The sequence below is a fragment of the Strongylocentrotus purpuratus genome, unplaced genomic scaffold (assembly GCF_000002235.5).
Source record: "Strongylocentrotus purpuratus isolate Spur 01 unplaced genomic scaffold, Spur_5.0 spur5_contig_862, whole genome shotgun sequence".
In the NCBI taxonomy this organism is placed as follows: Eukaryota; Metazoa; Echinodermata; class Echinoidea; order Camarodonta; family Strongylocentrotidae; genus Strongylocentrotus; species Strongylocentrotus purpuratus.
In genome coordinates this window covers 375798-499343 of record NW_022145571.1, presented here as the reverse complement: position 1 = coordinate 499343, position 123546 = coordinate 375798, and the positions used below count along the sequence as shown (strand labels likewise).

General features: G+C 36.5%; 6 protein-coding genes across 6 annotated transcripts; 2 read left to right on the top strand and 4 right to left on the bottom strand.

Annotated features, from left to right (window-relative positions):
- Positions 1 to 2527: 2527 nt before the first annotated feature.
- Positions 2528 to 57139, bottom strand: LOC581326 (collagen alpha-1(XI) chain). The gene is made up of 8 exons (XM_003725923.3): positions 56702 to 57139; positions 30616 to 30780; positions 16273 to 16370; positions 11736 to 11788; positions 10893 to 11193; positions 10501 to 10568; positions 4942 to 5029; positions 2528 to 4490 (listed from the first exon to the last, which is right to left on the bottom strand). The coding sequence occupies exons 1-8, from the start codon at positions 56869 to 56871 to the stop codon at positions 4066 to 4068; spliced, it is 1368 nt and encodes a 455-aa protein (XP_003725971.3). The 5' UTR covers positions 56872 to 57139; the 3' UTR covers positions 2528 to 4065.
- A 2983-nt stretch (positions 57140 to 60122) lies between these two features.
- LOC100893860 lies at positions 60123 to 63049 on the top strand. Its single transcript, XM_003725924.3, has 2 exons — positions 60123 to 60841; positions 62407 to 63049. Exons 1-2 carry the CDS (start codon positions 60343 to 60345, stop codon positions 63027 to 63029), a joined length of 1122 nt encoding a protein of 373 aa, XP_003725972.1. The 5' UTR covers positions 60123 to 60342; the 3' UTR covers positions 63030 to 63049.
- A 1781-nt stretch (positions 63050 to 64830) lies between these two features.
- On the bottom strand, positions 64831 to 78993 carry LOC580870 (carboxypeptidase B). Its single transcript, XM_780900.4, has 10 exons — positions 78873 to 78993; positions 77327 to 77408; positions 76473 to 76676; positions 75798 to 75896; positions 75070 to 75168; positions 71757 to 71870; positions 69895 to 69985; positions 68900 to 69114; positions 67875 to 67959; positions 64831 to 65535 (listed from the first exon to the last, which is right to left on the bottom strand). Exons 1-10 carry the CDS (start codon positions 78935 to 78937, stop codon positions 65351 to 65353), a joined length of 1239 nt encoding a protein of 412 aa, XP_785993.2. The 5' UTR covers positions 78938 to 78993; the 3' UTR covers positions 64831 to 65350.
- Positions 78994 to 81378: 2385 nt separating this feature from the next.
- LOC115918269 (carboxypeptidase B-like) lies at positions 81379 to 91719 on the bottom strand. Its single transcript, XM_030972033.1, has 10 exons — positions 91623 to 91719; positions 88975 to 89056; positions 87852 to 88073; positions 86920 to 87021; positions 86459 to 86563; positions 85840 to 85950; positions 84896 to 84986; positions 84119 to 84327; positions 82797 to 82881; positions 81379 to 81934 (listed from the first exon to the last, which is right to left on the bottom strand). Exons 1-10 carry the CDS (start codon positions 91679 to 91681, stop codon positions 81747 to 81749), a joined length of 1254 nt encoding a protein of 417 aa, XP_030827893.1. The 5' UTR covers positions 91682 to 91719; the 3' UTR covers positions 81379 to 81746.
- Positions 91720 to 97973: 6254 nt separating this feature from the next.
- Positions 97974 to 107515, bottom strand: LOC100888679 (proline-rich protein 11). The gene is made up of 9 exons (XM_030972024.1): positions 107422 to 107515; positions 106080 to 106252; positions 105407 to 105593; positions 104752 to 104880; positions 104009 to 104323; positions 103009 to 103086; positions 101456 to 101592; positions 100672 to 100822; positions 97974 to 100260 (listed from the first exon to the last, which is right to left on the bottom strand). The coding sequence occupies exons 2-9, from the start codon at positions 106250 to 106252 to the stop codon at positions 100186 to 100188; spliced, it is 1245 nt and encodes a 414-aa protein (XP_030827884.1). The 5' UTR covers positions 107422 to 107515; the 3' UTR covers positions 97974 to 100185.
- Positions 107516 to 111356: 3841 nt separating this feature from the next.
- Positions 111357 to 118708, top strand: LOC100894033 (spindle and kinetochore-associated protein 2). Its single transcript, XM_003725925.3, has 8 exons — positions 111357 to 111537; positions 112876 to 112959; positions 113611 to 113787; positions 114582 to 114713; positions 115214 to 115292; positions 116270 to 116388; positions 117422 to 117541; positions 118166 to 118708. Exons 1-8 carry the CDS (start codon positions 111472 to 111474, stop codon positions 118223 to 118225), a joined length of 837 nt encoding a protein of 278 aa, XP_003725973.2. The 5' UTR covers positions 111357 to 111471; the 3' UTR covers positions 118226 to 118708.
- The last annotated feature ends 4838 nt before the right edge of the window (positions 118709 to 123546 follow it).

Below are 123546 nucleotides of genomic sequence, written 5' to 3'. Positions count from 1 at the left end.
AAACTAATGTTACTGTAAGTAAGTCGTCTCCCACAACTCTCTACTACAAATTAGATCTATCTGTCCGCTTACAGCCAAAATCATTTCCAGGCTGTCTCAATTTTGTTCTCCCCCTAGTTGGGAGTATTGAACTAAAGAACTACCTTTCGGCAGCATTCAAACGCTTTGCTGTGGTCCCGAGTAAAGTGCTTTATAAAGGGAACCGATGATATCTTGCTATGTTATAAGATTCTGTCTCGGTCTGTTAACAAGTGATAGAGACATCACTTTTGACATTGAAGGAAATGTTCAAAAGTCTTGAGTACTTGAACGATAACCGAGCCATCTGATTTTACAGCTGTGTTATTGTTTTGTTTTTGTTCTAAAAAAAGGAAGAAAAGAAAACGGTCGGTGATGAAAATAACTCAATTTTTGCACCATCTCAGGGCAAATGTCTTTTGACATTGTAAGTAAAAGGCCTAAAAAACATGCATATTGACTAGACGATAATTCTTTAATTATAAAGGTCCAGATCCCTCGATCCATTAAGCACCCCCCCCCCCCCCCCCCCCCCCCCCCCCAATACACCATTTTGGGACGGGAATGCTCTGTATCGGCGGTCTTTTGCAACAATTATCAAAAACCTAATCATATCTGAAGGGTTTAAACCGACTCCTGTTTTCTCAAGTCTTAGTCAATTATAAAGTGTAAATTTTAGACGGGGGGGGGGGGGGGGCAATATTTCACAATTACGCATCGGACATTCCCTAGGAAGGGTGTAATTCAGCCTTTCACCCAGGGGTGCAAAATACAAACCCACTTATTTGTTTTCTGCTGACTGTACTAGGCCATTTATAATTTCATAATTAATGTCATGGGGCCTTTCTTAACCGACTTCCTCAAGGAGATTAAAGGGAAGTAAGATTTGTAGACAATTATGAAGAAATAGTTTACGCTCAGTCAATACCTACTCGTACACAGTGCCGGGACACAGTGACACCATGAGTTGCAAATATGAAAATCTCACAGAATATTTTAAGCATAAAACTGCGATTATTACGTTTAACGGTGGAATCACTGGAAAAAAACCACAATTCAAATATTAATGAATGATATCAAATGAACGTATGGAGTGTAATGAAGATTGAGTTTAAGTCAATCCTCTGTAACATTCAAGGTATTGTAGCCTGATAAAAACTCTTTACTAGATCTTTTAAAAATTCAATTTTTAAGATTCAGCTATATATAAAGGCACATGATTTACAAGCCTATTGTATCTCCTCATTAATATTGAGACAGCGGTACTGGACTCGTATATATTGTTGTTTTCGCCAACTGTTAATTAGATTATAATGTGCAAAAGTGTGAACTGCTTTAGATAAATTAAACTGAGTTTCACAACGATCTTGTGGTTAGACAGTTACTTGATTATCTATATCATTAGAGCTTTATCAGGTAGCAGTTTATTTTTAAGAGTGAATCCAGATGTGATATCAATTTTGTGGATCATTAGTATCCAATAGGGTTAATGCATTTAATGTATTTAAAATTCCCTTAGGTATCACAGGTTTCTTTTATAAGACACCGTCTTCCACTGTTGAAGTGCTTTCTAAACACATGTAGGCCTATAAAATATGTTTTTTTTTTCCAATTTCCGGATCGACTTTATATATTTTTTTAATGCACATCATTACCTTCCATCACTATGAACATAGATGGCGTCGAAAATGTAATTACCGGGTAACAAATTCACTACTACCAACGTGGCCACCACTGCCTTCACCACCACGACCACCTCCTCCACCACCGCCACCACCACAACCACCACCATCTCCTTCACCACCACCCCCATTACCACCACCACCACCATCTCCTCCATCACCCCGCCACCACAACCACCACCATCTCCTTCACCACCACCACCATCACCACCACCACCACCACCACCACCACCACCATCACCACCATCACCATCACCCCCACCACCACCACCACCACCACCACCATCACCACCACCACCATCTCCTCCACCACCCACCACCACAACCACCACCATCTCCTTCACCACCACCACCACCACCACCACCACCACCATCACCACCATCACCCCCACCACCACCATGACCACCACCACCATCTCCTCCACTTCCGCCGCCTGCACAACCACCACTAACAACATAGTCACACCGCCAAATCGACTCCAGACCGACTCCAAACTGACTAATCGTTTGCCATAGGGGTAACTTAATTTTTTGGTTTGGTCTGTTGTCGGTGTGAGTCAGGTATACCACCATCATAACCACCACCAATACCACCACTACAATCACCATTATTATCGCAACCAAAGTCACTTCCATCACCCCCTCCACCATTATATATGTTTTGTTTTCACGACTATTTCTGCCACCGATCAATCCACTCTTTTCTCCTTTACATGTATATGTGCACAATATGTTATAATGTGATGTACTCCCTGCTTTAATTATTTACGAGTGTTTGGTGTCACGTTCTCTTGAGTCCAGGCAACGACGACACGTTCTACAAATTATTCCAATAAGTCCAAACCTAGGCTTGACATTTATTAATTCAAATACACCATCACAAAAGGCACGCCAGGCTGCAACATTATAAAGGCAACACAAATCATCTCAAATATACGTCGCCATGGACAATTGTATTTAACTATCTCATCAGATTTTGAGCTGAAACCAAATTAATCACTTTCTTTCTAGTACATCTCAATGCATTTCTCCCTTCGACATACTGTAGTTTTATTCCCTCGGTTGCAAGCCTCGAAACAATCGGTATTCCAAGACATTATCATATGAATGAAGTATTTCAAGGCTCTATATCTGAATACATTTGTAAACGAGTAGAGTTTACAGGATTACAAAATCGAGAAAATAATTACGACGTAACATGAAGAGTGTTCACATGATAAATGATTATTTTATCTGTCCGTCCATTTCCGTTGTCCTAGTTTTATTACAAGCCTATTCTGAATTTAATGTTGCGATCTGTGTTGGAATGAGAAGAACACCTCCCATACACGTGTACCTGTAGGTGAATGATCGAAATAAATAAGAAACATGAGAGTAGTATCGATAGTTATAAGAACCATTTACAAATTTACATCACATTGATTGAAATAAAAATAAAAGACATTCGACCTATCACCTATTAAATCAAACCAATCTATACTATACATAGTTTGTTCTAAAAATTACTTACGTCAGTGTATTTACAATAAACAAAAGTACGTCTGTATATCCTAGTATCTTTCTCTCCAATCCTCATTCATCCTACTAACTCCACCTTTCCCTCAAATAACAACAGCACCCCGAAATGATAGACTATTAAAACCGGTACTATATCAACACAACTATGGCTTTTCTCATTTTCCGATCAACTTTAACTACATAATAATTGCTTTTGATCAAACTAGACGTTTATGAGAGCAACACAAGTGAATACTCTGACATTATTAAAGAGCAAATAATGCAGCACATTATGATTAAACTAGTCCACTAGAACAAAAAGTAATAATATAATCAATACAGACGAATTAATATTCAATATCAACATTACAACTATAGGAAACTCGTAGCATAATTAAAAAATGAATTATAAGGACTCCATAGATCAAAATTTACATCAACGTGAATCAAAGTTACTGATATTAAACAACAATGCCGTAATAGACAGAAATTTAATAGCACCAGTTTGTAAAGAAAGTAAAAATGGAAGACTGTATTCAACATACTAAGCTACAAAAGCAAAGCCTATATTTTACATGGAGGGGTAGGAGGGCAAGTCATTATCCATTAAAAGATCTCTGTGTATAAGATGTAAGATCATAAATTACACTGATTTCTTTATGACCGCATGGTGAAAATCATCGTTGAACCGAGGTCCATGTGCCGGTGTTGTTTTTGTTGTTTATTCCAAAACGAGTCAAAACCAAATATGAAAAATATTTAAACAATAATAATTTGAAGAAAAAAAGAAGAAGAACTGATGGCCATAGTTCATGAAAGTCTTTCAATTTTGTTTATAAAAGTTTATTGATGAAAGTACAGATGTTCATTAGACTAAGCTGCTGCTGCTACTTTTCTGTTTTGTCGATGTGACGTGAATGGAGGATGATTCGATTTGTGTCTGTGGTGCTTCATGCAAAGCAGCTTCTACATCCCTGTCAAAGGGCACATTGAGAGGGGTATCCCCCCTGGTGATGACGTCAGGAGGAAGAAGACCATCCCCGCGGAGTAAGACCGACGGGATGGGATCGGATTCGGTTTGGAGTAGAGCCGCCGAGTCGGTTGGTCCAGCACCCGATGCTACTTCTTCTCCTATCAGAGTATTACCCTGCGGTGGTCCGACGTCCACGGTACCCGGGAACCCGTTTGTACCTTGGTTTGGTATGGAGTAACCGGGTGTTCTGGGTGTTTCGATGTCTACACTACTACCGACTGACATAGGGAAGAACTGATCGCTCATTGATTCGGCTCCACCTGTACAGTGTCACATAGAGGGTAGAAATTTGATGGATTAACAATGCTTTCGTTCATTTATGATTTGCATCGAATACGCATGTCTATTTTGCCTATAACAGGCTTTCAATGACGGTGGGGGAAAAAAGAGGGGGAGAAATATGTTTAAATTCATATGAACAGTCGAATCACAGATCATAGAACCTCTCAAGGATTTTGTACCTTAGTTTGGCCCCAAACAATGTTGTAGCCATTCAATGTGCCTTTGCATATGTTGTTCCTCATTAATCCCGGTGTTCATGACAGTCTTGTGGGATCGTCTCACATCATCAGAACTTTGAATATAAATTATATATTCATAAATCAAAGATATAATGATAATGATTATTCACAGTAGGCATATGATTAAAGAGGATTTAACAGCCAACTATTGAAGCATATTTGCAAGAAAAAACAATTTTAAAAATCTCACCCTGTCCAAACTTGATGAATTCATCGAGCATGTCCACACGATCCTTGAGTTTAGCCATTTCTAGAAGGAGTCCTTCTAACTCTGCAGCCTGTGAACATGGAGAGATAACAAACATATCAGGGGTTGTTTCACAAACACTAAGATTAAATTTAAGTTGGACTTAACTATGGTAGGCTATTAATGCCACTGGTTGTTCTCACCATTATAGGATCTTTAGATAATATTTTTTCCTTCAATAATATCTCATCAAAAAATATATATTCTGTAGATTTGTGACCATGATTTGTACGTCTTTTGAGAGACCAATGCCAGTAAATGGTGAGAGCAACCAGTGGCATGAATGGCCTGCAATATTTAAGTCCAACTTAAAGTCGCTCTTAGTCTTGGTGAAACACCCAGAAGCTATAGTAAGCTCAAAATCATTCAAAATACAAATACGATATAAAAACTATTACTAGATTTACAGTAGAAGTTAATGGTTGATTCCTGGATACTCGATGAAACAAAAGACCTATTTGACTCGGTAACTTGTTCATGGAAATAGATAATAATGACACTCAAGATGTCATCGAGCTTTTAAATCCCTATCCAATTAAAATGATAAAAAATTAAAGTCATGAAAGTAACAAGACCTAAAGTAGAAAGTGCAAGTAACCCGACTCCAGAAAGGGCTATATCTATCACCTTGCTCACAAAGATCTTTATGCTGCAGCTTGTTCATTAGAAATTACTCATTTGAAACGTAGAAAAGGGATTCATACGTCATCAGCGATCTCATTGGACATAAAACTGATACAACAGAGAAAAATGTTACAAGAACTGTTGGAATTATAGTCATGATATGTCTTTAAGTTAGAGCAAGGAGGTGCGATGCTCGTCTCATATCTCCTTGGTCAGACAAGGCCCTATAACGAGTTACAGTCATTATTTTTTTTTGCAAACTGGAGAAGGCCTACTTTAATAACTTCCCATCGGAAACGCGGCGCAACAGGACACCAGTCATCATGCAACAACACTGCATAATTATAAGAATAAAAAGGTTTCCTATCGGGTTAAAAATGTAATGCTTTAATGGATCTATTCATGAAGAATATTTAGTAAAACGTTTGTACGAAATTTATTGATATTGGGCAAAAAATGTAGAACAAGGGTTTGAGAGGCAACGGAGGAGAAAGTCGTTAAACTGTCTACTCTGCACCATGTGTGCTCTTAAGGGCAATCCTTCAAATCTATTACAGGACGTACTAAAATAGAGACCGGTCCGACTTTAATAAGTACTTCAAATTGCTTAGAAATGTGTCCTAATTGAAAACATGAAAACTCATGTTCGCTGAAGCCATTTTAATTGGCAAACCATGGGGAATTGCACACGCTCAATCCGATTAGGTCAAAATAGCGTGGAATTTTGGATAACTTCTGGTCCACTTCAAAACTTGTTGTGGTGGATTGAAACATATTTCTATCAAGGTCTGTATGAACGACAGGTCAACATCCAGATATAATTATCCACTTAGTTGGGGTGATGTTCGATACGAGTATGGGGATTTTTTTAACTTTAGTTTTAAAAGCCTGATACAGATGCCATTCTGACATTAAATAATTTTTTTTTTGTTAACCATCCTCATTATCCATCACTAAGAAGGAAACCTATACAGACAAAGAACGGTTGCATAATGCCTACTCTGAGGTTTTATTAGCATCTAAATTCAAATTCATAATCTACGATTTTGAACAAAAGTTTTGACAAATAAAGTGAAGTCAGCTTTTTAGATTTGTCGGGGTTTTTCGTTTTGCTATCCCTGGATGACCGTCAACTGACCGGGAAATTAAATTTTATGGATTCCAATCGCTCACACGACAAAAAGCGTAAGTTCCTGAGAACGTACATGTATGGCTTGTTTACCTTCTCAGTAAAATATACACAAAAAAAGAAAAAAAAAGAAGAAGAAGAAAAGAGGAAGAGAAGCAGGAGAAAGAGAAGCAGGAGGAGAGTGAATTGTTTACGACTCAGATTTAATATAGGCCTTATAGATAATAATCTATACAATGAAGGATGGCCTCGTGTGTACACGAAGTGAAACCTCAGCCTCAATAAATACTTCGACTGAGAAGAAACAACAGTTTCGGTTTCAGATCGATCATTTTCATATCACACATTTGTGGTATCATTTAGTTACAAAACAATCAATGCCTAATTGATTTACAGAGAAGTTGTGGGGTAGGGTGTAACGCAGAATGTACGTAGGTTGAAAGATAAGCTTGAGTTTTGGTAATGATATAGAATCAATTCTCACATAATCCAACAAAATTCACACTGAATGTTCGAGATTACAATTAAATGTGCCAAACGATTTAGTATATGGGCTGAGTAATGAGCATAATAGTCTAGAGAAATAGATAAGGAAACCGAGGTAAGGAGGTCCGACACCATGTTCCTATGTGAAAATGAGAGTTGTGGTTTTTATTACGGAATGATTTCCAGCAAGTTTTTGTGATTTTATTTTTATTCTAATGATTCGAACAATCAATCTACTGCAGGATAAACAATCCAGAATGAAATATATTCATGTTCTCTCGACATACCATTCCCATGCTCCAGATCAGCTTTAATCAAAATGAGGAAGAAGGATTTTGTAGACAGAAATGTACCAAAGAGTGAGCTTATGAGATGGAGTATAGTCAGAGCACACACTACCCACATACCAATCTATCTTCCTTAACCCCATCCCTAGCCACTCTCAACAGACATGCTTCTTAACATCGCTGTGTATTTATCAATCACTCTTGAAAGATAGAAAGTCGGTGTATTTCGTCTTGACAGCAAGCGTGGCTAAAACGGCTTTTTACAAGGGACCTTTTGACTCCTCCTATATTTATATGCCATGTGGCGCCCATTACGTCCAAACTAAAATGGGAGCATGCCCCTTGAGATTGAACTTCACGCTTCAAGCAAGACAGCTCAGTGTAACAACCTGCTCCTGGACCTGCTCTCTGTACATCATCACTCTACATCTTCATTATATGGAACAAACTAAGAAACTATTGGATCTATTTTTATGTCTAAATTAAGCAAAATGTGCCGACCAAAAACATCTCACGCATCGAATTCATCAAAGACGATAGTATTTTTATTGTAACATGAGCTACAAAAATAGTTTCTCGAAAACATTATGTTATTTGACATGGAAAAGAGCATATCAGAAATTTTGTGTTGCAAATAAATTTGATGTTTCTATACATAAAGATGATGTTTAAAATGTTGGTGTTTGCGCTAGCATCATGGTTTGGGCTGTCTTATGTTAACATAATCTTACTAGTTGAGTGCTACACCTTGAGAGATTTTCTTGAGATCAGAATCTAGATAATAAAAAAGCGATATGATTCATAAGGTATGAGTGGCGATACCGTTACATCATGTGACAGTTTTGCTCTCAGGATTTCCTTTAAGCTATGAGTAGTGGATGGGGCTTTCATAACGATCAAACGTCAGAAGCTCAAACTATCTGATAGGATTTTTGAGATAAACTTGACTTTGAGGGAAGAGAAAACCGCTAAAAACGCGGAGATTTAAACCTATAAGATCAGGTGACGTTAAACAGGATTCAAGAGAATTCCTTTCTAATTCCTAGACAGGAGTGCAGAATGTAAAACAGGAAGATGGAGGGGTGCGATAAGAGGAATTCTACCGCCCCCCTTTCAACTGATTAATGTCTGTCTGACATAACATATTGAGATTTACAGGTTTGTGCAACTATCATTCGCACATAATCATCGTAATCACATTTAAGTTAAAATACATGGGAAAAAACTGGCAGCCGACACAGTGCCTCAACTTAATGAGATCTTTTTCCAGCTATTCATAATTTTGCTCAAAATATTTTTGGGTACAAAATAGGAAATGTATAAGTGTGGATTATGAAAGAGTGACATTAACATTACGCATCATTCCTCTGCAGGCCGGAACATACACATGGACTACCCCCCCCCCCCCCTCCCCTTACTCCCTCCTCCATCGAATAATCACTAATTGAATGGGATGCAGGATCCCCAAGGTAACGGGTGCTAAAGCGGGGTGAAATAACGTCAACACAGCGATTTGCAGGCAGAGAGACGTAAAGCGGCTACATAACTTGATATTTCGGGAGGGGGGGAGGGGCAGATCCTCCCCTGTGGAAATGTTTCTTTATGCATCCGAGGTGTCGTGGTCGAGTGGATAAGTCACCGGACTGTGGATCACAAGTCCGCGGTTCAAGTCCCGCCGCGGCACTAATGTCCTTTGGCAAGACATTGATCTACATTTGCCACTCTCCACCCAGGTGTTAAAATGGGTACCCGGTAGGATGCGAAAGCTAATGTGGTTTGATTAGCAAGTGGCGCTTGTAAAATGGCGACTGGCTGGAATGCTCCCCAGGGAGTGGAGAATGTGCATACCTTGTGTGCGGGTAAGCCTGAATCCGATGACCGGGGTAATAATAATATGTTGTAAAGCGCTGTGATACACATGTATGTCTGTAAGAGCGCTATATAAATGCCAATATTATTATTATTATTATTAATCCACCCTTAATTCCCCATTGATATTATATCTCAATATTGACGTATGGCCTTTGACAAGGTCGTTCTTCAATACTGTTGCAACAAATAAGAACACATGGTTTGTGTTATTTGGTATCATTCTTATACACAGAACGGAAACAAGTGTGATCACATGATCTCAATCGGTGTAAATAACTTGTGACAGAAATAGGTTTATTCCGACAGCCTGGTACCACAGCCCAGATAGACCATAGAACACAACGAGCTGGCAATATATTTCACAAACAAACGAACAAACAAATGAACAAATGAACAAACAAAAATATTAAAAACTGCATTAATATCAGTCGCTAAAAATTGTCAATTAATACAGATGACAGTAATCTTAGGACACCTTCGGATGGACACCTTAAGTGTCACACATTTTTTGTTAAACCTTTGCTGATGCGCAATCTTCGCAATCTTCCGAGTATGATTTGAAGATAAAATGAAAATAAAAACCCCAAACAGTTGTGGCACTTAATGCAATATATATTAAGTGTGGTTAGCGATGTGATTTGATTGGTAGTATGTATACTATACTCTACGAGTAGAGCGCCTTTTCACCGAGATTAATGAGCCCCTTTACATGGTCTCTAGACAAGATTACTATGCTATGATAACTTCGAAAAGAATCATTTTTATATCTTTATTGAATCCTTGCTTATTTCACTCGCAACACATCGTGGTAAGCCTAACATGCCCGATAAATAATTCTTGTTTGGTGACCCTAAAATTAGAAAACGATAATGCTGTAATTTGTATACAACATTATAACATGATCGCCAAGACTTTTTGTTGTTTAGTAATTGTATTCCATAGAAATGATGTGCGAGTTACGTACTACGTAATTTGATGGTCGCACATTTCAATGAGAGATAGACAAGGCTATTGAAATTGCCTCGATCACGCTGTTGTTCGAAAGTCTTTACAATCGTATGTTCTTATGTTCTAATTATCTTACTACAATAGTGTTTGACTTACCGTAACAACCATTCCTAGTGCTTCAACTGAACCAGGGGAACCAGGTGGACCCGGTGGACCAACGATTCCTGGCATGAGAAAGCAAGTAATAAGGACACTCAATGAAGTAGGACTGGAATCTTATTAAAGCACACTTAAATGATAAGAGGAATGATGCTTCATTTATATCTGACGGACAGGGTGACCCCTCCCCACCCCCCCCCCACCCCCCCCCCAAAAAAAAACATCAATGTTATTTTTTTTGAAGTAATTTAACAGAGAGTAGTTTATGAAGCTTACCGGTTTTATACGTCTTAAGACATACAAGTATAGCAACATTATCTAATCATTTATCAAGATGAGAACTGATTTCCCAATTATTTTAATGATACGAGTATACTGAATTGGCCTACCTGGTGCGGACTTCCCAGGAAGACCTTGAATTCCCGGTGGTCCCTGTGGCCCGGCAGGTCCTGATGGTCCAGCAGGCCCTCTAGAACCAGGATCTCCTTTTGGTCCTACTGGTCCCGGTGGTCCACTAGCACCCACAGCTCCAGGAGACCCTACTGAGCCAGTGGGTCCACCGGGCCCCTGTGGGCCTTGAGGCCCTCTTAGTGTGGTCGTTCCGCGATCACCAGCACTATTATACCCCGGGTTCACCAGGTTAACGTCATTGTTCACAGGTCTAATAGAGGTGCCTCGTGAGCGGCTAAGCTAGAGGTGGCCAGGGGAAGAAGTGAGTGAGTGACAGAGAGAGAGAGAGAGAGAGAATTATAAATCCACATAAAAGTGTATCTTAATGCCTTTTCTATGGCTTACTGTAAATTTAGATAAAACCCTATTTTTGACCGCCGTAAACTTCGAGAGAGACCGAAATATTAACGTAACGAGTATGCATTAAAGAGAGAGAAAGAAATAGAGATATGGAGAGACTGCGAGAGATGGTATGTGAGGGGAGGCTAGTTGGAAGAATCTATCGATTTATCAATGTATCTTCTCCCAGCTCGTAGATTGATTGCAACATTTTCCACAAATCTCTGTTTTCTGTAACCGTGTCATTCCTCTCCGTATCTCAATGTTTAGTTCCGAGATACTTCTTGGTTTTACTCTTGGTCTGGTACCTTCGACTTTTCCTACTAATAACTCTTTCAAGAGACTCTGATGTCTTTTGATGTGGCCAAAGTATTTTGCCTTTCTTCAGTTGAATAGAAACAAAAATAATATGAATGAGAATACTATGCTCGTTTTGAACTTACCAATTCGTCTACTTTTTGTTGTAATTCATTTAACGTCGAACAATTCATACACGCTGCAAAATAAAAGGAAAAAACAAAGATTGATAAAATCATCAGAATTGGAACTGAAAGCTTATAGACTTACAAATGATTACTTTTAATGAGAACCAGAATAATTCAAAAACCAAAGTCAACGAAGATTTGGATACAACTATCTACATTTATGCATTTAAATAAAAAGTAGACATTTATTTTTACATCATTCCTAATATGGCGTACTTGTATGTAAGCATCTTCGGTGTAATTACAATTTAATTTCACCCTTGATATTTTGTCTTAAATAGCTCGAGACATTCAGCATCTGAGAAAATTGACACTTACGAATGAAACATTTAAAATCTCCACATCTATGACTATTTTTATTCATATATCGGGAATTTGAAAATGTTAGAAGTTAAACTACACATTGAAAGCTAAACATACACTGCCACGTGGGAACGAATAACAAATTTCAAGTAAATAAAAAGACTTTGTTGGCACCAAGACATCAAGATAATTTCATCCACGATTTAACGTGTTAAAACCCAATGCACAGAGGACCTCAACCAATAATCATCCATTATTGCCTTTGCCCAAGTAGTAAATTATTTTTTAAAACAAAAACACCGATAATACTGTACACAACGATAATTTATCAAGGGTGTCACTAGAAGCAGTAACCGGGGGAGGGGGGGGGGGGTGCAAAACGGTTATTCATTTTATAGGCAAATCTGAATCAAGTCTAGATACGTCAGCCAATCAGAAATACGCTTTTTATTGTGTGTTGGATTTATCTTGCTAACTTAATGCAAAAAAACTTGTCCCAATCCGTGCCATTCAAAATAAGTATTTTTTGTTTATTCTGTTTTGTATCTTGGAAATTAAATAAATAAGAATTAAAATATTCCTTCATCAAAAGCCTAGACTTGTTACTTCATTAGCATCAGCCATGTTTTGCACCGGGTCTACGAGATCAGGAGAGTATAGCATTATATTTGTCCTTCATAAAAGTTTGGCACAGCTTTTTTTGATAAACCGCAAGTTTGTGTCATGATGACAGGTATTATGTGTACTATGTTAAAGGGAAGCAAACGTAATCTTTCAAAATAATCTCATACTTATCTTCGTCAGTTACAACATTAATACAGGTTATTGTTATACCATATATTCGGAACGACAGTCCTTCAAAGAAAAAGAATCGAAATTGCTTTCATGTACCGGTCCTTATGAAATAGAAGACTAAACAAGAAATATATGAAATAGAAAACTATTATAGGTTTGTTTCAATTAAGAAAAAAGTGACAAAGTCATACATATATCATTATCTCTTTGGAATAGTTTAAAATGTAAGCAGTTAAAGCCTATCTGCACTATTTTGGCCAGGAGGGATTAGACTTCCCTGCTTGTTCACTGGCTGGTGGTTATCTCATCAAATCAGCTCTCAATTAACATAAGAAAAAGGGAACCATGGGAGACCGAAGGTCACCGCTTAGGCACTGTTTTCTATATAGAGGGCACAAGTAGCTATAATTAGTCTAGTGAGGCTTTAATATAAATCCAGTTTTCTAATTTCTGTTTTTCTCCCAAGTGCCTTAACCCTTGGGGCACTACTCAACATTTACTATGGAGAATATATTATTGCAGGTTCTGTTAAAAAATCAAAATATTTTAGTAATTTTGTGAGTTGGAACAAATGGGAAAGTTGTCCGATACTACATCACAGTGACATTTCCGATTCAGACAATTGGATGTACCCATAATATGGATAGTAATAGCGACTTAACCAAACTTTTTTCTTTTTCCAGATTTCGTTCAAACTTTCACCAGTCTGCTTTCTGATTTGTCTGCTTTCTTTTAGGGTTGTCTGCTATTAATCGGATCAGGAGCAGTTTTGGCATCATGGACCAGTTTCTAATAGACTTTAAAGGCATCGTTTAACAATGTTAAATCTGAGATGCATGGCGCTACATGCTATCAGTGTCTGTGATATGGTGTGATATCGAAGCCCTAACAAAAAAAATGACCTTCAAAATGATCATGAAGTTCCTAAAAAAGGAAAAAATCTTTGAGTAACCGGTTTTAACATACTCATTTTCCTAAAAGACTGTAGTGCTATCAAAACCGTTAGGAAAACGAAAAATGAAATTTCGATTTTCAATCATAAATATCTTGATAATCAGACAGGCGATCGGCTTGTAAAAGTCATGGGGTTCCTGACTGACCTAAAAGTTTATAATTACCATTGCAGCATGAGCGAAATCCAGGATTTTGTCAGAATCTGAGACAAAGTTAGCCGATCCCCTTAAATAGTTAAATTAAATTCTACAAAAGCTCATTAGACTGCACATAACGGGAAAAGGGGAAGGAAGGACAAATAGGGACGGAGAGGGAGAAACGGGATAGAAACAAAGTGAATTAAAAGGAGGGATGGAGATGGAAAGGGGAGTGTAAAAGGGACTTACAAAAGACTGAAACAGAGAAAGGAGAGGAAAGAGAGAAAGATAGATGATGATGTTGATGATTCACAACATTTGTATGGCATACAGAGAAAGAAAGAGACAGTAAGGTGGGGAGATACCTATTCTGGAGTTGACGTGGGATTCTCCCTCTATCAATAATATATATGAAATAATATATATTCTATAATAAACTTTTATTTCTCAATCATCACAAGGCAACATGTTTAACCTTATGAATATATAACCGTTATGAATGTAGATCTGTATGAGACTTTCATTGGCAAACACATACAAGGCGTGATGTATTGTTGGGACAGAACATGGTCTGTTACATCTCATGGACGCGAAGCAGACGTGACAGGTTGACGGAAATATCGATAATGAAATCTTTAGATAAAAGAGCAGATAGGGAAAGGGGAAAGGAGACAGGACAGAAAAACATAAATACTAAATCCTCGCGATGGTGACACAAAATGGAACTAATGTGTGTTATTAGTTGAAGGAAGACAGAGGACCTTCATCAATAACATGGGCCATGCCATTTCTGTTAAGATGTTTCCTGTGGTACTGACAGACTCTGAATGTAGTAGACCTACATATATTTCACACCGATAAGTGTGAATGTTGAACATTAATGTGTATATGAAAAAGGCCCGGAAATCGCAGCGTTTTCTGCTCTTACTAAATGACCATGCAGAAAGAGGACCTTCCTAATTTAGAGGAAGTGAATTGCTGTTAACAAACGAAGGAACAACTTCCGAATAAGTATATATCTTCTCATTATATTTTCATCACTTGAACAGGGAATTATGCAAATGAATCTTTTTCTTGTACGTCAAGACTGTTTCTGTTTCAATCGTATCTTGATGCTTGTTTTTATTTACATCTAGGTCCTACTCAGAAATGATTACGTGTGGATGCCATTTCCTTTTATATAGGCTATTCCTAAATGTTCTAATGTACCCTAACTGCCGTTTAAAGTTTTGCTTTGATTACTTTGATTGATAATAAATGTTATAGAGAAAAAGACTGAAAATGATATTGGTTTTGTGGCCTACATTAATGCTCTTTGTTGAAATACACGTGGAATAACAATACGGATAAATAATACTTTCTGAATTTGATGGTACATGGCGAATGAGACAAATAATTTTTAAAAAGAGCAAATGAGAAAAACTGTAAACATTATGGAGCAAATTAAGATAAATACAGATTTAAAAGAAGATTCAAATAAAGCAAAATAAAACAACACGATATGAAAGAGAAAGTAGGTACTCGGGAGAGATGAGATCAAAATTCTTCAAACATTACAGAAGAGAAAAATAATATGTATTCGACTTGAGAAAAAATGTTTTATTTTGTACTCAATGCAGACACAAGGGAACACCAACCGAAGGCAATAAACAATAACAAGTATGAGGTTGATTAATGAGGCGATTTCATCGAGACTCCTCCATCTATCTTTCTCTTGAAAATCAATGCAGACTTTAAGATCATATTCATCCTTCAAAAAGCGGAAGAAAAATGCAGACTCGAGCGGAAGCCAAGAAATACCTCCTTCTCTTGAGACTATAAAGGGAGGTACACAGGTTGATAGTCCATGGTGGTCCACTAGATCATGGTCCAAGTACGAGACAGGATTCCTCCTGAATTACGCTCAAACAAAGTCACCGTTAAGAACTCCTGATAAAACATAAGAGGGAATAATTCCTCCACCCTAGGTCTAGTTCCAAACATGCACCCATAAAATGGGATTGTTTGAAATTAACATGAACTATGTCACCTCTGAGGGAATATTTTAAAATCACTGAGCTTGAATTTGGAAAAATGCCGTAGTCAGGCGACTTTCTAAAAAGCATTTTCAAAATTCATTATATGATTTAGCATGTACCATAAAACTTAAATCTAAGTTATTGCTAAGACAAGCTATGACCTAAGACATGTGGGATTAATATCAACAATATACAACATACTGGAAACTTGATACCAAATTTGTAATTTTTGTCAATCTTACCTTAGAAACAGAGAAGATATTACAATTATGCTATAGCCATACTCACCATCATTACAATTTGTGCCACTAAAACCCGGACAACACCGTCTTTCTGTAGTTTCTACTGTTCTGTATCCTATCGTATATTTTGGTCGAAACATTACCCTGTAATAAAGAAAAAAAGAAAGAAACACGCATGTCAAGATCCAATTCTTCCCAAACCTTTGACAACAAATATAATAATAATAATAATATCAGTCTGGATTTATCGGTATGGAGTGGCAAGTGCAGATTAATGCCCTGCCATAGGACATAAGTGCCGTGTTGGGGATCGAACCGATGACCTTTGTATTTGAAGAGAATTGTGCTTAAACCATTCGATTTTATGCAACACTGCTCATTTCAAGGTACTCCATAAAACTTACGATATATATGTTGTCTTATTGCTTGTCGGAATATACACAGCGTGATGTAAATAATAAAAAATGTTGAAACAAAGAACAGATATATTCAAATCATCATGGTATACAAAGCAAACGTACACATATCAACCGATATATTTGTTTTTTGCCTTTAACAAAAAAAATTAATTGAATAAATAGCCTTTATCATTTGTTGAGTGGCTATGTCGTCAATTTGTTGATGATTGTATTTAAATCTATCAAACATTCTTTAAAGGGATCCGGTAACTTTGTCTCAGATTCTGAAACAAAATTCTGGATTTAGCTCATGATGCAATGATAATTATAAACCTTTAGGTCAGTCAGGAGCCCCATGACTTTTACAAGCCGATCGCCTGTCTGATTATCAAGATATTTATGATTGGAATTACAAATTTTGAAAACCGTTCGCCTGACGGTTTTCATAACACTACAGTCTATTGGGGAAAACGAGTATGGTAAAACCGGTCACTGAAAGATTTTTACTTTTTTGAGGCACTTCTTGATCATTTTGAAGCGCAATTTTTTTAGGGCTTCAATATCACACCATATCACAGACACTGATAACACTTAGGGCCGTGTATCTCAGATTTAACATTGTTAAACGATCCCTTTAACCTTCTTTCTGAAGCCCTTAGGGGTTTCTGCTATGACCAAAAAAGGTTTTGAACCTTAAGAATCACATGGTTTCCTTGAATTTCAGATAGAAGCTTGTAATTGCATATCATGAAATATGACTTGTAACTTTGTGTCAGAAAAGGCTAGACGTATGCAGGACGGCACTTATACTTTTTGTCCGCGCTGAACTGCGACCGATAAGTCAATAACGGCAAGGTTTATGGGACTATCATTGTCATGAATGTCACGGAAGTAAGTCTTGCAGTGATGGATGGGAAGGTTTGTCCTAACGTTAAAGGCCTAATGACTAAAAAAAGAACCTTGTACATGGAAAACCGCTAAATTTTGACGGAACTACAGAAAATATAGCAGTATAAGATTCTCGGTGCTTTTTTTTTTGGGGGGGGGGGGGGTAGGAGAGGGACCCCAATAAACATACTGACAAACGTATACACAGAATCTGCTGGGCAAACAGACCCAAAACATCATCCAGCACTACCTTATATGACGAACGCTAAGGCCTGACAACTTAATGCATTTATGGAGCAAAAGTTTGAGTCTGACCTAGATATTTCGGAAGCAGTAAATGAAAAACTCCGGTTTTTATCTATTACTGCCCAAGTTTATTGGATAATATATCACCGCAGGGACGATGGGTAGTAAAACCTGGCGTCTGGCTTTGTCAAAGTTAATCTTTGCGATAATTCCTAAGTTATGACATGAAATTGTTTGACCTTCCTGTCCTCATATTCTTTATTTCGTGTGTTTTGGGATTTACTTAGGAAAGGGTAATTGTAATACAAACTTAATCATGGTAATAAAAACAGGTACTAAATAACTTCCGTAATTGGGTTAGTATAATAATCATTATGTTTGGAATTCAAAATCATTCATTGACATCAATCAGCGTAATATATCACCCACTTCTTCAAACAATAACAGGAGATTCAAAAACATTGACAACGAAGAAATCGTATGTATTGTTATTATTAAAGGCACATGGAAATTGTTGGAAATTGATAGTCTTCAAAACCCACCATCGTCATCTCCTCTAGACAAAATTCAATCAATAGGTACTTTTAGATTTGCGTGGACTGATACGTGTGACGTCCATTCAAGGCAGTGCATTAAAAGGACGTCGATCGTAGCAATCCACGTTGTCGTTGTGCAAATCTAAAAGTCCCTATTAGCGTGTAGGCCTTAACTGACGATATCTTCGTTCATATCTATCACAACCATATATTTTAAAAGATTATGCCCTTTTACTAAAATGTAGTTAATGAAGATGACACTTATCCAAATCCTGAAAACAGTAAGAATGCTTGCAATATCGGTTCGTTGTCAATATTTTCTTTATCATCAATACCCTAAACTTTGATGTTTTACGTTTCTCTCAAAATATGAAATAGACGTCAGCTACACGATGGTGTACCTACGAAAACGATTGATAGATATAAATTTTCCTATAATAAAATGTGTTAGTGTATAATGTGTATGATAGCGTTATGTTATTGTTTTGACTCTGTTGACATCAGTAATAGTCTTAGCCAATAATTGCTAAGGCGTGAAAAGGAAAGAGATACAGACCAGTGATACGATCGTAATCTCAAAATCAAGATGGAGGCCTATATTCTATGTCATCTTAAATATCGTGCCCTATATCAACGTGGGGTTGATTTTTCCCGCAATTTAGAATCGCATTATTTAACATAGTGTTTGGATCAGTGTGTATTAGCATTATGCACGTTTCTTACAGTTTTGAATCACTCTATAGGCTAATTGTGTGTCTCTACCAGAAACACTATTTCATTATCCATCTTAATTACACTGTCTAAATGTTTTGAAACGGGTTTCCTATATCTGTTTGATATGATACACGTATCACACTGTTACCACAGAGTGACATTTACATTTACGACAACATGGTTTGAATTCAAACCAAAATCGTTTTGTAGGCAAACCCAACATTAAACACATCTTCCAGGGCAAGTCTCTGGATAAACCCATCTGCTTGGTCTGTATTAAAACTGGGCAATCTTTTATGCAAGAGAACCAAACACTCAGCAACACATCCGAGAGAGAAAACATATGAAGACTATATATCATCGTCAGGATGATTGTGAATGACATCATACGTCTTAATCTTGAGAATGTGAGTGAATGGATTGATAGATCATCCTAATGATATCAATCTATAATCCATGTGTTCTTCATCACTGGCCACGCACGTGTTAATGAAAGCTAGCAGTCCAATGGATTGGTATTCTGGATTCTTGAAATGCGTGCCATGAAACCAGGGACTGTCTCTAATCATTAGTACTACGCTATGAAAGTATGATGCTTGATCTGGTCGTGAAGCTGACCCACACTACAGACAGAGAGAGGCGAGGAAATTGAAATCACTAATCAGGGTGTATTTTCTTCGGGGGGCGGGGCGTTTCAGTATTGAATTTGCCAAATTTTAGGCTAGAAAAATATTTTGTGGTTGCTTGTTAGAGATTTATAAGAATTTGTCACCTTTTTAGTTTGACACAAATTGTGGATATAATGCCAATTCGATTATTCAAGTCCATACAATTCTTTAATAAACAATTTTCACTTACAATATTGGATTTAATGACCGTTCCTTACTCTTTAAAGATCAAGTGTGACATTATGCATATGAACATGGATTGTATGATTGCAAAAGATGTACATATATCCATTAGAGTTAAATTTGTTAAATGAAACCTTTCCGTACCTAAAAAGGTATGCGGGAAAGGGATACAGAGAAATGGGAGGGACGGGGGCGGTAGGAATAATGAACTTCATGGTAAGGGTTTCAAACCTTCAGTCAATAAACACAGTATCTTAAAAAGACGAATAAAATATATTCTGGCATTCTTTCTTTACCTAGTTCCCCTCAATATCATGTCATGGTCACGTTTTTGTTTTGTTTTCTTTCTATTTTTGTCTTTTTTATGGAGGGTACGATGCATATGTAGGGATGACAATAAAACTTCACAGTTTATAGTATCATTTTCAGTCTGTCATGGCCTGTCTCAGAAATATGTTTGCGATCTCTTCTTATGTTTATTGAAAACCACTGATCCGAATAGAATGCCGCTTCGAACTTCTAAATGGGATACGGTCTCGTTTCAAAATAAATAGTCGTAACGTTATAAACAATATCATGTTCAGGTTTGTTTTTTCATCTTACTCTAACATTTTTTATATAGGAATGTGAGGCTTTTGATGGCGGCTGAGGAAAGAAACGCTGAAAGTGGGAGCAACAATCACTTATGCCATTAAAAATATACTATTTTGATTCCGTGTTTAAAATGATATATTAAAATTCACTATGAAATCCATAAATAACGAAAGAGAAGAATAGAATCCCACTCTTTTTTCGTACCATTGCATTCAACCGCTATTACTTATTTGTTTATTTCCTTAGAACTGTAACACCTTATCACCACAGAAAAATGTATATTCAGTGTGACGGTTTTTCCTTTTTGAAAAAACAAACAAACAACAAACAGCAAATGGGATGGATTTTGATGACAGTTAGAAGTATTTGATCGGTATATAAACACAGACTTCAATAAATATAATTTAATCTATATCGATGGCTATCATTCTTCAATAGTTCGAATGACAAGACTTGTCCCATGAGTGTCTTTTCGCGTCAAGTAAAGCAGGTGACAAGAACGTGTGGTATCATCAGCGGCATCAATCTAAGATATCTCGGTGTCATCTCCGTGTCATAAATTCCCACTGGTTTGGAAGTCGTTACAATTACCGCGTAAGTTATGATCAACTTGAAGGTCTTCAAACACGCGTCTAGCTGTAAATCATCGCCTTCATTTTTACCAGCTGTGGTGTATCTCTGAGCATTACTTCTTGTTATAAAGGCCATGTAAATGAATGCCAAAGGTCACGATAACAAGGAAATAAAATGTGACCCCGCCTGTATATGCTTTTTAATATGAACAACTTCAAAGAGACAGCATCTTGAGCTCCAGATGTACGTACAGATAATGGCCACAAACTGTGATTTTGTTTGATGTTTTCACATCGATATGAAACAGACAAACAAACATAATTAGGTTTAAAGAAAATTCCAAGCATTTCATGTTGTTAACCGAAGTATTGAAATAATATGCATAAATCAAACATTTGTCATAGGTGTTGTGTGCGTGTGTGTGTGCGTGTACTATCAGAGTCGTGGTGTGCGTGTGTGTGGGTTTGGATATGGAGAGGAGTGCGTGTGTGTATGGTGGGATGTAAAGAGGATGTGCGTGTGTGTATGATGGGATGTGGAGAGGGTGTGCGTGTGTGTATGATGGGATGTAAAGAGGGTGTGCGTGTGTGGGGTGGGATGTGGAGAAGTTGGATGTGGAGAAGGTGTGCGTGTATGTATGATGGGATGTGGAGAGGGTGTGCGTGTGTGTATGTTGGGATGTACAGAGGGTGTGCGTGTGTGGGGTGGGATGTGGAGAGGGTGTGCGTGTGTGTATGGTGGGATGTGGAGAGGTGTGGGTATGTGTACGGTTGGATATGGAGAGGTGTGCGTGTGTGTATGATGGGATGTTCGTTCGTTCGTTCGTTTATTCATTTCATTTTCATAAAACACACAGCAAAAGCAAATTGACATACAAGTATATATACGTACCAAGGCAGAGAATGTACAGTTTATACGATAAGTTTAAATGAAAAAGGAGAACAAAGGAAAAGCCCATGGTGGCCTTTTTTTTTTAAGTTCCCCTAAATATCATAATTTATATTACTGAGTATATATTAGTTAAAGATATCACAAAAAGCAGCGATAAACACGATATAAAGACAAACAATTACAAGAACTTGTGTGAAATAATGTAAAATTGGAGGGGGTAGAAGGTTTGGAAGATGTGGAGAGGCTGTGCGTGTGTGGGGTGGAATGTGGAGAGGTTGTGCATTTTCAGATGAGTGCGAGCTGCCTAAAGACATACTATAGACAGTACACTCGAGCATCAAGTTATTTCAGTATTAAAACGGCTATTCTTATACAACTTTTTTCGCATCTTACAATTCATAATCATTTAAAGATGATTTAACAATAAGAGCATTTGGACAATTTTTTTTGCGTAAAATGGTGCCACTTGAATGACTTACATTATTAAAGTGCTATTAATATCTTATGATAACTCACCTTGTTTTCATTTCAATCGATATCGAACATACAAAATCAAAGCAGAGGAAACAAAAAAATGTGAATTTCCCTCTGCGTGCTGACCCCCTCTTCTCTCAATCTTTTCAGAATACAAATTCATATCTTCCGTTTATTGCACAGAAGGTCCCCCTGGCTAAATCATCTGTCAGTCATAATTTAGGGTTGAAATCTCTTCAAGACGAGTAGGTGTGAGGAGAAACAGCTTGAGTAATTCACAAATTACCTAAAAGGTGAGGAGGTTGATATTGGGGGTGCTGTGATCTGCTGTGAACATGATACTTCCAATGTTTCGATGACTATGGGGTGTCCGTGTTTAGACAGAAGGCATGCCATTTAAAGGCTCCCGAAAAACTGCGAATTTTCTTTGTTTGGAACAGATAAAGCACGATAAATAATGATATTTTAAAATACATTTTTTTTTTAAATGGCTAAGTTCGCATGCATCCCATCGAATGCATTATATACAGATCTTAATTATTGTAGGAGGCGTACTTCGAATGTTCAAATAGAATTTAATTCAGCGTAAACTAAACATTATACTTTTGATTGAATATTATACCCTTTCAATATAAGTTAACATGTCGACACATCGATTACATGGTAATGATAAAGATAGCCTATTGCCAAAACTACAACATCAAAATTCTCCCAAGGCTATGAAATGTGGATACTACCTTCATTGTACTGACGGTAATAATAATAATAGTGGCTACTTGTATAGCGCACAGGTCCACCTTTCGGTGCTCATGGCGCTTAGAGAAAAGTACATGTAACAGATATCAGAAAGAAAAAACGATAAATCGAAAAACGAAATTCGCAATTCTCCTAGACATAGTAAATTACAATATTGTAATTCAATTTTAATATTGTAATAGTAGTTCAATTTTCTAATTGAAAGTATATTCTATTCATTAGGAGTCTGTTCTATGATGCCTCTGTGCATGCCTGAGACTCGATTATATCAGTCTGTTTCACTATATACACCCCGGTCTTCTGTCTATAAATGTATCAAACAGCTCTACCATGATCAGTCTTCTCGACTCCTTTGGGTTTAAGATATTATGTTAATTTCAAAAATCAATCTCGAAGATCCAAACCAAAGTATTAACGGTATTCCAATTTAGGATAACCATGATACTATATCTACAAAGAATATAATATTTTCTCAATAGACTTCTGTATACACACTATCCTTTTCATTTGAAAAGTAATCTGAAAGGTTGCTGATGATGGGTAGGGTGCAAATCAGGCCTAATTTCCTTTTGTAAGAAGCCTGACATCCCTTGGTGAGTTTGGGCGTGTTAAAATGTGTTCCCTTTCTACTGAGGAAGTACAACACATTTTGGACCCGTTCCCATTATTACTTTCGTGTAACTGACACATTTCATAACTTTAAAAAGATACACTATCACTTGTATTTATATGATGGTATTCCCCTAATTCTCCTTGTAAGTTTCACAAGATCCCCATCCTTTTTTGCCTAATGCAGTAGCGTTCCTTTCTATCACCTCATCTTTCTTACAGAATGATTATGAGTCAGTTTGGAGCATACTATATCAATGAAGATCATGGAGAAGATCGTGTATATATATGAACTAGGTCTTTAATGATCCTCTCACAATGCGTTGAGGGTTCGGCATCCCTCCCGGTAAGATCCAATAACCGCCCAGCTACCGGACTGGCATTATAGCACTACGGGACTGTTATATACCAATAATCACAAAAATACACAACTCATTACTCGTTCACAGCATGCCTCTTCCACGTGCGTTCTTCCATGACAGTTTTTATTTTTAGGATAGCATCAAGCGAATTCACTGACTGCGGAAATAGTTTTTAGTACGCATCAACACATCATTTTTAAAAGATGATTAACATGTTTTATATAGAAAATACCATTCTGAATAATGACTAAAAGAGATCAAATATTAGTGTAGAAAGTGTTTTGTTCTTGAGAACAAGTTAAAAACAAATGATAACATACTATGTTTCTATTCAGGTAGCAAAACACTGATAAATAAACGTTATTTTTAATTACAATAATCGAGTTTTCCCAGATACAGTTTTCTCAACTACTATTCAGACCCTTTTTGTAGCACCTACCATTTACGCAAAGTAAAAAAAGAAAGAGAAAGAGATACAAATACGTATATTATGATCGTAAGGATTTTAATACCTTACTTTTCCCAGCTTTTCCTTAAGTAAATGGCATACGTCCCACTGTGCATACTGTATAAGACATACCGGAGGTGGATAAATTTCCCCAATTTGATCGGAACTAATGCCTTTCCGCCTGTCACACTTGGTTGGATTCACATAGCTAGCTGGCAATGTTCCTTCGTGGTTGCTCTAATGTCATCCCACCCAGAGTGTTTCTATTCCTTGTGGAGATGAGTGAGAAAGATCAAGTCAATCAAACATTTACGCCCATCATTATTCCTTGCTCGTCATATCCACAGTCTCGAACAGTACTTAAGCCATACACATCTATGCTGTTAACTTCATATATTATCAATGCCGTTCCATTCCAAAGGCCTTATAGTACAAGATTCAAATAACAACAGATGAACAATAACATGAATTAAATAAGATGAACATTAAAGCTGCTTGCGGGTGTGGGTGTGCTACAAAACAATATTCTGTTTACAGTAGGCTTGCGGGTGCAACTGAACTTATAACATGAAGAAATATTGACTTTAAAAAAATATTTAATGTTCAGTTTCGTATATTTTCTGTTTATATACAAATGAAATATTGTATCAAACCATATTATGTTCATGAAAATGTATGATCACCAAAAAATGCAGAAACCAATAAATCAAATCAGTTATACTATAACCGGTTTCTTCATTGGGATCCGACTTAACTTGATTATCTTCACTGAACTTGTATGTCAAGCACTTTTATTACAAAAAGAGACTCTTTCGCCATTATCGGTATCAAACGGATTGGCCTACACAAACCGATATGTGGTCAATACAAATTTCATTTCAAACTAGACGCAAACAAATCTCTTAATAGGTTTGACATTAATCTAAATAATCATTTACAATAATATATTTGTAATACTTAACTTTGGAAACGGGAATAGGGAAATACTTTGGCCGCAAATGTTTTGACGTCTCCTAGAAAAGAATTGGCAGGATAGGGTCAGCTTCGGCCTGGTTCCAAAAAATAGCGAATGGTTATTCAAATTTCCCAGCATTATTGACAAAATTAAAAGTATTAAACAATTCTTTTCTTGCTAATCAATCCCCGAGGGTCGGAAATGTGAAGATTTATGACTGTCTCCTACGATTGACTTTCGATAATTATCTACTGTCTTTGTGAAGTGGCTACCTCAGACGGACGGACGAGCCAAAAAAACAATGCGAATCTATGTCAGTTCAAATCCCATCAGGAGGTCAGTTAGCCTGGTCAGAGGGACTTCGTAGATAATGGATAATGGGGTGGGGGTCGGAATTGAGTGTATTTCGACAAGGAGAGAGGGAGCTAGAGCAGGAGAGATATGGTTTAACGTTATAGTGATAGATGAAACCTTTGCACAGAGAAGGGAAGATAACAAAATCTATCAAAGAGGTTAAAAGAAACATACTAGGCGGCTTAACATGTCTAATTATGTAGATATTTATGTTGGTTATTCGTTAGGCCTACACAAAACCAAGTATTTAAAGATTTATCAATTTAAAATCAATGAATACCGGAGAGGAAATATTATTACATGTTCACATTTATATATATCTTTATATTTTATATTTTTACTATGAACGAATTTTGAATTTATATCTTGTAATATCTGATTTCACGTGTATTTATTGTAATGTAATTTTTTTTTATCAATTTGTAAAAGTCACACAATTCAGCCTTCGGGCTGCGAGATGATTTTTAATAAAACAAACCATTTATATATATCGAAGAGCAGTTGAAGAAGTTGAAAACTGTTTCTTGATACGATTTATCTAGAATAACGATGTACAAACCATGATAAATTATCAGGTTCATGGTTGAGTTAGATATACTCTACATTACTCAATCATATTTTAATGAGTTCCGAGTGTTACGTTACATCAAACAAGGTTCCATTTGTCATATATTCAAGGAAATAGTTGAAAATATTCGCAAGACGTGGAGAAGTTAATTGCCCTATATATATATTCTTGTTCTGTTCACAGAGATAGTTGAAGATATTTGCAAAAGGTTGGGAGAGTGATTGCCCTAATTTTGGAAATGGGATGGGTTGGGAGGAGAGGTGAGGTGAGGGTAAAAGGTTAGTGGAAGCTGAAAGACGTCAAGAAGCTCTTAACGGTTGTCTGCGGGAAGAAAGATAATGAAGACTGTCTCTTGACAGAAAAATATAGGCTAGGATCCAGGACAACCCAGTTTTTACTCTTTATGAAAAATGGTTACATTAAAAAAAACACGTTCGGATTCCTCTTAATTAAACTTAGAATATAGCCTAGATGAGGGATTATAGACAGTGAGAGCCATAGGAAAACTCCCAAATAGCTCTATGAACAAACAAGTCATTTGCTGGTAGGTTATAGTTAATTTAAAGTTTTACAACAAATACAGATAGGGGTATTGAGCATGGAGTATAAGCTAGCAAAGCGTATGCGGTGGGGGTTCTTGGTGATTTGAAATCAGACCAAATCGCGAAAAACTGAACGCGACTTCCCGCTAATTTGGTGAAATGTAAACAAACCGTGTCCACTTTGGACGCTCAGTGAGAGATGTCTCTGAACAAAGATAGAGGTCACTCGAGGACACTCAACATCATCCAATCAGAGAGCCGTGAAGAGAACCCCTGATCCAATCAGAAAGTTCATTGTATGACAAGATATTACATGCTCCATTTATATCTTAGCAACACACTTACTTTCCGCGTTGTGTGAAAGTACTTCCAAAGACAACCTAGACTTTGTTTTAAATCATTATATTTTGCATGATGGAAATACCAGTCTATGAAGATTAGAGCGCACACTACTCATAAAGCTTCTTGATCATTTTGCTCAGTTTCTACCTTGAACAATCGACCGAACATGAAAGACATAAGATCAATAGAAAACATCACTGTTTTACTTCTACTTCTCCCTTTATCATGTTGATCCATATTTGGGCTTCCAGCAATTATGATGAAACAGAAATAAATTGTAACAAAACATGGAACACCTCACGTCTCTAGACCTGATATGAAATCTGACAGGTCCACCCTTACCTACCGAGATTGTTTTGACCCTAAATTAACTACCACTTTGTAAAACCAAATGGTAAAATAAAACCTTTAAACGAGAATAAGAGAACAAAACATGAAATAAAACACAGCTGTAAATACTCCAACATATCGGAATATATTTTTTCATGCTGTGTATGATGTTTTTCAGTAACACTTTATAATTATTCAGGCGTTACAAGATTAAAGGCTGCTTTAGCCTTTACGATGATGGTGATAACACCAAGACGCAATCCCCAACCGATGTGGTTAACTATTCTGACTTTCTATGTTTTATTTTCATTACTTTTGTTATACAAGTACATGTGTATTAATTGATGTACTTTTAATGATCAGTGCAGTATTATTAAAGCAAAAAGTGAATAAAAATATGGTAAAGCTGTGATTGCTTGCGCTTCCTACATTAATATAATATAATGGTAGGCAGCATTTATTCTCTATTTCTCCTATAGTATCACCGTGGGGTAACTGTGTGTGAGCAGCTGTTCTCATTCAAATTCTATAAAGCATAATTCATTGTTTTTGAAAGAAATGATTGACAGGTATTCAAAAGCACTTCATCAATCCTCTCACTATCATAACAAGACTCTCACACTCGCTAAGCATCTATCATTCAATTTCCCAAACCATTAAAACAATAATGGTAATAATCACTTTAACCGCTCATCGCTTCAATATATATATATTTGGATCTTGGCATCGAGCCAAATATTGTGAGTTCACCATCTCAAAATGTTATTTATTCCTCCCCACCTTAAAGGATTATTAAGGCATATACTAAATCATCCTAAATTTCATCGGCTTGATGCTGGATTGCTAACAAACTTTTGAAAAAGTAAAAACAAAAACTATCTCTCCAAATATGAAGGCCCTATAGCTATTCTTCATTTAAATGTCTCACCCAAAATTTAAAATTCGATTTGTCATACCCCGAATAAGCAAAGTTCTTTCACCTGCTCAAGCCCTTTAAAGAGAGGCTAATACAAGCCGGTACCACCTGCGTGTTATTTTGATTTGTCTTAATGTAGTGACATGCGGAGAGGAGGAGAGCCGAGCGAGCGCGCATTACCGCGCTCGCTACTGATGTTGACATTTCGCTGCGTCTTACATCGCTTTACTAAGTAGGTTCCTTCCGATGTATTCATTGCACGGAAGGATGAATCAGTCGGGGCGTCAGCGAAACGTCTGAGTAGTGTCAAACTATGGCCATCTATGTTATGACAGCACAATAAAAGCAAAGTTGTTCAAAACAGATTTTGGTCAATGACTTTGAAAAATAGAAAATACACGAACCTGCGCACCAAAAATGGGTCATAAGGTTATACAATATATTAAATTTGACACCTCTTATAATCTGTAATTTGTAATCTGTATTTTTCAGATATTTGTGATTATAAAGTTTTAACTTTGATCTGAAAGTTTGAGAGATCTTTTTATAATTTTTATACAATATCCCTTTTCACTTTCAAGGATAATTAGTTACCAGGGTTACGGAAATTATTTTCAAAAATTTGCTTTAAAAAAAAAAAATCGCATATGATGCACACAATTTTCCGTTCGCTGTTTATCAAGTTCAATTCAAGTTCAATTTATTTCTCCACAAATGCAAAAAATAGGGAGCTACATAAAATATAATACATACATACAATACAATAACAGAACATGTACATCATTTTAAAACGACTCCAGTTGGAGCAATGTATGTTTTAAAAAGAAAAAATAGCAAATGTGGTAGGTCAAAGGGGTAGTAAAAAATCAAAAATAATTTGTTGAGGACTACCCCCAATAATAAAAAAAAATTATACAATTAAAACTTAAAAGTAAATATAAGGTAGAATGATGAGGTGGTACCAATAACGAGAAGGAAGAGGGAGAAAAATATCAAAGACAGGGGAGGGGGAGTAGGCCAGTAGGCCAGTAGGCTTTCTAGAGGGCTTTTTGGTGTTTTTTTGCAAGGCACATGAACAAAAAACATGCAACAAAACACCTATTCCCCCAGCCCCCAGAATTCTACGTATAGAACCGCTCCTGTGTTATACATTAATTAGTTTCACATGACAACAGCACTTTCATTATTACAGTCCAAGGCCATTGTGACTTTTGTGAGACTGATTTTCATATCACAAACTAGGTCGGCCCATCCTTTGAATCAATGGCGTTCAACTTTGAACGTTTCCCTGAATTTGTTATTAGGCTAAAACTTTGTTCAAATTGACATTGGTGATAATGTTAGAAGTAGGACAATCTTGTTATTCTATTTCAAAGCCCACTTTCACCGAAGCATACTTTTTGTTTTGGTGGGTGACGTGGGTCACATTTACTTTCTGCCTTTCTATCCTTATATCTTCTGTCTCTCTCGCTGTCTTTCGATCCCTCGGTCTACATTTTCATCTCTTTTCGTAGTCGGTCTATAAAACCCTTTCACCTAATATATGTCAACATTTATCAGGTTAGATATCTAAAAGAAAAATATTATCTTTCAAAAAAATTATAATAAAGAAGGTATATCACAGACTTGCCGGCTAAAAAGCAAATTCGTCAGAAATCAGGAAAAAATATTTAGAAAATAAAGAATATGTAGACAGGATATTTTCCTAACTTAAACAAAGTAGAAACAAACACAGAAACAAACAAGCAAACCAAAATAAACAAATACGAAATATATATGATACAAACAAGACAAAAAGCAAAAGATGCAAAAAATGGACCTCAAATATATATATATATATATATATGAAAACAGAAAGTGATTTCATATTCCGTATAAATCGAATTCTTAACAAATTATCCATGGTTAATATAACAACGTTCATGAATCAACGGTGAATAAATGAGAATACCCATTACCCCTTTGAAAAACAGCTTATAGCTGACAAGGGCAATCCATCCCATTTGTGGAGAATAAATAAATAAAATTAAAAAAATACTTACCGATAAGCTGATTTGGTACAATCTTTATGCTGTAATTGACCGTATAGAGTACGAAGCTGATAGTTACACCATGGTGCTACTGTGCGTTGTATATACATTTCTGTGCCATTGCGAACATTACATGTGATTTGTTTCGTTCTCTTAAATTCACACCAATTTCCAGTCCTGTTAAAAAGATAAAGATTTGGAAACAATCGGTTACATTTCAGTTGGTAACAACTTATAACCAACAAAGAAAATACATAATTCCCAACAAACCCATACGTAGAAACAGAGATGAATGTAGATATGAAGAAAAGGGCAGTTTCCAAAAGAAATTCAGTTATTTCAGCTTTTCATAAAATGGTGTCAATTAATTTATTACTAAATCAGTTAAATATTTACAGGGCAAATGCTAGAAAGACATGAGGAATGATTAATGTTGGAATAAACATGTATGTATAGCTTCAAGGTTGGGATGATTCCTTCAAAAAAAAAATTCTAAGAAATTACTTAACATTTTAAGTTCAAGTTTATAGATCTGCTCGGATTTTCGTCTCTTCAATTTGACACAGATTTCTTTTATTTTCCGTATTATATAAACGTCCGTTTAAAATAAAAAATGATTGGATTATTGTCAAGCTATCTTCAGACTCGTATAATGATATCTGTTTTCGCTGAACAGTTGCACCACATCCTTGGCTTCAATGAAAAGAATGCAATGGAAGGGGGAAGCGAGCAAGTGATATTGATCCTTGTTTCCGATTTTGATCCTGACATGTCCACCATTGAACACGTGTAGCACGGTAGCATCTCAATCAACATCAAACACCTTGCATCCTATATACTAGAAATAGGATGAAGAGGAAGAGAAGGAGGACGCGTCTCGAGACTCTAAAGTTCATCAATCAAGGTTAAAGCCCATGTTTTCAGCATTGGATCAGAAATCACTACAACGGGATTTTGAGTTTTATTTCAGGCACCAATTTGAGAGCAATATAAAGCATTCATCATAAGTGACATAAGTAAGATAGGATTTCATGAACATAATATTGATTTATTAAAATACAAAGAGATTATAACAAAAGCGTAATTTCAATCGAATTTTGTTATTATCAATTTGACTTAATTGCTAAATTTCAATTTTAATAACAATAATCCTCACTCTCCCGATCACACGCCCAATTTCATCTGCTATACAAGGAGAACACGAGCTGACCCCCCCCCCCCCCCCCCCCCACGTTGTGATTTGAAGCCCTTGTGATGCCATTGACTCTTGACACACCTGTTGTGATGTGACAGCTAAGCTTGGCCTTCATACCGTCCCAACATGCCTCCCCCAAGCCGGAAGTCATTATTTCAGGCGACAAGGATCATGACCTCCCTTTCTACATCGTCTCAGGTATCCTATCAGGGACACCATGTTTTTAAAGGTACATCTAAACATTATTATTTATTTAATTTTTTCTATCTTTATTTCTTTCTCATATTTATAACTTATATTTGGTGGTCTATCATGAGGCCCTGTTTGGTAAGAATAAAACAAATAAAACAAATAACAGCAGCAAAAACAGCATAGATAAATACACAAGCATATAAATAGGTATAATACAAATCCTCTTTCCCGTGGCGAGCGTCATTTGATTGCGCTATTATATGCGCTAATAAAGTCTGCTAAGGGAATGACCTCATACGCCAGTAATGCCTAACAGTGGGCGCAGTGGTCATTTTGCAATCATTTTTTGACGATCTTACGCTCAAATAGTCCGTCAAAATTCAACATATCATTCTTTATCTGACGTCGGACTGTGGCAGCGGCTGGCGCAGTCTTTGACACGTCACGTGAGAATGGCATCTTTCCAGACGTGAATGTACAGACTGTGTTAACATTGCGTTGATTTACTGGCCTATTTGTTTTAATGCAAAATGATGTAAATAATGTAATTAACGCCACGTGTGCAACGAGTACGTCAGACAACCGTCAACTGTGATGCATTCCAATCAAAACCTGCAAACCGTTCAGTCTAAGTTGGTAATTTTTCGATTATGTCAAAAATAACCGACAGTAGTAGTCCTAAACACCAACATATTCTTAAATGTGTAGTTCCTTATAATGTTGCAAACAATTGGTAGAATTGCAGTAAACTCATGGTAAATCCATGTCAACGTTTTGATAAAGTCTAAAAGTACAATAATGTGAAATCCATTTAACTTGGAGGCATGTTCAGATACAATTCAATTCACAAATTCTTGTTTGAAAGAATTAACACATTTTTCTGAGCCTAAAAATATCAGCAAAAGGCAAAGTAAAAGTGGAAAGTAAGCCTAATGGTTTTGAAACCAATAACGATGTCATCTTTGTAAAAAAAAATATGAACACTGTCTGGAAGCCTAGATATTGTATTCAGGGAACATAAACCTCAAGCGAAAAGCCTGATGCGTATACGTCGATTTGCCACTTATACCTGGCGATATCAGTTAAATTATCCCAAGTTTATTCAAGGTACTCATACTTATAACATGTTTAATATAACAAAATTTCCCAAATTGTGTCATCCCACATCTGGGCCACGATGTGGTCTCATTCTCCCTCTCACCAAACACCACATGATAGCACGCTCAAATGTAATAGGCACTATATCACAGCGACACCAGTTGAGATAATAGACACATTCAGGTTTTCACTGCATCGCAATTACATTACACGCCTTTTAAATAGATGAAATAGCAGACAAAAGGAAACAAAAGAAAAAGAGAAGATCATAAAAAACAGAAAAGAAAAGAAAAAGGATTCACCCTAGATGAAATAGCAGACAGAAAGAAAAAAGAAAAAGAGAAGATGATAAAAAACATAAAAGAAAAGAACAGGATTTTTGTTTTAAATACAGCTTAATCGAAAATGAATGTCAGTTATAAGTTCAATAGTATTAATGACCGTCCAAGAATTTAAATTGATGCACATAATATGATATTGCAGCCATTAGCAAACTGATTAAGCGTAATAATGTATGATTACATCTGTAAGAGGGCTTGCGTTAAAATATTGAATGAAATTTTGGTTGTAGGTTGCCATGGTAAATTTAAGGGCTACAACGTGACAGCCTTAACGAGTAAACTAGTGTTAAAGGTCAGCCAAGCGAAATATTTACAGACTTTCTGCTTATACGATCGAAGTGTAAAACATGGTAATAGATACAAACCAGACCTCATAATAATTAATATGCTAATATTTTTATTTGCACCATCGTTTACTTCTAATCATTAATTCGACATGTTTAAACTAATTGCTCTTATGAGATACCATCGCATCTGAATCCAACTTGAACCAGATCGAAAAGACCGGAGAAAAATCAACCTAAGGCGAATTCAACAGCCTTCATCCATCACCTTTCAAAACGTGCGAACATCACAATGCTGTAACTTGTAATGCTACGAGTTATACGACAGGGAATTGAAATTGCCTTTCAGTGGATTTCCCGAAAGTTTTCAAGATCGTCTTCAAGTTAGTTTTTCTAAAATGGAGGAATTCTTTTAATAAAGTTACGTGTACTTTTGGAGAACCTTTAATGGGGAGTGAGCAGTGATCTTAACGTGTTATACACAGTCATGTACATCCATTTGACATGTTTGAAAATACAAAAGAAACTTTAAATAAAGCATCCCTCTAAAGACAATCTAAACATGAGGAATATATAAAGAATAATATGAATATTTAAAGAATAACTGCAGCATCAATGTCACAATGAGTGACCATCTCACACATACATGACTCTCACATTACTTGCACATCTTTTACTACATAATCTGGATGACCTAAATCGAGAAACTACTATTCGGGAGTAGAACCACTTACTTGTCGAGTTTTCATCGTTTCCCAATGCATGTTTTTACTTTCGTGTTGGCCTTTTGTCTGCTCTGTTGTTGCTAGGGGTAACCTTTAGACACCAACCTGTCGCTGCAAGGAGAAATCCCTAAAACGACAACCACAACTCTCCAAATCACCAAATATTATCGCTGACCGCCTCCTGTTTCTGCCTCGAGCATAACAAGTCCGTCACCGGAGTAAACTTGTTTTTGTTTATTTACCTTATAGTGTTTCGAGTTCCAACCTCTAGCTATCTTCAGAAGACGGTAAAATGTTAATACACCGCAGGGCTAAGTACACAATCTGCTCCTGGGCATCTATTAAATCTTTAAAAAACTATTTTTTAATAATTTGTCAAAGCAGGCATTTAGTTCTGTTTGGCTGTTAACCTCAAAGGACACAGTGTGTACTTTTAGAATGACTTATTAACAAGCGCCCAATATAAACTAATTATTCATCCTACATTCCTTCATAACCCTAGGCATTTTGGGGCTGTTAAATTATGTCCAATTATAATCACTTTTATCAGAATTCGCCGGATATATTCCTACGTGAGTACATAAGAATAGGGCAAGAATTTATAATGCCTATATGATAAGAACACGTTCCTTCAATTAAAAGGGTGTCGATTGTGAAGACGACTTGCTGTGCCGATACAATTTCCACTTGGTATATAAAGAATGCATAAGCTATCTGCTACTATATTTCAGACGATAACATAGAAAATGCGATTCAACAAGTTCACTCAACTGATCTATTTATTTGTAACAATAATGTTACTGTATCAAGGAATATATAGTGAAAGTGTGCAGTCTGAGAAATATGCCGTTCTTTATTATGCGTGGGTCACAGTGACAAATGTCAGCATATTTTCGATATGTAACCAAAGAAGAAAAATGTGCGAATGTGATGCTAGTAGAGTACTTCTTTTTATAGCAAATCGTGGATGTTCGTCTCTATCTTGTCTAATATTATAGCTGATATAAATGCATTCTTTGCTTCATGATTGGCACTGTCATCTACTAGGCCCACCCGTAGGTATTCATGTCGTCATGGCATGGTAGACAAGAATGTCGTGCTCATGGCAAGTCTGTCTTCTGAACTTATCTTCTTCGTTTATCATTTTGTAGTATTTGTATATTAAGTTTTCATGATGTTGATCTGTCTTAAAATAAAGTCAGATGATTGAAAAAAAAACTCAAGGTAAGTTCCACCACAGAAATATGATCAGTGATGATTTTAGCAAGCCAGATGTCATGTATTGCTAAAATTTTCAACATTTGTGAGCCACATCTTGAAAAGCATAACAAATCGAATGTAAAAATGTTAGTATTCATACCACCGCATTATTGTATTCATCTATATTTAACTGCAACGACGCTTTACTTCAGTACTAGACCTTTTTATGAGCCTCCATTTACTACAACATACAGCCGTCCTGTCTCTCCGTTTCCTTATTCCTCACTCAGTCCCACCCAATCCCCTCAAGAACTGAATGGATTAACTCATACAATACAAAATTCCATACATAATTGACCACTAATTCTCATTCCCGTTGTATGGACGATGTCGTCTGTCTGTCTTTGAACTCGTTTCGGCCGCTGCCAATTTCCCATCGGAGTATGGATTAGTTGTTTTCTTTCGACACCCAAGAAGCTCTCTAGACCCAGAGCAGAGGGGTCATATTTGTCTTGTCTTCTCCCCCTGTTATTGGAGGGATATTTTCATCTCCCATGGAATTGAATCCCACTGGGGACACCTGTATTAATAAAATGTCAGGAATCCAGCTCTGCCCATCTTGGTGGGTCCCAGGCCTAGACTAATTGTAGGTCTACATGATATCATGTACAAGACGTCGTAAGATATGTATGGACCCAGTTATTATACCACATGACTAAAAAAGTAAAAATAGAGATCATGAAATAGAAACGGTATAGACAATGATTGCCGAAGGGTTGATGGACAAGTATGGGTGCCAACCTATTTATAGTTCAAACTACTGTGTATTAATAATAATGATAGTGGGTTCTTGTATAGCGCTCGTGTCTGTCGGACACATTCCTGGCGCTCCACAAAAGGTAACACCGGCTTAATATCACCTGCCAATAAAGCGCTCTAGCAATTCAAGAATCCCTGCCAGGTACCCATTTACCTCACCTGGGTGGAGTGTGGCAAATGTAGATTAATGTCTTGCAAAGGACGTTATCCCTGTGACAGGGATTCGAACCCATACCAGTAGTTTACAGCCCGGTTACTTATCCACTTAACAAGTCCACCTGTATCATTATTAACTATGTTATATAGGTCTCTGTCTGAGGGATTATGACAGATTCATCAACATCACCTCGTTCTTCCTCTTCAACGGCTTCTTCAGTCAATCCTTCTTGTCCCATGTCTCCTTCCTTTGTGTTTCATCCGGAATGCTCCCCTTTCTTACTCAGTATTTCCCGCCTATTTCCCCTTCAGTCGCATTTTAACAAATAAGTCGTGAATCCATGAACACACGTTTCCTGCAGTTTAATGCCATCATTCCCATGTTCAAAATGGTATAGAATATTATTTACCTCATCACATTCCTTCATGAAAAAAGAGAAAGAAAGCAATCGAAGTTTATATGGAAAGTGATTATGTTCTCTCTGTAAACATGATTATAAAGTAAATCAACAACTCGTTCAAAAAAAGTATATATGATTTTGCCAAACCAAATGGCTTGTGAAATGTTTTAGGGATCTCAGAGAGGACATTAAACCCGTCCGCCTTGTCCAACCGTCTGACAACCTCATCTCCAGTTTCAAAGCTTTTGGGCAAAGAAAACATAATCATCAGACAATGAGACATCAAGCAGAGACACAACTTTGGAGGATAATAACCTATACATATAACAGGATGATCACCCCAATAACGAGATTGTGGTATGTCAAAGTTTCATGGTATTAAATAAGTAGATTACCTCTCCTGCTGCTTGCAATTTTTATTTGGAACCGATTGACCAAAGTATCACTGCTTCAAATTTGTGATTTCGCCATCTCCCAGGTATTTGATTATTGTCAAGGAATTTTCACATATTTACTATAGTATAGTTACGATATTGTGTAATTAGTGTACCTTATAGAGCTACTATATTAAACATCAAAGTATTAAAAAAGCGTTCTCTTCTCTAAAACTTATGTTCATTAACCACATTACACCATTTTTAAGTAATAAGTTTGTGGAATAGCTAAGTGTTTATTTAATTTCCCCGAAGTGTCCCCTTGGGGCTTTACCTATGATGCTCATTTATCCTTTATTTCCTGCAAGATTTTGTTCTTTTGGTCTATTTATTTGCCCTTTCTAAGTCATGTACCCGTCATTATTTCGATATTTCTCATTAAGAGTATTGTAATAGATAGATATATCCACTCTCATTTTTGTCATTCGTTTAATCATTGATCTCTATATTTCAGTTTGAATTCAATCCAAACAGCATCTAATCTCTCCGAAGTGCCCTTCGTGGTTTTCTTTGCTCAAGTTTAAACTACAGGTCACGTTTTAAAAGCATTTACTACACTAAATGCATACCAGCTTCGCCAGTATTCCCTCGACTAATTTCAATCACGATAAACTTGCATTTCTATAGAGTATTTCGATTGGACTTCCTTAGCAACGCATTGGTCATCCTAACTAGTGATATCCAAGGATCGATGAGCAACAACCACCAGACTATTATAGAATAACATCCCTTCGTATCTTGGACGGACATACTGTATGAGGTAGGATCAGTCTGGCATTACTGGCATTTCGCACCGATTCATATTATAGCATCTAAATTGTAATGAATTGAATTTTCAGCACTTCCTCACGCGTTATTGAGTAAAATGTGATCACTCTATCAAGCTGTCTACATGGACTCTGGACGAATACTCCGACCAATGCGACAAGCAGCTACTGCTTATCGTTGAAGGGTTAATATATGCTGCCTACTTCCTTAGGCAAAAATGAGCCATTGAAGCAGGAAAGCAACATATCAATCTAAACATGAATTTACATAAATATAGATATGAAAGCCTTATTTTACCGTTTTGTTTGTGCAGATAACCTTATACAGATTTTGTTTGCCATTGTGTTTTAACATATATCGTGGCGCACGAACGTCTTCGTATCTCACCTTCGATAATCCATACTTTCAATTCAATCTAATCAGTTAGTTTAATGAAGGATTAACATTAAAACGATCTGTTGTAACCTGACATTAGTCTTCTAAAATCATTATTCATATGATTGGTTTGATAATTTAGTTTTGAAGAAAAAAAGGACAATGTCTTGCTTTTAGGACTAATTCAATAAATATCCAGTTATAGAATTCATACTGATGATATCGAAGTGAATGTTTGTAGACACACTGAACAGATATTCATGCTCATAATATACTGAAGCGTCTCAGGAGGGCTAATATGAGCTCGAGCATTTTTGTACTTTTTTTTAATCCATGCATGAATTGTGGCGTCCAGACTCGAGTCTCGAGAATTGTAACTTCCAATGAATTCTCCTAAATTTCAAAATAACATAACCCCCACCCTGAAACGTTCTTAAAGCATTAAGATTGTTTTGACTTGTGATACCTCCCCATGAGTAATCTACTAGCTGTTAGATGTGCCGGCTATCCTCCATATTAAGGGGGTTCGTGGTTCCCACATGGGGAGGTGTCAATCAGTAGCATCGCGAAAAGGCGGCGGCTATTTAACTAGGTCAGAAACCTAACAGAGGAATGAACGTCTGGGTCTATGTGGAACATGGATTAGGGATTGAGAGAAAACAAGGGGCACTTAGAAAGGATTTATAAACGTCTAGCCTCAAAGGCGAAGACGAAGTCAACAAATCCACTTTCATCTCTACCGTATAAAGCCTAGTCATGAAACATGAATTCAAATGCTATCAGAGCTAGAAACTATTCAGGACATTCGAAAAACAACAAGAGGAATGATATAGTCAAAACAAAATCTTTATTCGAACATTCTTTGATCATGTTGATAACAAATAAATGTGTCTCTCTCACTGTTTTGATGAGTGAGTTATAATAAGGAGAGGTCTATGAGTGTTAGTAGACCCATTTAGTTGTCCGCACTCCCTCGTCACAAAACTAAAATACACGGATGTGTTTGTCTATCGCTAATAATCCTAGGTTGCAAACCTTGTTATCCACAATATCATACAAATCCAAATAAACCTTGTAATAAGCTAATATCACCTGTAAAGTAACGCTTACTCGCCAGAATCTATACCTAAAAGGCTAAAACCTAAAACTAGTTTTGAACTTCAGATGTAGGCCCTGAAGATTACACCTTTATCCAGCCCATGCTTAATTCATGACTGCAAGTCACTTATGTTATGTCTGCTAAAGTGAATACCCTTCCGGTACCCTTTCGTGCATTAGGTGTGTGTATCTACTGTACCTAATAATAGCGTGTCTTTTTTGGCAAATAGATGACCTGCTGATACTGTACACCTCACCTCCTACCTATTATAATGATATAGGTCATCTACCTATAAATACTATATACTTTTCATTATACCATACACTTTTTTTTAAGAGTTTGGTGAAATATTACATGACATTTTTTGGACAGTATGGGTAAAATTTACGCCCAATTCTTTTAAAAGTATACCTGTTTAAAAAAATGTATAAGACCACGGAGGACTCTGCGTTCTTCACAGAGAGATTTAATTAATTGTTTGGTATATTTGGTGTTTGTGCACAGAGATTAAAGAAAATAAAGGTTGATATATGATTGAAATCGAGAGAAACTTATGGCAAGGCCCTTGTCGTTGAGATCAGAGCCAAATGTGAATATGATACTAGTGATAAACTATAATTTAAATGAAAGGACAATGGAATTATTTACTTGTATGATTCTTCATCAGAAGGAATATCACCAGATGATTACTACTAAGAACCTCATTGTACTTTGCTTCACCTTACATTAAAAGAATGTTTCAGACGACAAAGTCTTGTCACGCGGCGCTACACAGTTAAGACGATTAAAGGCATTCTTGGATCATCCATGGTAGGCCTACCTAAATAATGTTCATCGAGCCACATTTTAAGACAAAGCTATTGGAGCTTCTTTCTTTTCAGAAATAGGCATCGGTTACCTTAGAGGCCTAGATCGAAAGTACATTAATTAAGAATAATACTGGTAAGAAACATACACACACTGCACTTGATTCTTTTTTTGAATTTTTTTTATCTACCTACATCGAGAGATTATGGAGTAATCGTAAATTGTTTTGAATGACCGTGACTGTGAAATTAGGTGACTAGTCGTCCAATTCTCACCTCTATTTGTTCAATATGTGGACAATACCGTCTGTTTAGCACCGCAAGAGAGAATCGTATTATCATTTGTGTCGCTTGACTTTGTGCAAAGACTTAAATGTAGACAAACCTATGCTGCTAATTGTATTTGAAAGTTTTATATATATATAGGCCTACAGCTGAGATCAAGGTTATGACATTTAAGCTAAAGAAAATCGTATGTGTACTTTTGTTACAAGCCTTTCTGGTGCTCTCTGTAAACACGAAGTAGGATCTTCTCACTGACATCGTCACAAACACACACACACCCACAGTCTTAGAGTTCAGATTGAGTCGTCACACACACGCACATCCACAGTCAAAGAGTCCAGATGGATCGTCACACACACACACACACACGCACATCCACAGTCTAAGAGTCCAGATAAATCGTCACACACACGCAAACCCACAGTCTTAGAATCAAGATGGAGTGTGATATGAGATCGAAGTAGGATAATCTCACTCACACCGTCACACACACACACACACCCACAGTATTAGAGTCCAGATGGATCGTCACACGCACACGCACACACACACACATAACGCACACCCACAGTTCTAGAGTCAAGACGAATCGTCACACACACGCACGCCCACAGTCTAAGAATCAAGATGGAGTGTGATATGAGATCGAAGTAGGATGATCTCACTCACATCGTCACACACACACACACACACACACCCACAGTCTTAGAGTTCAGATAGAGACGTCACACAACGCACACCCACACTCTAAGAGTCCAGATGGATCGTCACACACACGCACACAGTCTTAGAGTTCAGATTGAGTCCTCACACACACGCACACCCACAGTCTTAGAGTCCAGATGGAGTGTGAAATGAGATCAAAATAATACGAGATGAACATGTGTACAATCCATAATGCATCCATCATTGCTGGGATTCCAGGCAATCCAAGATGGCACATTTGAAAACAATTAGGAGTGGATAAAGATATTTGCTTGGTTGGCTCATCTGGAAAGGAACGGGTACATCTTCACGGTGGTGTATACATTAAAGGTAATGTCTAGTTCTGACAAACAAATCAAACTACTTCAAATTGTCCGAAGCTTTTCGGCTTACCATTATTAGTTAATTATAATTTTAGTATTACATGAACGCAATTACCATCAATCATTAGGAAAGGTATGATCGGGAGCAAACGCTCCAAGAGTTATATATCAATGGAAAATAAAACTTTTAATCAAGATAAAATATTTGTCAGCACTGCCGGAGATTATTCCATTAAATCGTATACTTACATTCAGATATTCTTTACAGGAAAAGGAAATTAAAACAAAATTTAGTAAATTATCCATATATATACATTACACGTTTTGGTCTGTGGTGCCCATACGCCTCCAGTGGGCAGTGCTCTGATAATAAAGACAAAACGCTACTTTTGCCTGGTATCTGTAATCAAATCCCTTTTTAATTTTAAAAACTAAATGATCTCACTGAACAAATTATAATAGAACAATGATACGAAGAACGGTGCCGGAGAGAGGAAGAGAGACAGAGGTAGATAAATACTACATTAATTGTTACAAGAAGAGAGAAAATAAAAGGTATGTGGCGCGGACTATTCAGATATCAATTAACGCAACGTTCATGACATCAATCATTGGTTGACGTGCGTGTCGGGATCGTGACTTCCTCTCTTCCATTCTCCTGTCACGGAACATCGAGCAGTCCTAAATTTAATCGCAAACAGAATAAATGTCAGGAAAATTTCACTGTTTACAGACCTCCGCAAGAACTAGGATAATAGTAGACTATAATTTAGTGATACATAGCGATTTAATTGGTGCACGAATGATTCGATTAAGGGATTCCTTGAACTCCGTCCCCTAAATAAAAAGTAAACTTGTCTGTTCGCTATACATAATATTCTAGCTGTATGTTCTAAATTATATTACATTCGTATGCACATGTTTCAGGTATCCATTAATCACGTTAACTAGGTTTCATTTCTTCCCGATAGGAGATACACAGAAAATAAATCAGCAAGATGAAGATAAAAACTTTAAAGAGTTTTATATCCTCCTCCGCAAGGTTTCTACACTATTCAGTTGTGAATTCATTGAATGATATGTAATGACCCCAGTAAGAATTGCGACCATCAAAACTTCAACAATCATATGCACCTGACAGCATGGATGATAAATGGCTCACTAGCTGCATTACAGGTTAAAGAACCATCGTTAAAGAAATCTCTCTTCTTTTTTACATATTTTTATGGCCTAAAGAAATCATGTGGATCGCCAGGACGCCCAGGAGTGTCAAGTTTGACAGACAAGAGCGCTATAACACAAGAATCCACTGTTATTATGATCATTATAAAAAAGAATCAGATATTTTAGTTTAAAGATTCAGCTTATAGCCCAGATAATTCTTGAGATTTGAGGCAGCTAAAACGTTAACTGTAACCCTGCAATGATTACAGTATAGTTTTACCATGATTTTTTCTAAAAGTTGGACTCAATTAATTTAAAAAAACTTTCAGCCTTTCAGCCTAATAAACATCAACATAATTAATAATCAAGGAGGGCGAACCTTATCAGACTTCCATTTCAAATCTCGAATCAGTGATTTCTTTAGTGGTATATCAGGAGAGCAGGCGAGCCAAACAATAACAGTTGGCAACTTATAAGAAACCTACATCAATCAACATAAGAATGTACATATAAATATCGTTTTAAAAAAAGACAAAAATACACGTGAATTACATCGAAACCTACACATTACGACCCGATTTGACATGCCTTTATTTGATCCTTTTCCCTCAAACTATCATCTGAAGCTTTTTGAACTGGGGTATTTGTAATAATGTTATCTTTCGGGTCATTATCAGTATCCGAGGTGGAACCAGGGCATCGTCATATCATTCCGAAAGCCCGATGTCTGGGGAACTATAAATTTTCAATTACCGTATCAATTTTATTAGAGATCATGACCTGCAAACAGTTCAAGTCCGTGCCTAATGTCGAACTGGGACTGGGAACCGATCAATCTGCCAACCGATGATATATTTATGATCTCAGAAGAAATGCCTGGCATATCAAAGAAATAGATTGTACAAAAGAGTGTTTGAAAGATAAACTCAACCCACCAAGCTCACACATCGATGAAGAAAGAACGAATTTTGGCCCTATCATATTCGGCTTCTCAGTACTAACCTAGTTTCTTGGCTGAGTGATGTGTAATATTTATGTCTCTACAAAGACTACAAACGGGAGAATAGGGATACCAATATACACATACATAATCCAGAATCCAGAAAAAATATCTATTCACTATTCTCTTTTGAATTTCAAATCGTTTAAAAGCAATATTAAATAAACGCAATGTCATAGCAGTCAGACCATTTCATTATTAATTTTCTGTTATTCATGAATGCTTTTCATGATACAAGTGAGGGTGCAGGAAACGTGCCACCGTCGATAAATCACTATAGGTTCCCAAAATCTTAATATGTTTGGACCTTAAATGAAATCGATTTTCGACGCAGTCATTTGATTAAAGCCACATAACTTTCCGACGACCAAATATGTGAAAAGTTATTGCTAGTTGAATATTATACCATGCTCATTTCTGGCTTTGACGTGAATGACTTCAGCTTCTTGCAACAAATGAGAGTGAGAGAGAGAGAGAGAGAGAGAGAGAGAGTGGGAGAGAGGGAGAGAGAGAGTGAGAGAAAGAGTGCGAAATATAGGTCAAACAAGAACAACATCGTATCATAGCATCCATTACTGTCAAGAAAGACTCTTCACAAACACCATAGGGTTAGAAGTCAATATAAGGTCAGACGCCAATGGGCTTTGTCACGTGACAACTTGGCCTGATAATGGGATGATGATAAATCAATATTTATTCTGCCTTTCAAAATGCAGATGCCAGATTGTCAGTTGAATACTTACATAGGAATGTTTTTTATCATTTTACAACGGCACATCACGGTGTGTCCTTTTTATAGAAAGTTGCCTTCTGGTAAAGCCGGGTTGAAGGCAAAATTGTTAATGAGTGATATGATTCTGATTTCCAATGAAAAGGGATATCAAAATAGCCATTTCCTTTGAAAGAAGGTTGCTTGTATAAGGCCCATATTTCAAATACGAAATAATTCCTGAATATAAATAGTTCAAATTCTGATACCACATTTTTAAGTGTCTAAGTGTTCTAAAATGTGATGAATCCAAAAACGTTCATGTTACCATTGTCATCTTTAAATCGTAACCAAATATTCAGAATAATTTCCAGACAGTCCTTTTGCAAAGTAGCTGCATGATAAGCATTCACCATCATCTATTTTAATTATTAATCTAAACTTGGCTATTAATATAGAACTGCTCTGTCTTATGATTAGCCGCGAAACGATTAACCGAAAGGAAATTGGTACGAAGTGTGTCAATCTGTAAAGAAAAATAAGCCCCTCCTTCCCTTTCGGGTACATTATTATTCAGTCACCGGAACCTTATATTTAGTGATCATCAAATGAACAGTTGATGATATTATACATTTATCATTAGCCTACATTATAATTCTATTCTATACATGCATAAGTCCATCATCAGAGGAGGATGAGCTCTCGTTTGACCCCACGATGTCATTGGATGCTTCACTCTCTTGATTTCTCGATGAGACTAAAATCGGTCATTAATTTGATACGTCTATAGTTGAAACTATTTGTAATTTGAAGCATATACTATATACATGGCCACTGGTTATTTTAAATCGTCCATCGGTCAGGTTGGTCCATGAAACTATACGTGTTATCCATTATCACCAGGCCTAAACGGAATAATTTTTTGTGTGCTCTAAGCCTCTAACAAAACTTGGGCTGATGTGACTCTGAGCCGTAAGGCCATGCTCTAAGTAAACTAATCTCTGGAAAGACATGCATATCGTGGGCTAGTATATCTATTCGAGAGGTGGTGCAACACAGGTTCATTGAGAACAAGGATCTGTGACATAGTTTATCAAAGACCACTTTTGGATTTATTTTTTTCTGTCAAGGTACGACGTCTACAAGTTACAACTTAACGGCATCATCCAAACTAATTCAACTGGTTATACAGACATTAAAAAAGCAGCCCCGAGTGAAAAACAATTTATTCCTGTAGAAAGGAAGAAATCTGTTGACAAAAAACTTAACTCTCTAACAGGGATTATAAACCACTAACGTGTTCATTTTCCCAATAAGCTTCAGAATAGCCTTCATCGACAGTGCATAATATATAGCAAATGTTGAAATAGTACCTTTAAATAAAGGATTTATGGCATAGAAGCACCGGAGAGTATTTCACATGACAAATCATCATTCTAAATCGGAGATTTGAGAGGAAGGACTATAATGAGGAAGGCGATGCGGTAGCTATTCTCGGGAGCTTATAGGAAAATAGATTTCTGTTTCAAATACATGCACACTACATGGCCGTGTAACAAAAGTCGACCCAATACAAAACAAACAGTGAGTTTTTTGTCTATTTGTCTGTCGTTCTTTTCTCTAAAAAGAGTAACAATGTATTGGGCAAATTTTGTTTGTATTTATCACTTTTTAGTTCTTTTGGCCGATAGAATGTGTAATTACAGATTGTCTATCAACGCTGAAAACTTGTTGAAAATCAATCGTTAATCGGATAAATGCCAGCCCGCAAATACCCGAAAGGGACAGTTAAAAGGGCACAGTATCCCCCACATCCACGATGTATCACTTAATTGTCTTCAGCTTGTAGTGCTTTTTTGTGTTTTTCTTTTATCGAAAAGGTGGCTTCTGCTCCCGAGACATTAATATGCTGTACGCACGGCATATAATAATATACCGCAATTAACATGTACAGTGTACATAGCGTTTTACATAAAATAAAATAAAGAACAAAAAATTATGAATACAATAATAAGATCGAGAATATACATAGAAATACATTGTATAATAACTGCGCAAATTTATCATGCAAAAAGCTATATACAAGGAAAAGAAACATAAACTTTTAAAAAGTATGTCAGGAATGTTTGACACTAGACGATGATAGATGCATGACACACCTTTGCCTTCAGCCCTCGTTTATCTGAAATCTTCATGTACAAAGCGACACCTCTATCGGGTAAACCAATCAGGAGCTGACAGCCAATGTCAAAGCTAATTATCATCAGGGCTGGAAATTGTCTAAACGGGTAAGTGAAAGAAATTGGCTAACCTGGCAGGCAAAACAAGGGTGGCGCGAAGGAATGCTATAGATTCTCTATAATATCAATTTTGAATGGCTTATAACCTAAATGAAGTTTAAGAATTGATGGGAGGGGGTAAATGCATCAATCACCATGGAAACCAATCAATTATTTACTGTGATAAAATTGAGTTATATTTATAACAACACTTTTAATATGTTGTGCATATTAAGTATGGTAATACTTAAAATATGCTAGGATGTGATGAAGGGAAGATAGGGAAGCTACGTATCTCTGCAACCTTTTCTGATTAAAAAAAAAATAGAAAAGCATAGTGAATATAATGCATCTGTAAACTGAATTCAATCTTCGAAATCCCAATACAGCAATTGTCCCGTATTCTATTGTAGTGAATTTAGGGTTTATTGGAAACACAAGTATCTGTCATGTTTAAGTGACGTTTTTTTCTTTTCTTGAAGGTCTCGTTAAATGTTTTGCTCGTTACAAGGGTTAACGGATCTGATATTATGAAGTGATTTCCGGTTCTTCGGTTTATGGATTCAGCTAGGTAGCTAGTCCTACATTTTCAAGAGGCATTAAGTTATTTTTAGCGAACTTACATATAGCTGAAGATTTACTATATGCTTAGATCTGATGTAGATTAAGACCCAGCTGGTTCATCGGTATCTGACATATCTTTGATTGCAATAAGCGTATAGACATAACTTCCGAAACACGCCAAAATATCTTGAATGAAATTAATTAGGCAAGGCCTTCAAATATGTACTCTATTAAATAAAGAATAAAGTAAATGAGATATATCGCAGCGATGGAATATGATAATGAACGTGATCTCAAGCCTATATCTTATATCGTTTACCAAGACTCCCTCCCCCTTTACCCCAAGAATTCTAATTTAAACAATATGTAATAAATCGGTATAATAAGTTAAAGATGACGGAGGGTCCTACTTTATGGTTATTATATTCAGAACAATATCAAGTAGGCCGCCTACAGCTAAAGGGGAACGAGTAATTCTTCTCTGTGTAGTAAAGCCTTATCGCTATTTTTCTTCACTATAAAAGTACCATTGTCATAGCATTTCAAAACAAATAATTTTTAATCGTAACAGGTGTGTTTGTTTCTTGTTGTCAGCAGGTGTCATTTCTGTTTATCGATATTTTGTGATATTAACCACAGCACTCATAGCTCCAGGATGGACCCATCACTTCACGCCTGTCTCTCGGGGGAGCTGATAGTCAGTATAAGGGGGTTGACGGTCTGTGCTTCCTGCTTTCCATCATACCATATTGATTGTTTTACCATAGACGTATTACGTCTATGGTTTTACCCACACTCTGCCTGGCTTCTATGCTTTAATGATTCTAAATTACTGACTGAGTGACAGGTTATTACAGACTATAAACGATTCAGATTAATTTGTTCGATTGATCATCGTCTGCTCGTTATGCCGTGAGTCATGCGGGGTCGATGGGAAGGTAGCAAGCGGTTGAAAGGGTTCTTTATCACTCTTGTTTCATAGACGAGAAGATACACAAGACTCTGATTGAAACTGGCACTTATCCTTGCAATTTGGGAGTAACAATTTAGAGAGGGATTTTAAACCGTGTCCCTGCACAGGTTGTGGTCCCTGTTAACAGTTATGCGAAAATGAGATTGTAATCAAAACATCAAAAACAACGAAGCGAACTCCTTTTCTATGTCCCCTCCCCTCTTGTAGTTGTACCCAGGTTCGTCTCTGTCCTTCTATCCTAGACCTGGCCTCATAATAAAGGTATCCTACAGCACCTTCTTGATTTCTGGATTTCTCCCGGCCATCTCGATACTTCAACGTCACCCCTGCTTCATCCACCTCCTCCACCTACTATTTATTTGTGCATCATCTCCTTCTCATTTTTTCCTTTAAAAATCTCTCCTTCAATACCCCCCTTTCCAAACTTTCCTTGGTGTTTCCCTTCTACCGCATCAGCCTTCGACGGTTGCAAAGATCACTCGGAGTGTACTTGTACAATCTGCACGATGGTAATAACCTGAATCACATCGAAACATATGATACCAATCAAGACAACTCCCCGCTGAGCTGAGACGAGTAATATTAGATGAGAGACAAGCAAAATGACTTCAGCTGGACATACTTATATATACATTTCCTTTTTGACAAAAAAAGTACTCGACTTGACCATGGACCTATTATGTTGCCAAGCTAAGTAAGAGATATATAATATTTGGCATAGATATTAAACGGACCACCTGAGCGAACGCCATAGGATTGTCAATGGCCCTAAAGAACTCAATTCTATGTAAAGAAAGACTTCAACCAATGGGGCGATCGAGATTGCAAATGCAAGAAGACAGTTTTATAGCTACTGTTATCAGTGAATCATATTTGGGGGTGGTGAACATGAATATAGTAATTACTGTATGATAGAGATGTCGGAGCCGAGTGGTTTAATCACTTTGAGGATGCAAAGGTCGAGGGTTCGAGCTCGGAACGTCACCTACCTGTACAAGGTGTCGTGGCCTATAGTGGATAACATCACCGGACTGTGGATCTCATGGTTCGCGGTTCAAGTCCCACCTCGACATTAATGTCCTTTGAGCTTTGGCAGGACATTCATATGCACTAGCCACTCTTTACACGAATGAAAGGGGTACTTCTTCATGCTCGTAGGAATTTATTCCTTGAATGATTTTAGCATTTTTCTTTTAGCTTTGGTGCAGTTGGGCCAAATATAGGGTAATAGTACTCTGTCGACGCCTTGGGCATCCCCTGGGAAGGATCATCATTATCATCATCATTATAGTCGTTATTATTTATCAAGGAGTTATAACTCCTTGTCTTTATATTGATGTTGTCGCTACTGTACGCTAGGTGCACAGCGACATGGAGTTCCGTGATTTGCAGAGGGAAACCCAACCTAGCTACGCCGGAACACCTAAAGCAAGCCTTATGGCTTTAAGTAAGGACAAAGGTTTACATCAAAATCATGGTCTTTAATTTGAAGATAGGTAGAACCCATTCCCATCCCAACACTTCCACTATGATTCCCCAGGTGAGCATGACCAATGTTGTATTGAGTTCGAGCATTAACATCACGTGATCAAATGACACATTAATGTTTTCGATACGTTCCAACAGAAATATGAGATCGTTCATATGCAAGTCACACCAAGAAGACCAGGGCCCTCCCTGTCTTACAAAGATTGCGATTAATCCAAATCAATCGCAAGTACTCTAATCAATCGCAAGTTTGCAATCTTCTATCTCTTATGTACATAGTTGTGATTGATATCAGTAGCTAATGAGAAACTTTTTGTAAGACAGGGCCCAGACCGAAAAACATTACGTACCTATCGGATCAAGGCGGCAGATCACGTTCTAGGATGAAATATATGTTCTCGATGCGTTTTCACGGAATATCGTATCTTTCGAGCCTCAGTCACACCGACGAGCTTTAGACGCCAAACCCATCGACCGATCGAACTATAGATCTACCACACAAAGGCTAAGATCATCAGTCGGTTTGGAATCGGTTTGTTCATGTGGGTGGGGTATCACGTATCATTTATCATTTGTTTTTAGATCTGCAATGGCTGATACCTTCAACATGTCTGGATTATCCTTCCAACATATTTGGACCCCATTAATATACAAATTAATTTTTACATGGAGTTATAAGCCGTATAACTACTTGGCTTTACAAGAAATATATTCTTGGCTACAACAGTTTTAACAATTTTCAGGTCCTGAAATAATTGGAAGACCGTGTTTGAGAGCCTTGTTTGTTAATAAAAATAAACAAAAAACCTGCCGTTCATCAAGATATGCAGCAATTTTATGAAGGACAAGATTAAAATTGTTGAGTGTTTATGTCACTCCCAATCTCTTAAAAGTTTCCTTGGCCTGACGGACTTGACCCCGGCGTTGACCTCTTCTCGACTAGGCTGAGCTTGGTCAAGTTATCCATTGAGACCATAATGATTACCTATTTAGGTACAACGGTCAGCGTAAGATACAAAATTCTTGAGAAGGTGGAGATGGAAGGGTGAGGGGGGGGGGGGGGCGATTTCGTACTTTTTGAGACGTCTAAACCTTATTTTTTAAAGTCTATTTATCACATGTTTTATATTACGAAACAAAATAAGACAGGACAGACCGTCCTTCAAAGTTTATCCTAATCTCCCCTGATTATAATTGTATATGTTTCACACAAACTTGCTTTAATTAAAGTTTGACATTTTTGCCTGAGACTATGGTCCTGTCTAATGTCATCATCAGTCGATGTCTGACCTGGTCACTTTAATTAATCCGAAGGAAACTTTGACAGATTCAAGCCTCTAGTGACATGACTGAATGATTCATAACATGTCTTTCTTTAAGTTAAACCTTGATTAAAATAATTGATACATCATGACTTGACAATGTTTAGCAAACAGACTCAACAATTTTCGCGATTTTTCTGTGCCTACGTTTTGTTACCTAAGATAATGCCATGTAGATAACATATAGATAACAAACGAAAACGGTACTACTACACTGCTACTACTACTGCCAGTTGCGTACACAGGATTTTTTTAAGGGGGGGGGGGGTAAAATCAGGCCCAAAATTTCGCAACGACTCCACCAGCCGCTGAATAAGCGGGTTGGGGGGGGGGGGGGGGGGAGGGTAAGAGGACATTTTTTTTTTTGGTCTCGAAATTTGACAATTTTGTTCCGTTGGTGGGGGGGGGGGGTAAGGCCACCTTTTTTAGGTCAGCCATTGGCATAAATTTTGTTCTTCTTTTTTTCTTTCTTTTTTTTAATTAAAAAAAAAAAAAAAAATCAAATTCAAAATGGGTGGGTTTTCCCCCAAAACGTACACAAAACATACACATACAACAACTCAAGGGGGGTAAAAAAACCCCAACCCCCCCCCCCCCCCCCCCTGCGTACGCGCCTGACTACTGCTACTATTTCTATTGCTACTATTACTACAATTTCTACTACTACTTCTATTATTACTACTAGTACTACTACTGCGTTTGCTACTGTTGCTGAAGTGGGTCTTTAGTAGCAGCCTCATGTTTACACGTTTCTGGATACGCCAGTGCATGTTAAATATAGGTATAACTCATCACTGGCACGACCACCATCAAACTGATTTCATTTTCTTCAATTTCTCATGGGTATTATGTTATCAAGTTCTATGGTCTATGGTCAAGGCCTAGAATCATATTGTAATACACACCCCAGGGCAGCTCTTCTATTGTATTCCCCTAACAACCCTCTCTTTCATAATTATATTGTAGCTCTAATCAAGTTACAAGAATTAATTCATAAAATTCATTTCATATGCATGCATTCTTCTCTCATACCCCCCCCCCCTCTCTCCCTGTCTCTCTCCCACATCTCTTGAAGTGTATTCTGTCTGTCTGGTCGTGATTTACCTGTCTCTGTTTCCGTGTTTCTCTCGTTATCCTCCACCCCTCTCTCTCTTTCACCCACTATATACTTGTCCTGGATACGGCCGAAGCTCAACATTATTCTCTAACCTATATGTATCCTGTGGCCTTCATTCTAAATCAGGTTACTCGATGTTATTAATATATATTCTTAAGTTCTAAACCTCACAAAATACGAACATTAATATTTGTTCTGAGTTGCTCTATCTGATTTTACGAAGATTAACTGGGAGTGGACGGAAGGAGGAAAAATAAAATTAAGTAGGTTCTGTTGAAATGGTCACCAATTCTATAGAGTGCATGTATACATCCAACAACCTTCACCCTATCATAATAATAATTGAAAACTTGTGGGGCAAGAGGGAAAGGGGGTACGGGTTGCAACAACGCAGAACTTGACACGCTTCAGAGTTATATTAATTCCACCATAACTAATTTCATGTCAGATTGTAACACCTGCCTCGGGCCAATCTGCGCTATGTAAACGTAATTAGGCCATGCGAATGGATGTATAATAACACAAGGCTATTGAGTAGATGAACAAGGCACGTGGTGACATGAACAAGGACAACTTGAATGCACCTGTTCATGTCTTGTAATGTATCATGTTCATGAAACGGTATTACCTCCCTGTCAGATAGAAGAATGTCATACTGTCAATTGAAAAAGTAAAATTATCATTTCAAATTTCACTGCAAGGTTTATATAAAACCTTTGGACAAAGCCAAAACCAAAATTGAAAAAAAAATCAGACAAATAAGCGAGCAAGAAACAAAATAAGAAAAAACAAATTTGAACAATAAATCTTCCCAAGTGCCATTTTTCTTTCGGAACAAATACCCCCCCCCCCCCCCCTCTGGAATTGAACTGAAATGTTGCGACTGGCCGGTGGTACACCAATCATAGCTCATCGGCTCATCCTGTCATTCTATCAGATTGCATGACATTATCTTTCCTGTGTCTCTCATTTATTTACTCTGAGGACAGACAGTGTCTTCCTATTCTCATACTTTGTGGTGATCTCGACCGACGTCGCGTGCGGCAGTTTTGTTTACAATTCGATCATTAAAGAGCTTTAAAACATGTCAGTTATCAGTGTCTACAGAACAGGGCCTACTAACGGAGGCGGGGGAGTGGGGGAGGGGGTAGAAGGGTTGTTGGCACCATTGGCACTTACCCCCCCCCCCCCATTGAATTGTGAAAAAGGGGGATAGAGAGATGGGGAGAGAAAGAGAGAAAGAGTCAAGGGGATGGGTAGAGGGGGAGAGGGGGGACGCGAATGAAAGGAACGAGGCCCTCCCACACATCCCCCCTCCAAAAAAAAATAATAATGGCCCAGATAGTAAGAACATCCCCCTTTACACATAACACCAGTGCCCCCCCCCCCCTCTCATGGCTGAGCTCATGCTATTATCAATGTGTGTTCTTTTTTTTTAAATATGCCTATAGTTTGGTGCTAATAATACATTTTAGGAGAAGTAATATAAATCAGGCTTCATATCATCTAGATCAAATAACCAGGTTCCCTTTCCCCCCATCTCCACGATTTTTTTTTTATTTATGTTCCCATCTCCACGAATTAATAATTAACCATCGTGAACGTAATCACTTGTAGTAACAATTTTCATAAAATATAAAAACACGATACAGACTACAAAGCCCATAAAACACGACATTCGGAATGAACAAGATTGTAAAGACTTTCAGGAAATTAACTAAAGTCCAAATGCAATAGCCTCCTGTATTGGCTAGAAAATGATGGTTGGATAATCCAATATGTTATTGTAACACCTGTCAATAAGTGCTTTACGGGGCTTCGGAAATTTTGTTTTAAATATAGTTTTAGTCATCGCGTTAATTGTACTACTGTTTTAATACTTATCCTTGGGTAGTGCTTACTTTATCCCAAGAGGTTGGGATAGAATTAAATATGATTCTTTAATATATATATCATTATGTACATGTTTTTCTGGATTTTGTGACTCAGACTGTACGGCTATTCTGTATAAAGAAACCCTCTCCTTTCCCGATACGGTTGAAACATTTTTTTGCGGCGTTAACAGTGATAATTACTCAACATCGTATGAAGCCATCCTCTCCCATCATCTCGCTTACAATCATGAGAAGTAATGATCGCTCGATATGCTATTTATGAGTCCGGATGTAATGAGATAAACTGTCATTTCATGGATTTCCGAGTCAAATTTTGGAATCAGATTGGAGAAAAGTTTGGCTGGCTTCCATACAACATCACCTGAAGCTAATGTTCGTACGTCAGTGATGATAGTAACGTGATGAACTGAGTAACCTATCCACCGACTGGGAGGGTTGATGTGATAACTTAATCCATGCGATAATGGTCGAAAATGATAATTGTATTACACATTTTAAAGAAAAAACCATTTTGTAACAGAATGCTCATTTGATTGTATGTTCTCTTCCAATCAATACAAAAACACGCTTATAGTTACCCTAATAATCAACTTTGTCAAGAACTTTATAATGTTTAACCGAAAAATTTAGCGAGAATGAAGTTAAACAACATATGAAGTTATAACGTTTTAAACCCGACATGACACATACAGCACGGTTCCAACGAAATCAATGTAGCAAGGTTAAGTGTTATTGCTTTTTACTCCACATTTGCAATTAATATTTTTGCCATGATTGTATGACTTCATCAAAATGCTTAATCTCTTTAGTCTCTTTACTTAATTTATAAAAAAATATATTTTAACAAAAACGCACATGTATAATGAAGTTACAAATACAAGATCTTCCTCTAGCATCATAGACAGGCTCTCAGCAGGGTGTCGCTCCAAGAATGCAAAGAGGGTATCTCACTTTAAACATTCATGTTTTTGTTTGCAGTTCGCATGCCACATTCTTGTAATATAATCTAAATAATGAGATCAAGGACACATTCGAGTGCCCCGTCTTGTAAAAAAGAGTTGTGATTAGTTCAAAATAGTTTGAAATGAATATCGATTGCAATAAAAAAAAATATGAGATGAGATTGGTGTCAATTGCAAATTATTTGTAATCAATCGCAACCCTTTTATAAGACGGGGCTCAGAAGATAACTATCGTTGTGATGATGACAATCATAATAATACAGCCAATGACAGTCAGAATAACCCTGAGATAAGAAGACGACGGAGGAGCAAGGAGGATGATATGAAAAAATCCCTAACCCAACTCTACTTTCACCGTCCAAACAATAAGATTACCTCGAAATTCCTCGAGGATCTTAACATCGTCTACCAAGGCGTCTCGAACTCTTATCATAATAGCAGGGTATACAGAGCTGCTGAGAAACTAAGATGGCTTCCAACTTGACATGCAGGAGCCTTCCTCAAGGCTAGAATTTGACCCTCATCAGTCAGGAGTTTGAGTTGTCTGACTCAAAATATTTCTAAGTAGGGAAGACCATCACTGACCATCTTCCATTATACATAGCAAAATTACAAACAGCTCCATGTCTCATCTTACTAACCTTTTAAAAACGTTTAATTTATTATATTTGCAAAGCATTCTGGTCATTTTGAATCAAGTATTCATTCATAACAAGAATAATTAGAGGTTAATCTGTTGCCAACACTATACGCACATATGAATAAGTGCAAAATCTTTTAGTTTAGAGAGACCCATGACACACGAGACCAACAACGAAGAACTCTACTACAGCCTACGAGACCGATCATTGGTGATGGTGGTTATTTTACCTGACTGCTAAGAATGCATAAATGCTTGTAAGTAAGCAGCCAGATCATTGGGCTAACATACGAACAATCAATGTCGGTCCAATGAGACTGTCAACTTATTAAGTTTCTGATGGACCACGATAACGACAGCCCATGAGGTCGAATAAGTCCAGGTTCTTGTGTCTTAATCTATCTTTTTTCAGAGGGTTCAGTGGTCTGACGACCCACTAGACCGATATGCCGACGGTCCGGTGGGATGTCGGTCTACTGAACCATTATGTAATCATGTAAAGATAGCATAACATTGATATCAATCAATTACATAGTATATCATACTGTCTATGCTATAATTCCCCTTGATGGGTTTTTAAAGTTTGATCATGGCATATTCGATCGAGTTGAAAATACATTGGCCTATATCAAATTATTATTGATTTCATGACATTTATTACCATGACTTAGTATAATCAACATAATGACATATAGCACAACATGTGCCATTTCACCATCCGTTGTTCAGTAAAATTGTGAATTTGTCATTTATGATTTTGAAACAAGGTAGTAGCTTACCTGGTGCGACTTCTTGGATATGCTCCCGAGTAGGAGACTTGACATGAAGCTAGCACAATCTGCATCAGAAGTACAATCCATGTAAGGTGTATACCCTTCATCATGAAACACACCCCTGGGCTTCGCCGGGATCTCGCCCCTACACGTCCGCTACAATGCTTCCACGGCATCACTTTTTAGTAAGTTATTTAAAAAGTAGATTCCTGCTCGCAGTCGTGACATGAAAATCACGACAACAAAGATTCTTCCACTTTTGTTCTCCGGCTCAAATTGTTCTTTCCAAGTTCCCGTGAAGATGGGGACTTCAATTATTTGAAGTTCAATTCTAGTTGTACATTGTCGGGTTTCTGCTTCTAACAAAGTGCGTTCTCGATAAAGTACTGTCTCAGGACGTCGTCTGCTCTATGAACTCTCTTCTCCTAGTGGTCATCGCGCCAAGTACTTTCCTGGTGAACGCGCGCTCTGACTGAACTAACTTTTCCTGCCCGTCTGTATAATGGTCGTCTGCTATCAACTCGCGTGAAACGCACGCAGAATCTTTTCATCAGCTAGCACTGTAGAATCTTTACTCAGAAGAACATGTACATTTTAGGTTGACTGTTCGGTAAGGTCAGAAAAGAAATTAGTTTTCATCAAATATAAAGCTGATACTTGTTTTTTTTTAATATACAATAAATTAAACATCCGTAATGTTCTGTAAGAGCTGCCGAACTATACAGGTGGCGCTGTTCGAAAAAGGTGAAATAGAGGGATGAAGCCTTTTGCACTTCTAGGCCGTGCGCGTGTGAACAGATGGATCGAGTTTTCGTGTGGGGCTTCCCCGTCGCGGGGAATACCCGTACCGAAGATGTTTTAAACGTTAAAATTTATATTAGTAAAAGTGTATTGATATATTGATGAACACCTTTTGTATGATGTGCCTAATGGGCCCGGCCCCCTCACTCAGTGTTATTTAGGGTACGCATATGCGTGTTCCCTCCTTTTGAACCCCCCCCCCCCTAAGTCCGGTGTGTAAAGTCAATTTTGTGAATGTACGAGCCGGACGTTGGTGCGTGAAAAGTACCCCTTTACCGGACATTTCGGTAACACGCATGCGGTCATTCTGACCCCGTAGTGGCGGGGGGGGGGGGGGAGGGCTAAAGGGTAATCATGGTTCCGATTGGTTAATGGTAAGAGGCAATGTTGGTTTTCTAGTCAATTTGTAATCATGGTGAAATAAACACAGCAAAAAAGAAAAAGGGGAAAGAAAAATGGGGAAAACAAGAAAGAAAAGAAATTCCTGAGTAACTCCTACTAATTTCTGAACCACAGGAGTTTCAACGAATTTACTTATAAGGGAGTGTGCCTATGGTTCTCAGTTAGCCTCGTCATAACACAATGAAGAAAATTACTTTAATCAATGTTAAAGCAGCTTAATTAATTGAGTAGTTATATTCGTGATCTATTCTTTTTTTTTAAATACAAGTACTTAATAAACACTGTAGTTACATGTTTGTGACCCATTATTTATTTTTCATTACAAACGTGAAAATGTTGGGGTTAGAGCCTGTGTTAAATAGTATTCATTTGAAATTGATTTCTAAACTTTTCTTAACATTTAGTGATTTTTCCACAAATAAATCAATTTGTCTACTTTTTGAGTATTTCTGTTATAGCACATAATTAATAATCATTAATTCACGCCTGTTTTTTTTTGCTTTTTATGATCAATAACTAAAAAATTGGCTAACAATTTAGGTGCTGACCCTGTTTGGTTCACCAGGGTAAAGGTTTCGCATGAACTAGATTTGTCAACTGCTATATTTTAGTATTTTTAAATAAATGAGTGAAAATTGTTTCCCTCTTAATACCTTCTTAGCTATGAATTCCCAGCACTTGAAATGTTAAGGTTTTGTTATCAAATTAAAAAGTATTTCCAACTAGAGCTTGGTGCATAATACGTCCAAAGCTGCCTGGTACGTCACATTATCAAGACAACGAATGGGCCTATGTCATGCTAAAATGCATTACTTGTACATCATGCTATAGTTGCATTTATAAATCTCTTGTACAATTTCGAAAGGAATATTGTTTATCATTAGGCAGGAATAAATCTCATTTTCCCTACACTTTTTCTTTAGAGTGAGATTTCCTTTAACGGGCTGAGGGCCCGGCCCGCCCCACCCCCTCACTCAGTGTTATTTAGGGTACGCGTATGCATGTTCCCTCCCTTTGAAAACACCCCCTAAAGTTCGGTGTGTAAAGTCAAAAATGGGCCGATTTGTTGTGTAACACGAGCCGGACTTTGTTGAGTGAAAAGTACCCCTTTACCGGATTTGGGGAACATGAATGCGGTCCTTCCGTTCCCGGAGTTGGGGAGGGGGGCTGAGGGTTAAACCAATATGATAGAAATCGAAGTTGAAGTGCATTAGAGGGTTGCATGAAGGGATGGTCAGACCTGAACGAGATGTTTGATTAAAGGTTTACACTTTACCATGTTTTCGTGGTGTGTGTTAAGATCAGGGTGTTAGCAATTACTTAGCATGATGAAGTTGGACTTTAAAGTTTACCTTTCAAATCATGGATGATTGTATAGTCACACCTCCCTGGGATGATTGACATCAGCGCAAGGTCATTGTTGACCTTTATAAGCATGGCTATCTCGTGGTGGTTTATAGCCTTTTGGTCAACAACCACTTCGTCTACTACCTAATTGGTATATTCCCATATGGTCTACACACAGTCAGTCTACCAACCACATGGTCTAATAATCATTTCGTTTAATGACCTTTTGGGTCAATATAGTCATTTGGTCTAATTTTCATTTCATCTAATCTCCAATAAGTCTAATACCCATTTCGTCTATTGCTCATTTAGTCAATTGTTCAGTCATTCTAATTCCCATTTCGTCCTATACCCATTTCGTCTACTAATACTATTCACAAAGTCTATGATTTGTATTACTTTTGATTGAATGATTATACCTTTGATTTGAAGCTTTAAAAACTGGTCATTAGACTTTGATGAACAATAGACCAAAGGGCTTGGCCTAAATTTTTATTAGACCAAATGACAATCAGGCGAAATGATTTGTATTATACCACATAGAGAATAGACGAGCTGGCTGTAGACCAAACGGCATTTCACTACTCGTGGTACCAAAATACTACACAACGGAAATATATCGCTTACGTAATTTGTCAGTGTTCATTTGCATAACACTGTCAAGACACCATGAATATGACGGACACATAAAGCGGACAAAATATACATTTCCACAGGTAGACGAAGGAATATCCCTTCACTGATATTATGTAAAAAGGTGAATATGCATGTGACACCTGTTCTACACATTTTTACAAAATAGCAGTGAAGGGATGTTCCTTTGTCTACCTGAGGAACTGTATATTTTGTCCGCTTTCTTTGTCAGTCATATTCATAGTGAGATCACCGACGACGCAACAAGGTCAATAACGAAAATATACTGTTGCATAAACAAGATTAGCGATGTTGCGCAACATCCCCTGCTTTCACACAGTTAAGGACTTATAAACGTTGTACGCTCATCCATTGTGTGTTATACAACTGTAGAATTTGAGAGACGAGTTGACTATATTACCACAAATCGTTCTTTATCTATAAGAGATACAGTGTGACCAGCGATGTATTTCTTAGTCTTAATACTGTGTGTCGTGGTGATCAATGATGCCAGCCAGTATGACCCTCATCTTTACCCACCGACAGGGCCTTTCTTTGAGGGTTGGTACACCAGACTAACAGATACAGACAACGACAGATCATTTGGTGTCCTCTTTGGTCGTGTACTCCCGAGAAACAGCCAGTCGACATCAACATCGACATCAACATGGGACTCGAACCCGACTACCTACATCAGTCTGGTGTGCAGCAAAGGTCAAGGGTCACCCATGGTCGTCGTCCAGGCTTACCCTGATGAAGACGACATCGAGGTTACGGTGCGTGGTGGTCGACCGATAAACAAAGACCCCTCTCTGCAGGCACCATCTTACTTCGAGTACGTTGTACGTCCGTATGGATTCTACAACGTAACTCCTAACTCGACTGTTTTTAGTTTCACCATTGATGGGGTGACGTTTGCAGGAAACTTTACCAGACCTCTACTGTGGGATTCGACTGGGCAAGGTGAGCTTTCACAGATTCGGCTAATTGGTTATCTTTTCGTGATTTTTTTTTTTTTTTTTAAAGCAAGGAAATAACAGGAGAATCGTGATATGATAAGATTTTTTAAAAATTAAGGAAAAAGATTTGAAAAAATAAAATAATGAAAATGCAGCACATAACATGGATACAAATAAAGACTAAAGCGGTTTCAACTATAAGTTATTGCAAGTGAAAACTACATTCACGAAAATGTATAGTTAGTTTACAATTCCTTTTTGCCACCCGATATTCGCTTTCCTTGTTGACATAGGAACTTTAAAGCCTTGAAAATTGGGAGATTTATTCTGAAATTTACAAATGTAATATAGTTACTTCAATGTAAGAAACAATTATTATACAAGTGTATTTTTTTGATAACCGAATATGACACAACAAGTAGAGGGATTGAGAGTTGTATTACTTTTTGTTTGTTCCATGAAGTTGTTTATTTCTCAAAACAGCAGTAGAACAAATCAAAACAAAATTAAAACAAATTAATCATTCAGATGTTAATCAATTACAAGGCAAAACTAAATTTTCTTTTTCATCCAAAACAATATACAAAAAAACAATATTCAAAATGTACATACCATTCTACACCAAAAAACAACAACACGTACATAACATGACAATAATCTTGCAGTATATTATTATTACCCAGTGGCGCAGCGTGGGTTCCGTCATGGGAGACCAGTCTTTGGTCTACTAGATCAGCGTTTGTCAAACCCATTTTTTAGTCACGGTACCCTTTTAGAAGTTGAAAATTTTCGCATCATCCCAATCCAAAATTCAGCAAAAAGGTTTTGTTTTCAATCCCTCCTATAGACGTACGGACACATTTTCGTGTGTGGGCCGTGAGGGCCTTTTGCCAGAAAATGTTCTATTCTGATTTGAAATATTGCGAGCGAGCGAGAAAAAAATATCACTTTGGTTAAAGATACTTTGTCCCTTTTGCAGCCAATATCAAATTATGTAGAACTTTGCAGTAATTATGAATATGTCACGTATGTCCTATCTGTGAAATCCAAACGTTAGTAATGTCCTACATGTAGTATTCATATTATGCAAGGAAACCTGTTGACTTTCTAGACTTCCCTGTCAGTCACTATTGAGGGACTGACTGACATCTTTTGTTCTCTGGTAATAACATACATAAAATGAGCTGTGAAGGGTACACATGAGCATTATTTTGTCTACATCAATAACCCACTTCTTGTAATGGCAAAAATTAAGACGAAAAATTGAATGAAATGCCCGGCCCTCACTCCGGGAACGGAGGGACCGCATGCGTGTTCCCAACATCTCCGGCTCGTAACAAAAGAAAAAGGTCTACCCGTATTGACTTTACACACCGGACTTATGCTGAAAGGAGGGGGGGTGCTGGGAACACGCATAGGCGTACCCTAAATAACACTAAGTGGGTGGAGGGGGGTGGAGGGCGGGATAAAATGAAACAAAACAAAAATAATCAATACCCGCCCCCTCATGCTGCTCTTTAGGCCGCATCCATAGTAGGAAATCTCATTTTGTATTTTGTGTATGTTTAGGTCCAGAAGGCTGGCTTACTGACCTGCCGATGTTACCCATCCATTGGTTCGTCTACAGCCTTGGGACCCCAGGAAGCTATACATGGAACCAATCAGGACGAGTCATATCAGGCAAGGCTCATGCTCATCAGGAGAAGAACTGGGGACAGGGATTCCCGGCAGGTTGGATGTGGACCCAAGCATACAATCGTACCGCAAACGCAACATTCGCGGGAACCTTTGGAGTCGTGTCCTTTAATCCGGTTATCAGAGGCCCTGCCCATCTCTTCGGCTACAGAAATTTTGCGCGAAATCTTCGTCTTGATTTCAGGCCAGACAACTCGTTTACTACTCAGGACCGGCGTCCTTGTGAGGGTAAGGCTACAGTGAACATCTACAGTCTACTTCACACCGTGGAGTTAACAATGAGTGCTCCGGTAGAGACCTTTCAGAAGTGTCTACGTGGTCCAGTGGAATCAGGCTTCCAGTACAACTTGGTAGAGACGTATGTGGCCACCATACGGGTAGTTATCAAGAAACTTGGATTTAGGGGTTTTAGTGTAATTGAAGATCAGATATTCTATGGAGCGGCGTATGAGTTCGGTAGAGAGTACCTTTGTCCTCAGAATCCGTGCACTGATTGATTTCTTTAGCAGTCGTGTGATGTATGAGAATTCTTAGTCCACTGACATGACTGTGACATATGATATTCATGATACTGGGCAGCTTTAAGGGAAAGAAAAACGATCTTTACATATATTATGTTTGTTATTTTCGAGCCAATCTTGAGCTCTGGTATGGGAATCCTATTTTGACAGAAAATTGCTATGATTTATTCTTGATTTGTTTATCCTGCAGTAGAGTGGTTGTTTGGAACAGTGAAATTAATACAAACGCACAAAAACTTACCTAAAGGGCATTATCTTCGATAAAAACCACATCTCCCATTTGCACATAGTGACCTGTGTTAAGCACGTGTCGGGCCTACTTACCCAGATTTCCTTAACTTTCCATGCTCATTTCCTAGCCACTAAACATTTTCTACCAAAATTGTTCGGCACTCGTCATTTATTTTTAATCTTGAACATTCAGTGTCAGTTTCATTGGATTCTGTAAGGATGTATTTTCTATATTTACCAGAACTCAAGTTTATCTTTAATTGACATGGAGGTACATAGTAATTTTCTTTTTATTTAGTTGATGTTGTTACTTTGGCAGTCTGTCTGTTTAACTTACTATATGGCAAAGGAGTTCCTTTTTAATGTTCACGAAAATGTTAATTGTTAAATAAAGTTGGAATAACAACCCTCCAATATTAAATACCTTTATTTGGATATTGTGAAATAGTAAAGAAACTTCATACTTCTACGATTGCCCTTTGTTTTACGAGTTGGTCGTATGCATATGGATGTACGTGCCATGCACTTGTAGAGTATAATTTTATATCCTTGCCTTTTTGGTACCATATTTATGAGATGAGATTTCATGATTGGCTACACACAGGTCAATTTAGGTAACTTGGTCAAAATCCACTTGAATCAACTGAGAAGGTGGGTAAAGGATTGAAAAACAAGCAAGAAAGGGTGTTTATTTATCATATTTGGTTATAAAATCATGTTCAGGTTCAATTTCTTGGAATATTTTCGATCGCATATGACCACTTATCGATTTATCATCCATGGCAGAAACATCTCTGGAGAAGCATAGTTGTCTTGCCTGGTTCATAAGCCTATATGTGAGGGAGAACCTCTTGGACATGTTGGATGAAGTTCATACCTAAATCATCAGGAATTGATACAGTTTCACGTCCAGTGGAGTAAACCACTTCTGCTATGACCTCTAGGACAAGCCAATCCCATCTCCACGTGAAAAGCAGTGCTTACATTATCTGAATATCATTCCGGCCCTAACCATCAAAATACCCCCTTGAATATGGTATGGTGAGAAGCCAGCACGATTACTCTATATACAGGTGCATTTACATTTTTACCTGTGGCCAATTTTGTCCACTTTCAAGGCTCATGATAAACTTGCTATTGTTATTATTATTTGTATCTTCATAATAACTATTACAATTATTATAATTATTATCATTGTTGTTATGATGATGATGATTACTATTAATTATTATTTTAAAGGGGGTCGAGTTTTGGTCATAGGTATTCATGGGTTCCGTGATCCGGTGATATCATCTATCAATTTGAGATCCGTATTGTATTGTTAAATTGGCATTTTGGGTTTGTGGTATATTTTCTTTCTACCTGATATGTGCGGTTTCGAATGCTTTTCACCGTACTCATCAGTTGGTGGTAAATTAGAATTACTTATGATTAAAAGTCTGTGGGAATTATATAACAATGTCTTTTGCATTTATTTCGTCTCTACTAGAATCCAATATTCCACATATCACAACAGGTAGAATGAAATGAAATTTAACTACAGTAGTGATGCAGATATATTTTTATTGTATTTATTCGTGTTTTACAATATGCACAGTATAAACCGCATGAAGCATATGACATAAACATTTGTGTTTCATTAATTGTTTCATCACAATCTATTGCTTTTATAGTATCTATAACAAGTGTTTGGACATAGATACTGAAGGATACGATCCACTTGGTCCCTCCTAGTTAACCATTAACTTAGAACCAAGTTTACAGACATGTAAATCACGAAGTAGATTCCTTCAGACGAACCGTCAATCGTGGATTTCTTTTTCATTGCTAGTCTTATTTCAGTATGTCTACATCACAATTCGTAAACTGGGTTTGGATTTCAAAAAGAAAGAAGAGTTTTTCTATGTTCAAAATGAATGTCAAATGGTTAACATATAAGCTACTTAACATTATATGAATTTTAGATGTTCATAAGGTTAATATTAGGTTCATGAACTTTGATTTCATTTCATGCTTCGAATCAATCAGGAATCATACGATGAATGTCGGGAAGGAAATCAAATACTTTAGTTGGCTTTGACGTACTCGAGAAGGGCCATGACTCCTGCATATGTCTCCTCACCAGTGGGGATGATCTGGCTCTCGGGAAGCTGGAAGCCGTACCTTCCTGTATCCCTCAGCTCCACCACGTAGGAGTACTTGGCTCCCAATGTACCATGACCCCAGTCAACACTGCAACCATCAGCAGCATCTACAATCATGATCATAATTACGATATAATAATGATCATTGATACAGCCAGGGAGACGTGCCCCATCCCCGAGAATATTTGATAACCCTTTTTTTTACAGCCTTTATAGTTGTCAATGATGTTGTTCTTGTTTCGCTTCTCAGATAGTGACGTCAGAGCATCTTATGCCCCATCTAAGATCCACCTATAAGTGATAATCAGTGGCTAATGCCCGCTGGCTTCTGCTAAACTGTCGGGTAAAGCCGACCATAGCTGCACAGTTTCTTAAAGGGAACCAAAACTTTCATACTAAGTTACTTTTATTGTAAAGTTTAAGATATTTGAAAAATATGAGTGAAAATTTGAACAAAATCGGGCAAGGAATAAGAAAGTTAAAGCTTTTTTAAATGACTAGTCACTAGAGGGCGGTATTCAATTTGATGACATCATCTGTGGACAACTCTCCATGCCTTTTGTACATCAAATTTCATGTTTTTCCTTCTTTCTTGTGATTGAGATAATCTACTCCCCTGAAAGCAAGATATAGAATGCAAAATGATATTCTACTTCACATGTTATGAAGTCGGATCAAGAACACAAATAAATACGAAAAAAAACGAAAAAATATTGAAATTTTATGTACAAAAGGCATGGAGAATTGTCCACAGATGATGTCATCAAATTAAATACCGCCCTCTCGTGACTAGTCATTTCCAAAAGCTCTAACTTCCTTATTCCTTGCCCGATTTTGTTCAAATTTTCACTGATTTTATTCAAATCTTTTAAACTTTACAATAAAAGTAACTTAGTATGAAGGTTTTGGTTCCCTTTAACGGAGCCTTCCAGTGTCATATTTAAGGGGGAGGGAGCTTGAAGACATGTCCAGATCGGGATAAGTTTCAGGGTTTCAGTTACTCATTACGTACAAACATGAAAGAATGAAAACTATCAGTTATGAAATGTTTAAAGGTTCTAATTTTAAACCTCACATACAATTTCAAAAACTGAGTTATTGTTTTCCCGGGCTCCACATCAAAATGAATAATCTAAATCCATATAGGACTACATGTATGACATATGTTCCATGGACAACGCGTCAATTAACCCCCCCCCCCCCCCTCCCAAACACCGATGACAATAACCCCAGACAAATACCTCTTCTTTGTGAACTACCCGATAATTTATTTTTCTTCAGGGGATAAAGGCACTTATCAGAAGTGAAAATCAGAGTACTTATCAGATTTGAAAGCGGCAATCGATGTAGAAAGGCAATTTTTCAAAAGAAGAAACGGACACTTACCTTTTGTTTATTTAGATAGATATCATAATTTGTATACATAACTGCATTAATTGGGATCTTCATGATACCAGCTTTGATTTTTAGTAGATCCCCGACTTTATTTAGCTTTTTCATTGTAAGTATTTTACTTTTGATTGTATCTTTTGTTATAACTATCACCAACTACATTTTGTTCCTTTATTGTATGATAAATTATAATAATTAGTATGTATACTTTGTTCAATTATGTTATTTTCGATGAAGTGGAAATAAATTAACTTAACTTGAAACTTGAAACAATTACTACAAAAAGCACTAGTCAGATTTGAAAAGAGAACTTTGAGGTGAAGGACATTTATCAGAAGAGGAAACAAGCGCTTATCAGAAGTGAAAGGACAGAAAAAAGGACACTTTTGGGGTACATGAAAATGTGGGGGCACTGCGGCCCCCTTCCTTTTGTAGCTAGGGGGTAACCTTTCAATTTTCCTTGGGGGGGGGGGGGGGGTAATTGTCAAGGTGGTAGTTGTCACAGACATTTTGAAAGCGTTGTTTATTCCGAATAATGTTATATAGTGTGGCCCAAAACCAAAGCAACACTTAAGATCTGCTATTGAAACGACATTTTAATAAGGTATCAAATTCTCTTCCGAGTAAAATTTTGGAAAAGGCGTTTTTATTCTACGGCTGTTTGTGTGAGGCAATTTCGTTCTCTTGCTTCTTTTGCAACTGTAGTGATGCTTGAAGAAGTGAGAAATTTGCGCATGGCGCCTTCCCGTTCAATCTTCAATGACTGATCTAGTTTTTGGCTCACAAAAAAAAAAAAAAAAAAAATGGCTAACCCAAAATTGATGATCTAGGAAGATTTTTTTCTACCCAATAACACCAAACCAATGACACTGTGCAATATAAATCCAGATTAATGGTAGTAGTTTCATTATTGCGTTAGTATTGAGATGGGTGAAGGAGTCGAGCGACCAACAAGTAGGGAGGTGTGGGAGGGGTCTTCCCCTAGGTTAGGGACTTCTTAAACTTTAACAAACTTAAACTATGTTTGGTTTGATAGGGCTGAAGAGCAACTTACAAAGTGTCTGTGCTGAAGGTCCGTATGTGTAGCTAGTCCCATGCACACTCTGCAGAGCAGCACATGCTTGTTTGGCACCTTCGACCTATTCATTACAAACATATATTAAAGCAAACTTTTTGAATAAAATATCTTGAAATGTTAAGTTCGACAATAAATAATGAGAGAAGTTGGGAAGAAAAACAGTCGAATGGTATCAACTAGCTTTTATAAGTTGTATCGAAGCAATTCCACGGAAAATGTTCACTTGCTGAAATTCATGACTATAAAAAATCTGGAAATACTACGATAAACAAACAAAAGAGCTTTGAAAGGTCTTTGATTTGATGGGTATATCAATAGGTTTAAAAATATTTGGGTATGATTTTTTGATAAATAATAATAATAATAATAATAATAATAATAATAGTGGGTTCTTGTATAGCGCTCATGTCAGTCAGATTTGACCCTCCTGGCGCTCCCGATTATTACCCTGGCTTTAGCACGGCTACCAAACGGCGCTCTAGCATTTCAGATTCAACAGCGCTCGTCTTTGCTATTAATACGTGTATCATTTAACACATTTTGTGTTATTTGTGTTGATCTGTTAGCTCTGTTAAAGGGATATTTGAGTATTGATATAGAGGGCGATAAAATATGTATTTCGTTGTGAGATAATGAAAAACTGAGTGTCAAATTTGAAAGAGCATACAATTTAAATGACAAAATCATCTTTGATCAAAATCGGTCTTGACCATCGACTGCGAAAAATTGCATTCCGATCGTATTTTGCCCAAATACACATGATATATTCCCGGGGTAACTCAGCTAAAACTACAGTAGTAATAACGGCAGGGTCCTCTGGAAGAACAGTTTTAATACTTCCGAGGCTACCGTTGGTAAACAAGACATAATATCCCTAATAAAATAATAGTAATAACAATACCCGGCTCCAATCTCTGTCCCTCACCCAGACAAATTACATAAAAACAATATTTGATTCAATCAAGGGTCACAAATCATGATGGAAAAAGAAAGCAGCTTACTTGGTCCGCATATTGTGATGGTTTGGTTGCTCGATAAGACCACGGAGAAAGCCACAGCTGGGAGTAGGAGTGGAAGTCGATAAACAATGAAATTGTGTTGCCCTGGTTCTTGAGATTCAACAGAAACTCAGTAGTCTGGGAGACTTCCGGTTCAGTATTGTAGTTTGTTCCTCGATATGTATCGGAGCACGCACTCCCACTGGATCCAGATCCCCCTGCATCAATGACAAGAAAAAAAAAACTTTTTAAAGTAAACCTCTAGGTTAGCTCAAAACAAAGATACCTGACTGTACTTATATCTAAATTAGGTCTAAGAGAAAGACGAATTATTGTGATAGTTGTGAAAAATATGCGCTCTATCATAATTATTTGTCATTCTTGTGGAAGAGTATTATAATAGGAATCGCTCCTTAAAAATATTGCTCTTCAAATGCCCTTATATTCGAAACATTACTAGAAAGACTTTCAAAGAATTATAATCGATGGGCTCTTGAAACCTGTAGCAGTATTAAAAGCAATATTTTTATCAAATAGATAGGAGTTTGGCCGATAGCATTTCGAATCGGGATGTCAGACCAAATTTGCCAACAGATTTGTCAACATTCTGATATTCACACCCGGTCTCCAGATTTTGAAGTTTAGCGACAGAAGTTCAAAACTTCTCATCCAACAAATGAAAAACAAAATCATCAATGTTGGTGATGTTCCGACAAATTTACCAAAATTCTATTTTAGTCAAAGACAAAATCCTGAATGGGAGTGTAACTCATACATACATCCTACTTATATGGGCTCCTCTGCTGAAATTTATTTCATGATATTTAACCGTAAAATAATTCTTATCTTGTTACTTAGTTTTAATCATCGTTTTAAAAACTTAGGCCTACTATTGTTATAATCTAAATAGTCATGTTCATCAGTTTTGCATGGCAATTTTGTCCTCCCGCACAATTGAGAAAAGCTATTATGTGTACAAAAGAAATAATGATAATTACCGTTCCACTTGTATTGGTAATTGCGGTTGGGGTCCACACCCATGCATACAGAGCCAACGTTGTTGCTTCGTGTCTTCCTCCACATTCGGTTCTGTATAAAGATGGAAAGGAATATAACATGTTAGTTGGGCCGTCGGGGAGATACTAAAGTAAGGAGAAATAAGGAGATGGTGGGCGCGTGTGTGTGTGGGGGGGGGGGGGGGATGAGCAAGTAAGAATTGAAATGTTTTGCCCAATAGGAAGAGAATGACTTTGAATAATTTTCACCTTACGTTAGTTGTGTATTATTAAAAACGGATAGGCTGTCTTCCTAAGTTCCACTTTTGCAGACGCAAAATATAGCCATTTTTAAACGCTGACCTTTCATTTGAAACCCTGCATCTTATCAAGCAACAGTAGATGGTGCATCTCACGTGGTAATGCATAAGCATCGATCCTTTAAATTAAGGTGGGTGTACACTTTAATTTTCACTTGACTAGTTCCTTAAAACGAATCAACAACTAAAAAGTTTTTTTGTTGCACCAAACAGTGGTACTCTTAAATCCAAAGAGGTCACGACTTCCGTGATTTTGTTTAATCTTTAGGGGGTGATAATCAAATAATTGAGCCATTTGATCGTTTGAAAGACGAAGTGTTCATGCGGTCTTACACATTATTTTATTCATGCAGTGCATGTATTATTATGTTCTTTAAACGTGACATAGATCCACCAGGCACCATCAGTACGTCACTATCGATAAGTAGAATCAGCAGAAGGATAACAAAACTTATAGGGACCCTGATGATTTGATAACATTTTGGTGTCAAAACATATTAATAAGTTGAATCTAATGGGAAATTTGTTACCATAAATTAATATAGCCCGAGTTAATCAAGACGAAAATGAATAGGTCAATTTTTAATTTGCAAAATAAACTATATTTGAATTAAAGTATGAAAGAATGTAAGAATAATCTTCAAAACAGTAAAGCCTGGCGCACAGTACACGATTATCCTGCGATTCGATGTTCGTAAAAGGGGTGGTTTTATTAGTTATGGAAACCTAAACAATCACTTTCCTTCTGATTTAGGTTATAAATATAAACAACCGGAATTTTAATTTATTCAACTCTCCTAGTCAGAATAAAAGCTGAATCGGCTTCAAATTGTAGACAATCACACTACTGGTCTGACGTCACTGGGATTCTAAGCCGATTTAGCCCCCCCCCCCCCCCTCCTAGGGAGGATGGAATCCTTTGAAATTTAGATTTTATTAATCATATGAATATTCAGATCCTCGGTCATTAAAGTCTTACAAGTCTGAATGTTTATTTAAAATGCTGTCACAAATTCTTCCCGAATGGGATCGTAGTCAGATCGCGAAGTGTGCAGTGGGTCTGAGATAAAGACTACATAATTCCATAATACGATGAATCACTTCGTTAGATTTTCCATAAATAGATAAGGACATCAATTAATTAAAAAAAGACAATCAATTAAATCATATACAGCAATCAGTCAATCGAAAGATCAATCAAAGCATTACAAATAATTTTTTAAAACATCATTACATAGTTTTTATTCAATTTTCACTGTCAAAAGTATTGTTAGAAGGCAAATTTCGTTTTAAAGAGATAACTGTTTTTGGAGGACAAAAATGCACCTCCAAAACATAACGACCCGTTGAGCATTTTTTCCGGTGGGGGGGGGGGGACTTTGATTTTATTTTTTGCTCATTATATATTTTGTTGTGCCCCCTCCCCTTCCATGCAGAGAATCCGGGATTACGCTAATGCGAGCTTGTCATCAATTCTTTTTTTTTTAAACATCCCCCATAACAAAAAAAGTCCGATTGGGAACATGAAGATAGTTCAATACTTACGTCGGTATGAGTGTAAACATATCCATCGACGTTGAGTGACGGCACGATGTAGATGTCGAACTCTTTGAGGAGGTTTGTTTCTTGCGAATTACCATTAGCAAGATTTGTCAACAGCTAGCCACGGTTGACGGCAAGGGGTGAAGAGTTGTAACATGTTAACGAATAATTATCTTCTTGATTTCATTTAATTATTTATCTCTTTCATAGCGAATGTGGTGAGCAATTGAATTGGAGTTCGCAAATGTAAAAAGACAACATCTTAAGGTTTCAGTTGCTCCAAGTCATAAATTACTCTAGCAAATTGCCTCTCACATCAGCAAATATAATTAAACAAGTACATATATATATATATATATATATATATATATACATAATGAAAGTTTATACAATGTACATGCAGCAATGGAAACACCCATCTGAAAGTTAACTTGGGGTCGGGCGACCTTAAGTCGACCGACCCTGAGTCGACTTCTGAACTTGGAAAAATTCATGCAGGATATTACGTTGTTTTGTATGGTAGTAACGCACAGTCATAAACTGTGGAGTGGACTTCTGGATGTCGTATTTTTAAAAATTATTATTAATGTTAGTGGAATAAACAATTTAATAACCACAATAGTATACCTTTAATGCAATGTCTAAATCAAAATTATTGCTCTTGATGATTCAACAATCACAGGGAGGATTTTTGTTTATTAGAACAGCCACCGTTTTTTGTTGTTATTGTTTTAGTTTTTAGGCGTGTGTCATTCTATTATCAATATTTACACGAATGACGTTCTGAATAGTCTCATTCAAAGGCTGAAGAAAAGAGCTTTAAACAAAAATGAATTTTGTCGGTATAATTCTCAAGCCAATACTCCCCCTCCATTCTTCTTTCTCTCTCCTCTCACACTTCCTCTTATTGGCTGTGCAACGAGGGAGCGATGTGAAATACATGGTATAGTATGGGGGGGGGGTTGCTTGCGGCGCGTGTATGCTCTTATTAGCGAATGGAGCAAGTGAAGCGCGCGGAGCGGAGTATGTAGCCAGTGCTACTATATGGCTGCACTGTATACAGTCTATCAGAATACACATGTGATAATCATTGTGAATCAGCCCTCAATGTTGAAAGATGACGGTTTCAAGCTACGAATGAAGGTATTATTGGCAGCACAAAAAGGTTAATGCCCTTTGATGTCAATTTGTTGACTTTAAGATATCCTTTCCTTATATCTAATGTCTGGCAAAGTGGTTTCAATCGTCAATAGTAAATAATCAACCTCCAAAATATTATGAAAATGATATTAAAATGGGCTTTGATTTCATGCACTTTATTTATTTATTTATTTATTTCTGATCTTTTGACAGGGTAGCCCATTCACCAGCAAGTAGTGGTCTTCCATGGGGCCCTGAATGAACATATTTACATCGTTTATAACATTTATACAGAACAGTTACAAAAATAATACTCGTTTGCAAAATTAACATATATCATTAACCTAGTAAGCAGTAATGTCAATAGGAAAATATTAATTAAGTCGCAATTATGTGAATAAGACATGTAAATATTACAGAACATGCACGTAGTGTATGTACGGCTGAGCCATTCACAAATTACAACTTTGTTTAAACAATCTCTTAAATGAATTGACAGAGGAAGCCGTTCTCAACGAATTATCTAGCTTATTCCATTCAAATATGGAAGAAACAATTGGGCTACACTTATAACAATCAGTGTGAAATCTAGGCACACGTAAACATCCACTGTCTATTTGCCTTGTATGATGCTCATGTACATCATTAGGATTGATTAAGCCTACCTGAAGGTAAGAGGGTGCTAAGTTATGAACGCATTTATATATCATCATAACGCGACTTAACTCAAACCGCTTGTCTAGTGTCATCCATTTAAGACTTGTGAACAAATCAGCCGACGGTGTGTCATATGTCTTGTTCAATATTATTCTTGCGGCCCTCTTTTGAATTTTTTGCAGCTTAGTTGTATGAGAATGAAATCGGTTCGACCATACAACAGAGCAGTAATCTAATCGTGGCAACACTAGACTGTTATAAAGTAACTTTAAGGATTTTTGAGGCAAAAAACTCTTTGCTCTCTTTATCATGCTAATGTTTTTCTGGGTAAGTTTACTTACGTTTTCGATTTGTTTAGACCATTTCAATTCTTCATCTATCAAAAGTCCTAAGCATTTGGTGAATTGAACTCTTTTGATCAAATTGCCGTTTAATGAAATGGTGAAAGATTCAATTTTCTTGAGATTAGCAGGAGAGCCTATTAACATGACACAAGTTTTTTCAGTGTTAAGAACAAGACGATTTTCCTTAATCCATGCCATGACTCTGTTTAACGCAACAGTTAATTTTTCTTCCACAACAGTTGCATCATTTGCACTGACGGTAAGTGTCGTATCGTCAGCATACATATCTATGATACCTTCAGGAGTACATTCAGGTAGACTATTAACATATATTGAAAATAAAAGGGGACCAAGAATTGAACCTTGTGGCACACCTAATTTGATGGTTGATGGATGCGACTTGGCTCCTTTGAATTGGGTCACTTGTTGTCGATCCCCTAAATATGATTTGAACCAATAAATAGTCCTATTACTACAACCTATACAAGCTAGTTTATGTAGAAGTAACTCATGGTCAACAGTATCAAAAGCCTTACGAAGATCTATGAAGGCAACTGTTCACACTGAGTTGCTTTTGAGGTCAGTATTAGTCGACTTCAAGACACCTTATACATTGTAGTATCTGGTAAGTTGGTAACCCAAGGTTGAATCTGAAATTTGTATTTTCCCTCAAGAAAATTTCCGAACATACATACAACCTATATATAATTAATGCAAATATGTTTCTATACAACACTTAAATGAAAAAAAAATCTATTACGTCATCAATAACGAAGAAAATGAAAGTTTATGAAATTGTATGTACTGGGCAAATGGGAGGGGAGCTCGCAAGATACGTCACAGTGTTGCAAATTTGTGTTTAATTGATCGCAACTTCAAAAAATCAAAAAAATCAACAACAACAAAAAAAAATCATAATTTCCTCATTTTAAATGAAATTTGCTCAAACGTTCACTGACCTGTTCTTCGCAATCTTCTGCTTTTATTAAAACAAACTTAATATCGGGGTGGACTTCCCCTTTGATAATAGATCGCACTCAATTTTTTTCTTCTCCGCAATATATACTATGTAAAAGTTGTAAACAATCTCGAAACTCTGTAAAGTGCATAAAGCTAAACCAGTTTCGATGTAAGGCACAACTGAATGAGTAAATCAATTTTAAAAGTAGACTAACCTCGTTTGTCATATACATAAGAGTAGCTGGAGAAACCCATTCACGAGCATGAATACCGCCTTGGAAGTAGACTACGTTCCTTCCAGAGCCAGTGCTAATCTGTGAAAAGGTTGATATTGTGTACTCACTAATTTATTGGATTTTCTGTTCCAAACAAAGTCCTATTTCTGTTGGACAATTGCCTATTTATTGTGATATTGAACTTGTCACAAAATTATTGAGGGGATTTAGGCTTACCCTATACATAACCCCTTAACCCCTTAACCCCTTCTGATGGGTTTATTATCATTAGTTTCGAACTTCTGCGTAACCTTTTTACGGCGTGAATCTGACACAAAAGAACCGCCGAAGTTCACAGAGCCAAATAAACCTTCTAAAAAAATATGGACCAGCGAATCTAGACCTGAGTGATGATGCTAGCGGATAAACCATTCGTTTATATTCAAGCGAAGTAAAGTCACACACGTGATATAACATACATGTATGAATCATGTGATTTTTTTAATTTATTTATATTTTATTTATTTCGTTTTATTTAAACAGGGTAGCCCCATCAGTAGTTAAATTACTGTCATACTTGGGGGCCCCGCATAACATAAAAATACATATAAAGACATACATATACATGAAAACAGCATTACATGGTAAATAGTAAACATGATATACCAGAAAGAATACAGATTAAATTTCAAAAATTTCAAATGTAAATGTGAATGAAAAATAAATACCTTGAGCGCGTTGATAGCACGGTTCTCTGAAGATGTAGCAATTTGGAACTGCTGTGCGCTAGAGAACTGACTAGCCATGTCTTTCACCCATTGTTGTATCTGGCGTGAGGGGGGGGGGGGGGGAGAGAGAGAGAGAGGGAGTGGATGCTCTTTAAACTTGGAATGCAAATTGCAGCATTATTCAGATTCCTGTATATTCCTTTTTTCAAATCTGTTCACACTTTGCGATAATTGAGATGTTGTCGAATGCAATGCGACCATAATTATGTCCAGTATTTGTATTTTTTTCTACCATTTGTCTTTGTTTTGCTGAGGTTTAGCGTATACCTCTATTTTTGCTTTGCTTGTATTTTTGTATAATCCTATTATGGTAGGATTTGATTTGAATACATTATTTTGAAAGTCATTATGAATATACAAATTTATTTTGTTGATATGAAAATGAAATCAGACTAATGTCATTTGATATTGCAAGGCAATTATGACTTTAAATCGTGTAAAGTAAATAATAAGACGAAAGGCTTGAATTGATCAGAGGCAGGAAATGAACGTTAGTAAAATAATCCATTTCATTCATTTATATGTGCTTATTCAACCGTGATATGTCCATGTACACTTACATAAAGCACGTATCTTTAGATACAAAAGATTATGAGTTTAGTTTATGATATATACCGCATCGTAATCGTTGTATTGATCATAACTGAATCCAGCAGTTGGCAGAACGTCGCTCTCGTTATCGATGAGGGTTTGGACGTCCTCGACCATGACATGGTAGTCGATATTCTTGGAGTCTAGGAGATACTTCAAACCGCCTACCAGGTTTGGTGCCATCATAACATCGGTGTAAGCATTGGGAACGTGAGCCCAGAAGTCGTACTAAATATAACAGAGTAAAGTGAGAGTAGAAGTGGACATTTCGTTCTATCAAATTAAAAGAAATAAAGAAAAAATACGTCTCTTATCAAACTTTAGATCTTCCATTGTAATGTTAAAGGGGGGGGGGGGTACAATTTTTAGGACTGGGGCTCATGATATTTCACCAATTATACTTAAGGAAATAATGTTTAGGATTCTTAATAAAATTTCTTCACTAGAGCAGGACAGAGCAACACCCTAAAAATGCATTTGTACAACTGTACGGTTATTATTATTATTTCGCACCACGTTAATACTGACTTGGCATTCACAGAACCTTCTCATATATAATTCGGGAGATAGGATCATGAACTTTTAATGACCTGGTGAGGTATATAAACGGTAGATCAAAATAGGGCAAGTGTTCAGCTTTTAAAGATAAAACTAGAGATCGTGTCTTCATTGAAAGTCGAAATCCACTAACCTTAAACCTCCATCAACCGTCATAAAAAACATCAAGGTTAATATCTTTATTGTAATTATCATTGATAATATCATCGATAATATCATTGTTATCATCATCATCATCATCATCATCATCATCATCATCATTATAAACACATAAACTGGCACTCTACCGCATTGCAATATTAACAGACGGTAAGAATTACCTTCGCATCCACTGACTCGGCTAAGTGGTGAACGTAGTCATTCTGGATTGTGCCTTTGGGTTCGATGCGAAGAGTTTGGTAGCTGAGTTAATGATAATGATATGATTATATCAATCATCTTTATTTCAGAGGAAAAAAATCAAAGAAGTTACAGGAAAAATGATTTGGTCCTCTGCTTGAAGAAGAGGAATATTTCTCATCAAATGATAATAAGCAGGGTCAGAGATACAATTACAAATACAAAAACAAATAGATTAACAAACATAACGTAACAAATACAAAAACAAGAAACAAAAAATAATAAGAAAATCGATAATGTAGCAATTATAGCATAATGTGAATGTCACACTAAAATTATGCAACGTCAATACATAAGTATACTAAAAGTTTGATAAAAAAAAAACGAAGCAATTCACCTAGTGGACACTACTTAGAGTTGGGATTTTTAAATGAATGTTAAATATAAACTTATCTTTTATAAATAGAAATAAAACAATTAATTCCCTTTAAGATGCTATGCAACTGTAATCATACCATTACCAATTGAGTGAGCATAGCCATTTTACAATAATTGAGTCTTTGAAAGAAAATGCAATAATAGGGCATCTGGCTATTCAAAATGGTGATGAGCATTTACAACTTGTACAGTCAAAGATAGGAGAATCATCTTTACCGTGATTGTAAAAACCATATAGCCCTGAGACTACAGCTGACATCCAGAGCTCAATCTTCCTATTTTGTTTTCCATCCTAAGCTTTCATTGCTTAATCAGTGTCTTACAGATGCACTTTTTTAAAATCTACATTTGAATAGCTGTCTGCTCTATTTTTTGAATTTTCTTTATCAGACTTTCTTACGGTAAGATGAATTTGCCCATCCAAGTGTTAAAGTTCAAATCTTGATCTTAATTGATTACGTGTTGGTAGATATTGATTTTCGTTTAATTTGATATATGTATATCATCGTATTTTATTGACGGTTTATATGAAATTCCTTAACAATGAAGAGTGTCCACTTTATTTCTTTTGCTGACTATATATTAACAATCAAGTAAGTACCATGCGTGGACACTGTATGGTTTCAGTTATAATAATCATTAACAAGAAGAGAATTTGAAGACATAAACTATTATTTTTAAAAGGCGAGAGGAAATACACAAGGAAGAGTGGGAGAGGGAATATGCAAATGGGTAAAGCGATAATGAAAATGTATGGGGACAGAAAACGTGAATTTACACAACTAAATGGAAAATTCAAGAGAGTAAAACAACAGGGAAATTAATAAGAGCTGATACTGATGTAAAATATCTTCTACATATTAAACACAACCGGAAAACCGAATATAACCTGAGGCAATTTCAATAGTTTTGTGTGGGAATTACTTAGAGATTGCCTTTGGGTTATTTCTCCCAAGTTTTATTTCGTGTTATAGGTGTAAAAAGGGCCTCATGGAAGACCACTATAATTGGTGAAATGTGCCGACCTGTATAAATATGAGAAATAAATAAATAAATAAACAAATATGATGATATTGAGAATAGACTCACCCATCATAGCGAACCTTCTCGGCTACAGCTACAGCGATCAGTAGAGAGAGAATAAAGAGCTTCATGATGAATTTTCAATCTTGACGGACGTCGATGATGACGAAGAGACAAGTGAGGGTTAAGACCACTTCTGGTCCTGTTTATAGTTTCTCCAAGCCCAGAGTACGGGGGTCCCGTTCCTATAATTAAGTGAATTCTTATTTATTAATAATTATGTAGGCCTCTGTCAATATTTGATTTCGAGTTTATTTGCGCATTATCTACGTGGTGGTTATATTTTATGGTCAGCCTAGTACTAACTAATACGAACTCTGTGAATTTATGTTTCTCATTACATTAAAGGCCAATATGCAACGTAATAAGATATTAGGCAAAAAACCCAACTTCTTTCAATATTTACATTGATATTTTCCATCTCAGTAAATAATGATAATGTTTACTCAACTCCAAAATGTCTAATTGAATAATTATAGCAGGTATTATATAGTTGCAATATTCATCCCATTATCATGCCTGCATATACTGTAAATAATAAATAATATGAAAAAGATTTTTGTTTTACCTGCATTTTTCCTAAATACAATAATCGACTAACAAAGAATATGTGAATGTATAAGGTATAATACAGATATACGAACAATAATAACTTTATGTCGAAATGTGATTTACAAATATAAATATTAAACGAACTCATTATTTCTTTAACATATTATCCCAAGTATCTGCGGAAAAAATGCGGGAGACTGCAATTATTAGCAACGCTTGTACCGAATGGCGGCCTCAAAAGAAAAATCTTTAGGTGAAACTTTAAAATGAAAATGTGTTAATACGATCTAAGTGTATGAGTTTGTGAGTGTAATGTGTATGTGTAGTAGTATTAGTCGCAAAAATGACTTGCAATGCGACCTAAATTAGAGATATCACTAATCGCCTATTGAATGATGATATTTCGATATAAGAGGTTGTTTTAAAGATGCTTTAAAAGAAAAGATAGATGAACATTGCCTTATTGAATTTGGTAAGGAGTTCCAAACATCTGGGCCATGATGTCTTACTGAAAGTTGGGCTGAAATTGTTTCTTATAAATAATTAATTGATTTCAACTTGACCAATTGTTCCTCCGTTAAAACCTGTGTGTTTATTTCGTTATTTAAAAAAAAACAACAGATATCCCATTCGGAAATTGGCCGCGATCGGGTTTTACTATATACTAACCCATTGAAATCTAATTCTCACACAGGAAAGTTCTCACTAGCCCTCAGCAACACCAGAAACTCACACACACACGCACACGCAGAACTCACACACACAAACTCACACACGCGCGCACACACACATGTACACAACGCACACACGCGCCCGTATCACCCATTCACGTTGGAATATGCCACCTACAACATTTTTCTTGAACCTTCATCATCCACACATTTCTTTATAAAACTTCTCATTCAGCTTTCTTTAAATAATTTAATCGGAACAGGCACAAAACATCATAGTCTTGTTGTTATAACAGTTGCGATTGTTTGGAATTTATTGTTTGGATAAAACATGAATCCTAGAAGGTTGTGTATTGTAAGAAGGAAATATAGAGAACAACAGCACCACCACCAATCACCACCATCATCACCACCACCACCAACAAGAAGAACAAGAACAAGCACATGAACAAGATGGATGCAAAAAAATAAATTTTGGGAATGAACTCAGATTTATACGGATATGAATATACTGGCCACAGTGGGTTCACCTTGGTAAAACCCTCGATATGTTTTGAATACATCTGTGATGGTTTAAATTATGATTATACCCTCTGCGATTAGGACTACAGTTTGAACACAGCATTGAAATAGCATTTTGAGTAATGTTTTCTTAAAAAACATGACATAAGAATTACAAAATCGGGCTTCAGCGTGCATACCGTAATATAATTGTCATAATGATGAAGTCGCTTCCCCCGTCCCCTATCATACATGGTATTGCTTTCTTGCAGACGAGACGAATGAATCGTTCATACGTGGCATATCAATATTACAAAGCCCAGCTATTAAATATGAGTATAACCCCTTATTTTGAATCGTTATCAATAATCCATCGATCATTTTGACATTATCTTATTTCAAGTTTGTGTCAGCCAAAGAAAAACTGCTAACAGGCTGGTCTTTTCTCATCGATGATTAGGAATATTTTTTGCGTCACGTTTTTAACACGTCTAGTTACAGAAAGGGAAGTTCGTGCATGTTATCTGTCATTTGGTATTACAGTTGTTTGAAATTGTTGAATTTCATAGGAGGGGCAATAACTTACATGTATTATTAATGTGTATCATCCATGAAACCAAGATAACGCTCTGAGTATTATCATCTTATTCTTCATTCCTTTATGTGTGTTTATTGGAATCTACACTTGAAATTAATATTTAAAAGACGCACAATGATACACCACTGCGTCACATTCATGTTCACCCTACATACACAAGAAAAACACAATTTTAACACAATGTAAGGATTTCAAATATATTTCTTTCTTTTTTCCGTTAACAATCATATACATTTACATATACACAACTGGGTATAATTAGTACGTCCTATGTTTGAACTAAGAATAAATGATGATATGATTATTTCATGCCAATGTTAGACCGATCCATTCAATAAACTCCAAGGAAACGTCATATGCGGTAGAGGCATCGAAATAATTCCTTCATAAGACGACATTAAATTATACAGTGCAGAGAGAGTGAGAGAGAGAAAGAGAGAGAGAGAGAGGGTAAATTTTTATGACATCTATTTTAATCTATGATCCGTTTCTTACAAGATTGCTACAGTCCAGATAAGTGTTTTTGAATATTGTGAGCAATGGTCGCTGAATGATCTACTAGTATTCGTCCGCCATATGTTTGCAGAGTGCCTTGACTGCTTCATATGTCTCCTGACCAGTCGGGATGATCTGGTTAGCAGGGAGCAGGAAGCCGTACCTTCCTGTATCCCTCAGCTCCACCACGTACGAGTACTTGGCCCCCAGAGTGGCGTAGCCCCAATCTTCACTACATCCAGAGGCGGCGTCTGGTAAATATTGAAGAAAGAAAAAAAAAGGGGGGGTCAATACAATTTTTGAATATTTAAAGGCTATTACACGCCTGTTGACTGACTTTCATTTGATTTGGAGATAAATTACAATATCATTTAAAACCAAATGTCGAAAACGTATTGTCAGAGTGTTGAGTGTTGAATGTCATGGTACTTTAAAAGGCCAAGTCGGTTACCAGTTGGTGGCTAGTCTTACGACTGTTTGTTAGTGATGTCACTAACGTAACCACAGTTTGCTACTTCTTAGGACTTTTCCCCTACTTGAAAGCTCGAAACATAAGTCCGATCCTAAGACAATAAACATTAATATTTCGGGAAAATTATTTATATACATGTATGTACACTTGTTTTAATTTATTTTCAAATCCAAAGGAAGACATTCTTTTAAAGTATGCTGTTGACTTGAGATCTTCAGGAAAATTCTACTTCACTCTTTTTTTTTAATTTATAAAGGTATTACGCCCTTGTTATAAAATTGTTTTTCTGGATAAGGAAGAAAGTTATATATTATCTTAAGGCTAGAGATAAACTTTATTTCTGTTACGATATCAGATTTTAGTTCTACCCGCTTGCGTGTCTTTCTTAATTATATTTCGTTAACTAGCTTCAAATGTATTTAAAAACTAACATGAACAAACATTAAAAATGGCGAAAAAGATGGATGCCCGATTCTGAGCTGCTTCTGCTGTTGCAAAGGCTCGATAAATATTCCCCGGCCTTTAAGTCTTCAGAATGCCTATTCGTATAAAATCTAAAAGTTTCATAATCTAAAGTAGAAATTAGTTTGAAATCTCCTAGGCTGGAGTATCAATAGATAGTTGTAATCATGGTAACTTACAGAGTGTCCTAGCAGACGGTCCATAGATATATTCGGTACCATACACACTCTGTAGAGCATTCACAGCCTTGGCTGCAGCCTCATCCTGTATACAAGAGATTGGTGTTACTATGTTAATATTGTTACTAGGTTAATAAATCATACAATACAATACTTATAATAATGATAATGATAATAAAAGCAAGAAAAGTAGAATTAATAAGAATGACAATAATAATGATAATAACAATTATAATATTTATAATATTATTATTATCATCATCATTATTAGTATAGTATTATTAAAATGTAACATTTTAATAATATTACTAATAATGATGATGATAATAATAATAATAATAATAACAATAATGACAATAATGACAATTATGATAATGATAATGATAATAATTTTCATTATACAATATGTTACAAAAATTGCTTATAGTACGATCGTAGCCGTGCAACATGTTCCATCGAAATTTCAGTGTTTTTTTTTAAATCGCCATTGTCATCAGCATGCAGCATATCGCCTTCATCACAAACAAGTAAACACATGAAATGTTACCTGCTGTCACATTATCATCACTAACGATCACAGTTGAACATGAACATTTCTTTACACAATTTGCTCGATCATTCTGATATATAGTCATTATCACCAAATTGCTGTCACTGTCATCGTGATAATCTTCATCATCATCATCACCAGCATCATCACAGTATAATCCTCATGTTCACCATCATCATCACAGTATAATCCTCATAATCACCACCATCATCACAGCATAATCCTCATGTTCACCAGCATCACCACATCATAACCTGCCTCATTTTAACAACCATTATCATGACCACGACCATGACGACAGCCATCATCATAACCACGATGTTCATTATAAACAAAAGTAGCACCATCACCGTCCATCCGTCTCCATCCTCCTCCTCCTCTTCCTCCTCCTCATCAATTTTTACGATCCAGCTCCATTATCATTAACATCATTATCATCTCTGTCTCCTTTGCCTATAATCATCATTATCTCAATTGCCATCAATATCCATCATCATCGTAATCATCATCACATTCAACATAATCATTGTCATGATGAAATTAATAGGAGTAGCATACTCATCAGTATTTTCACCTCCGTTCATCATAATCACCGTCACTCGTCCATCAATATCATCATCATCCGTCATTATTGTCATCATCATCATAATGATCAAGAGTCATCATCACCATTATCTCACCGTCAATCACCATACTCACTACCACCATCATCGTCATCATCGTCCTTCTTTGCGTCATACATCATCACAATTCCTAATCGTTAATTTCTTACGTGATCATCCATGTCATTTGGAAGGCGAGCTCTGGCCGTGTATGACCAGGGAGCAAGCCAGAGCTGAGAGTAACTATGGAAGTCGATGTAGCACACGAACTCCTGGTTAGCGTTCAGAAGGAAAGAGGAGGATCCAGCGATCTCGGGTTCAGAGAAAGCTCTAGGGCCTCGGTACGTGTCTGAGCAGGCACTGGTGCTGGCACCCTCGCCTGAAATTAAAAAGGACACATTGACTAACAGCATTGGTAATGTAGGGATTATATGTAACAATCAAACTGTTGATGAAATGGGCGGTTTGGTCAATAAGTTATCTGCGTAAAGTCTTTAATAGCACCAACCCCCCATTAATTTCTTGTGCAATCGTTTACCAAGTATTAACAGTATACCCTTATAATTTTTATTATTAAAAACACTACTCATACATATATAGGACAGATAAGTTAAACTTCGGGTAACGATAAACTAGAATAAGACAATAGAACATAAACTCTTTCTCTCACACACTTATTCTGTGCTTGAAGAGTTGTGTAAGTCATTATTCTTAATAATGCATATATTATGGCATAAGTACAGAAATTGAAATCGATCAGGGTAAACGAAAATAACTCCTAAACAAAAAAATAGAAAGAAAATGTTCATAACGATTTGCAAAAAGGGATAGTATTTAACTACATGTAGTTTGTATTTGGTAAAGATGTACCAATATAATTAGAGCAACAGAATTTATGAAATTAACATAGGTGACAAACTATCTGGCAATAGCCTATTTGTACGTACCTCCCCATTCATACTCATAGTTTCTGTTAGGATCTACTCCTCGGCAAACGCTACCGCTGTTAATAGATCGAGTCTTTCTCCACAAACGGTCCTGTAATATCATGAAAATAATTTGACACCATTATAAACGAAAATGTATTTATTTCATAAACAAGTTCGTGTCACTGTTTGAGGAACGCTATGCTACTGTTAATATTCTCTGATCTTGTTAGTTCATGCTTGATATATTGCCAATACAACATAATTTCATTTTTTTTGTCTAGAAAGGTCTTTTTGAGGGCCAAATGAATTATTGAAAAAACAAACCTGTTTAAACATTGCGTTTAAAGCCCGAGAGAGCTAATCTTTACACTGAATAAATCATGGACTTATGAATGAAGGGGGAATCAAAACGATTTCTCTTCCCCTTGAAAGAAGGACAGATCGTCCGACGCCTTGAGTACACGGGGTTTACAGGTTTACACTGCTTCTATCTATTATCATGTCAGAGGGCATCGAGAGCTATAATGCCAGAATCTCGGTCTTAGAATGACGAACCTTGTATTTAAGAGCATTGGAACGCCGCAGAACATAATTATAGTCATCATTATTATATTTTTTTCCAAACCCTCCGATGTGTAAGATGGAATAATGTTGCGCTCCGGATTCCGGTGCCTATGGTAGATAGAGTTTTTACACTTTCCTGATACACAATCTGTGCTCATATTCGAGGTAGCATTGATTCTGAAATGCCGAAAGTTTGCATTTGATTGCACTAAAAATTATCTGATTTATTTATCCATTACAATGATAAATATTGTAATGAAACTGATGCTATTTTCTCTATTTCTTGCAAAGAAGAAAACAGAAAAAAGAGGGAGAGGGCAAACTCGAGTATGCCCCCCTTGAAATTTTTGAGGGGCATCAGCCATCCCCCCCCCCCCGATTTGGTGGTCTATGCTTACACTAGTCCATGTATAAGAATATCCATCGACGTTGAGCGAGGGCACGATGTAGTAATCGAATTTGTCTAGGATCTCAGTCACATCGCTGTCAACACCGTAGTTCTCAAGCAGCTGTCAGGGGAAAGATAAAGTAGGGTCAGTTAAAACGAGGGTCAAACATAATGTTCGATCACATTATTTTGAAATGGATTGTTTTTAATTGAGCTGGCTTGTACTGAATGGGATTGAAGCAAATGGGCATAATGGTGTAATGAATTTCACTACATTATAGTTAACTTATTGTTTATATTTAAATGCAGCGAGACAAATTGGGTAATTTGAGGAACCAAAAGATATGAAAAAGGCTGTATCGCATCGAAGCGCACAGTGCATTTTAAGGAATAGATCCTGCCAGGGACCCAATTAACAGTGCTGAGCAACGCCTTAGAGAAAATGCCTTATAAACATACGCATCAATTGTTCATTTGAATTGAATTGAATCAGGTAAGTATTCGATCCCTAATCCTTTTGTTTCTATGTCTAGGAAGACTATTTCATGATGTAAAGATTTCAGAAGCCTTCCTTTTTTTAATAATGTGCTCTCATGATTGATTTTTACTTAATAAGGAACAATGCTTACAGACTTAGTAATGAACATGACAGTAGCTGGCGAAACCCACTCACGAGCGTGGATACCTCCCTGCCAGTAGACGGCCTTCTTTGTACCAACACCTCCAGTCATTATCTAGAAGGAAAAGAGAGGATGTGGAGGAAAATGTGATAAACTATTTGAGAGAGGAACAGAGAGATCTATGAAAGAAACGGTGAATAGAGAGAGAGAGAGAGAGAGAGATAGTGTGACGAACGGATTCACAGTTAGGAGGATAACATACATCTCGATAATAATGAACAAAAATAATAATGGATGTTCTTATTTATGGAGTTCATATTCATCTCGATCCTGCAAAGAACATGAGAAGACCTTATCAAGAGAAACATTATACATTTTTCCTCACATAAGTCGACTCGCGTATTTAAATTTGTTTAATGCTGACAAAAAGGCAAACTAAAAGTTGTAATCGTTAAGATGTTATTGCTTACCTTTACAGCATTGATAGGACGGCCTTCAGAAGACGTAGCGATCTGGAATTGTTGAGCAATGGCGCTGTGTGCGGCAGTGATCTCAAATACCCAAGCTTGGATCTATCAAACAAGTGAAAAAATAACAGTCAAAATAATCAGACCTAATAAATAAATTCATATGATAAAACAAAAACGACATTCAAACACCAGAAGATGATAGAAAATAATATTCATTTTAAAGTACAGCATTCATTGCTTTAGTATATGGTACAAATTGTTTACAATCATGAATTAAGATAAGAGAAGGACATTCCGTATACTTTAATTGGTAACACAGTAAGGAAGAAAACATTCGGCATCTATTCTGCTTTATAGATATACAGACTCTTGCCAATTGACATTTTACATCGTTTTCATCTGATTGGCATGTAATATTTTAATGTAGAAATCTATATCTAGTGTCTTGAACAAGTAGCAAGTTTGAAATTATTATACACTTGTCAATCTTTCCCTTTCGATACATAAATTGCTTAATTCTTTTTAAAATAAATTATGCTACTTTCACATTTTTAAGATAAACTTGAGTTCTGGTAAAACAGGAAAATGAATTCTCACAGAATCAAACGAAACTTCCACTGAATGTTCGAGATTACAAATAAATGTCATTTGCCAAACAATTTTGGTAGAAAATGTATCCTGGCTGGATAATGAGCATAGAAGGATGAGGAATTCAAGGTAAGTAGGCCAGACACCATTTGTGTAGTCCCATGTACTTCTTTCTGGGTGCAGTGCTTGTTACTTTACCAAGACTGGGCCATATTTATTATGATTTGATGACTCCAGAACCTTCTTTCACAATGCAATCGCATGACCAGAACTCAACTTTATCTTTAAGCTCTTCTTTTCCATTTCATTTTACTTAAATTGATTTCTCGTTAGGATAACTTCACCTCTTCGTATGTGTGGTAGACACTGTAATCGAAATCTGCCATGGTGTTGACATCATCGTCGGAGCGGGACTGCGAGTCGATCAAGGTCTGGACATCGTCGATCATGACAGAGTACTTGATCTGTTTGGCTTCCAGGATTTCCTTGAGGTCATCTTGGAAACGAGGTTGGACCACGATGTCGGTCGGCCGCTTGGTGGTCAGGGGTTGAGACCAGAAAGATATCTATGGAAGGAGGGGGAAATTAATTGATTAATACTCCGCATTCGCAACTAGGGGATTACATGATTAACCATCATAGCTTTACAGCAGGTACTTTTCTGTTTGGTAACAGGAATATCAACCCTATCCGAAATGACGCATTGTGCGAACAGTTTGATTACATCATTAAAAGTGTAAAAGTGTTCACGTTACACTCAGTGATCACATTGCAGTGCTTAAATTCACTTTGGTGCTTTCATCTTGTGATCATTTTTTTCTTCAATCTGTGATCTCACTTTGATGTTTATTTACTGTGATCACACTTGAATTTTAAATATTTTGATCAAACTGTGGTTTTCACAGTATATACTCTGTGATTACATTGCGGCGTTCACACTGTGGCTTGCACTCTGAGATTACACTAGTGATTAGTACCATGTGACCACACTGTGGTGTTCACACTCTCTAATCACACTGTGGTGCACACACACTGAGATCACACTAGTGATTAATACTATGTGACCACACTGTGGTATTCACGTACTCTGTTATCACGCTGTGGTGCTTGCACTCTGTGATCACACTGTGGTGCACACACTCTGTGATCACACTGTGGTGTTCACACTCTGTGATCACACTGTGGTATTCACACTCTCTACTCACATTATGGTGCACACACTTTGTGAACACGCTGTGGTGCATGCACTCTGAGATCATACTGTAGTGCACACACACTGTGATCACGCTGTGGTGCACACACTATGTGATCACCGTGTATTCACACTCTCTGATCTCATTATGGTACATGCGCACTGTGATCACACTGCGGCACGCACACTCTGTGATCCCACTGTGGTGTTCACACTTTGTGATCACACTGTGGTACACACACTCTGAGATCCCACCATGACCACTTGTTGCCTACCTTTCCTTCTAGTTCCTTTTGCAATGAGTTGAGGAAGTCAAGCTGAAGGTCATCCCGTGGCTCCACACGAAGAGCCTGGTATCTAATAGAAATGAAGAAAAAATGTGAATATCGAAAGAGAAAAAATGTCTCAGAACATTTATTTCTTATTATATATATTTCTTTTCAATTCAAAACAGTATTTCCAACTCATTCTAGAAAGCAAACAATGATATTATATATATATATATATATATATATATATATATATATATATATATATATATAATGATATGCATACAGAATAACATAGCGAAATACAAAAATAGAACAAATAATAAAAACAGACTACAAAAATACTTATATTACAAAACCAAGTAGGTTACTCAGAATCATTTACAGACGTGACAAATGCACAACAAATTCTAAAGAATGAAAAGAAAAGGAAGAGGACAGGATTTTGTGCGTAAAAGGCCTTAATTAGGCTTTTGAAAATCGCTCATACCAATTTCGCTTTTGCTTACTAATTTCAATAACGATATGATATAAATAATTGAGTAGCAGTTTAATAATATAATTCTTTAAGGCACAACGAAACAAAGCAATACACATAAATAGGACTAATAGAGATTATATGGGATATTCAAGAAATTCTATAATTACGGAACAGTAATTTTATCGATATCTTCTGACAATCTACTTATTTTATTAGAATTATCATACATTTCTTGTGTCATCATCCCGTTTACAATGATATTTTTTGTGTTCCCAGCGATGTCGGACTTAATGGTTTTCAAATATTTTGCTCCCGCCTCCCTTTGACATTTTGGAATACAGTTTTACAGTTTCCCCCTCAATAAATGCCTTAAATGTACTACAACTCTTTTGCTGTGTTTTCAAGCGTAATGCCATTTGGCTTTGATCAGTTTTTTTAAACATAATTATCATTGCTTAAATCCCACAGACATAGTTATAGATTATACAATATTAAAAAACATCCATTAAATAAATGCTGATCATGGGGAGCCAAGTGAAACAGTCATCATTGTCACGAATTGCTTCCATGGGCAAAACCATTCCCAACATCGATTTCGAGAACAAACCATTTGGTACATTTAATTTCTTTTGAGAATCACTATTGTGCTTGAGATTTCAAGTGTTGCTCTTTTCGCTTCGTACAACTTATTTCCTCTATTGCTCCTCGTCTGTGGAATTCCCTCCCATCGTCTATTCGCGAAATTGACAACCTGAACCACTTCAAAGCTTCACTCAAGACTCACATCTTCCTTCAGACATTTAAATGCTAATTTTATTGGAGGAGCTCGCGCCTTTGAATGTTTTTTGAGACAGATATATTATGGCGCCATACAAATGCTGTGAATCATCATCATCATTTAAGACACATTTCTGCAAGGATTTTAAAAACAAATATGTTTGAAGTCGAATATAGATGAAGGAAAACTAAATTTTTCTGGGGGGGGGGGGAATCTGGGCAGAAGTGTGTCTTAGATGACATCGTCTTTCACATTATGATGCAGTTTAAGTGAAATTTGCCATCAAATTTGGGGCGAATTTGGGGCTCCCAACGCTTTAGAGGGGCTTTAAAGGTGAAATTCAAAGAAGATCACAAATATGTCAACTAATGTATCACTAGAAACTGGTAAGCTAACAGATGGCCATCGGACAAGTTTTAGGTCAACTACATATCGGGTGATTTATAAAAAATAAAAATACAACCACCTCCATAGCAGCTGGGATATACGAGAGATTCGCCGGAAACATAACGATGTTTTAATGACGTCACTATATGGACCAACACTGCCCAAGCAGACGACATCCCATAGAGAATGAACATAATTTCAAAGCTATTATTTCTCAAATTATAATGAGTTTAGTGTATATAAATGTAATGGCATGTCAAACCATTCAAAAGGGGATATGACCCGATTCTGATAACTAAAATCTTTTGCTTGTAAATACACAGGATAGGGGTTAATTAACAATCAAAGAAACCAGACTTTCAAATTGAAAAGCCCCGGAATGATATTAAGGAAGGCATTTGTTCCCTCTTAAACCGCCGAACATACCCCGGTGTGTGCAGCTGAATATACAATGGCGTCTTATTTTGTTTACAAGCAACAGATTCCTTTATTTTTGTGTCGCTGCATTTGTCATCAAAATAAAACCATGCGCGGGGTTTAGAGTGAGGCAATAGATTATACATTTAGCCTGACGGTAGTGAAGTAAGAGAAAGAACTCAAGAGAAGATGAAAACATAGGCACTGAAAATGTGTGAGATGTCATGGGACATCGTCTGCTTGTGCAAGTCAAGTCCATACTGTGATCTCACACATCTCAGCAGCGTTCGGAGAGCTCTTCAGGTGCTATGCCGGGGCCGTATTTAAGCGTTTTGTAATTTATAATAATCATTACTTCGAATGTTTCCAAGCATTGAATTTTGATAAACTTGTCGAATCAAAGTTTCAACTTTGCAATAATGAAAATAAAGTTAGTTTTTAAAATCAATAAATATCTACTTTAATGAAAACTGGTTACAATGACTTTTTGTTAACATATATCTTTTTTTAATAGTCCTTTTAGCAAAGTTTGAGAGGTAATGAAGTAACCCTCACAATGAACGAAAGTTTAGTGATTATTTAGAGACTCACCCATCATATCGTACGGCTGAAGCCGCAGCAACGAGAGCAACAAGAATAAACAGCTTCATCTTGAAGAACCTATCGTCCGGTTTCCCACAAGAACAACAATTTGAATCTTTTATATGGATTTCATTGACTCATTTATATTTCATTATCTAACGCTATCTTAATCACAGGACGATTATAATGACATGCCTGCTTTAAAAATAATACTAAGCGGATCAATAACCGCAGGTTAAATACGTAAGCAAACTGTGAAGACAGCTTATCAGTTTGCGATTGAAATGCTATTTTATGATATATCATCAATATTCTCTATTATAACGAGAAAGCGGGCCTGTACGACGCGCATGTGGTCAGGTTCTAAATAATGTTGGCTAAAGTCACTAAAAATAGTATCTTTTTCTGGGGGGGGGGTGTGAAAGTATACTGAAGTTTACATCAGCACCTGAGTGCATGTATATGGAAGTCATGGATTCGAGCATTGCTCGGAACCTAGGTTTGTTAATTACCCATTGACCGATGAACCGGTATGCAATATAAGTATTACATTCTTTTAAGTTGCATCTCGAGCTCCATATGGACATTATAGACAGAGTCAAGTACTGATCATGTAACTAAATTGTAGAAACCATCCGGAAGCAATTTGGAAACATTGACGAAGCAGTAAAATAAGAATTGATAAATACTGTTAGGTTTTCGTAGGATTAACATGAGAATAAATGTACTCATTCTTGCTCAAAATAACATAGATTCCACATGAAGGTATATGTGACTACACAAACAAGAGGAATACAAGTTTTTGTCTCGTCATATTTCCTCAATGAGATTTTTTGAAGGAGTAATCTTTCAGGGGACATTTCCTCTGTGAATTTCTTCCAAACAGACATCAAACATGTCAAAGAAATGGGAAAGTTCAAAAATTATTATTCATCTTACGCAATACTCATATTTATCTTCTGTGTTTATTCAGATATTGGTCGAACTTTCACTAAATTGTTTCTTTCATTTTTCTGATTTTCTGATCAGGGTGGACTTCCCTTTTTACTTCAAGGAGTTACAGCCCATCCATTTATTTATATCATTAATACAAGTCCCAAACTTTCGAATAATACCAATGACATTTGTTTGGGTAGGTAACATTATGTATACACTTAGTTATCATCTGCAGAACAATGACAATTAAAAGAGTGACATTGCAAAGTCTGTTTTAGACCACTTAAATAAATTGAAAAGAGAATGACATTTTCCGGTACCGATCGGTGGTAATAATAATAATAATACTCAGTTTTTATATAGCGCTTATCAGAATCACTAAGCGCTTCCAAACTTGGAGATTATTACCCCGGCTTTAGCTGTAAATAGGCCTCTGAAGATGCGTTTTGCTACCTTGCTCTCTCTGTCTCTCTGTCTCTCTCTATCTGTCTCTCTGTCTCTCTCTATCTATCTATCTATCTATCTATCTATCCCTATCTATCTAACTATTTTTCTTACAACAATATATTATAAGGAATATTTCTCAAACATATCTTTCTTGCAACTATATATACGGATATTGAATAAATGGAAATACATAGCTCCTAAGGATTATTCTTTCCTCAAAATATTGTGGTTTTGATTAATTTCGTCGTGTTTACTATACGAATAACAAAAAGAAGACACTAAGGATATTCCAAGCATGAGGGAGGGAGATCAGAGAAGAAACACCGGTAGAAATAAAGTGAGGTGGCCATACAATTACAGAGGAGAGGGTATTGGACGAGGCACAGAGGGGCAGAAATAAAGGAAGCGAGATAATAGATTGAGGTATATATATATATATATATATATATATATATATATATATATATATTTATATATATATATAGGGAGAGAGATAGAGATAGAGAGAGAGAGAGAGAGAGAGAGAGAGAGAGAGGAGGGGGTAGAAGAAGAAAAAGAAGGGGGACAGAAAGGTTCATGTGGAGGAAGATAAAGAGCGCTACAAGGCAGAGACTGTGAAAAGAAAAAGGGAGAAAGATATTAAAATAGGAAAACAAAAATCAGCTATTATAGCGAATTGTGCAGGCAAATACAATAAGAAGGGACAAAAAGTTCCCTGAGATATAAGGCGGATTCACGAAAATATCTCCGAAATATTCGTACATGTACATGGATAGAAAATGTATATGATTATGGTTATAGCAGTGGGTTATGATTATTGATATGATTATTGAGTATGGTATTGCCTTTGGTTATGGGGTTATAATCAGCCAGCACATCTTCCATACATCTTTACCCCAGAGACAAATGTTTGACTTAGAGGATCATCCAAGGGAGTCCATGTTTGATGGGAATGATGCAGATGTTATTCTATCCAGGTAAGCTTTTAAATGAGGATCGTGCACATCGCATAATCTTAATCTCACTAAATCAATACAAAATAGACTATGATTAGGGGATGTTGATAGTCATTTACTAACATATGCTCTAAATCGCAGAAGATATTGACCTGGCCACACGTATTGAATTGAGGGCCGTGTGCAACTCTGAACACTTTACGTCAAAGGACAACAAATAGAAAGGAGGGGTTTAGCTGCCACTGATCTACAAAACCAAGATATAACATCTCGAAAGCAATTCAACACAATTAGTATGTGGTCTTTTTTGTATTTCTCCTACATTACTTTTCTTAATTTCATAATTAGCCTCTGAATAGTTTCACTAGTCTTAGTGGTTGTATGATTATGATTATGATTTATTATCTTCAATATTATGATTATTACGATCATTAAAATTATTCTCATTATTATTATTATCGTCATAATTGTTATCATTATTATTATTATTTCGGAACATACAATTTCGGAGATGTACTCTCAAAACTTTGTTGTGATCACCTCTTGATGTAGAAACTGGCTGCACTTTTAAAGAAGAATAAAAATGTACATATTATGTTCTAATGAAGCCTTCTCTAACCGTCCGATCAATCCAACCCACCGAGTATTCACTATAGCGTACGTTCATTGTAGGTTTTGTATTGGTTTGTATCACATTCCATATAGCAAGATTGCCTCATACATAAGATTTACCAAGGGAATGCATAATAAAACAAAGATAGAGACGAAACATGCTTTTCCGCCATAGAAATAATTGTTCATGAATCAAAATCTGTGTGATCACTTCTAAAAAATGGTTTATTGTAGTAAATGGGAACTGTTAATTATCATGAACTATGTCTCTCAAAGCAGTCATTATTACTATACTATCCTGTCAACTAATGAAATCAATTAGTCAATCAATCAATCAATATAACATTGTCATGAGGTTATGTGAGCGCCAAATTATGATTGATTCTATATTTACCAAACGCTTCAACTCGTTCAAAATACGACATTTAAAAGCTTTGTTTGTTTGTTAATTCTGCTTTGATATGTAATACAAATTGTTAATCGTTCTATAAAGATCAATTTGCAAAAAGGTTCATGAAACCATCGTGCAATGATTATGTGAAAACAATTATTTTCTATCTTACAAGGGTCCCGGACAAGGGTCCATGTATGAGAATATCAATCGACGTTGAGCGAGGGTACCCGGGGAGGGTACGATGTAAGAATTGAATGTATCTAGGATCTCAGTCACATGATCACTATCAACACCGTAGTTCCCCAGTAGCTGTCAGTGAACACAATGTTCCATCACAAAATTAAAATTGCCTTGTAACTTTTTTCCTCAGACTTTTATTCATATCTTTCCTCATCTTTTGGTCAACAACTCACACTATCTTGACTATATTAGCAGGGTGTATTTTCCCTCTTAATCCTCTATTCAGTTTTCATATCAGAATAAGATATAGGACCTATACAATCATTTTGAAAGTAATGTCTCAGAAAAAGTATGGGCAGATACAAACAACAAAATAGTGCATTAGAGTAAAGTGAATGAAGGACCATACATGTACCATGATGTTATGTTAAACCAGTTTTTCTCATGATGATTTGTTTTTAATTGAATAAAGAACTCTCATAATTGAGTTTAATTGAAATAAGGAACAGTTTTTACAGACTTGGTGATGAACATTACAGTAGCTGATGAGATCCATTCAATAACATAGCATCTGAACGTTTTTTTAATAATTAATTGAAATATTATTCAATCTATACATATTCTTTACCCCTCCATGTTTTCAAAAACAAAAGTTTGACTTGGAGGTTGATCGAAATCCACCACGATTGGTGGTAATGACGCAGATGTTATTTCATCAAGCTCAGCTTACATTGGAGAATAGTGCATGACCCATAATCTTTATCTCACCAAATCAATACAAAATAGATTGTCAAAAAGGTATTGAAATACGTCATGTAGTATCACAAAATATGTTTACGTCTGCCAATGACTTGAGGGCCGCGTGCAACACTTAACTTAGCCAATTAGGCCTATATGTAAAAAAAATAAAAAATACCATTACACGAGGCCTAATAAAAATGAATAACCAACTGTAATGTCTCAGTGTGAGAATGATATTAGTCTTAGAATAACAAAAAATATACTGTTTGTTATGAGGTATTTGGGTACTTTAATTTTAATATGATATAACATAAAGTGTTCAGCTCAGAAGGGTTTATGGGGCCGTGTGCAATGTAGGTGCTGAATGCAAAACTCTGTGACCTTTGTTCATCATTATATACACTGAATTGAAGACGCCACGTCATATTTTTGGACAAAAAGATAAAATTCTGTTTTTAGCGTAAACGTTGACAGTGTTTGTATTGCGGTTGGTATAAATGATAAATGGAAAAACGTAACGATACAAAATTAATTTACATGTAGAACTACAAGTTAATATATCACCTTCTTAAGTAATCGAAACGGAATTCCCATTTAAGATATACAGTGGGAGACAGGACAGGGAGAGACAGACAGGGGCACAGCCCCCCACCCCCCCCCCCCCCCCAAGATTGAAGTGATATTTCATTGTTTGTTGGTTTGATTTTTGTGTCCTCATTTGTTTTAATTTTCACATTATGTTTGGTTAATTTTTGTTTTGGTTTGTTCTGTTTTTGCTTGATCGACCTGGAATTTTCGGACGTCAGTTGTGCTCCTCAAGCTGAAGAAAAGTCGAATTTTCAAACTCAATTCGTGCGATTTGGTGTAAATTTTTTGCCAGGAATTGATTTTTTGGGGTCATGTTATTCGAAAGAATAGTTTGGAAAATCTTGCACTGACTGGAAGAATCGAGGGGGAGGAGGAGTTGGGGTAGAAGGAGGACTCTGTGGATGAGTAGCTCAAGGAGTGGGATTTCTGAAAATGGAATTGATCTTGGGGAGAATGAATTACTTCATAGAATATGGGACAGAGAGTTGTGGCACTCCATGGTCGCCAACGTCTCAGCACATCCCCTCTCAGACACTCTTACACATATGAACACACGCACACACACACACACACACACATCTCTAACCCCACACAAATCAGCCCAAGTCAATCAAAAACGACATGAACATCATTCTTTTCAAATATGATCATAAGCAAATGCTAAATAGAGCTTTTTATTGCAACTTTTGAGTAATAACAGAAAAACTTTTATCATAAACCTAACTCTAAAATATATAAGCACAAATAAAAATTGCATATAATCTGCTGTAGTTAATAATTCATGCCATACGCTATCTAATGAAGCATATTATTCATGATAAATTAGTACTGTCAAAATTGACATATGGTGGAGGCCAAAGTTCTTTGAAATTTGTAGTATAATTTTAAAAAAAATTGTACAAACACTAATTAGGCAATTTATACGTATATAATTTTTTGCTTTACTAATTCTAGATATTATAAATGATTATAATACAAATAACGCAAAAATCAAAAACTTTACATCAAATTTGATAGAAATGCTCAAAGGTTGATATATATACACATAATTAAATAATGCACCAATGATCCAGTAGTAGCATAAATAGACAGTAATTGAAAACCACTTGTATTGTGACTCAATGAATGTCATGAATACAAAATACATCATAATTGTACATCCACAGGTTATATCAGCTACAAATTCAATTGAGCCACCATACCACTACTTCCTGTAAAAATGAAGTCATCATTGAATGAATGTGATAGATTGAAGTTAAAGAATCTACAATCCCAGCGCAAGATATTTTCTAGTATTTAACTACTAAAACTCTTAGTCTTTTGTGATCTTCTTTAATGAGCGAAAATTCTAATCTTAACAAAACATTTAAAACTTAACTGACAAACCTGCAGTTCAACCAACAACATTTAATACATTGTATCGTACGTGTGTGTATATCTAACTTGAATGGAAGACAGGTTTTTTAATCTCAAGCATATGTACTGAAATAAAAATAGGCCAAACTCTGAAAGACTTTATTTATACACAAGAAGCACATCGAGAAGCTAGTACATATCATGTGCTTCATGAATTTAGTAGTACATGTTTTTTACTGTTATTATTAATATGTATTGTAACACTTTACCTTGAAGTCACTACATTAGCCATGCTCTTTTACTTTCAAACAAATTTGGCATCAGTGCCCTGCATGGCCAAAGGGCTTGCCTCTGAAACTTACAACATATGAATCAGATGCAAGGATGTATTAATATACATTACATCTGCTCGCTAATACGTTATCAAACTTGCTGAAAAAGAAAACACATCCATAAATGCATTCAATATAAATACAATCTTATCCTCCGCTCATCGAATATAATGTCTCTGTCAAAAAAAGTTTATACTATGTGAATTCTTGCCTGTCATAGTAAAATACATAAATGAATTCCATGTAGTTAAAATGTATCCTCTACTCACAAGAAATTTGTAAGATTCCTGGAAAAAACAGGAAATTCCTGGAGCCAAATACTCCACCTACATTAAAAGGCAAAGTGAATAACTCTTTATCAAGTATAGCTTGATAAAGTGATCATCCATGAACCCACTTTCACTATCCATGACTCAATCACTATAAGCATAATACATGTAGCAAGATATTACCCCAAAAATAAACATATCTATGAGTTTTCATGAGTAAATTGACATACTATGTTTGAAAATAAAATATTTACATGACCATCCAAAATACATCAGCAATAGAAAAGAGGAAAAAAGCAATGTAAAAAATCTTCAATAGAAATATGGAATATCAAAAATATAATTGGAACAATGCAACTGTATGTCCAATATAACTTAGCCTATAATCACTAAATACCAATGACCATTTGCAAATGTTTGTGTACATGCATTTAAAAAATATACAGCAATCGATAATACAAGATTTACATGTACATGTATGTGTCATTACAGCGCAAAGTGAACTAAAACACTATCTGGCGCCATGTTGAATTAACATGAGAAAACTGACGGTTCACTGACTAAATGCACTTATAGTACAGGCATATGTTGTTTGATGACAACTCAACCTTGTATAGATATTAGAATAAGAGACTACGATTAACATTTGATTTGACCTTTGACCTTTGAACTTGTCATATACTATAATTAAGTCATGAGTCCACCTGTATTGGTTTGTGTGATGAATTAATACAAATAAAGCAGGATCAAATGATTTTACACACAGGCTGACACTAAGACAACTTGTCAACATAAAGCCTCTTCATAACAAAATTATTTGGCAATTTATCCCTATCATTCATTTGAACATTTAGTAAAGGAGTCGTATGATTCTAGAAGAATTTATCTTTATTTTCCCTCAGTACCATAACTCAAGATTACCTTAAAGTGTATGATTCATCAAAACATCTTTCTCTCTTGATGTATGGCTTTCTTTGGCACATTAATGTATTCAAAATATAAGCTTCATGTATTACTTCTACAAAGAGATATTGCAGTTTAAATACATTCTAAGTGAACAGTAAAACATCTTGTTGAGTAAAGGCCAATGTCTTTTGACAATGCTCCCTCAGACAGAGGTCTGAAGAAGCTTGCAGCACAGCGAGTGAAAGTTTACCAAAGCAGGACAATTTCTACTGATTATGAAGAAAAAATTAATTAAGTTAAATTACCAATCAGATGAACCTCTTCAGTGATCACCATCACCATCACAATCATAACTGTCATTATCATTACCATCATCAATAACATCATCATCGTCATCGCCATCACCATCAAAACTATCATTACTGTCATTATCATCACCATCATCAACAACATCAACATCAGCATCATCATCGTCATCATCACTATCACCATCATCATCATCATCATCACTATCACTATCACCTTTATAAATCTTAGTACTGTCATTATCATCACCCACATCCTAATCAACATCATCACCATCACTATAATTCATCAGTGCCAGCTATGACAGAGGTCAGAAGAATCCTGCAGCACAGCGAGTGAAAGCTTACCAAAACAGGACATTTTCCACTGACTGTGAAGAATTTTTTTCTTCAAATACCCAAATCTCCCTTGGGTTATTTGATGTCTCCTTATTCATTTTTGCTATGAACTCAGCATGTAGAAACAAGCTCAATAGTCACATGAGAAATATTTGGTTGTGTAGAGTTGTAAAGTGTTCTCTTCTGAATGGTGGATGGGTGACCTTTGACCTCAGATTCTAAACCCCGGTGGCGTGGCAGGTGATGTATCGCTACTACAAGGTGATCGATGAGGAGTTGTCACACTCTACAATAAAACAAAAACAAAATTCAATTGAAATAGAAAGACGAAAATCATGAAGTTCAGGACTGCAATAGAACAACTCAATTATTAATATTCAAAAGGCTTTACAATTCTTACAAGTTACTTACATAGATTGAATTTTACAGGCACCTCAATCTGGAGAAATATATGTTATATGCAGGGATCATAAGAACCTCAGCGTGGGTAGCATATATTTGGAAGTTGGGAAATACAAAAAAGAAAATACTTCTTTTTGACGCAGTGCAAATGTTATTCGGGGGGGGGGGGGGGAGGGGCCGCATGTAGCTTTCCTGAATGCTTCATGAAACAGTTCAGGATAAATAAGTACCTCAGATAATATGATCTACATTAAAGTTGTCTTCATCACAAGGAAGAGCATATTAATTTACTCACCCTAAATTTCCTCTTGAGGGCCCTAGTCATGATAGGAGTAAGACCCACTCCACTTTCAGCAGGCTTGGTGCGTAACGGGGTACCTCCTGGACTCCTGGGAAAGCCAACCCTCTTCAGAGAGGTCCTAAACTCTATTGCCTCTAATGATAGCCTGTCAAAATACAAGGTACATTTATATAACAGCCTGAAAATTTATGCCATTAAAATGTCATTAATATGTGCTCAATATTTATTGATACTATACTGAAATAACAAAGAGAAAAGGTTTTATTTAATAACATCAAAATTATCATGATATGGGTTGAAAAAATCTATTCGATAACTAATTACATTCATCTATGCATCAGATCTTTTGAGACAGCAAAAAATAGTTCAAATTATGAAGTGTAAATTACACATTTTGCATAGATTGGTTTAGGAAAATTGATTCAACTTAAAAGGGAAAATTAGATTTGTGCGACTTGGAGTAATGCAGAGTTAACTGTATATCATTGTTCACTGTTTTTATTTCATGTGATCCAAAGGTAGACACAGTTGCCTTTATATATTTCATATGTGTCGACTATAAGGCAGCATGGAAGTCAATTTGTAGCTAACTTCTGCTTACTCCATATTTCATGCGAGTGTGAGTCCAAATAAGGGTGTCAACTGTTGCAATCATAGTTGTCTATTCAATCATTTCTTTGCAGAAGTATTAAGGTGATTGGAAAGCATCATGGATTCCCTAACATGCATCGCAGAGCAACATATTATGTGGAGATTGGTTTCCTTGATAAACACTCACCTTGTCCTAAGATTCATGGGAGATGTGATTTGAGTGGATTGAGTTGGATACTTGAAGGATTTCTTGAGTTGTACAGCTTGAAGATCTAACAATGTTACAAGAGGACCACCACCACCTGCTGTAGAGGAGCCAGACTTCTGTCAAAGGAAATGGCAGTAGCAAAACAATGTTAAGAAAGTCTCTTGCTTTTAATTTGGATGTAGCTGGAATGCTGAACAAAGGGGACTATTTCACATAGCTCCACTTCACCCCATCAAATGTATGTATCATAGAAAACTAAATTGGTTCAACACATGTATTTCGTGGAAGTGTCTATGAATTTAGGGTACGATGCTTTTTTCAAAGGGCCCAAGGCACGCGATTGTGCTGAGAGATCATTAGTCATCATGAAACAGAGTGCACCACCAGCACAACATTAGGTCAAAGGCTATGGAATGGAAATAACCACATACAAATATATTCGTTTACAGCTAGTATACATGTATATAATCAACAATAACATGTTATTCCGGCATTCTGTCGGTAGACTGTTAAGGAATGAAATACAGGGATAACATTAAAAACAAAGAAAAAAATAATAATAAGAAAAAAGAAATGCACATCCGACTAGGGTTCCCTGCACATGCATGTGTGTAGTTTCTTCAACCAGTCAAATCATTGGTAACTTTTCCCGTCATTGAGATATTATTTTGAATTCTTATTACAGAAGGAATATTTAGTTAATAGAAGCCAATTATATGAATATATACTGTAGTATACCTGCATGTAACAAAAAGATTCAGAGAAAAAATTAAAAAATCCTTTTTACACTTTGGTGACTACCAAACAGCATAATATGGCCCTGTTTCATAAAACTAATAAGTTACAATAACTGTTAAAAGCTACCGAAATCAAGGCATTTGATTGGATGAGAACATACTACCATCATCAAATCTTGTTTATATTCAACAATATCTCATAAATCTCAAAGATTGAGTTCTACAGTTTAACTTCTACCAGTTTATCATCGTCCATTTCAAGGATTGATTCCTGCCACATGCCTTCTTATCACATCATGACATGGATTAGGAGGAGACTGACCGGTGATGAATTGTATTGAATAGAATATGCACCAGGCACAGATTTCAACCTTAACCACTTATCTGAGATTAACAGTGAAGTCATTTTAAATTGCTTTACTAAGGTGCTCCAAAGACTATTAAAGCCCCACTGTCCTACTTGTAGCTACTTGCTCCCTCTGCATAGAAAACTATCTCTAATCGGTAACCATTGGTCCCCCATGATCCTCTTTTTCTTATGTTAATTTCTCAGGAGTCCAAAGAATTGAGAGAAAAAAAGAAAAACACCCCCTTTTTAAAGAAATCTCTGGGTGAAAAGTCAAATACACCCTTTTTTTACAATTCTCGGGCCGGATTTTTTCGCATGAAAAGTACCCTTTACCGTACATTTTGGTAACACGCATGCGGTCATTCTGACCCCGGAGTGGGGGGGGGGGGCGCTGGGCAATACACGAGCAATCAGTTTCTGTAGGCAATGGGATAATATGATCTCACCTTATTTGTCCTGTCCACTTTCTTTAGTTTCACTCCTTTGATGTCAGCCAAAGAAATCCCAGGATTCGTATTGGATTCCTAGGGTCGGAAAAGATATGAACGGAAACAGCGTAAAGGCATTATCAACTGTTTTGGTGAAAAGACAAAATAATAAGGTATTCACAAACACACATAAGTGATGTGTACTGTTTGCGGATCTAATAACACATGCACACAAAGCTGCTTAGATATGTACCTTCTCTAAAAACTCTAATAGATTGCTAGGATCACTGCTAGAAAGAGACCATCATAATGATTTGCTGGCTACATGTACATGTATGCTCTGCAACGATAGGCTTCAATGTAATAAAAATTGTACAGTACTATACCCGGAGGGGGTACTCATATATTAGGACATACAGGGTTGTGCCGCTCTAATGGGTCACTTTTTCACAAAAAATCTCTAAACATGAGTCCCACTTATAACAAAAATATCATTAAAAATGGTTTTGTTTTTTCAAATTTCCAAAATTTCCAAAATTTGGCAAACACCCGAAGAATGACCCCTAATAATAGAAAGGGGCTTCGAGGCTTGAGCGGCACACCCCCGTCCAAACTAAATCTGAGTATCCCCCCCCCCCCCAGGGACACTATACAAAAACAGCAGGAATTCAAGCTTATATTCATGTTTGGGTGTGAGGCTAATCCAATCCCTATTCCATAATGATGTTCAAATTTCTGGCAAAAGTATTATAGAACTTTCAGAGGAGATACTAGTACATACTGAAAGGAATTTTGATCCATGTATGAAATGAACCATTAGTAAATACCTGGATTATAATTTGAATCTCAGTTAGGAATAGTAACACCTAAAATAGGATATTGATATTGATTATTATTGAGTGGAAAAGTAGATAGCATAGCAACAAATCCTCCGTTCATTCACAGATCTACATACCCACATGGTACAAGAGATCCATGACTCACATAATTGTACACTGTAATCAAATTATAGAATTACCTTTTTGCCACTGGTGGAGCCTTTTTTCCTCTTTGGTAGATTTAGTCTCCAGTCTTTGGGTGGTGCAACTGCTGGAGGAGGAGGGGGCGGCGGGGGAGGAGGAGGGGGAGGCATAAGAGCTGGTGGTGGTGGTGGTGGTGGTGCTGCTGCTGCTGCTGCTGGTGGTGGTAGAGTAGGTGGAGCTGAGGATCCTGGTGATAATGATAAAAGTTGATGTACTGTACCCAGTGCAGTATGTGTGGTGGTGGTAGAGCTGTGTAGTGGACAGCAACAATGGGAGCAACTTGTGACTGCAGGAATGTTTGTAGTAGAGTTCTGAAATATGTGACACAAAATAATCACAAAAACATTGGAAGTAATTGGGGAAAACCAGAGTTTTTTTTCCATAATAAATAAACAATATCACATCACATTTCTTGTTTACCATGCCTAACAATTATTCTCTTGACATGAGTATGTACATGTAAATACAGTTGAATATTATTTAGCACTCTTACAAACTTAATAAGGTTTTCACATTTCTTTACAGCAGCGAAAGTTGTCAAAACATATACATATAATTTATTTTATTCAATGATCTAAAAGGAGAATTTTGACAGACGTCTTAAAAACATTTTTTGTTTAAAGGATAGGCCTATAACATACATGTACACTGTATGTGTATACATAAATAAATCATAGAATGAAAAGAAGAAAAAAATGAATGAAATCTTCATACTGGCTTCCATATAAGAACCCCTTACCTTAGATTCCATCTCTTGCTTGACTCTCTGAAGCTGTTCTTGTAGGAGATTAATCTGCTCCTGAGTGGCATAAAGCTCTCTCCGGTAAACACGAGATGGAAACACTACATCCTTCGCCAGCTCAAAGCTCTGTAGTAGTATTCAAGCAAATAATTTGTTCTATCTTATCCTATATTCATTACTCTGTCATTATAAATTACAATTAGCATAGTAACACTTAATTTCAAGTCAGTTATTTCAAGATAAGTATATTAGTGAAATAAAGAGGATATAAGAATAAAGAAGACAACAATCATGCTTCTATATTTCTTAACCTTTTTTTATCAAATTACTAAACACTCAAATTTCATAGCTTTCACCATCTTAGAATTTAAAAAAATAATGAAATGACCACAAGTTTACACTTTGTGAAGAAAATAATACACCTTTTTGATTAATTACTGAGGGAGGCTTGCCTGGGAAAAAAAGAATATTATTATTTTTCATTATATTACGATCCACGTCCTGTGTGATTTCAGAAAGACCTACAAAGAAGCAAAACACCATGCTAAAGCCTTCCAAGCTTCAGAAACATCCAAAGGTACATGTATCTGCTAACTAATGCCTTCAGAGCAGTGTTCTACAAATTGTTAAAAAAGTTGTTGCATTACATTACCTCGTTCACTTTGGTTTTCCACCAATTACACACATGATACAGAGCAGATGGCAGCTTGGTTAGACTCAGTTCTCCAGCCGCTCCTAGCCAAGAGCTTGCATCTATGAATGGAATCATACTGCCAGCAGATGATGATGAATGATCTAACTCCTGGACATGATCCCCATCACCATCATCATCAAGTAACCTGTGCCATAGACATATAAAAAGGTTTCAGAATCAATTTTTCTTTTTTTCTCGTCACTGGTCGTGCTAAACGGGGACAAACTTATTACACAAGACTTTGTACAAAACTTGTATAACAATGCACTTTCCACAATGTACCAGTATTCGAAATGTGATAATTTGGCAGCCTATCAGCAATTACATGCATACAGAACTATATCTCCTTTTACACTTGGAGCTAAATTTATCGGCACCTGTTCTAGGTTTGAATGATTTACATGCAGTACTGTAGATCTGACTACAAATTGTCAAATTTGGATACCTTGCATTTAGATGCCAAAGAGTTTCAAATCAGCTATCATTCCTATCTTGTAAAAATACCAAAATGATCCGAACCAATAGAAATTGTTCCAGGAAACTGCAAGTCTACAAATTTGTGATAATCTTGACTAAATCAATTACAACTTTTAAAGATGTCTGGAATCATTACAATAACTGAAAGGCTTACATTTGAGAGACATCAATCTCCATAGTACATGAAGCACCACTCTCCTCAACGAGTCCTGAATTTGTTGAGTCTGACAGACTTTTGGACAGTTCCCTAACTTTCCTCCGATTGCCTCTTCTCTTACGCCGAGATGAAAATGACAAGAAGTTCACTTTATTGCTGCGGTGCTTCATCTGGTAGAAATAGAGAAATAGAGAGGGAGAGAGAAAGAGAGAGAAGGAGAGAGAAAGAGCAGGATTAAAGCCAAGAATGTGAAAACAGTAAGCATTGTAATTTGCTGGTGTATTTCTATCTCTAGGGGTATGGTATGCCATAAATCTTAATGCAACTCTCAACTCCTTACATCAAATGATATTCCTTGAACTGACCAAATCTGTGATTCTCATTGGATAAACAGATGAAGTTGCGTTTCATTTTTGAAAATGCATTACATGGAATACTTTTGTATACCCGGTATATTTGTTTTCCTGTTAATGTTGTTTTTGTTAATTTCTTGATATATGTGTCATGGTTGGTGCCCCAACCACAAGTTTATTTTCAAACTTCTTCAGGGGCTTCTAACCCCATGTTTTTATGTTTTCATGAATTATTGTATTCAGCTTGGCCTGAGGCGGTATTCTGAAACTTGTTTTATCTCTAATATTGTTGTATCTTTGCTGTTATTGTTGGTTTTATAGATCTAGACCAAGTTGGTTTTCTGAAAATTGTTGTAACTTTTGTCTTCTTTTCTGACATCTCTTTGAGCTTTGCCTGTGCTCAAACTTTTGACCTAGTACTAGCTAGTACTTATCATGCTTATATATAATAGATATCGATTGGTATTGATTGGTACTAATTTGGTAGGGTCCACAAAAATGGGCGTGTCAAACTCAAAGAAAAAGATAAGATAGAATTAGAGGCGCGGTTGTCCTTCAATTCAAGAGATTATAATTAATAATAAGGCCGGCTAAGATAATTTGCAGAATACCAACTTTTAACAATATTAGCACTCTATTATGTCTGGAAGATACAACAACAGATGAGACAAAACTTACAATCTAAAATACTGCCCCTGGCCTTTGCCTTTTTGAATGCTGCATGCAGCTGAGCTGCGGACGTACGCATTGACAATGAATGTAAACACACACACAGATCATCACATGCACGATCACTAACACTGTACACAACTCCACATTCAGAAGTGGCACAACGCGAGGGCATGCAATTCAAGCTGTTATTCAGGGCCTTATTCAAATTAATATACATGTATATAAGACAAAAGAGCAAAGCATTTATGTCCCTGAAGTTAATTTAATCAATTCTTTCTTTTCTGTAATAAAATGTCATTTTAGAAGTTGCTTACCTTAAGGCTTAAAAGTTAGGAGGGCACATTCTGTTTCCGTATTTACCGCTGCCAGCTGATCAAACTGACGTTTACATTGAGGTCAACCAATCAGAATTCTTTATATTATGTTGAAACGGCGGGTTGATATTTCAGCGATGATTTTATGGTACCTTTCAGATGACGGTAAAGAAGCAATTTCAAGACAGTGAAAAATAAATAACGATGTATTGTGTTTAGGCCCACTTTTTGATGATAGTATAATACAGTATTTATCTTTATTGCAAAATCAAAGGCATCTGATTGTACTTGAAGACAATAAGATAATAATAGGTATTAAAAAGTAAAAATTGGGATTCTTGGTGTGACAAGAGTACAGTAGGCCTACATTGTATAAACATATGACACATGAAGAAAAAGTATTTAGGTATTATTGTTTATTGATCATAATAGCACTTTGTACTGAAAAATATCACCAAAAGAGAAAAAGATGGAGAGGGGGAGGAGGAGGAGGAGGAGGAGCCTGGGTCGGAGAGAGAGAGAGAGGGGGGGAGAGAGAGAGAGAGAGATATATATATATAGCTCGGAGACTAGGGAGTGGGAGGGAAATAGAGACTGAGAGACTATGGGATGTAGTTCGTTGAGATATAGCCCAGGTCGAAAATCCCATATAATAGAGACCATTAGAACAATTCTATTGGTCTCTGTTGGAGTCTATCAGTTTCTGTTGGACCCATAGAATTGAATCCAACTAATAGAAACCATTCAAACCATCAGAAACCAATAGAAACCAATCGCACCCATAGAAACCAATAGAAATAGAAACCAATAGGAATAGGACCAATAGAAAACCAATGAGACAATGTAGAACCCAATGGGACCAATAGAAACCAATATGACCAATAGAATTGAGAAACATAGAAACCAACAGCCTAATATATCTCATGCATATTCATGATTACTTTACATTTATCATAATTTGTTAAGTAACTTATGACCATGCATCAATTTTGTGATTTTTATTTTCTTTCGGCAACTAATGACCAATAGATTATTTGTCTGACCATGTTACAATTACATTCACGTTCTAGCAATAGATATATTGATTATAATGATTATACTAACCAAGATTACTATCTCGTACCCCGGGGCAACGTGTCTGACACGGCCGGTTGTAGCAAGTGAGATCAAGATTACATTGATCTTGATCTAAGGAGACACGAACGAACGAACTAACCAAGACACAACATGTATGTTTATTATCTAGAATCCCTTACAAAAAAGTTCTATAGAATTCTATAAAAAAAATTCTATAGAATTTCTATACGCAATTCTATAGAAATGTTTTATAGAGATTCTATAGAAAAGTGGGCCACTTTTCTATACGAATTCTATAGAAATCTATAACGGACCTCTATAGAATCTCTATAAAACATTCTATAGAATGGCCTATAGAAATTCTATAGAATTTGTTTTATAGAATTCTATAGAATTTGTTTTATAGAATTCTATAGATTTTTTTTGTGAAGAATCCTATAGAATTTTTTTGTAAAGAATTCTATAGAAATGTTTTATAGAGATTCTATAGAAAAGTGGGCCACTTTTCTATAAAAATTCTATAGAAATTTGTAACGGACCTCTATAGAATCTCTATAAAACATTCTATAGAATGGCCTATAGAAATTCTATAGATTTTTTTTATAGAATTCTATAGAACTTTTTTTGTAAATAATTCTATAGACCATTTTTTACCAGTTGAAAACCAGTTTACTATTCAGTAGCGACCAGCAATCAATTGATTATTAATAATCAATATTGCATGACATCTGGCCACCGACTACACCATAATTATGTATATAGACTCCTGCAATTGCTCCATCACAAAGATCATTTGAAGCAAAATGCAGTTGAGTATATTGTTAATTAAGTAGTGCGGAGATCTTATACAAAATTATACATGTTTTTACTGGTTAGTAAATTACATATATTAATATATCTATTTTACGTCTTAAGTTACATGTTTAAAAAATCGGACATAATATTATATTTGACAATAATTGACTAAGAAAATATAAATCACAAAATTGATGTTAATTGTCACATTTGCTTGACAGATCATGATAATTACATTTTCTGTGAAAACATGCAAATTATCATGAATATGCATGAGATACATATCTTCATATAGAAAAAAATTCTATAGAATTCTATAGAAATTTAGATCTATAGGAAACTTATTCTATAAAATTCTTTAGAGAAAAAAAGTTTCTATATATAGACATCCTTAAAAATTCTATAGAGAAGTGGGGACGCCATTTTTTATATTAAATTTTCTATAGAAATTTATATCTATAGAAAACTTATTCTAAAGAATTCTATAGAGGAAACTGATTTCTATAGACAACCTTAAAAATTCTATAGAGAATTAACTTTTCTATAGAAATTTCAATCTATAGAAAACTTATTCTATAGAATTGTATAGAGGAAACTGATTTCTATAGACAACCTTAAAAATTCTATAGAAAATTAACTTTTCTATAGAAATCTAAATCTATAGAAAACTTATTCTATAGAATTCTATAGAGGAAACCGCTTTCTATAGAGAATCCTTAAAAGTTCTATAGAGAATCTGGAATGTTATAGAGTTCAATACAGCGTTCTATAGAATTCTATACAACTTTTTTGTAAGGGATAGTACAAGCCTCCACTTAAAAAAGGGACATTCTTTTAATAAACTCACTTCAAGTGATCTCTGTGATGGAGTTAATGCAATTGAGTTTTTAATATACCTTTTTAGTGGACAGTTGCTAAAATCGATTTTTGATTTATCATTATTGATTTACCGATAGAAGCCAACAGAAACTATTGCACCTCTAACAAGTAACAACCAATAGGTCTATTGGTTTCAATAGGGAATTAAGAATATGGGACCATTAGAAACCCAAAGAAAGATCTCTAATGGACCAACAGGAACCCATATAGAAGAAACTATCTAATGGACCAACAGAAACCCACAGAAGACGTGGATGGATGTTGGTCCAATAGAAGCTTTCTGTTGGTCCATCAGCATATTTTTCTGTGCGTTGGTGTTGGTCCAATAGATATTTTTAATTGGTTTCTGTTGGTCCAATATTTCACTTTCCCTATTGAAACCAATAGGCTATCGGATCCTATTGGAATTTCGATCTGGGAGGCCCCGCAGCCTTGGGTATACAGGGCGTATCATAATAAAGGATATTGAAGTTTAATGACGATTTATATGAAAACTACTGATTTCATGATCAAGCATTTTATATCTGTTGTAAAGGACAGAATGTCTTCTTGTTAATGACACCCCGATCATACTACTACTGTCACAGTTGACTGAATAACAAAGCATTGCTGTCCACCATGTGAAAGGTGCACTGTGACAAGTTAGCATTCACATTATTCTAAAGATTAGTGCTTGTGTCAGCCCAGACATATTGAAATGCTGAACAATGAGTGGATTATGTGTCTAAGAAGGAAATGTTATCAAACTTGGCACAGTGCACCTTTCACATGGTGGACAGATTATTCAGTCAACTGTGACAGTAGTAGTATGATCGGGGTGTCATTAACAAGAGGACATTCTGTCCTTTACAACAGAATAAAATGCTTGATTATGAAATCAGTAGTTTTCATATAAATCGTCATTAAACTTCAATATCCTTTTTTATGATACGCCCTGTATTTGCCTGTGATGGCCTTAGTCTTTTCATTCAGATTGAGATCGAACAGGAAATTCTGATTCCAAAGCAAAATAAAGACAAGAAGTTTTCACAGTTAAAGATTGAATGTGAGAAAAATTCTTCTCACAGACAGAGTATGCCTATTTGTTTTCCTCTCACAGTAAAAGCGTGCATGTGTGGAAACCACTGATCTCTAAACAGATAAAGGTTCAATTATTGATTGTTTCAAAGATACCATAATGAATTCGAGGTAAACCACAGTTCACTATCTTCAGTTTTCAGACCCGGCGGACTGATTAAATTTGATTTTCTAGTTTCGGCGAGATTTTCGGTCTAATAAACTGAAGAAAAGTGGGAGAACATGGCAAATATGAGTGGAGACCAAGCACAAGAGATGGAGAGGATGGTGGACAAGCTTGAAGCAATGGTAGTTGCCCATTTAGAATTATGTAAATTGAACGGGATTGAAGTCGGGATAAAAAAATAGTGGAGCGGTCGCGAGCGCGAGAGTGCAATGCACTGCCACTAACTGTCCAGGGATCGGAGCTCCGACGCCGATGCCGAAGGCGTCGGAGCTCGTAGGCCTAGGCCTACAGGAAAACGATTCAAACACCGGGTTGGGTCACCTTTTTTTCGAAATGTCAAAAGATAGTAATTAAAATATTGATTTACAATGTTTTTCGGCTCCTCTAGATCTAGGCATCGTTCCAAGTTCCAACCACTTGATAATTTAAGAAGTCTAAAAATAAAGTCTTTGAAGTTTGATGGGAAAAAGGGTGATTCTTCGTCTGAACCCGACGATTGATCCATGGACGTGAATCATCGATTCAACTTCCGTTTTTCGCATCGTTATTTTTTAGGGCGCAATTTGTCCGCATATGTTCCTCGTCAACGCGTCCTAAAAATTTGGATTGTCCGCATTTTCGCGGAGGTTTTTTTCTTCGGCGCTCTGCAGGTTTCTTCAGGTTCCCGAACTGTGCGCTGGCGAGCCGATGTGAAAAACAGATACGGCGTATTAAAATACCCCCAATTCACCGTCTACTTTTATAGGGTGTCTGTCTTCCCGAGATTTATCACTCATAACGTGAAAGTCTCTGTATAAAGTCAATGTAAAATGCATCTAGAAAATCATTGCGAAATCCGTTTTTCGCATCGCCAACACGCGGATGGGAAATCATAATTGTCAGCGAAAATGTGGACGGTGCTTATTTTTGCGGACGATCCTTATTCTCCGACCAGCGCCCCTACAGATAAAGGTCAAAGCACTTTGATATCAATTAAGAATGTACCCAACTCGTGATTATTTGATTCTAGAATCCGGTCATCCAGTGTAATTACGATTTGCTTACCTTTCACATGTTCCTGATGATAATGAGTTAACATAGGATTTAAATTACAAAAACGCTGACTTCTCAGTCAAGCTTAAGTTCTCGTGAGATTTTTGAGAGTTTGTGATCGGTGCGATGTTTTTGTTCTGCCAGAAACGCAAATACATGCGGTGTACTCGAAAATAGTTGTTGTTTTTTCGCGTTGACAAATTGATAGATCAACCTACTTTACAATTATACTATTACTATAGCATAAAGTGTAAACAGTAGCGGGCAAAGGGAGGTCAGTAACTTGGCCCTAATTGATATCACCTATCCTTAGTAATAGTTGGCACTAATTTGCCTGCATGAAGCTTGAATGTGATGTAAACGAAACCTAAAATGGTCTTGTCAACAAGGATTTCTTTTAGACTGAATATTGTTATTCATTTGTTTAGTTTCAGAAGGCCGAGTCTGATGTAGAATACATGTCCAGGAAGGTTGAGAGTGAGTTTCAAGAAGGAGCCCAAGAAAAGGATCAGGTAAGAATCTTTTGTCCTTGTCCTTTCTTCCAAGATATGTGTACTAGGATCTGATCTTGGTTGTGAGATTTCTATCAGTCCTTTTCTTTGTAGTTAATACTTTTTGAACCTAAGATCACCCTGGATTGTTTATTGAACATAAATCAACTTGTTTCTAACTGGTCAAGATGACTAATAATAGACCTAATATGTTACTCTCTTTCAAATACTTTTCATAAGATTTAAAAAGTTTTGTATTAGAACTGTTGTAAGTATGGATGATTTACCAAGGCTATTAGGGAGTAATTTGTTACCCTTCTTCTAGAATAATGATTGTATTAGTGATTGGGATTGAATCCTTAACTGGAAATGAATTGTCTCTTCGGCCATCTACAGTGTATATGCCTTTTGTGAAAGAGAGTCATAGGAATGATGTTTTCATTTACAAAATTGCTTTTACAAAAGATTTTGTTAAAATATATAACAAAAAGAAGTACAATATGGTTGAAATGAAATCACATTAAACGCAAACAAACAATATCCCAGGAAGAAAATGTATGTTTTCAGACATTTGTTATAAAATGTTCAATATACACTGTACATAATTAAGACTAAGCCATGAATGTGTTTAGAATAGAACCCTAAGGCATGTATGATTAACTTGTTTTGCAGACCTCACCCCTTGAGCTTAGCCAGCGACTGCAGCAAGTCAAACATGATTATAAGAGCATCATGGAGGAAGCTCAAGGTATCAAGAAAGCACAGGAAGAGATGGTCTCTGGTATCAAACAACAGCTTATGTCAGCTTCACATGCATTACAGAGGCTTCATCAAACATCAGGCACAGAGGTTAGTCATGCCTTGAAAGCAGGAATTTACACTCATTTATTCATAATATTGTCAAAACAAAGGGATCCTGTCATTGTATGACACATGCTTGAACAATAAGTGCTCGCAGTCACTTTTCTTTCAACCCAATCCTCAACAATGTACATGTACCTAACCATAATCAAACCTCTGCTTAACCTAAAACCTTACCATAACTTAACTGTAACCCAAAAGCTTTGACTAAATAAAGTCCTGAACAATGTCATATAAGCAAATTTTGGCTCACCAATCCTGCTGTGTCTGTTAATGGATGGCTAAGATGTGAAGATTTTGGATTTAGAGGGTCATTTGTGCTTGGTACCTAGTTCATAAAGAGCTTGGCTACCTAAAGTAAAGCCCCATTATACAATCTATCTTGAGGTGTGGCTTGCATCAAGCTTTATCAGTTTATTCTGAAAAGACAAATTGTCATTGGGATTGTTCTTTGCAAACCACGCCTTCCATTGATACATGACATCTTCTCTACTTTAGCGTTATTCAGTGGTGATGTTACATTAAATATTGATTCATGCCACATATTTAAACGTTTCTCCCCCCTTCTCTCTCTCTCTCTCTCTCTTGCTTCACCACTCTCTGTCTGTCTCTCTGTCTGTACCTCTTCTCCCTCCTCCTCTTAGTCTCTCTATCTCTCTCAGTCTCTCTGTCTCTCTTTGTCAGTCTCCATTTCTTGCTTTCTTCTCTCTCCTTTGTCTCCTTTCATGTATACTCATTTGATTTGAATTCTTCATTATTGAAGACGTTTGTTTTGTTGTCAGCTCCCAGATATATCCGAGCAAGAAGCTCTTGTTCAGTCCATCCTTGGTATACCGGTATCATCCTCCGCACCTGCCCCTGTAGCTCATTGCTCAACCTCATCTCAACCAGGATCAGAACAGACTCGTGTACCAGTAAGTCAGGTTTCATTTCATTTGGTAAATACTTCAGTTTTGATGACTTTCTGTGAGGTCAATGTAATTTCAGTTAGAATGGTTATAACTAAAATTTGGAAGCATTTAACAGTCGTCTTTGAATGGGGGGGGGGGGGGGGAGGTGATGTAAAACTGATATTGAGTGTTTTGTACAGTAAATTTATATATAAACGTTCTATATATCAGAACCAATAAGAATAACAGTAATGGATTTTTTTTTTTTATGGTGTTAATGAAACATTTAAGCTGTGAGAGAGATTGGGGAAAGCAATGTAAAAAGAAGATGACGATTTGACCTCCTTCCCCACCCTCTCCCTATTTAGCCTTGTTTGCTTTCAAATTGAAATTGAAATTGAATTAATTTCACTCCTAGTAAACATGATGCCTGATGGGAAGTAAAAGTGTTTCAACATCTATGTCGTTTCTAGCTGCTGAAAATTGGCATATTTTATGACAAATACTTTGTGTTTCTACTGCAGCCTTTGCAGCTTGATGAGGAGTTACACACTGCGGAGGGAGAAGAAAATCTTTCACCCATTGATACAACATTTGACATCGGTAAGATACTATTTCATGAATCCTTTCACATATAGCTATAACATTTGATGTATAGAAGGATTGTATTTCGTGAATCTTTTCGTAAATTCTCCTAGGGTTATTGTCTGTTTGGAACCAGAAGGGCAATATCTCTATGTAGAATGATGAGTTACCACCCTTCTGGTTCCATGAAGATGATGTAGATAATAATAATAATAATAATAATAATGTCAATTTATAAAGCGCACATATCCATTCTAAAAGACTGCTCAAGGCGCTCTTGTACAACATCAAAATAATTATACAATATTAAAACTACGATGAATGACATCAATAAATAGGATAATGCTGCCTTTAGTAGGAACCGTTTCACCTGTAGATAAAAAGATGCAATACCAAATTGAATCCTCCTCATAGAGATACATCATTTGACATGACTAAAATACCTTTTTTTTAAAGGAATCCTTTAATTAACATATATAGTGTACATACTGTACATGTTGATATAATATGTTACATTAGTACCATGCTATTTTCAGAATCCTTTCACATCTCGATAAAACATTTGACATGAAGTTAATATTTCATGATATCTGCCATATAGATGCAACATGAGACACTTCTGTTTTTCTTGTAGTGTAATGAATTAAAGCTTTCGCTATTAAATACAACGTTTATTTTGTTGGGAAAAGAGTGCAGATGTGTTTCTGTGAAGTATATAAGATAACATTATTCTATACATCAGAGATAATAGCCCCTATAATTGAATGTATGCATGATAGAAATTGGCAATAGTTATTATGCTGGAATGCTGGACATGTATAGTAGAAACACTACCCAGGGAGTGGAGATGGTGCCCATGTATTTTGCATACATAAATATGATGACTAGGGTATTACTGTTTAAGCACTATGTTATAGTCTAGATCAGGCCTGGTCTAGATGATATAATGAATTAATAAGCTCACAAATTCTTTTCTGATTTTGTTGATTTGACAGGTCATTCACCAGCAGAGCTTCGAGCCCAGTCTAGTGACATGGTCCCTATCACCGAAGAGGAGTTCACATCAGTCTCAGATCTCGTTAGGGCAAGAGCAAAGCTTGAAGATGTGAACAGGGTGAGAAATGAATGCACCCATCTTTGTAATGGCTTTAACATGTTGTATAATTATTGTCAGTTTCAATTTCATTGCTATCAATGAAAGAATAAGGGAGTTAACAGATAGCACATGGTACAAATGACCCCAAATATCCACAGATCTTTTACACATGGAGAAGTTCCACTTTGAGCATCTTAGAATAATAACTGCCAAAGTCCTAGATGTGCTTCATGAATACCTTTTGTTTGACTTCTTGAAAAGAATACTTCCACCTGCGTATCATAGAATGTACCGTTGGTGCATAAATGAATAATGTTACATAACTTTCATGAGCGCGTATCCAGTATTCATCTCTGTGGGTTTTACCATTTTGGTACAAATGACCTTCATCTGCCCATGCGCAGATTGCATCTGTGAACTGGCTGATTGATTCAATCCACTCCATAGCCCCTCTAATACCTTTCTACCTCTCCATCATCAAGCATGGTACTGTGTGCAATACATTGTGAAGCTGTCTGACGTACAGGAGGTTCTATGACACCAACTGATTGTTCAATTGTTCAATTCAATAAAGTCAAGCTTAATTAAGCAATGAATGCCCTACAGATAGAGAAGGCAGTACCTGATGCTGTCTCACAGACGTCCAGTGTTCTCATATGCACTGATTTTCAAGAGATTATTCAATTCAATAAAATTCATGATTTCTGTGTGTATATTGTGTTGCTGATGTTCCACCAAGAGAAGAGTTTAGGATTTAATTTGATATTTGGTGGAACACTGGCGCGGCAATATACACAAACATGTGGACAGCGAACTTATTAGATAAAAATACATTTTGATTTTCTGATCAAAATGTACTTAGTTTTGATTGTATTATTTATGCAAATTAGATGACAGTTGTCAAAGTAAATTGAATCAATATTGAGTGAGCATATTTAAGAGAACGTGGTATTCATCTTGCTTCCCAACATTTTCTAGAATGCCATTGTTTTCAATTTTCAATTCTTTTGTAGACAGTTAATTCAATATTTGGTTCTCATTGTACATGTAGGTATACAGTAGACTCCATGATCACTTCAAGACAGAAGGGAACACTGCTGCATTGAGTGTACCTGACATGAGTAAGATGGGTATGAAGATAACAGGGGCTACAGGAGAAGCTAAACTCAAGGTAAGTGATTAAAGGCATTGTTTAACAATGTTAAATCTGAGATGCATGTTACCTGTAAATGATTGGAATGTGAGAGTGCTCAAACTGAGTGAAACACCAATGCATTATTTACTGAGGATGCTTGAGCTCAATGAGCCTGAATTCTATACTGAATAAGTCTGGTTTTAAATTTCTCATTTGCCAGGAATTTAACAGAGTGTAGTATATTATACATAGGTTCATAAAGAAGTGAGAAGACGTAATAAGAAAGTAATTGTATTGGGTAATACTTTATTTTCAATGTTTAAAGGGAGAAGTATGCTGTAATATGAATCTAAATAAAGTAATGTCATAGTATATATTTTGTATATGTATATCCTACTTCATAATGTAAGCTATTCAACATTTCAGTCTGCTGGTTGTGATGCAGTGACTTTCTCATAAGCCGTACCATCATTTGAATTGTAACTGGTTTAGGAGCTATGGAGATGCGTTCTTCATGAGCTTCAATAGCTGTTGTACTGATCACCTTTTAACATTATTCATTGAGAAGACCATTTATTTCAACAGATACTTTTTGACTTTTTTTGTAACAGATACAGATTGCTATACTGTACGCTCTTTTTCCTTTTCGTCCCCTTTCAGACTCTGCGATCACTGAAGATCATTAACATAACGAGGACAGGAGCAGTGAAGTTGTTATGATGTGTATGAATGTGGAAAGAGCACATGACGCTATCCAGGGTCTGGTGATTAGACTATGCTTGCCATGCCAGGTTACAGAAATAAGCCCAAGAACATTACAAATAGCAGACTCTCTAAAGCTATCTAGTCTTTAAAATGGCCTAGACCAGACATCAGTGGGTTTATTTTAAAAATCCTTTTGACCCCACGATCTTACCATTCCTCATCAGTGACTTGAAACCCTTCAGGCAATTCTTGTATTCCCAAAGGAAAATAATTTTCATTATTCTGTTGTTAACAGTTTACTCTCCATGTTTGCCCTGGAGAGGGTTGAGCAGGTTATCCTAGATCATGTTCCAGGCCCAGGAAAAATTGAATGTCAAGAAAATATTTAGGCCACACCTCCCCCCTCCCGTAGACTACTTTAAAGCCTGAAACTTTCACAAGTGGCTGCCATCAACAATTCAAAATAGTGTCAAGCCGCCAAAGTCTATGATGTTAATATATATATACGTCATTGTCCTCTCTCCTTATTTTCTCTCTTTCTCTATCTCTCTCTTTCTGTCTGTCTCTGTCTCTCTGTCTGTCTGTCTCTTTCTCTGTCTCTGTCTCTCTCTCTCTCTCTGCATCTGTCTCTTTATCTGTCTCTGTATGTCTGTCTGTCTCTGTATCTCTCTCTGTGTCTGTCTCTCATTGTGTCTGTCTCTCTCTCTCTCTCTCTCTGTCTCTGTCTCTGTCTCTCTGTCTCTGTCTCTGTCTCTGTCTCTGTCTCTCTCTCTCTCTGTTTCTGTCCTATCACCCCTCTCCATATCTCATTGTAAAGCAGGTTGAATCAATATGGAGAGGATAAAGGACCCCATTTAACCAAGAAAGCAGTTGTGTCATCCAATCCTTCCTTTCTCACCTGAGTTTCATAAAAAATTATAAAAGATTTCCGTTACATCTTAACCTTTACTTGAAAATACAATTTTTCTCTTTAATCAAAGAAATATCTTGCACTTTCACATCCCGTCTTAAGAACGATTCTAGTTGGTGACTCCAGTTTATGTAAAATAGTTCCATAGGAAAATAAAAAGAGATCAATTAAATATATAGCTTTATAAATTGTAATGCTTGTACATGTACTGGCCATGTTAGTATATCAACAACCATCAGCATGTATATATTTATAATCAGACATATGTCTATATATGTAAATATTTTACAAATAAACAAATAACCTATATTATATGATGCTTTCAATGCCTTTTCATGTTGTGTTGTATTGAAAGTAACTGTGTTTGAGAGTTGTATGAGAATGCATGCCAAAGCAAGTTGCAAGATTGGTCAGCTTTTCTTTATCAAATTGGCAACCCTGAATTTTTCTTTGATGCTACAGTTTTCTTATAGCATGTATCTTGCAGAATGCATAAAGTACTAGTATTTCTAAAAGTCAAGAAATGACGAATCGGTATTGAAAAACAGTTTATTGAACATTTTTGGTGTCGATGATGTTATCGGGCCTGATAATTACCCGCTTAAAAAAAAAAAATCCATTTTTTTTCCCCCCGATTTTACCCCTATTTTCCCTATTTTCTTACTCAAAGGGGGGGGGGGGAATGTTGTTAGATGCCTTTTTATTTTTTTTACTCAAGGGGGGGGGGGGGGTTGATTGGAATTGGAACGGGATGAGCAGACTTTTTTGGCTCTTTTTTGATAATGCATCCGGTAAATTTTGCAAGGATTTCATCAAAAGTTTGATTGAACCACTAATCATGGAGAGCTTTCCTGGATGGATTGAGATGGAAGGAATGAATTTAAAAAAATATTGACAGACAGTTTGAAAGGGAAGAAATGTGAGGTGGAGAGGCTCAGGCTAAAAGGAGAAAGTCCTTTAATCGCAACTAACAAGATAATTTTAGATGGCATTTGCAACTAAATAATATTGAGATACTTGTATTGAGAAGTGCTTTGTGACCGGAAGAAAGTGGGTTTGAAATTGATTGGATATGGTACAGGAGTATTGGGACGTTAGCTCATACTACATTTCAGAATTATGAAATTTTGGAAAAACGATGTGTAACCTTTAAACAAAAAGTTTGCTACAATAATACAACAAGCTAAAAAAACCTTTGTAGTTGGGGAATTTCACTCTCATTAACCATATTGTAAATTTGCCAGAAGAAAGAGAGAAGAAGAGAGAAAGAAAACAAATGGGAAACCAAAGGAGGTGGAGAAGAAAACCCAGTTGCATAGGTCTAATTCTAAGAATGTGCCCCTCTCCAGAAGACAATTGTTTTTTTTTTATTGCTTCCTTCTGTGTTTGTCAGAGAACTTCATAATGAGAAGTCACCACCCAAATCAGGAAGGTGTTATTCAATGTGCGTTTTTAGTGAAGATTTGAACGTTGCAGAAGGGTGCCTGTCGTAGGACTTTGGGAAGATTGTTCCAAAGGTTTGATCCAGCAACTGCAAAAGATCTGCCCCCATAGAATATAGTATTGGTTTTTGGTACATAAAGTAGTGCTTGATTGCTTGAACATAGGGTTCAGGGTTTGTGGTATTAAAAAAAAGATAATAGTAATACTAATAATGAAAAGAATTATTATGATAACTAATGAATATTATGATAATCATCATCGTCATACAAATTGGAAAAATAATCAGAATGATAATATAGATGATTATAATATTTAATGATTATAATTTGTTTTAAAGGCCTTAATATATACACCAAGAAAGTCTTTTATCTGTCTTCACATACTAGTGCATCTTTACCTTTATCTTTACCCGAGATTCTGGAAGAATGCTGTGTTCTCAGCAGTCGGGCTTCCAGTTCAATTTCATTTTCTTCCTTCTAACTCGGACCAAAGACAACTCAGCCCAGCTCCAAACACAGTCAGTTTTTGCAAGTTTAGGACTAGGGTTAGGGTTGGGGTTAGGGTAAAATGACAAAAAACTTACCGTTTTTGCAGCTGGGCCGAGTCGTCTTAATTGGTCCGAGTTAGAACGGATTCATCTGTATAGTCATGGCTGATACGTTTTTTAAACAGACAAAACAACAAACTAAGCATTTCGTTTGTTAAGAGACCATCATTGACCTGTCTTAAGCAGGTTGATACAGTAGAAAATTTCAAGAGGAAAAACTGTTGTATATCTGTATTTTTAAAAATAGTATACAGGCGCGGATCCAGGATTTTCCGATAGGGGAGGGAGGGGGGGGGCGGAAATTTGAAAATTGCACAGACCGTTTTTTCAACTCATCATACCAATACTGACAAGGTCACATTAGAATCACCATACCGGTACCTACAAGCAGGCACAATTTTGGAAAGAGGGCAGGCTGACGTCACGTCTTTTGTCCGATATCAACATTCCCCGTCTTTAAGTTATACAATTTTCATCGGGGGGGGGGGCTGAAAAAGCCAGAAAAAGTAATTTTCTGGTTTCACAATTCGGCTAGTGAGCGAAGCGAGCGAGCAAAAATGTGTTATTGATCACCAAAATAAACGAGAAAAGATATCAAAAATTCATATTCGGGCAGCTCGCTGTCCCCCCCCCCCCCCGCCCCCCCCCCCTCTCCCCCCCCCATTACGTGCGAATTCAGTTCCCCACCCCTCCTCCTGCGCGAAGCGCGGAAGCTGTGACCTTTCATAGTTTAATAAAATTATTAGAGAAAGAAGATGATTCGTTGTTCCAATCTTGACTCTTAATCCTTGTCTGCATTCAGTGTCTCTCCTGCGCGAAGCGCGGAAGCTGTGACCTTTCATAGTTTAATGAAATTATTAGAGAAATAAGATGATTCGTTGTTCCAATCTTGACTCTTAATCCTTGTCTGCATTCAGTGTCCCTCCCACGCAAAGCGCGGAAGCTTAACATTTCATTAAATTACTAGAGAAAGAAGACGATTCGTTGTACCGTTCTCGAGTCTTAATCCTTGTCCCATTTCAGTTGCCCCCTTCCGCGCGAAGCGCGGAAGCTTTGCCTTTTCATTTAATTATTAGAGAAAGAAGAGGATTAGTTGTATCATTCTCTACTCTTAATCGTTGTTTGAATTCAGTTTCCCCTCTACCGCGCGAAGCGCGGAAGCTTTGACGTTTCATTAAATTATGAGAGAAAGAAGACGATTCGTTTTACCGTTCTCGACTCTTAATCCTTGTCTGAATTCAGTTTCTCCCCTCCCCCTCCTACGTCCTTTTATTGCCCCCACCGCCCTTGGCTACGCGTCTGCTTTAAAGGGAAAATGAAACAATCATGATTGTGATAACACACAATTATGTAGTAGAAATGAAGAAGAAAAAAAATCTATTACACCAACTATGGATAAATCACAGCTGGGAGTGTGGGCGGAGTGTCATAACTAGTAGTTTTGTGTTATTGGGCGAGGGGGCGTAGCGACCAAGCGAGATTTTGCAATGTTGAATGGTGAAATTAAGCATTGTAGAAAATCCCTAAGCCCAATATGTACGTTTTTTCTTTTTCTTTTTTTAATTTGATTTATTTGATTTCCAGGTACATGTATAAACAAAATAAAAATGACAACACAGCTTATAACATTACGAGTTACAAGACAGTGAAAATGCCACCAGCGGACGCCTGAGGATTACCTAAAAGAAAGTTTTATTCTGTCATGAGGTTCTCCACGTCCGCTGGTGTCACATGTAAATAGATTTTTAAAAAGTAACTGTAAAATAACATAACATAATTCAATTTAATGTTATTCATTTAATGTAATACCTGAAGGGATCAGAGATCCTCGCGTAGAGTCGAGACCTCCACCGAAAAGGCACTCCGACACAAGTGCCAGAACTCAACTCAACTCAATTCAACTACTTTACTTAATTTAAGCAAACTCGCTAAACCGAACCGAACCAAATTCCAACACCTACATCAGAACGCCCTCTCAATGGGAGACTGCTCAAAGAGCAACCCTCTCAGCGCACTCAATTAGGGCGATATACCGTGTGAGTCAAAACAAAGTTTACACCTAGAAAATTGCTAATTAATTAAAAAATCATCTATGAACAGTGAATTATTATACATCTTATAAAAGAGTGTTTTATCCCAAATCGTTTGATTTGATTTGATTTATTGGTTTCTGCATCTTTTTTCTTTTTTTCATCATACATTTTCATGAACATAATATGGCTTGATACAATATTTCAAGTGTATATAATTTTTATACAGATAATAAACGATATTAAACACATATATTGAATTTAAACAAATATATTGAATGGAAATTAACATACATTAGATGCAGGAGGGCTACAGTAATAAGCAAAGTAGCTTGACGTGCCGGCAGCCCTCAACTTAAGCTATGGTCACAAATCAGAACAGCGACCGACCGATCACTAGCCTGCT

Bases quoted from the DNA above. Each gene is read 5' to 3' on its own strand.
- LOC581326 (XM_003725923.3), bottom strand. From the start codon at position 56,871: ATGCCGTGGAAGCATTGTAGCGGACGTGTAGGGGCGAGATCCCGGCGA. The intron at 16,371-30,615 runs GTAAGTATTTTT...TCTTTATTACAG, and splicing joins TGTACCAAATCAGCTTATCG to GGTAATGTTTCGACCAAAAT. The intron at 4,491-4,941 runs GTGAGATTTTTA...GACACTGTACAG, and splicing joins ATTCATCAAGTTTGGACAGG to GTGGAGCCGAATCAATGAGC.
- LOC115918269 (XM_030972033.1), bottom strand. From the start codon at position 91,681: ATGAAGCTGTTTATTCTTGTTGCTCTCGTTGCTGCGGCTTCAGCCGTA. The intron at 87,022-87,851 runs GTGAAGTTATCC...CTTGTTTGATAG, and splicing joins TCTACCACACATACGAAGAG to ATCCAAGCTTGGGTATTTGA. The intron at 85,951-86,458 runs GTAAGCATTGTT...TTCCCCTGACAG, and splicing joins TCATGTTCATTACTAAGTCT to CTGCTTGAGAACTACGGTGT.
- LOC100888679 (XM_030972024.1), bottom strand. From the start codon at position 106,252: ATGAAGCACCGCAGCAATAAAGTGAACTTCTTGTCATTTTCATCTCGG. The intron at 105,594-106,079 runs GTAAGCCTTTCA...TCTATGGCACAG, and splicing joins GAGATTGATGTCTCTCAAAT to GTTACTTGATGATGATGGTG. The intron at 104,324-104,751 runs GTAAGGGGTTCT...CACATATTTCAG, and splicing joins AGCAAGAGATGGAATCTAAG to AACTCTACTACAAACATTCC.
- LOC100893860 (XM_003725924.3), top strand. From the start codon at position 60,343: ATGTATTTCTTAGTCTTAATACTGTGTGTCGTGGTGATCAATGATGCC. The intron at 60,842-62,406 runs GTGAGCTTTCAC...GTGTATGTTTAG, and splicing joins GTGGGATTCGACTGGGCAAG to GTCCAGAAGGCTGGCTTACT.
- LOC580870 (XM_780900.4), bottom strand. From the start codon at position 78,937: ATGAAGCTCTTTATTCTCTCTCTACTGATCGCTGTAGCTGTAGCCGAG. The intron at 75,897-76,472 runs GTATATATCATA...CCCTCACGCCAG, and splicing joins AATACAACGATTACGATGCG to ATACAACAATGGGTGAAAGA. The intron at 75,169-75,797 runs GTATTTATTTTT...ACCTTTTCACAG, and splicing joins GTGCTATCAACGCGCTCAAG to ATTAGCACTGGCTCTGGAAG.
- LOC100894033 (XM_003725925.3), top strand. From the start codon at position 111,472: ATGGCAAATATGAGTGGAGACCAAGCACAAGAGATGGAGAGGATGGTG. The intron at 112,960-113,610 runs GTAAGAATCTTT...CTTGTTTTGCAG, and splicing joins GAGCCCAAGAAAAGGATCAG to ACCTCACCCCTTGAGCTTAG. The intron at 113,788-114,581 runs GTTAGTCATGCC...TTTTGTTGTCAG, and splicing joins ATCAAACATCAGGCACAGAG to CTCCCAGATATATCCGAGCA.